The 144179-nt window shown below is 39.3% G+C and overlaps 1 protein-coding gene and 1 long non-coding RNA gene across 2 annotated transcripts; one reads left to right on the top strand and one right to left on the bottom strand.

Moving 5' to 3' along the window:
- Positions 1–10099: 10099 nt before the first annotated feature.
- Positions 10100–19831, top strand: LOC111552056. The gene is made up of 4 exons (XR_002734538.2): positions 10100–10167; positions 15573–15620; positions 17211–17263; positions 19210–19831. It is a non-coding gene; the product is annotated as an uncharacterized LOC111552056 (long non-coding RNA).
- On the bottom strand, positions 15379–99223 carry GUCY2C (guanylate cyclase 2C). The gene is made up of 27 exons (XM_023226143.1): positions 98880–99223; positions 90552–90664; positions 88767–88831; positions 85389–85604; positions 83795–83916; positions 82083–82179; positions 79284–79401; positions 77065–77200; positions 74994–75079; positions 71765–71876; positions 62932–63013; positions 58476–58581; positions 54898–54960; positions 53925–53996; positions 53372–53476; positions 47202–47288; positions 45571–45703; positions 42454–42591; positions 41247–41335; positions 31094–31185; positions 28105–28263; positions 24647–24839; positions 23694–23868; positions 21884–21982; positions 19346–19440; positions 17567–17643; positions 15379–15985 (listed from the first exon to the last, which is right to left on the bottom strand). The coding sequence occupies exons 1-27, from the start codon at positions 99094–99096 to the stop codon at positions 15811–15813; spliced, it is 3222 nt and encodes a 1073-aa protein (XP_023081911.1). The 5' UTR covers positions 99097–99223; the 3' UTR covers positions 15379–15810.
- Between the last annotated feature and the right edge of the window lie 44956 nt (positions 99224–144179).

Consider the following 144179-nt stretch of genomic DNA (forward strand, 5'->3'; position numbering starts at 1 on the left):
TTGATTTCTAATATGATTGTGCTGTGGTCTGAAAGACTGGTGGTTATGATTTCAAATCTTTTACATTTGCAGAGGAGTATTTTGTGTTCAGTAATGTGATCAGTTTTAGAGTAAGTGTCATGTGGCAATGTGAAGAATGCATATTCTGTTGCTTTTGGGTGGAGATTTCTGTAGATGTCTATCAGGTCCAGTGCTGAGTTCAGGTCCTAGATGTCTTTGTTAATTTTCTGCCTAGATGATCTGTCTAACACTCAGTGGGTGTTGAAATCTCCAGATATTATCATGTGGGAGTCTATGTCTCTTTGAGGGTCTCTAAGAACTTGCTTTATGAATCTGGGTGCTCCTGTGTTGAGTGTATATATATTTAGGATAAGTAGGTCTTCTTGTTGAATTGAACCCTTTCCCATTATTTAATGCCCATCATTGTCTTTTTTGATCTTTATTGATTTAAAGTCTATTTTGTTGGAATTAGGATTGTAACCTCTGCTTTATTCTGTTTTCCATTTGCTTGGTAGATATTTCTACATTCCTTTATTTTGAGCCTGTGGGTGTCATTGCATGTGAAATGGATCTCTTCAAAGCCACATACCAATGGGTCTTGGTTCTTTATCCAGATTGCCACTCTGCGTCTTTTGATTGGGAGCATTTAGTCCATTTACATTCAAAGTTAGTATTGATATGTGTGGATTTGATCCTGTCATCATGATGTTAGCCAGTTATTATGCAGACTTGTTTATGTGATTGCTTTCTAGTGTCACTGGTCTGTGTACTTCATTGTGTTTTCATAGTGGCTGGTAGCAATCTTTTCTTATTTAGTGCTTCCTTCAGGAGCTCTTATAAGGCAGGTCTAGTGGTAATGAATTCCCTGAGCATCTGCTTGTCTAAAAAGGATCTTATTTCTCCTTGGGTTTGAAGCTTAGTTTGGCCAGATATGAAATCCTGGGTTGGAATTTTTTTCTTTAAGAATGTTGAATATTGGCCCCCAAACTCTTCTGTCTTATAGAGTTTCTTCTGAGAGGTCCATTATTTGTCTGATGGGCTTCCCTTTGTAGGTGACCTGATATTTCTAGCTGCCTTTAACATTGTGTCTTTTATTTCAACCTTGGAGAATCTGATGATTGTGCTTCTTGGAGATGATCTTCTTGTAAAGCATCTTATTGGGGTTCTCTGCATTTCCTGAATTTGAGGGTCGGCCTCTCTAGCTAGGTTGGGGAAATTCTCATGGATGATATCCTAAAATATGTTTCCCAAATTGCTTACACTGTCCTAATCTCTTTCAGGGGCATAAGTGAATCATATATATGGTCTCTTTACATTATCCCATATTTCTCAGAGATTTGGTTCATTCCTTTTCATCCTTTTTTCTCTATTCTTGTGTTACTGTCTTATATCAGAAAGCCAGTCTTCCAGCTCTGAGATTCTTTCCTCTGCTTGGTCTATTCTGCTATTAATACTTGTGATTACATTATTAAATTCTTATAGTGTGTTTTTCAGCTCTATGAGGTCAGTTACGGTCTTTCCTATACTGGCTATTTTATCTGTCAGTTCCTGAATCATTTTATTGTGATTCTTAGCTTCCTTGGATTGGGTTTCAATGTACTCCTGCATCTCAATGATCTTCATTGCTCTCCATTTTCTGATTTTTTTTTTTTTGAAGGAGAGTCTCACTCTGTTGCTCAGGCTGGAGTGTAGTGGCGTGATCTTGGCTAACTGCAACCTCTGCCTCCCAGGTTCAAGTGATCCTCCCACCCCAGCCTCTCGAGTAGCTGGGATTATAGGCATGCACCACCATGCCTGGCTAAGTTTTGTATTTTTAGTAGAGTTGGGGTTTCACCATGTTGGCCAGGCTGGTCTCAAACTCCTGACCTCAGGTGATCCACCCACCTCAGACTCCCATAGTGCTGGGATTACAGGGATGAGCCACCACACCTGTCCCATATTCTGAATTCTATTTCTATCATTTCAGCCATCTCAGCCTGGTTCAGAACCCTTGCTCCTTGACGGTTCAACTCATCCATTTCCCTGGAGTCACTGGGGGCCAGAAACAAATCCCAGTGCAGGGTAGCCCCATGCAGGATTCCCAGATTCTTCCTGCTTCAGTCCAGCTTCTGTGTCTTCCCTCCATCCACTCTCAGTGCTTTTCTTCTGAAGGTCTGTTAGGAGTGTACCAGTTATCTTGGTCTCTCAGTAGCAGCTGCTCCCCCTGGCTATGTCTAGTCAGCCATCTTTCTTTCTCCTGAGGTTATTCATTTTAACGAATAATATTACAGAGGTATTAGAACCCTCCCATTGTATAACATGATGTTAATATGTCATTACTTGTGAAATTAACCTTAATTATCTGGTTACTGTGGTATCTGAAGGCTTCTCCACTTTAAATTACTATGTTTTCTGTGTAACAATGCATCTTTGAAGGAAGGTACTTTGAAACTATGCAAATATCCTCTTTCTTCTTAAACTTTCACCCACAAATATTAGCATTAATTGGTGGACCTTGCTAGTAGCAATGATTATAGTAGTGTTCTAATATTTATTTTTAAATTTTCTTCATTTTTCTACTTGTTAATACAGTTTTTCTGTAAGGTGGAGTTCTCTCTTCTTTATCAGTTATTTATGGTTAATCATTTATTTATATCTGTATGGAGTCATGGATATTTACTTTATTCTTTAGATTATAATTCAATACTCTATTTTATTTTTTTCAGCTTTGGTCACTGGGAGCTTTTTAAAATTACCTTCTATGACATTTTGACAAGCCTCCACTTTTTGTTTTTTTCGTGTGTGTGTGTGTGTTTTTTTTTGTTGTTGTTGTTTTTTTTTGCACCTCATTACTTTCTGGCAAGGTGAAATGATCCAGTCTTATTTTGTATTTTTCCTGTCACAGCCTTGAAATCAACTTCCCTAAGGAGTCCTGGTTCTTTTTAAGAATGATATCTAGGGCTGGGTATTGTGGCTCATGCCTGTAATCCCAGCACTTTGGAAGGCTAAGGTGGGAGGATTGCTTGAGGCCAGGAATTTGAGACCAGCCTGGACAAAATAGTGAGGCCCCATCTCTACAAAAAGTAAATAACAAAACTGGGCATGGTCCACATGCCAACTACTCGGGAGACTGAATTAGGAGGATTGCTTGAACCTGGGAAGTTGTGGCTGTAGTGAACCATGGTTGCAATACTGCACTCCATAGCCTGGATGGCAGAGCAAGACCCTATATATATATAAAAAAAAAAAAGGTATTTAGAAACCACAATCTGGACACTAGTTGTCTTCGTTGTGTTGGGGGTATGACTAATTCTAGGTCTTCTCAGTGAGTTAGTATATACACACACATATACATTTATTTCTCTAGCTATCTATTAAAAATCAACAAGATTCATCCAATCTAGCTCTTCAAGGTTAATTCTGGCATTCCTTTTTTGTTTATTTATAACTTTTTTCTCTGACAATGAGAAACCTTTTGCTCATATCTAAAATACATTTATCTAATTAACCTAGTCTACATTTAAAGTAGTTTCAATTCTAACTTACACACTTTTGAAAAACAAATTTATCAATTAGATTACAATGCTTTGTACGGTGCCTTTTTTAGCCTTACAATATGCACTAAAAATGCTGTTTTCCAAAGTATCTTATGTGAGCTCCTTTCTTCACCACCCTCTTCAATGAGAGTACGCCGTTCTGTATAATAAAGTTAGATTTATTTTTCACAGTCTGCATTCCATATTGGGTTCCATCCACATCTGATTGCTTTATAAAGAATTGCCTACAGTGAAAGTTTTCCTTTGTGGTATACAGTTCTGAAATTTTGAGAGATGCATGGTCATGTGTTTACCATCACAGTACCATACCAGACAATTACATTACCTCCAAAATACATTTGTTCTGTCATTTTCTTCTTCTTCTTCTTTTTTTTTTTTTTTGAGACAGGTTCTCTCTGTCACCCAGACTGGGGTACAGTGGCACAATCTTGGCTTGCTGCAATCTCTGCTCTCCAGGCTCAAATGATCCTCCCACTTCAGCCTCCCAAGTAGCTGGTAACATGGGCACACACCACCACACTCGGCTATTTTTTTCTCTATTTTTGGTAGAGATGGGGTCTCACCATGTTGCCCAGGCTGGTCTTGAACTCTTGAGCTCAAGCAATCTGCTTGCCTCAGCCTCCCAAAGTGCTGGGATTACAGGCGTGAGCCACGGAATCTGGACTTGTTCTATCTTTTTGTAATCAAATTCTTCCAGCTCACAATTCCTATAAATCACTGACCTGGTTTCTATTTCTAGAATTTTCCCTTTGCCAAAAAGTTATTTAAATGAAATCACGCAATATATAGTCTTTGGGGTCTGGTTTCTCTTAGGGAATTGTGTTTAAGGAATCATCTGTATTGGCTTTTTAACATTTAATTTTGTCATTTATTATTTTCTATGGATACATAATAGTTCTACATGTTTATGTATTACATATGATATTTAGATATATGCACACAATGTGTAATAATCAAATATGGGTAATTGGGATACCCATCACCTCAAACATTTATCATTTCTTTGTGTTGGGAACATCCCAAATCTTCTCTTCTAGCTTTGAAATGTACAATAAATTATTGTTAGCCATAAGCACTCTATTGTGCTGCCAAACACTAAATCTTATTCCTTCTATCTAACTATATTTTTATCCATTAACCAATCCCTCTTCACCCCCACTTTTCCGCTACCCTTTCCAGCCTTAGGTAAACACCATTATATTTACTGCCTCCATGAAATCAATTTTTATTTTAACTCCCACACATGAGTAAGAACACACAGTATTTGTCTTTCTGCACCTGGCTTATTTCACTTACCCATAATGTCCTCCAGTTCCATCCATCTTACAGCAAATGACAGTATTTCTTCCTTTTTTATGGTTGAATGAGATTTCATTATATATATATATATACCCCACATTTTCTTTAGCTAGTCATCCATTGGTAATCACTTAAGTTGATTCCATATTTTGGTTATTGTGAAGAGTGCTGCAATAGACATGGGAATGCAGATATCTCTTCAATATCCTGATTTTCTTTCTCTTGCCTATATACCCAGCATTGGGATTGCTGAGTCATATGGTAGTTCTATTTTTAGTTTTTGGAGGAACCATCATAATGTTCTTTATGGTGGCTGTACTAATTTGCATTCCCACCAACAGTGTACAAGGGTTCCTCTTTCTGTACATCCTCACTAACATTTGTTATTGCCTGCCTTTGGAATAAAAGCCATTTCAACTGGGGTGAGATGATATCTCAGTGTAGTTTGGCTTTGCATTTATCTGATGATTAATGATATTGAACTTTTTTTATATACCCGTGGGCCATTTCTATGTTTTATGTTTTTTAAGAAATGTCTATTGAGGTCTTTTTGCCTATTTTAAAATTAGATTAATAATTCTTTGCTATTAAATTGTTTGAATTTCTTATATATTCTGATTCTTAATCCCATATTGGATTGGTAATTTGCACATATTTTCTCCTTTCTCTGGGTTATCACTTCACTTCATCGATTGGTTTCCTTTGTTATGCAGAAGCTTTTGAGTTTGATGTACTCTCATTTGTCCATCTTTGCTTTGGTTTGTTTGTGCTTTTGAGATCTTTCCCAAAAAATCCTTGTCCAGACCAATGTCCTGAGTAATTTTTCCTATGTTGTCTTCTAGAAGTTTTTTAGTTTCTGTTTTTACATTTAAGTTAATTCATTTTGAGTTGGTTTTTGTATATATTAAGAGATAGGGATTCAGTTCCAGCACCATTTATTGAAAATATCTTTTTCCCCAATGTGTGTTCTTGGTGTCTTTGCCAAAAATTAGTTAGATGTAAGTGCATGAATTTCTTTCTGTATTCTTTATTCTGTTCCATTGGTCTATGTGTCTGTTTTTATGTTAATACCATACTGTTTTGATTATTACAGCTTTGTAGGATATTTTGAAGTCAGGTAGTGTGATGCCTCCAGCTTTGTTCTTTCTGTTTAAAATTGCTTTGGCTATTTGGGGTCTTCTGTGGTTCTGTACAAATTTCAAGATTGTTTTTTCTATTTCTATGAAGAATATCATTGGTATTTTGATAGGGATTGCACAAAATCTGTAGATTGCTTCCTTCATTTTTTTTAGGTTATTTACTATTGGCATATAGAAACACTACAGATTTTGGTGTGTTTATTTTGTTTTCTGCAACTGTACTAAATTTGTTTATTAGTTCTAACAGTATTTTGGTGGTGTCTGTAGGGTTTTGGATATATAAGATTATGTGCCTTGGAAGCAGGGACAATTTGATTTCCTTATTTTCAATTTGGATGCTTTCTTTTCTTTCTCTTGCCTATTTGCTTGGCTAGACTTTCCAATATTATGTTAAATAAAAGTAGGCATCCATGTCTTGTTCCAGATCTTAGAGGAAAAGCTTTCCAGTTTGCCCATTGCGTATGATGCTAGCTGTGAATTTGTCATATATGGCCTTTATTGTGTTGAGGTATGCTCCTTCCATGTCTAATTTGCTGAGAGTTTTTATCATGAAAGGATGGTGAATTTTATCAAATGCTTTTTCTGGATCTATTGAAATAATCTTATCGTTTTTGTCTTTGATTCTGTTAATGTGGTGTGTTACATTTATTAATGTGCATATACTGAACCATCTTTGCATCCTTGGGATGATTCCCACTTGATCATGATGAATCATCTTCTTAATATGTTGTTGAATCCAGTATTTTGCCAGTATTTTGTTGAGGTTTATTGCATTTATATTTATTAGTGATATTGGCCTATAGCTTTTTGTTGTTGTGGTGGTGGTGGTGTCTTTGTTTTGGAATCAAGGTAGTGCTGGCCTCACAGAATGAGTTAGGGAGAATGCCTTCTCATCAATTATTTTCTAAAGTTAGAGCAGAATTGATATTAATTCTTCTTTAAATTTTTGGTTTAATGTAGCAGTAAAGCCATCAGGTCTTGGGTTTTTCTTTCATGGGAAACCTTTTACTATTTCTATCTCATTCTCATTATTGGTCTGTTCAGGTTTTCTGTTTCTTCATGATTCAATCTTGGTAGGTTGTGTCAGTCTAGGATTTTTCCATTTCTTCTAGATTTTCCAACTTATTGGCATATAGTTGCTCATAATAGTATCTACTGTCCTTTGAATTGGTGGTGGTATCAGTTGTAATGGCTCCTTTTTCATCTTTGAAATTTTTATTTGAATATTTTTTCCTTATTAGTTTAGCTAGACATTTGTCAGTTTTGTTTATGTTTTCAAAAAACCAACTTTTCATTTTGTTGATATCATGTTTTTAGTCTTAATTTCATTTATTTCTTCTCTAGTCTTTTTTTGTCCTTCTACTAGTTTTGGGCTTAGGTTGTTACTGATTTTATAGTTCTTTAAGGTGCATCATTAGGTCGTTTGTTGGAAATCTTTCTCTACTTTTTTGATGTAGGTGTTTATTGCTATAAAATGTCCTCTTAGTACTGGTTTTGCTGCATCCCATTGGTTTTGGTATGTTGAATATCAATTTTTATTTGTTTCAAAATTTAAAAAAATTTTTTCTTAATTTTTTTATTGACCTGATGTTTTATGAACAATAGTTTATTTTTTACTGCTGAGTGGCATATGATTGTGTGGGTACTCCATAGTCACTTTATTCATGTATCTGTTGAAAAATATGTTTTTTAAAATTTAACAATAATACTAATATAAACATTCAGAAACATATTCATATGAACATAGTTTTCATTTTATTTGCATAATTTGTTGGAGTGGTGTTGTTAGATCCTATTGTGTCTATTTAATTCATATTTTAAAGGGCTAAAGTATTTTCCAAAGTTTCTTTACTGTTTTAAATACCTGTTAACAATGTATGAGAGTTCCACTTGCTCTGCATCCCCATCAGCACTTCATATTGTCAGACTTCAAGTTGTAGCCATTTTAATAAGTATGTAGTATTATCTTTTTGTTGTGTTAATTACACTTTACTAATGACTAATGATGTTGAACATTTATATATGTAGATATATGTTTGCATTTATATGTCTCCTTTGGTGAAGTGTCATAAAGGAAACTAAAATAAAGCTACAGTTTTCTAAATCTGTGTAATTCAATAGGAAATCAAAAACAAGAAGGTAAACACATGACTAGTTTTAGAACATTAAAAATAAAAAAATTTTACCTGTATATATTCTATTTCCAGTACCATTCATTTCTTTGTATGGATCCAAGTCTGTATCTGGTATTGAATGTCTTCTGCCTGAAGAACCTTATTTAAAATTTACTATAGAATTTGTCTGCTGACAATAAATCCTCACATTCACTTTAGGGGCATGAACATCTTTATTTTGTATTTTGAAATATGTGTATTTTTTTTTTTTTTGCTGAGTATAAAATTCTTTTTTTTTCTCTCAGCATTTTGAAGATGTCATTCCATTGTCTTTTAGCTTGCATAGTTTCAGAATATGAGTCTGCAGTAAATCTTAATATTTGTCCTTCTGTGTGCAATGTCTTTTTTTCACCTTTGGCTATCTTCACAATTTTTTCTTTATTTTTGGTTTTCAGCAGTTTAAGTATAATATGCCCAGATGAGGGTTTGGGAATTTATCCTAACTGGATTTCTCTGAGATTCTTAAACTTGTGATTTGGTGGCTGTCGTTACATTTGGTAAACTCTTTCATTCTTCAGCATGTGGATCTATAGTTTTCTTACCCTTATTTATTGAAGAGACTGTCTCTTCTCCAATGTATGTTTGTAGTGCTTTTGTTGAAAATCAGTTGGATCTAAAGGCATGAATTTATTTCTGTGTTCTCTATTCTCTTCTATTGGTCTATCTGTCTTTTTATGCCAGTAATGTGGTTTTGGTTACTGTAACTTTATTTAGGCATTATTTTTTCAAATATTTCTTCTGAATTATTTTGTCTGCTGGGATTCCAATCACATACATGTGAGACCATTTGATATTCTCCCACAGCTCTTAGTAGCTCTGTTTTGTTTCATGCACTTCTTTTTCCCTTTGATTAGTTGGCATAATTTTTTACTCCTGTGTTAAAGTATATTGATTTTTTAAATTAGCTGTGTGTAATTTTTATGATCTATTTTTAATGTCTTGAGAAACCTTCATACTGTTTTTCATAATGGATGTATTCATTTTCATTCCCACCAACAGTGCACAAGCATTGCATTCTTCACATCCTTGCCAGCATTTGTGATTTTTTGTCTTTTTGATAATAGCCATTCTAACTAGGGCGAGGTGATATCTTTATTTTATTTTAATTTTTAGAAATCTAAATAGCTTTACTTAATAGCTTTATTTAAACATTTAAATAAGTCGGGGTGAAGTGATAACTTACCATGGTTTTGATTTGCATTTCCCTGTTGAACATGTATTTTTTCATATATCTCTTGAACTTTGGTATATCTTATTTTGAGAAATATCTATTCAGGTATTTTGCTTATTTTTGAAATTTTAGTTTGGATTATGTGTGTGTGTGTGTGTGTGTGTTGGCTATTGAGTTGTTTGGGTTACTTATATATTTTGGATATTAGTCATTTGTTGGATGAATAGTTTGCAAATATTTTGTTGCACTCAAGCAGGTTGTCTCTTCCCTCTGTTGGTTGTTTACTTTGCAGAAATTTTTAATTAAATATAGTTCCATTTGTCTATTTTGGGTTTTTTGACTATGCTTTTGAGGTCTTAGCCATAAAACGTTTGCCTAAGCCAACGTCTTGAAGTGTTTTCCCTATGTTTTCTTCTAGTACTTTCATAATTTGGGGTTTTATGTTTAAGTCTTTAACCAACTTAGAGTTGATTTTTGTTTATGGTGAGACATGGGGTCTAGTTTCACTCTTTGGCATGTGGATGTATAGTTTTCCTACCCTCATTTATTGAAGAGATTGTCTTTTCTCCAATGCATGTTCATGATGTTTTTGTTGAAAATCAGTTGAATGTAAAGACATGAATTTATTTCTGTGTTCTCCATTCTATTCTATTGGTCTATGTGTCTGTTTTTATACCAGTACCCTGTGGTTTTGGTTACTGCAATTTTATAGTACATTTTGAAATCAGGCAGTGAAATGCCTCCAGCTTTGTTCTTTCTGTTCAAAATTGCTTTGGCTTTCTGGGGTCTTTTGGATTTCCATATGGATTTTTTTTTCTATTTCTGTGAAGAATGCCATTAGTATTTTGGTGAGAATTGCATTAAATCTTTACATTGTTTTGGGTAATATAAACATTTCCATAATTTTAATTCTTTGAATTCATGAACATGGAATCTTTTCCATTTGTGTCCTCTTCAATTTCTTTAATCAGTGTTTTATAGGTTTTATTGTAGAGCTCATTTAACTCCTTTATTAAGTTTTTTCCTTGGTATTTTTTTTTCTTGGACCCATTGTAAGCAGAATTGCTCTCTTGATTTTTTTTCCAAGAGAGTTAGTTAGTTCGCTATTGAAATACAAAAATGTTACTGATTTTTCTGTGTTGGTTTTGTATCCTGCAACTTTTCTAAATTTATTAGTTCTAGCAGTTTTTGGAGGAGTCTTTTAGGTTTTCTGTATATGCTTATGTTGTCTACCAACAGGGAAAATTTGACTTCCTTCTTTCCAGTTTGGATGCCATCTATTTCTTTCTCTTGCATAACTGCTGTGGCTAGAACTTTCAATACTGTGTTGAAATTATGAGATAAATGTGGGTATCCTTGTCTTCCTTCAAATCTTACAGAAAAAGTTTTCAACTTTTCTTTGTTCACTATGATGTTAGCTGTGGGTTTGTCATTATGGCCTTTATTGTGTTGAAGTATGTTTCCTCTATGTCCAATTTGTTGAGAATTTTTATCATGAAGGCAGGCTGAATTATATTAAAAGCTTTTTTAGCATCAATGAAAATGATTTTATGGTATTTATCCTTGATTTTTTACTTTGGTGTATCATCTTTATTAATTTGTGTATGTTGAACCATTCTTGCATCCCTGAGATGAATTCCACTTGATCGTGGTGAATGATCTGTTCAATATACTGTTGAATTTTATTTGCTAGTATATTGTTGAGGGTTTTTGCATGTATGTTCATCAGTGGTATTGGTTTGAAGTCCTTGCCTGGTTTTGGAATCAGAATAATGTTGGCCTTGGACAATGAGTTTGGAAGTATTCCCTTCTGCTTAACTTTTTGAAATAGTTTGAGTAGAATTGGTATTAGTTTTTCTTTAAATGTTGGTAGAATTAAGCAGTGAAGCCATTGGGTCCTGGACTTTTCTTTGATGGGAAAGTTTTTATTACTACATCAATCTTGTTACTTGTTATTGTTCTGTTTGGGTTTTCTGTTTCTTTATGATTCAATTTTGAAAGGTTGTATGTGTTCAGAAATTTATACATTTCTTCTAGATTTTCTAATCTATTGTTATTTAGTTGTTCCTAGTCTGTTATGATTCTTTGTATTTCTGTGGTATCAGTTGTCGTGTTTCCTTTATCATCTTTGATTTTATGTATTTGAGTCTTATCTTAGTAAGTCTAGCTAAAGGCATATGGTTTTGTTTATATTAAAAAAAATTGTTTTTTTGCTTTGTTGATCTTTTGTATTGTTTTAAAAATCTCTATTTCATTTAATTCCATTCTATTATTTCTTTTTTTCTACTAATTTTGGATTAAGTTTGTTCTTGTTTTTCTAGTTCTTAAGATCAAAGTCATCTTGCTTGACGTTTTTCTTCTTTTTCAATGTGGGCATTTATTGCTATAAACTTCCTTCTTAGAACTACTTTTGCTGTGTTCCATAGATTTTTGTATGTTGCATTTCCATTTTCAGTTGTCTTAAGAAAAATGTCAATTTCCTTCTTAATTTTTTCCTTGACCTAATAGTAATTCAGGAGCATGTCATTTCATTTCTGTATATTTGTAGAGTTTCCAGCTTGCTCCGGTTTTTTTTTTTTCTTTCTTTCTTTCTTCTTTTTTCTCACATGCCCATGCCCACTGTGTCAAATTCTCCTGTCACGCATTTCTAGTTTTATTCTATTGTGGTCAGAAAAGATACTTAATATAATTTTGACTTTAAATTTATTAAGACTTGTTTTATGCCCTCACATATTATCTGTCTGGACAAATCCTCCATGCACTTTTGAGAAAAATGTGTATTTTGTAGTTGTTAGGTAGAATGTTCTGTAAAAGTCTGTTAGGTTCATTTGGTCTAAAGTACAGTTTAACCTCCATGTTTATTAATTTTCTGTCTGGATGATATGTCTATTGCTAAAAGTGGGGTGCTAAAGTCCCCTACTACTTTTATATTATAGACAGTCTCTCCCTTCAGGTCTATTCATATTTGCTTTACATTTTACCTTAGTATTGGGTTCATATATATTACAATTACTACATCCCCTGTTGTATTGACACCTTTATATTTATATAATAGCTTTCTTTATTGTTTGTATGCTATTCTTGACCTGAGTCTATTTTATATGATATAAATACAGCTACTCCTGATCTTTTTGGTTTCCATTTGCATGGAATATCTTTTCCCATTCCTTTGATTTCAGTCTGCACATATCTTCAGAGGTGTAGGTTCTTATAGACAGCATGTAGTTACGTCCCATTTTTCTTTAAAAAAATTCATTCAGCTACTTTTTTCTTTCTTTCTTTCATTTTTTTTTTGAGACAGAGTCTCACTCTGTTGCCCAGGCTGGAGTGCAGTGGCATGATCTCGGCTCACTGCAACCTCCACCTTCTGGGTTCAAGTGATTTTTGTGCCTCAGCCACCTGAATAGCTGGGATTACAGGTGTGTGCCACCATGCTGGCTAATTTTTGTATTTTTAGTAGAGATGGAGTTTCACCATGTTGGCCAGGCTGGTCTCAAACTCCTGGCCTCAAGTGATCCAACTGCCTCAGCCTCCCAAAGTACTGGGATTACAGACGTTGAGCCACCGTACCTGCTCTACTCTATGTCTTTTGATTGGAGAATATAATCCATTTACATTCAAGGTTATTATTGATAGGAGCATGTTTTCTGTTGCCATTCTTTTAAGTGTTTTTTTTGCATTTTTCTGGTAATTTTTTTTATTTTCTTCCTCTCATACTGTCTTCCTCTGTGGTTACGTAATTTTCTCTAGTAGTATGTTTTAATTCTGTGCTATTTATTGTCAGTGGCTCTATTATAGATTTCTTTCTTTGTGGTTACTATGAGGCTTACATAAAACATTTTATAGTTATAATAGATTATTTTAGACTGAAAAGAACTTGGCTTTGATTGCAAAGCAAAGCAAAGCAACAAAACACACTATACTTTAACATCATTCCCCCTCCATGTTTTGACTTTTTGATGTTTTAGTTTACATCTCTTTATATTGCCTTTCTACCAATTGTTGTAGTTATTATCTTTAATAAGTTTTAGTCTTCATAAGTAAGATATTATCAGTTTATATACCATAATTACAGTATTATTCTGGATTTCTGTTCTTACTTTTACCAGTGAGTTTTATACCTTCAGATGTTTTCTTGTTACATGTTAACATCCTTCTCTTTCAGACTGCTGGACTCCCATTAACATTTCTTGTAATTCATGTTGATTAATTCCCTCAGGGTCTTTTTATTTTTTTCCCGGTCTGGGAATGCCTTTATCTGTTCCTCATGTTTGAAAGATAGCTTTGTTGGGTACAGTATTCTTAGCTGACAGTTTCTTTTTCTCAACACTTTGTATCTATATCTCACTCTCTCCTAGTCTGCAAAGTTTCTGCTAAGAGATCTACTGCAAACTATATTGGAGCTCTACTGAGTATGCTTTTTTTTCTGGTTTGAATATTCCTTCTTTATCTTTGATTTTTGATAATTTTATTATGATATGATTTGGGGAATTCCTCTTTGAATTTGACTGGTGACCTCTGAGCTTCCTGTACCTGAGTGCTATCATCTTTCTTCAGTTTGAAAATCTTTCAGCTATAATTTTTAAAATATGACCCTTTTCTTTCTCATCTTCTTCAGGAATTCTTATTATATGAAGGTTAGTTTGCTTGATGGTATCCTATAATCCTTTTTAATTCTTCTTTTCTAATGGGTAATTTCATATGTCCTGTCTTCAAGCCTATTGATTATTTCCTCTGATTAAACATGCTATTGAGGCTTTATAATGAGCTTTTTCAGTTTAGCTATTCTATCCTTTGTGTCTAAGATTTCTATTTTTATGTGTGTTTTTACATTTTTTTCCTTTGTCAATTTTCTCATTTTGTTCCTGGATTGTTTTTCAAATTTCATTTAATTTTTTAATCTATACTCTCTTGTACTTCCCTGAAATCTAAGATTTTTCTGAATTCTCTCAGAGATGTTACAATTATTTGGGGTCTATTACTGGAGCTTTGTTGATTTCTTTTGGTGGTATCATATTTCCCTGAGTTTTCACAGTCCTTGTGTCTTTACATTGATGCCCACACATTTGAGGAGATGGTCACCTCTTCCAGCTTTTACAGTCATTCTTTGGTGGTGTTAGACCTTTAGTGCTTAATATTGTAACTTAGTCACTGGTGTGCTGTTGCTTCCTGGTCTGGGGAAGCCAGAGAGTGCTAGAATTTAAAGGTTGTTTAAAAGGAAAAAAACCTTTTAATTGTTTCCAAGTAAGAAGATTCCACATTAGCACTGGACTTTGGTGGGAAATCTAACCAGGGATTCAGGCTTTCCTGTGGGTTTTGCCTCTAGTAAGACTGTTGCATCATCCAGTTTTCTCAGTGTGGCATCTCTGCTGATTGGAGCAGAGCAGCTGCAAGGTCTGCATGTCAGTTTTAGCAATCAGCACCTCCGCTTTTCGTCCCCAGTTCATCCCTGGTGTTTCAGCCCACCTGGTACTCACAGTGGTTCATGAGACAGGACCAGAGTGAGCTTCTTGTGAAGATTCTCAGACTGGTGGGGAGATCTTCCATCTCCAATTTTCTCCTTTTACCTTATAAACTGTGGGTCTAAGGAAATTATCTGTGAGTGGTGTTACGCCAGCTTGGGCGGTGGCACAGTCTAAAATGAAGTGGGTATTATGATTCATAATTTACTGATGAAAGATCAGGAGCTTGGAGACATGGATTACTTTATAGTTAGAAAAGTACGGTATAGGAACTTGACTTTTGCCTTGGTCCCATACTTAGATCACTGCCATCCACATTGTTAATTGTACAAGCTGAAGCAACACCTCTGTTTGAAGGTCAGAAATTCCCTCATGTGTAGCAGGTGATACTAACCTTCAACGTTCTCACCCTTGAGTAACAATGCTAGCTTTGCCATAATTCAATGTGAGTGAATGTAGTCAGTTTTTCAGTAAGCACAAGATGATGTGACTGATGTATTCCAGGAAAATGGGCAAAATAGGTAGAAACGCATACGCAGTCTTGGGAAACCTTTAGCTTTTATTCTTTCCTAATATATAGCATATTTTCTGCAAAAATTATGAGTTAAATATACTTTAATGAAGATAAGGTATTTAAAATATAATTATGACAATTAAAAAAATCTTATGAATACAGAAGGAAAAAGAGCCAGTAAACAAAAACAATAAAAACAAACAAACAAAAAATAAATGAAATAAGAATAAAATCTTCTCAAGTTCTAGATAGTCTATTCATTTCTTTTCTTTTCCAGGTGGAAGGTCCCTGGAACAACTGCTGGAATGAGGCTCCAGAGTGGAAGGTAGGTACTTCACTGAGAACACACATCTGATTCATGCAAGAAAGTCCATGTTCCAGACAGGGCAGCCAAGCCTAAGTACATTTCTGCTTCATTGAGGTCTCAGGAAAATGCAGGCTTTCAGGACACTTGAGGTCGCTGCCTCAGTGCAGCTATATTTTAATTTGTATGAGTCCTTACACCTCATTTAGGTTTAAAAATAGGTGCTCTCCTTGTCTGTGGTATTCAGTTGCAAGTATTCCAGAGTGCCTTTTTTATAGCTGGCTACTCGTCTGGGTTTTTGGCTTCTTATCCCTGCTGCCTGTCTTTTCTGTAAAGAGTTGGCAATCATGTCTGAAAATTCTGCTTGCAAACGCTGTTGATTCTCCCTGCAAACAGGGTGGGAAGAGAAAATAGAACTTCTCAGCAATTCATACAGAATATTCCTTAGCTCCAGAATAATCAGTTCAGTTACTCAGTTACTCTTTGAATGCCTATTCTGTGCTAGACACAGGAAATCCAAAGAATACAAAATGATCCCTGCCTTTGATGAGCTTAAAAAACTATTATCTCTGCTAGGAAATTAGACTTCAATTTCAAAGTGAAACAATATGCTGCTGGAATTGGGAGGCATGGTTGGGAGGATCTAGGTTTACATATGCCACTGCAGGAAGGGGAAAAGAAGCAGGGAGGATGCTCGGCCCCTGCCACACAACCCTGAAAACTCATTGGTCCCACACATACTTAACAGTGTGAGTCTTGTTTGGGGAAGGCTTAGAATGGTGGAGGGGGCCACGAGTTTAGAATGGACCTGGAACACTCCAAGTAAGGAGCTAGGTTTCTCATGCCCCAGGGAAGATTTGGGTTGTTTTGGCTTTTCTAGAAGCTTGCCATCTCTCTGGGTCTGCCATCTAGGCCTCTGCAAGACAGAGTTTCTCAACCACAGCAAAAGCCAAGGAAATGGCCATATGGTTGCAGTAACATGTATTGATAGGCAACCGGATGACAACTTGAGTCACCTTTAGGAGAACTGAAACCTGTCAGTTAACCCTGAAACTTTGTCTTCCTCATCTCAGGGAGAACACAGACTTCATGTGAAGACCCAGAACCACAGTCTTGGGGCTGGGGCAGGTCCTGTTTTCATGAGGCAACTCAACAGAAAGATGAAGACAGGAGTGGAACGCAGAGAGCCTCTTTGCCCCCAGTATGCTCCACTCCTGTGAGAACCAGACACGCATGCGGTGAACTCTAAAGTGTCTTCTGTTCTCCCGAGCAAGCCTGGAATGCAATGCTAGCTTTGCCATGCTTTATTGCAGGGCAATATAGTCAGTTTTTCAGCAGGGACAAAATGATGACTGATACAGTCTAGGAAAGTGGGCAGAATAGGTAGACGCTCCTACCCAGACTCAGGAAACTTTTAACTCATTCTTGTCTAATATATAGTATATTTTCTGCATAAACTATAAGTATACTTTAATGGAGATAAGGCATTTAAAACATAATTTTAACAGTTAAAAATATCACGAATACAGAGCCAGTAAACAAAATGAAACAAATGAAATAACAAAATCTCCTCAAGTTCTAAATAGTCTGTTCATTCCTCCTCTTTTCCAGGTGGAAGCTCCTTCTTGGGATAAAGGATCCAGAGCTTTAAAAAAAAAAAAAAGGTAGTTTTGTATTGAGATGACACATCTGATTCATGGAAGCAAGGTCTGTCTTCCAGACAGGGAAGCCAAGGCTAAATACTTTTCTGTTGTCATTGAGGTCTCAGGAAAATGCAGGCTTTCAGGATAATTCCCTTCTTGCAGTCTAAGAAGGGAGGTTTCTAAACCTTCTCATGTATAGTCCCTTCTTATGCAATATATGCCACTTGTAAGGCACCTGCCAACTTAAATTGGCTTTAAGTAGCGTAACTTACAAAGCCAAGATCTCTGATTTCCTCCCTGTCCCTGGCACACCCAGAAGCTTACACAGTAGGAGGGGTTGGCAGGTTGAATTTCTGGTCCTTCATCCCGGTCAGCCAGTAGGTAGTCTCATTTCCTCTTCCCTGGTAAGACAAAAGAGTTAGGTACCACGGAGGCCAATGAGTCAGTTCAGTTGTAGACCACTGTTCCCATAGTGATCTGTTTCTGTGACACGTTTCACTTCCGCATTTCTCATCAGTGCCAATATTTAAGCACATCACACATTCCTGTTACGATTTGCATTATCTCTAGACAGATTTTTATTTCCAAGTGCCTTTTTAAAAATAAGTTTCTCATTCAGCAGACATCCTTTTCTCAAAGTAGAGTTTTCTTTTTTTTCCCCAAAAGACATTTTAAAATATCACTCTAGCAACATCACAAGAACTCTAACTTAAAAAAGAAGAAAATTCATCTGCAATTCTGCTACGTCAACAAATCCAACTGCTTGTCATTGTCCATATTTCCTTCTAGCCTTTTTTGCAATAAAGTTTTGTCACAAAACTTTTGCTACAGTTTCCCTATCGTATTACAAACACATGTACATCACAATTAAGAACTCATTAAGTGGCATTTGTGGGGTCCATCTGGAGGCTATGGAATGTATGGAAATTTACTGGAATACTGGAAACTCTGTTTTTGCTAAAGCTGGTATTTGAAAAAGAGATACAAAATACATATTGTCCAAACACAGCCAGTGAACCATTATTTAAAAAAAAAGTGTAATAATATGTTTCTGTAATATATATCAATATTTAAAAATGAGTGATTGATAATATATATATATATATATATAATTGTCATATATTATTAAACTCATTTAAACAGAGAGTGGTTCATTGGCTGTGTTTGGACCATAGTAATCCATAAACCGGTTCTATTTTGGGGTAAATGTTCTTTGTAAAAAATGTATTTATGGAGGACTCAAAAAGCAAGTGTGATGTTAGGACACTTACATAAAAGGAGACTTTTCCAAGGTGCAATCAAAATATAAAGGCCAGAAGCATTATGGCTACTGGAGGCAGGTAACTTACAGTTAATAGTTGCTTTGCCAGTTGTGAAAAGATTGTAATAACTTTGGAAAAGCAGCCTGAGAAGCAACTGGAGACATCTGATGGCTTTGGAGGGCAGCTGTTTTAAATGTGAGGAACTGCATGAAGATGCTAGAGTAGTGGTTCTCAAATATTAGTGTGGTCATCTCGTTAAAAAACACATCATCTTGTTAAAAATATAGATTCCTGATCTACACCCACAGAGAATCTTGCATAGCAGGCCTGGTGGAGTGTCCAGACATCTGTATTTTAACAAACTTCCAGATGAGGAGGAGGAGGAGAATGGGGCCACACCTTGTCATTTACTCCTTGTGATTCTAGAGTGTCGGAATAGTAAAGCAACTGGCAAGAGAGGTGACCTCAGGTCATAGCAGCGTTGTGTAGTAAGAGTAGGGAAGTAAGTGGGGGGACAAGGGTTTTGATTTAAATTAAATAAGTCCTGGACCAGACAGTATGTAGCTCTTGTGTTTGGAGGAGGAACTGGAGAGAAAACCTGGATATGGCAGGGGAAATGGTGGCAGAGTTCAGAATGTCAAAAGGGCTCTTTGGAGTAAAGGAAAATTCTGAGTTCACATTTTTTGGTGGTCATTTCTCTTGCAGAGGTTGGAGGGTGCTCATTGTGACGAGTACAGAAGAGGATTAGCATGCTCCTCAATTTTCCTGTCCAAGGCTCAAAGGAGGTGGCCCAAGCGTGTCTGAGAGCTTTTTCCATGTATTGTCTCTGTGGACTCCTTACCTTTAAGTACGTTTCTCCTCTCACTTCATACAGGAACTGGCACTCAGTTCTCTTCAGAATGGCTATGGTGGAGCCACTCACATGAATTCTCAAAGCTGGACATGCAAAATAGATAAATAAAAATCTCAGCCATTACATGGCCTATTTGTTTTCCATTGATTCACGATATCAACAATACCTGAGATAAGAATCCTAAATCAAGAAGAAACAATTGTGGCTATTTTAATGAAAGAACACTTAAAAATAACATCAGAGAGATAAGAAATGGTACAGTTTGGATATGTGTCCCCACCCTAATCTCATGTTGGATTTTAATCCCCAGTGCTGGAGCTCTGCCCCCCCACCAGGTGTCTGGGTCACAGGGGTGGATCCCTCATGACTTGGTGCTGTCTTTGCGATAGTGAGTTGTCACAAGATCTGGTCATTTAAAAGTGTGTGGCACCCGCCCCCTGCCACTCTCTCTCTCGCTCTTGCTTTCACCGTATGAAGTGCCTGCTCCGGCTTTGCCTTCTGCCAAGAGTGAAAGCTTCCTGAGGTCTCCTCAGAAGCAGATGCAGGCACTATTCGTACTGTACAGCCTGCAGAACCAAAAGCCAATTAAACCTCTTTTCTTATAAATAACTCAGCCTCAGGTTTTTCTTTATAGCAGTGCAAGAATGGCCTCACACAAGAAATATAATTTCACATAGGAAGAAAGAAGGCCTGGCATCAGTTTTCAGGGCCCTGAGTGATGGGGATCCCAAGGTTTTGCTCCATAGATTCTCATTCCAGCTCAGAGTAGTAGCCTGAGGGACCTTGTTTTAGATTTGACTGGTAGTGCCAAGCTTGGGTGTTGGAGTTTGGCTTTGGGTGCCTGTGGAAAAGTTCCAGTAAATAGCTAAAGATTTGTGGGCAAGGTGAAGATTTGGGAGAGTCGTGGGGTCTTGATTTTCTCAAATTTCCTTCTTCTGGAACATTGTTATCCTTTGACAAAAGAAGTGGTGAGGGCACACCCATTCACAAGTCCATTGATGTGTACCATCTTTCCCAATATAGGGGCCTAATAGCAATACCACGAACAATAACAGCAGTAAGAATAATGACAATCCCAAATTGTATACCTACCATGTACCATGATTGCTAAACGTTTAACATGACATCATCCCAAATGATTTCAGAAACCCTCCTGGCAAGGTTGGTATTCCATTTTCAATTTATATCTTTATCTTTCTGAGGGCTAGAAGGATCAGGTAGCTTTCTCCCCAACTTATACTTACAATGATTAACATAATTTCAATCGTAACCCAAGTGTGTCTGACCCCGACCTCATCCTTTTCCTTGACAGCATGATTTGCCAGGACAAACTAGTATCAGATTGTCAGTACACTACCAAAATACCATTCTGCCTCCTGTGGTTTTGTAAGCTCCAGCCATGTCTACCAATGCTTTTTTTCTCTCTTCTATATATTTCTACTGCTAGCACTGTCATCAATATTTATTGAACATCTACTTCATGCAGCACATTGTGCCTCTACCTTGCCAAACAAATGCAATATATTCCTTTGTATATAACAAATGCTTAGATTTTTCTTTACTAAAATCAATTCTCGGTTGGGCATGATGGCTCTTGCCCGTAATTCCAACACTTTGGGGGACCAAGGCAGGAGACTTCCTTGAGCCCAGGAGTCTGTGACCAGCCTAGACAACATAGGGAGACCACACCTCTACAGAAAAACTTAAAAATTTAGCTGTGCATGGTGGCATGCCTGTAGTCCCAGCTACTCAGGAGGCTGACGTGGGAGGATCACTAGAGCCGATGAGTTCAAGGATGCAGTGAGCTGTGATTGTGCCATGGCACCAAAGCCTAGGCGACAGAGTGAGATCCCACCTCAAACAAATACACAAAAATCGATTTCCAGAAAAATCGAGTGTGTTTTGGGAGGCCAAGGTGGAAGGATTGCTTGAGGTTAGGAGTTTGAGACCAGCCTGGGCAACATGGTGAGACCCAGTCTCTATTAAAAATTAGCTGGATGTGCTGGTATGTTCCTGTAATCCCAGCTACTTGGGAGGAGGAGGCCAGGAGTTCAAGTTTACACTGAGCTATGATTGTGTCACTGCACTCCAGCCTGGGTGTCAGAATGAGAGCCTGTCTCTAAACAACAAAATCAAAAAAGCAAAATAAGAGGGAAACAGGAATGTGAACCAGAGTGTATAGTTCTTACCTTGCCTACTGATTTTTATTTTAACTTTCATGATTCTATGGTAAATGCCGTGACTATTCTAAGTAGAATATCCCTGGATTCATTGTATATGAGCCAAAAATATAGAAGCAGTCTAAAACTGAGCAAAAGTGGAAGAATAAAATAATTATCAGTAAACAGCAACAAAAGCAAATGTAGCAAAAGCTGGACTGACACAGGTTTGTGTTCAGCTAATGTGAAGAATTATTCTACATCTCACTGGCACTTTGTATCTCCTTATTGTGCATTTTATCTCACAGTTGCCCTCTGCTGGAAGACAGAATATTTGTCCTCTGAGAAAAACAATCTCCCTTCTTACGGAGGCCAGTGGATTCCATCCTAGAGGCTGTGTTGACTGTATCTCCAAATAGACAATAACGAGGCATCTTGATTCCCACAACTCCAGCAGCGCAGGGACCTGAAACGAAGGACAGAAAGCAGGAAGTGGAGGCAATAGAAATTGCAGAGTAGAGTGAAGACAGGTAAGCCTCTCTGCATGGTCACAATCTGAATGCTTCCTGTCATGGAGAAGTGGCTGAGGATGTGAAATGTGAGCTGGGACTTTTGCTTTAAATGGATGAACCCAATGAAGCATCATTATTCAGTGCATGCGATCATAAAGTATTTTGCTCTCGCAAAGAAAACAGTATTTGCAGCAAAATAGGAAGGCATCCAGAGATCCAGATCGCAAAGGTGATTTTAAATAGAAGGCTCTCGGGAAGGATGAAGATGAGCCCCACTACTTGCTTATTATGCCAAACCACACAACCCTGAATTTCACACTGCTGGAGGGCGCTGTAGACTTGAAGCTTCAATGGCTCAAGTTTGTTTTATTTTTATTTTAAGGTGGCATTTCTGGGATTGGTGCCATGACAATGGAAGACAGAAGACAAGACAAAGGCATAACCTTCCTTAAGCATTTCATGGACCAGGCAAATGCACCTGGATGGGGAAGCCTGTGGCACAAGGAGGTTCTAACAAGCAGAACAAAAGCCCAGGCTAGACTATGCACTGTGGCGTAGTAGGTAGGAAATAAGGGTTATTGAGTCAAGCATTTGCATAGAATGACTGAGTGCAAGGAGTTAACAATTTTAGAAGTTCAAGATTAGCTCAGAAACTGCAAAGCTGGGTTTTAAGCAATGCTTTGCAAAGATTCATCTAGATGACTTCTGAGTTCCTCTCTTACTATGTTTTTCTATAACACCTGTAACTCATCTCAAATCTTGACGTTCAAGGCTGTTGAATTAAACTAAGTTTGGCCTGAGGCTGCCTCTTAGGGGTCCCTACAAAACAAACTGCAACCTAGCTTGACACATAAACAAACTAGAAGCCTAACTAGGGTATACCTATGTTACAGATAGCTGAGTCTCAGCCAATCGCAGTAGCTGAGCTTCAGCCAGTCACAGGCTGTCAGCTGATCTGACCTTGACCAAATCAGGGAAACACAGAGCTGTGACCAATCAGGTTGCTTCTGTCCCTCACTTCTGTTTTCTGTCTATAAACAGTGCCCGCCCACCTTGCCCACTGAAGCTCTCTGAACCTCTTCTGGTTCTAAGGGCCATCTGATTTGAAAATTGTTCTTTGCTCAGTCAAACTGTGTTAAATTTAATAGCATAAAGCTTTTCTTTTAACAAGGCTATGTAACTTTCATGGTCTTTGAAAGCGACTCTTGTACTCTGTACTACTGCAGTGGCAGGGAGGGGAGGGGGTATAAATAGTATAGAAATTTCACCAGCTGTTTTTTATTTTCCCTGGTAGATAATCTAATCCCCTGAAGATACTATAATATTTTAGTGGGAAAATATATTGAAATTGGGGGTGGGGAGAAAGGGAATGGGGAGGAGATAAATGAAATCATAGGTATGGTGATTTAAATAGGAGTCCAAAGCTTCTTGTTTTTGTATATGTTATTTCAGCAGTCAGTGGTGCCCTCAAAGGTCTTGTTCTTAGAGCTCTTTAGGAACTGGGTCTGAATATCTCAGGATGCATAGTGGGACCTCACATTTGGCAAAAAGAATTAAGAGTAAATGTGAAGTCGATCACACTTGAAGACCTTTTATCCTTTCTGATTTAGTTGGTGCCCAGCAGTACATGTGGTTCCCAATTTGCTAAAATGCTCAACTCCATACCAGAGTGAACGCCAATGCGAATCCATATTGGGAGGCCAGGAAGATGCTCCAGCTCAAAGGTCCCCATGAAGCTGAGGATTTCCAAGGCCATCTTGGCAATGTCTATTGCATGTCGATTGCCATTTCTCTTAGGCAAACCACTAGCCACCATGTAGGCATCGCCAATGGTTTCCACCTGTGGAAACAGTTTCTCATGAGTGGCTCTGCCCCTTTGAAAAGCATAGACATTAAACAGAAGTACTTAATCACATATTAAACACAAAAAGTGATTTGGGAACACAGTGTGAGCATAGCCCTTTACACTTTTTCTGGGGCCAATTCAATCAGTTCTATGCTGATTTCTTCAGGGTTTTTATGGTTAATGGGTGATAAAATAGCTATAAAGGAATTTAGCCATTTAAAAGTACGTCATAAGAATATAAATTGTCCAGATGTGGTGACAGTTCTAGAAATGTTCAAATAAATAATCTGAATGGTTTTACGTAATTTGAGGAACACCCTTCGTTACCTGAAAAGTAATCCTTTAGCAAATGTCAACGTACTATTTGACAGAATATTACATTTTGTAATGTGTAATTGTACACATTCTTGTAGTACGATTTTCTATTTGTTATAACCCACGTGTCTTCTCTGCTTCATTTGCAGTCAGCCTAAACACTGCCCATTTTTTTGGAGGTGATTTAAGAGTATGCCATTTTGTCTAAATTTAGTACTTTAAGCTCATTCCTGCTGAACTTCCTGTTGTACCTTTTGTGCTGCTTCTTAAATGGTAATTTTGACTTCCCACTCCTCTAATTCTTCTACTTCTCTTCACCTTTAGCTCAGATTCAACCACCAATTCACTAAATGTGAAACTAGAGAGGACAAGAGTAGTAACAGAAACAACCAATTCAAGCTCTGATGACCTCGGGTTGTACAATTAATGGTTTCATCCTGTTAGGTGATGTGTTTACCTTGTAGACATCATGATGATCAACAATGTGGTCAAAACTCTTATAGATGTCATTAAGCATGTCCACCACTTCCATGGGGGTGCTGTATTTGCAGATAGTAGTGAAACCTACAATGTCACTGAAGTAGATTGTAACTTCCTCATATAGTTCCGGCTCTACAAAGCCTTTCTCCTTCAGAGACTTTACCACTAGCCTAGATGAACAAAGGAAACAAAATGCCTTCAACTTCAGCAAATTTTTTCTTGTTTCACATAAATCTTTCAGATGGTAGTGATTGTCTACTAGAAATTCTAGAATTTGAGACTTCCAGTGAATTGAGTGAATAGGAAACAAAGAGAGGTTGTTTACATCATATACATGAACATATTACACACATACACATATAATAAATGTTGTGAACACAGATGAATATAAGCAGGTTCAAATTAACTTAGTGTTTGATTATTAGCCCTAATACACATGAACAGAGAACTTTCATACCCTAAAAACTCTCATATATACATACTTGCCCACTTTTTGCTTCTCTATTGATAATCAACTTCTCACAGATACGGCTCTATATGCAGAGGCTGAGGAGAGTGTGGTACTACTGAAATCACCACAGGTATCAGATCTGAATTTCCCAATAAAATTGATAGTTTTACTTTCCTGGAATATGTAACATGGCATTGCTTAATATTACTATGAAATAATTATGAAATTAATATGAAATATTACTATGAAATAATATTACTATGAAAAATTAGTATGCATTTAAAGAACCAGAGTTTATTTGATACATTTTGAACCAGATTTGGGTCATTTAAAAAGCAAAATTAATCATGTAAATAAATTACGCTAAAATTGTAGAAGTCAAATTAAAGCAACTTTTAGAATATCTTGGCTGAATGAGGAGCAACATATCAGATTCAAGATTGAGGGAAGAGAACCAGAAGAAGGGACTCCATACTTGGTGTGCAAAGTTACCTCTTCATTGAGAAAAGGGAGTGGAGGCTGACATGAAGTGGGATGTTCCCTGTCTGTCCTTGGCATCACTTTGTAGTGGCCCTGAGTATGGAACCACTAGAATCAGAAACTGGAAGCTAGGAGGTTCCACAGAAGTCATTGAAAAGAAATCTTTTATTTTTACAGATGAGAAAGCTGAGTTCTAAAAAAGTATGATTTCCATAAGGTCCCACAGCCCATTAGAGACAGAGCCAGGATTAGAACTCAGGAACGCTTCGGTCCCACCCACCAGTCTTTTTTTGCACTATACTCCAGGCCTTGGATATTCAGGGAGATGAGGAAGATTTGGAGGTATGCTGACTGCAGCAAAGGAGGTGGGCTGTCCCAGAAAGAAAACAACCAATCAACCACAAAGATTTCTAACACTCATTTGGAGAACCTCCAGAGCATCTGGAGAAAGCTTTTTAATTGGTGCAATGACAAAACTTGGAACCTTTGCAAAACATTCCTTTGCTGTGGCTTGGATTCCTAGGGACACATCTGGAGTGGTTGTTCTTGACATGCCCTATATAAAGTGCATAGTATTTTGGAGGCTACATAGACGCAATGACAAAATTGGATATTCTGCCATATTTGCAATTCATTGTACTGCTTATATCTGAAAAGTCATATGAGTTTGGTGATATGGTTTAGCTCCATGTCCCCACCCAAATGTCATGTTGAATTGCAATCCCCAATGTTAAGGGAGGACCCGGCGGGAGGTGATGGGATCATGTGTGCAGATTTCCCCATTGCTGTTCTTATGTTAGTGAGTTCTCATGAGATCTAGTTGTTTGAATGTGTGTGGCACCTCGCCCTTTGCTCACTCTCCCTCTTGCTGCCATGTGAAGAATTGCTTCCCTTTCACCCTTCCACCACGATTGTAAATTTCCTGAGGCCTCCCCAGCCATGCTTCTTGTACACCCTATGGAACTGTGAGTCAATTAAACCTGCTTTCTTCATAAATTACCCAGTCTCAGGTAGCTCTTTATCGCAGGGTGAGAACAGACTATTACACTTGGAAAATAGTGTGTTTTCTAGAGAGAGAAACTCATGTTGTAAATAAATGAAGGAAGGGCTGGGACTTAACATGATGAGCTTTGATAACAGGTTGTTGCTGACATAGATAAAATTAGTATACAGAGCACATCTCTTAGAAAGTCTTCCCGTAAGAAAAAACTTCTGGCCAGGCACGGTGGCTCACGCCTGTAATCCCAGCACTTTTAGAGGCAGAGGCGTGTGGATTACCTGAAGTTAGGAGTTTGAGACCAGTCTGGCCAACATGATGAAACCCTCTGTCTACTAAAAATGCAAAAATTAGGTGGGTGTGGTGGCAGGCACCTGTAATCCCAGCTACTTGGGAGGCTGAGGCAGGAGAATCATTTGAACCCAGGAGGCAGAGGTTGCAGTGAGCTGAGGTCATGCCATTGCACTCCAGCCTGAGCAACAAGAGCAAAACTCCATCTCAAAAAAAATAAAAAAATAAAATAAAAATAAAAATAATTATAAAAGAAGAAACTTCTATTTTAATATATTTACCCCAAGGGGTACTGTTCAAATGTTTAGGTGATATCGGGTTCCTACATGCAGTCTTAAATTTATTTGCCCTCTGCTGCACATATTTCTTTTTGATTCTTCTAGTTATTGTTCATGCATGTTTTAGTTTTATCTTGCAAATATAATTTTTACGTGAATAACCAAAGTGAGTTGTGCTGAAACCATGATGTATTATAGCTCCTGAAGAGGCTTGTGTGATATAATCTTTGGAAATCCAATAAAAACATCTACCAACTAGTGGTCCAAGTGGCATATTGAACTAAGGCTAGGAAAACAGCTGAAATGGTGAGCCAGCTGATTCAAATCACTTGAGTGACATTACTGGTTAAAACCACCACCAGTGAAACCCTGGGAAGGCAGCCAGATAACCAGGATATTGTTTTTGTCACAACTCAGCATTAAAGACCAGGCAAGGAATTATGCATTATGTACCTAACATTTATGGAGCTCTGATAGAAATTATCATCCTTGAAGTGAATAGGAAGGGTTCCCTACTGTTCCCAGGGACTCTGAGGGCTCATGGGTTCTGCCCTTCTATCACAAGGTTACGAGACACCACTTGCCAAGTGTCTTCCAACTCCTTTCCCCCAAGCTGTGATCCGCCTCCTAGTTTTCTTGCAGGTGATTTGACTTTCAGAGGTTTGAGATTTTGAGGTCAGAGTTGCTAAAGGAGATCAGGGACTCCAGCTTGGGCCTCTTGCGTAGAATCCCATCTCTGCCATTCACGGGTGACCTTCAGGACATTACTTAGTGGAGTACAAACTGAAACAAGGCTTAGCAAAATACATGCATTTTAAAACCAATAATCTACTGAAGAATATATAAAAGGAAACAAATCCTATATAGGCACAACGAAAAGCAATGCTAGAAGGATATGCTGAATATTTCAGCCCCCACATCAGCAAGACTTGCCTTACCTTGGAAGCAACATAAAGTTAAGTCTGTCAGCCCTGTCCCTCTCTGCCTTGTACAGCTGTGTCCTTTCCTCTACCAGATGTTCCAGGTTTCGAGAATATAGCTGTAGACGTCGGATCAAGGTGTCCATATAGCTTTCATTTTTTTGGTCATGAAAAAGTCTGTAGGTAGTAATAGATAAAGAGCCCTTATATATTATTAAGAAAATATGAACATCCAATAAAACAATGGACAAATATGATGAACAGATAATTAAGCAAAGAAAAATAAAAGCCAACAAGCACAACAAAAAAACTCAACCTCGTCCAGGCACTGTGGCTCATGCCTGTAATCCCAGAACTTTGGGAGTCCGAGGTGAGAGGATCACTTGAGGTCAGGAGTTTGAAACCAGCCTGACCAACATGGTGAAACCCTGTCTCTACTACAAATACAAAAATAAGCTGGGCATGGTGGCAGTACTCCAGAGGCTGAGGCAGAAGAATTGCTTGAACCTGGGAGGTGGAGGCTGCAGTGAGTCGAGATCGTGCCAGCTACTCCAGAGACTGAGGCAGAATTGCTTGAAGCTGGGAGGTGGAGGTTGCAGTGAGTCGAGATCATGCCACTGCACTCCAGCCTGGGTGACAGAGTGAGACTCTGTCTCAAACAAACAAACAAAAAAACCAACTTAACCTCAGGACGAAAATAAGATTAAAAAAGGGAAAACAAATGTTAAAATGATGGTAATCAGTGTAGGAGAAGGAGGAAATACATACAGTACAAAACCTTCCTGAAGAACAATTTGGTAAAAGTCTGTCACAAGCTTTAACAATGCATATACCAATCAGCTTATAACGCTATTTCTGAGAATTATCCTAAGGAAACAATCATGAATGTGTTTAGAGTTAACAACCAAAAAAAGTCACAGTATTCTTTACAAGAGCAAACATTTGAAAATAATCTAAATGTATAACAAAAAAGTAGTTAAAATATGATAGGACAATGGAACATTAACATTCTAATTCGTATCATAAAATACAAATTAGTATTGTTGAACACACAGAAAGACACCCCCTCTGTATTATTAAGTAAAAAAGTCAGTTTATAAAATAGCAAAAATTATAATCTCAATTTTCTTTTTTGAAGACTGATGGTCGCCTATTGGGAAACAGGTGATGTTTTACTTTCTTGCTTGCTTATTTATATTTTCTAAAATATAAAAGAAACAATTTGCAATAAAGGAAAATCTTTTGAAAGCTGGTCTAGAAGTGATAAATGAAAGTGTAGGAGAAGGACTAAGAAAAGCCAAGTCAAGCCTTATATTATCTCCTCAGTACAGACAGCCAGGGTCCTGACACCAGAAGCCTAACTCTGGATTATTTTGTCAGATCAAGGAGACTTAGATGAGATGCCAGCTTTGTGTGACAGTGGGTGGTATGACAAACCTTGGTGCGGAGGTCAGGGAGGAGACACATTGAGTTCTCCTAGCATTGTGAGGATCAGAGATAACGTTCATAATGTCTAAGGCACAATTGAAGGTGCTGAATAAATCAGTTATTTTACTATTGCAACAATAACAATCACTTCTGATCTCAGGAGAAGATGGCCTGCATCATCATCCTCTGGGATGGGGAGAGATGTTTGTTAAAAATCCAGTACAGTTTTGTGCACTACACCAGACCTATGTGACTGAAAATTGCTAGGCTTGGAATGAAGAAACAGAATCTTTTAACAAGTTCCCCAGGGAATTTTTACTTGCAACTGCCAGTACAAAGTCTAGTTGGGTAGAATGGATGCGGGAGCAGGTGTAAGAGATGAAGTTGGGTAATCTTACTCTAGGATGAATTGATTCGATTAAAACAGTTTCTCACCTTTGAATGCATATTTTAATCACCTGGGAGCTATTAAAAATCCTGACACCAGCGTGTACCCCAGACCAACTACATCAGCCTCTCTAGGGTAAAACCCCAGTATCAGTATTTTTAAAGTTCCTCAGGTGATTCTAAGCTGCAGCCAAGTTTGAGAACCACCACACACATTAAAGGCTGAGTATCAAGGACCCAGTGTCTTCAAGAGCATACATTTTATCAGTCACACATAAAGTCTCATCTGGACAGGACAGCGAAGGAGAAAAAAAAAGGGGGGCTAGAATTAATTATTATTTCCTGCTCCATTCCCACAACTGACAGCTTAGTTCTACTACTAATTAATGACCACATGTTCATTAACTTCACTCCACCTCATCTCCTCCAGCTCTAGACTTTTATTCTCATTACGTATCTGAATCTTTTGACCTAATGAGAACTACAGAAAGACCTGGAAAAAATCATCAAAATCATCTTGTTCAATCCAAATTTTCTAACAAGAAAAGTGATACCCAGTAAAGGTAAGTGTTTTCTCCAATGCCCCACAGCAAACTCTTATCAGATTTTCTTATCAATTATAGAAATTGGATTTCCTAACTCTTAATTCAGTGTTATTTTTCTCATTCTGCAGTGTATTAACTGAAAACATGGGTTATCTAGAAATTAATCTCACCAGATAATTATGTACTTTTCTCCCCCATCTTGAATTACGCTCTGATTCATGACATGTCTTAAGTACCTAGGGCCAAAGCTGGAGATTTTAAGATTTTAAGATCCTAAGAACATGCCGACGTTAAGAATTGTTTAGGAGCTTTACAGATTCTCAGGACTCACGCTACGCTTCTAAATCCTAATTACCCACAGAAGGACCCAGAAGCTGTATTTTTAACAGACAAATTTATAATCAGCTAAAGTTTGTTTTTTAATCAGACAAGTTTTGACCTTGAGTATTTAACTTTTCAAGTGATTATTTCCCTGGGAAAATGGTCTGATAGTCTCCATATCATTTTAATGTTATGAAACGGTGTTGGTTGCAACCTGGAATTTTTCACTGGAATAGACATTCTCATTCTTAGGTGCCACTGAATGTCAACTACAATTTTTTTAAAACCCTGAAATTAGTGAATAAAAGTAAACATTTCAACAATACCCAAATATCTTGGCAAGTGTAGTCTCAATTTTTTTGAAATCTGGTCTCTTTTCTGGATCTTCTTCCCAACAGCTTTTTACAAGTAGGTACACCTGGAAGAAAAAAAAAATGGGCAAATTAGCTCAGTGGATAGTAAACTAAATCAAGAGAGAATTCTTATTCTCATTGATGGGAGTGATTAAGCCAAGGAATAGTTTAAAAATATCTTCAAGTCTGTCAATGCGGACAAGAGATCCCCGGCTCTCTGGTTTCAGTCTCAGGCATGACCACCTGCATTATCGTATCCAGTTATTCCCTTGGGTGAAATTAATGAAAAATGTGATACCAATTTAGATGAGGCCAGGTTGATAGGGGAGACTAAGTGAATTTACAAGAGCTTGCAAGGTTTACATTGGAGAGAGAAAAACATAGTGAAGGTGTGGCAGGCCTCCATAACAACTGTTTCAGTACTGACTGCATGGTGAACTTAAATATTAAAAGCCAGTGCCCTTATACAAAGGCTGGAATGTAACAAAAGTCCACCAAGAGTTTTGCGTAGGCCTTTCCTGGGACTTAAAGCATGACAAAACAACAAAGGAATTCTTAACAGGACCCATTTAGGATTAAACAAGTTTTATTGGGGGTCTGAAGAAACTCCCCAGACCTCCACAGAGAAGTTTACTGGGGGTCTGAAGGAACTCCCTAAACCTCTGTGATTTAGCAGGAGACAAGATAAGGGTGATCATCCCAGCACCTGGACTGATTTAGATGAAGTAAACTTACTGAGGCTCTAGAAGAAGGTCTTCAGGACTCAGACCTTAGTTATAGATTAAAAGAAGTTAATCACGTATGTCTTTAATGAATGCATACTTACATGTAGACATATAGAAGGTATAGAAGCTCTGAAAAAAAACTGTAATTTTCAGTTGGTCTGGTGATAATTTCCAGGCCTTCTCCCTGTAACTGGTTACAGAAATAAAAACTCTCTTCCTCCTCAGTTCATCTACATCTTGTTATTGGGCCACGAGAAACATCAGCCCAGCCCTCAGTTTGGTGGGGGAACCAAGGCTCAGGGAGTATGAGGCAAATGGCTCCAAATGAGAATAAAAGCCCTACTGTCCATGGTTCTAACTTATAGCAAACAATAGTATCACCTGGGGAACATTTGCACAATTTCTTATGCCGAAGCCCCACCCTAAGTCATTCTGATTTAATATATTTTGAAGTGGTCTTACTAGGGTTTCCAGATTTAGCAAGTAAAAGTAAAGGACATCAAGTTAAATTTGGATTTCAGACAAACGATGAATAATTCATTAGTATAAGTATGTCCCAAATATTGTATGGGCAAAGGGCAGTCATAGATTTTTAAGCTCTTCAGGTGATTATAATGCACAGCTGCAGCAGAGAAGTGACATGGAGAAAAGGAGGTATGGAGGAAGAGGGAGGGAGACAGGAGGAAGCCTGTGGAAACCTCATCTTCTCTGCTACCACCTGTTTGCAGCTTTTTTTGTTTGTATCAAAATGTGTGGTGAAAACCATTTGTTTTAAATAAAGTTTGTTTTTCAGTCTGTCTAAAAATAAGATCATAAGTGACACTAGATGCAATCCCTGTCCCTGTACTTTGCCTGAACAATTCCCTGGGAGGGAACTAGAGTCGCGGTATAGCCTGTGGTTGCCAATATTCACCACTAGATGATGCTCCTGCCTTGGTAAGTCATCTGCTGACTACCTTAGAGCAGAATAGGCAGAAACAACAAACAACTGGGCCGATCCAGTGCCACAGAGTGAAATACTGTCAGCCCTCTGTCTCCATGGATTCTGCATTCAGGATTCAACCAAATGGGGATTGAAAGTATTTGGAAAAAACAGGATGGCTGTGTCTGTATTGAACACGTACTGACCTTTTTTTTCTTGTCATTATTCCCTAAACAATACAGTACCACAGATATTTACATAGTATTTACATCATATTAGGTATTTTAAGCAATCTAGAGATAATTTAAAGTACATAGGATAATTTATGTAGGCTATGTGCACATAATATGCCATTTTATATCAGATCCTTAAGCCGCTGTGGATTTTGGTATCCACAGGGGTTCCTGGGACCAATTCCCTGTGGACAGAGGGACGACTCTATTGGATGTTTCTGGGGCATTGCTGAGTGATCTAGTTTCGACTCTGTATTCTATTGGCATCAGTTACTTAACATGAAATTTTATTCCTCATTTCTAATTCCAGAACTGTCCAACTACACAAATGAATTAAAGACGATGCTGTTTTCGTGAATAAGGTTTTAAATAGTTGGATACACTCAGATTAGGAAAAAAGGGGCTTGAGAAAGGATATACTGATTGTGTGGAGGAATCCTGGAATTCAGAAAAGCAGGAGGAAAGAAAGGAATGAGGAAAGAAAGGAATGAGGCTAGGAGCAGCTGTATTTCAGAAAGTTGTATTTCAACATACTATTACTATTGAAAAAGAAAGGGAAAGGGAGAGGTAAAATTGGCCCACTCATGCCCTGCAGAGTCTGGCCATAAAACTCATCTGGCAGTGTCTTTGTAAATGAAAGGAAAATGTTTCTATTTTTATCCCACAAGGAACAAAAGATGTTTTTATTTAAAGACCATAAATATCTTAAAATACTTTACTCACTACCTTCTTGGATTATTAAGGTTCAGGTAAAATGCTAAAAGGAAAAATAATTAGAAATTTTTCACAGGGCTTCAAGGCCTTTTTGAGGGACTATTTAAAAAGCAAATGTAAAGAGCTTTTGCTCCATTTCCTTCAGAGGAAGGATAAAATGAGTGAAAGTACATTTCTCTATTCTTTCTAGATGTTGGCACATTTCCTTTTAAATCATTAGATGGTCTTTATAAGTCTAGTAAGTATTCCACATGGACACCTTGTTCATTGAGCTTATACAAATTGAGAATGACCTCCGCCTACTAGAGCCAGTGCCTGTACACACCACGGGGTGGGGACTGAAGACAGGTCTGAGGACAGGTTCACCTGGCTCACTTGCACCCTCCCAGTGCTTCAGCATACCATGCAGGGGACCTAGAGATCTCCTAGCCCAGTCCACCACTGTTGCCGCCTGACTACCCCTTCTGGGGGCCACATAACCTGCTGCTACCACCACAGCTGGTACCCACCAGCATATACCACTTGTGGACCTGCAGACTGGCCTGTCCAGCCTGTCACAGCCACTACCAACACCAGTGCAGACTGCTTGGGAACCAGAAGCTTGTCCTATCATGGCTACTTCCATTACTCACGCCATGCCTGCTGCCCAGGAACCCAGGAATCCACCCACCAGCCCAGGCCACTGCTGCTACTGCTGGCACCTGAGGAAGTTACTTGGAGGCCAAATAATTGATCTGCCTAGACCCACTAACACTGGTACCAGCATAAGCTGTCCTGGGGCCCAAGGACAGCTTATGCTGGCACCAGTGCCTCCAAGGGGCCCTGAGGACCAGTCCACCTGGCATTCCAGTCTTCAACAATATGTCACCACTGCCTCCACTAACAATGACATCCTAACCCACTAGGGAAATAACAGACCCACTGACACTGCTCAAAGATGAGTAAATTATGTGGAGACTACACTACTGCATGCACCCAGAATCAAAGCCAAAGTGCCTCACCCAACCAGTACTATAGATACATCTTCAGGAAAAAAGTCCTCCCCTATGAAAGCAAATGTTAAAATTTGGAAGAAGTAATTGTTACACCAGATGCACAGATATCAACATAAAGACACAAGAAGTATGAAAAAGCAAGGAAATATGACACCTCCAAAGAAACATAGTAGTTCTGCAGTAACAATTTCCAATGAAAAGGAAATTAATAAAATTCTGGAAAAATAATCAAAAATAATATTAAAGGAGCTCAGTGAGATACAGGAGAATAAAGAAAAATAATACAAAGAAAAAAAAAAAAAAAAACGCAGGATATGAATGAGACATTTACCAAAGAAATAGATAACATAAAAAAGAATAAAACAAACTCTGGAACTGAAGAATTCATTCAATAAAATACAAAATACATTAGAAAGCTTCAACAATATGCTTGATCAAGCAGAAGAATTTCAGAACTTGAAGACAGGTCTTTTGAAATAATCCAGTAAGACAAAAATAAAGAAAAAAGAACAAAAAAGAATGAGCAAAGCCTACATGATGTATGAGACGCCATAAAGTGGCTAAATATTTAAAATTTTAGGTGTTCCAAAAGGCAAAGAGAAAATAAAAGGAATACAAAATCCATTTAACAAAATAATAGCAAGAGATTTAGACATTCAGATACAGGAAACTCAGAGATCCCCAAATAGATATAATTTAAAAAGTTCTTCTCCATGGCACATTATAGTCAAATTGTCAAAAGTTAAAGAGAAAATTATAAAAACAGCAAGAAAAAAAGCATCTGGTTTCTTATAAGGAAACCCCCATCAGATTAACAGTGAATTTTTCAGCAGAAACCTTACAGGCCAGGAGAAAAGGGATGATGTAGTCAAAGTGTTGAAAGAAAAACCAAATTTCAGTCAAGGATACTATATCCAGCAAACTTATCCTTCATAAATGAAGAAGAAATAAAGGCTGTCCCAGACAAGTGAAAGCTAGGGAAATTTATCGCCACTAGACCTCCTTTACAAGAAATACTTCCGGGCGTCCTACGCCTGGAAGTGAAAGGATGACATCTACCACCATGAAAACACATGGAAGTATGAAACCCACTAGTAAAGCAGTCACACAAAGAGGGAAGAGAAGGGTCTCAAATGTTACCACTACAGAAAACCAGAAACCATAATGATAAACAAGGGAAAGAAGGGAACAAAGGATGTATAAAACAACCAGATATCAATTAATCAAATCAAAGGAATAAGCCCTTACATCATAATAACCTTGAATGTAAATGGATCAAAATTTTCACTTAAAAGATACAGACTGGTTGAATGGATTTTTTAAAATGACCCAACTATAGGCTGCCTACAAGCAATTCATCTTGTCTGTAAAGAAACATGTAGACTGAAAGTAAAGGGATGGAAAGATATTCCCTGAAAATGGAAACCAAAAGCAAGCAAGAGTAGCTATACTTATATTAGATAAAACAGACTTTAAGTAAAAAACTGTAAAAAGAGATAAAGGTCATTATATAATGATAAAGGACTCAATTCAGCAAGAGGATATAGCAATTCTAAACATATGCACACCCAACATTGAAGCATACAGACATTTAAAGCAAATATTATTAGATCTAAAGGAAGAAGTAGATTCCAATCTAATAATAATTGGGGACTTCAACACTCTCAGCATTAAACAGACCATAAAGACAGAAAATTAACAAAGAAACCTTGGATTTAAACTGCACATTAGAACAAGTGAACCTAACATTTACAGAACATTTCATTCAATAGCTAAAGAATAAACATTCCTGTGGTCAGCACATGGAACATTCTCCAGGATAGACCATATGTTATGATACAAAACAAGTCTCAACATATTTATAAAGAACCAGAGTTATATCAAATATGTGCTCAGGCCACAATGGAATGAAAGTAGAACTCAATACCAGGAGGAACTTTGGAAACTACACAAATATATAAAAATTAAACAGCATGCTTCTGAATGACCATTGAGTCAATAAAGGAATTAGGAGAAGTTTAAAAAAATTAAAACAAATGAAAATGTAAACACAGCATACCACAACCTATGGGATACAGCAAAAGAACTGCTAAGAGAGAAGTTTATAGCAATAAATGCCTGCATCAAAAAAATAGAAAAATTTCAAATCTAACAAGGCACCTAAAGGAATTAGAAAAGCAAGAACAAACCAAACCCAAAGTTAGTAGAGGGAAAGAAATAATAAAGGTCAGAGTAGAACTAGCGAAAATAGAGGTTGAAAAAATAACACAAAGGATCATTGAAACCAAAAGTTGTTTTTATGAAAAGATAAATAAAGTCAATAAACCATTAGCTGGACTAACCAAGAAAAAAATGAGAGAAGATCCAAATAAACAAAATTAGAAATTAGAAAAAGACACAAAAACTGCACAAAAATGTGAAAGATTATCAGAGACTATTATGAACAACTATATACCAGCAAACTGAAAAATATAGAGGAAGTGGAGAAATTCCTGGATAAATGCAATCCACATAGACTGAACTAGAAAAAAATAGAATAACATAGAATACATGAACAGACCAACAATGAGTAATGAGACTGAATCACTAATAAAAAGTCTCCCAACAAAGAAAAGTCCAGAACTGGATGACTTTACTGCTGAATTATGCCAAGCTTCCAAAGAAGAACTAACACTAATTCTCTTCAAACTATTCAAAAAAATTAAAGAATAGGGAATTCTCCCTCATTCTACAAGGCCAGCATTACCCTCATACCAAAACCAGACAAGGATACAACAAAAAAGGAAAACTATGGGTCAATATCTCTGATGAACATAGATGCAAAAATCCTCAAAAAAAAAAAAAATACTAGCAAACTGAATCTAACAGCACATCAAAAAGATAATATGCCATGATCAAGTGGGATTTATCCCCAGGAAGCAAGGATGATTTAACATATGCAAATCAATAAACATGATACATTACATCAACAGAATGAAGAACAAAAGCCATATGATCATCTCGATTGATGCAGGAGAAGCATTGATAATATTCAAGATCCCTTCATAATAAAAACTCTCAAAGAACTAGACATAGAAGGAACATATCTCAACATAATAAAGGCCAGCCATATATTACACACCCACAAAATAATAAAAGCCATATATTACAAGCCTGTAAGTATCACACAGAATGAGGAAAAGCTGAAAGCTTTCCCTCTAAGAACTGGAACTAGACAAGGATGCCCAATTTCACCTCTCCTATTCAACATAGTACTGAAGGTACTAGCTAGAGCAATTAGGCAAGAAAAAGAAAAGGCATCCAAATCGGAAAACAGGAGTCAAATTGTCCCTCTTTGCAGATGACATGATCTTACATCTAGAAAACCTAAAGACTTCGCCAAAAAGCTCTTAGATATGATAAATTCAGTACAGTTGAAGGATATAAAATTAACATACAGGCTGGGTGTGGTGGTTCATGCTTGTAATCTTAGCACTTTGGGAGGCCAAGGAGGGCAGATTGCCTGAGCTCAGGAGTTCAAGACAAGCTTGGACAACATGGTGAAACCCCGTTTCTACTAAAAATATGAAAAAAAAAAAATTAGCTGGGCTTGGTGGCAGGTGCCTATAATCCCTGCTACTTGGGAGGCTGAGGCAGTAGAATTGCTTGAACCGGGGAGGCAGAGGTTGCAGTGAGCTGAGATCACTCCACTGCACTCCAGCCTAGGCAACAGAGTGAGACTGTCTCAAAGAAAAAATTAACATACAAAAATCAGTAGTGTTTTTATATACCACCAATAATAAACTCAGCAGGAAAGAAATCAAGAAGACAATCCCATTTATAATAGCTACAAAAAAAAAAAAAAAAAAAAAACCAAAAAACAAAACAAAAAAAAAACCCACCTAGGAATAAATTTAACAAAGAAGGTAAAAGACCTCTACAAGGAAAACTACAAACACTGATGAAACTGAAGAGGACAAAAATAAATGGAAAGATATCCCATGCTCATGGGTTAGAAGAGTTAATATCACTAAAATGATTATACTGCCCAAAGCAACCTATAGATTCAATGTAATCTTATCAAAATACCACGGTCATTTTCTCACAGAAATTGAAAAAACAATCCTAAAATCCATATGGAACCAAAAAAGAGCGCAAATAGCCAAAGCAATCTCAAGCAAAAAAAACAAAGCTGGAGACATAACATTACCTGATTTCAAAATGTTCTATAAAGTTACAGTTACCAAAACAACCTGTTACTGGCAAAGGAACAGACACATAAACAAATGGAACAGAATAGAGAACCCAGAAATAAATCCACACATTTACAGCCAACTGATTTTCAACAACGGCTCCAAGAACATACAACGGGGAAAGGACACCTCATCTCTTCCCATATACAAAAATCAACTCAAGATAGATTTAAGACTTAAACAGAGGACAGGAAACTATGAAACTATTAGAAGAAAACATAGAGAAAAAGACTTTAGGACATTAGTTTAGGCAAAGACTTTATGGCTAAGACCTCAAAAGCACAGGCAACCAAACCAAAAATAGACAAATGGGACTACATTAGACTAAAAGGCTTCTGCACAGCAAGGGAAACAACAGAGTGAAGAAACAACGTGTTGAATGGGAGAAAGTATTTGCAAACAATCTGACAAGGGTGATGTTCCAGAATATACAAGGAACTCAAACAACTCAGCAGTTAAAAAAAATTCCATTAAAAAGTGGGCAAAACTCATGAATAAACATTTCTGTAAAGAAGATTTATAAATGACTAACAGGAATACGAAAAAATGCTCAACATCACTAATCATCAGGGAAATGCAAGTCAAAACCACAGTGAGCTACCATCATACCCCAGTTAGAACGGTTATTACTAAAAAGCCAAATAATAACAGATGCTGGCAAGGACGCAGAGAAAAGGGAACCCTCACACACTGCTGATTTGATGGGAATGTAAATTAGTATAGGTACTATGGAAAATAGGATAGAGATTTCTCAAAACACTAAAAATAGAACACCCATATGACCCACCAATCCCCCTGCTGGGTATTTATCCAAAGGAAGAGAAATCAGTGCATCAAAGGATGCCTGCACACTCACATTTATTGCAACACTATTCATAATAGCAAAGATACAGAATCAATTAAGTGTCCATCAGTGGATGAATGGAAAAAGAAAATGCGGGCTGTGTACACAATAGAATACTATTTAGCCATAAAAATAAGGAAATCATGTCATTTGCAGCAACACATGTGGAAGTGGAGGTCACTATGTAAAATGAAAGGCACAGAAAGACAAATATCACATGTTCTCACTCATGCAGGGGCTAAGAACGTTGATCTCATGGAGGTAGAGAGAATAATGATAGCCAGAGACTGGGAAGGGTGTAAGTAGGGGAGGAGATGAATGAAGAGAGGTAGGTTAATGGGTACAAACATATAGTTAGAAGGAATAAGTTATAATGTTTGATAGCAGAGTAGGGTGACTACAGTTAACAACAATGTATTGTATATTTCAAAACAGCTAGAAGAGAGGACTTGAAATGTTCCCAACACATAGAAATGATAACTACTTAAGGTGATGGCTCCCCTAAATACATGACTTGATCATTACACATTCTGTGCATATGACAAAATATCACATGTACCCCACAGATATGTACAAATATTATGTATCAATTTAAAAATAGAGAATGAGGTCAGGCGCAATGGCTCACACCTATTACGTAATCCCAGTGCTTTGGGAGGCCAAGGCAGGTGGGATTGCTTGAGGTCAGGAGTTTGAGACCAGCCTGGCCAACACGGTGAAACCCCATCTCTACTAAAAATACAAAAATTAGCTGGGAATGATGGCAGGTGCCTGTAGTCCCAGCTACTTGGGAGGCTGAGGCAGAAGAATTGCTTGAAGCTGGGAGGCTGGGGTTGCAGTGAGCCAAGATCCTGCCACTGCACTCCAGCTTGGGAGACAGAGCAAGACTCCGTCTCAAGAAAAAAAAAAAAAAAAAAAATTACAGAATAAGATGTGTGCTTTAGAAGCCAGATCATTCCTGAGTTGGAGAGTGGTGGAAGGGCATGGGGAATGTGGTAGGCTGAGGCTGGCTCCCAAAGGCATGCTGCGTCCTAATCCCTGGATCCTATGAATGCTACTTTATTTGGAAAAAGAGCCTTTGCAGATATAATTAAGTTAAAATTATTGAGATGAGGTGATTATTCTGTATTTTCTGAGTGGACCCAAATGCAATCACATGTGTCCTAATAGAAAGGAGATAGAGGGAGAATAGACCGAAGGGAAGCTGTGACCAAGAGGCAGAGATTCAATTGTGTGGCCATAAGATAAGGAATGTTAACAGCCATCAGAAGCTTCTGGAGGAAGTACAGAATGGATTAGCCCCTTAGCTCTTCTGGAGGAAGTGTGGCCTTGCTGAGCACTTGATTTCGGACTCCTAGCCTCCAGAACTGTAAGTGAATAAATTTTTGTTGCTTTAATCCATTACATTTATGGTAATTTTTATAGCAGGCCAAGAAAACAAATACAGGAAGATATACTCACTTCTAGCTCCTTTTCCTCTGCCGTTTCCAAGAATAAATCTGGGCGGAAGGGTTTCATTCCATTGGAATTTTCCACTCTGAAAATCTTCTCTGGTTGAGTAAGAAAATTTTAAATTACAAAGAAGAATACAGCATGAAGAAATGGAAGGAATTTCAACAGAAATCCAGTTGGTTAGCTCCCCTGGATGGCTCTTAGCTCAGTGAGAGTGCTGCAGAGCCTAGACCAGCACTCAGTAGACAGGTGTTAATTCGATGAGGCACCCAGTGAAAAGGTCTCATCCCACTTATAACCAGAAGGTTACCTTAAGGATAGGCTACTGGGTGGGGCACAGTGCCTCACACCTGTAATCCCAGCACTTTGGAGGCTGAGGTTGGGGGATCACTTCAGCTCAGGAGCTCAGTCTGGGCAACATGGTGAAACCCTGTCTCTACATAAAGTACAAAAGTTAGCCAGGCATAGCGGTGTGCACCTGTCATCCCAGCTACTTGGAAGGCTGAGCCAGGAGGATTGCTTGAGCCTGGGAGGCAGAGGTTGCAGTGAGCCAAGATCATGCCACTGTACTTACTCCAGCCTGGGGGCGACAGAGCAAGACACTGTCTAAAAAAAGAAAGAAAGAAAAGAAAAAAAAGAAAAAAAATGCGACTGACCCGGTAAAACTCAGCTCGGGCACCACTGCATTCAGTAGGCTTCTTCTGTTCATACTTTGACCCCACCCTCTCTACATCCCTTAGTCACCGTACTCCCCACCAAACAGTTAACAGTTAGCACATAATAAATGCTCAGTAAGTGAGAATTGAATGAATGGAAGGAAGCATTTTCCCCTGAGAGGACACGTGGCCAAAAACTATAGATCTACTCTTAGAACTAAAATATGTATGTCAACCTGTTAGAGTGATCTAGTTTAGATGTTAAGCAGGTACATTCTCTTATTGGAATCAAAAGGAAAGAAGAAAATTGTAAAGGAAGATTCTTAACAATAATACCGACAATAATAACAGCTGGCAGTGTATGTTGTCTTATGCTTTTCAGTGCACTCTAATATTTAATCTTCCTAATCCTCTTATAAAATGTGTAATGCCGATCATAAGTCATTAATTTTGCAAATGAAGGAATTGTGATGTGGTTACAAACAGATTAGGGTCTCAGGAAGCCTAGAAAGCAGGTTGGCTGACTCCCCGAGGGGGCAGGTGAAGGGGTTTAGGTGTACCATTCCGGTCTCGACAGCTCGAAGTGTAGAAGGTTTCTTTCCGCAGGATGATCTCCTGTGCGATGATCCCATAGCTGTACACATCTCCTTTCTGAGAGACGTTGGCTTGGCGGAGGTGCTCTGGAGCTGTCCACAGGTCTGTAAATGCAGACATTGAGATGACAAAGTTGAGGGGGGTGAGTGGCTCATAGGCCTCCAACCTACTTTCGCTCTCTAATTCCCTACACCAACCACTCTAAATATGGGTGATGGCTTATGAGTGGCCTTGAATTGATATGATTCCAAGCTTTTGAAAAATTTTGGCAAATACCGGTGATCAAAGAGAGAACACACACCTTTTAGACTAACTATGAAATGTTAGGATTCGGGTGAGGTCATATGGCAGTATGTTATTTAAAACTGCTAGCATCACAGTCTTGAAAACTCTCAAGGTTTACCTGGAATGGGGTCTGATTGTGGTAAATGCTCAGTAAATATATGTTGAATGAATACAGTAGAACATGAGAGGTTGAAGAATTTAGTAGTTTATGGGACAATATGGAATGAACCTATGAAATCCTTTAAAATACAAATTTTGGCCCAGCGCGGTGGCTCATGCCTGTAATCCCAGCATTTTGGGAGGCTGAGGCAGGCAGATCACAAGGTCAGGAGATTGAGACCAGCGTGGCCAATATGGTGAAATCCCGTCTCTACTAAAAATACAAAAATTAACCAGGCGTGGTGGCGGGCGCCTGTAGTCCCAGCTACTCAGGAGACTGAGGCAGAAGAATAGCTTGAATCCGGGAGGCGGAGGTTGCAGTGAGCTGAGATTGCGCCACTGCACTCCAGCCTGGGTGACAGAGTGAGACTCCATCTCAAAAAAAAAAAAAAAATTATGTATACTAAATATATTTTATTTAAATATTAAAATTTATTATTTAATGTGTATATATACATATTTAAATATAAATTTACCAAAAGAAGATAAAGACAGTACACTAAGACAAAGAGACTATGACTGATATTTTCTAGGCATAACATACTGGCAGCCTCCATCTCAGCTAGGGCCCACAGTGGCGTTTTTGTTGGTTCCCGCAATATTCTTAAAAAAGTAATGCACGTAATTTACTCACAGTTTACTCCTGTCCCTGCTACTCCCTAGTGTCTACATCTAGTTCACTCACTTCACATGAGTGCAATGCTGTATTTAGCTCCCATAGATACTCAAGTTTTGAATCCTTATTACACACCTTATTTAGTAATAACAGGGGCATGCAATTAATTTTTCTTCAACATGCTTTGCAAATTTTTTAGAATCACCTAACTCCTTATAAACTTTCTTAGACTTGTCTTCACCAGTTTCAATGAAACATGTATAGATTCGTGTGGTTAAGTGCAGTAACATGTTTATGATGATGAGCATTTTCCTTTTTTGGTTCTCTGTCCAAATGTACATCACCTTTTCGAATTTATGTCTTGTGAATTTTTGTGACTTGTGATTCATGCACAGTTGATCGTAAAGGTTAGGGGTTGTAGAAAAGGTAAGTAAATCTACTCATGCTAAAATTTCAGGTAACCGATGCCATAGGTAGATAGGTATAAGTGAGTGCTGTTCAAGATGATAGGATTTGACTTGTAATTTATCTGATTTTTGTCATGTTGGGTTATCTGATGATGATTTGTACTACTATGTCATGAACCATGCTTGGCACACAGGTCTTGAATAAGAAATTACTGAATTGAGTTCAATATCATATTATACTTGACATGACGTGGATGTAGGGACAGAATTGCAATTTTTCTTTTATTAAGGAAAAACGAAAGGATCGCAAAGTTGAATTAGAAATATAATTTAGTGTTTGGATCTAGGTAGTATTTCTTTTTTTTTTTTAGAGACAGAGTTTCGCTCGTTTTGCTCAGGCTGGAGTGCAGTGGTGCGATCTCGGCTCACCGCAACCTCCACCTCCCGGGTTCAAACGATTCTCCTGCCTCAGCCTCCCGAGTAGCTGAGATTACAGGCATGTGCCATCACCCTGGCTAATTTTGTATTTTTAGTAGAGGCGGGGTTTCTCCATGTTGGTCAGGCTGGTCTTGAACTCCCGACCTCAGGTAATCCACCTGCCTCAGCCTCCCAAAGTGCTGGGATTACAGGCGTGAGCCACCATGTCCGGTTATCTAGGTAGTATTTCTTTTCTTTTTTTTTTTGAGACGGAGTCTCACTCTGTCACCCGGGCTGGAGTGCAATGGCCGGATCTCAGCTCACTGCAAGCTCCGCCTCCCGGGTTTACACCATTCTCCTGCCTCAGCCTCCCGAGTAGCTGGGACTACAGGCGCCCGCCACCACGCCGGCTAGTTTTTTGTATTTTTTTAGTAGAGACGGGGTTTCACCGTGTTAGCCAGGATGGTCTCGAACTCCTGACCTCGTGATCCGCCCGCCTCGGCCTCCCAAAGTGCTGGGATTACAGGCTTGAGCCACTGCACCTGGCCGATCTAGGTAGTATTTCAAGGCAACGTGAGTGCTAGATATCTGAGTCTGTTTAACTGTGAGTCATAGTAAATGTTCAACATGAAAAGCCCTTTATGCTTTACAAATCTGTTTTCTTTATGTTATCTTTTTTGACTCTCACCACAATCCTGAAAGAGGTAAGAATATATTTTACTGGTTAGAGTTTTTCCCTTAATATTTCTTATTGCCACAGATAAATGAATGATGTCTCAAATGGGAAGTCAGTCTTCTGGTTTGTACTCTACCTTCTTGGACAAATCGGAGTCTCAGTGCTGTCCTCCATAAAGGAAAAAGGTTACATTAGATGATGTCTAAGGCCTTTTCCTGCTCTAACCTTCTGTATTTTTTTCACCTAGTTCAAATCCTACAAGGCATTAAGTTATTCATGATTTCTCAGTGATATCAAGGGACACACGGATGAAGGAAATCCACAGAGGACATTTGTTTAACTCAGGAAATACTTGTTGACTGACAAGTGGGAAGTTCTGGAGAATGAGCCAGCTGTTGTCTCTTGTGGCTTTAAGTGCTTATCTTCTGATCAGTATTACAATTTCCTGACCATGCTACATGGGTTTGAAAAAAAAAAAAAAAAATCAGTTAGGAAACTAGTGAACACTTCATTCATTACAGACCTTTTTTTGGAGGTAAAATGGAATTGCAGCCAAAATCAGTGATCTTCACCACCATTCTACTGTCCACTACGCAGTTGGTAGATTTCAGACGACCATGGACTTCTGTCTTACTGGAGTGCAGATATGACATTCCCTGTAATTTTTCAGATGATAGAAAAACAGAAATGTGACACACTTCAGCTGCTTCATTATTTTAAAGAAAAAAGTGACATTTGGAAACCATTTCAGCAGACAGTCACACCATCAGGTTTTAATTTTAGTCCCACTATTTTTACTTTAACGTTACTGATACCCTAATATTTGCCTACACATTATATCTAGTTTCAAAGTCTGTTTAAATGACAGAGTAAAACGGAATTGTCTAAAATCTCTGCTTAAGTGGTTGTATATAATATGAGGCAAAGGGCTGATTTATTTTTTTTAAGTGTTTCTGCTTACCACTTATTTGGTCTGTGACCCTGAGTAGGTCTCTGGTCCTTTTTTACATGAATTTAAAATAAACATACAAATAATAGTGCCTTGCCTTTCCAAAGGGGCAGGGGTGCCAGGCTAGATTATTTCCTAAAGTGGAATTGGTTTCATCCTATTTTGAAACAATGTTTCATTCATTCTGTTTCAAAAGGGGAAGCCTGGCCCCTTGCAATGGCTCAGGCCTGTAATCCCAGCACTTTGGGAGGCCGAGCTACTCGGGAGGCTGAGGCAGGATAATCGCTTGAACTTGGGAGGCCGAGGTTGAAGTGAGCTGAGATCGCGCCACTGTACTCTAGCCTGGGGGACAGAGTGAGACTCCGCCTCAAAAAAGAAAAAAAGAGGAAGCCTGTTTTTGGCTGATGTGCTTCTCTCTGGTGGTTAGAGGGTGTCTCAGCTGAAGCTGGTTTTCAGCCTGGATCATAGGAGTGAAATGTGTGTGGCAAATAGATTTTCGTAACGCATTTTTCAAACTGATTCTGCACCCATATAACTTTCAGGTGGGTTAAGACTGTATCAAACAGCTCCTTCTCATAACCAACTTTTCTTCATTCTTGAACGAGGCTCTGGTTACTCATGTCCACTTCTGTTTTCCTATCACGTCTGAAAATATACATGTCCACGTTTATTATTGATTCCTGCAAGATGGTTTCCTGTACTTAATATTTTCTCTTATAAAGTTGAGGATTCAGTTGTCTTTTTTATTTTTTAAATGGAGTCTCACTCCGTCACCCAGGCTGGAGTGCAATGGCTCCATCTTGGCTCCATCTCCTGGGTTCAAGCAATTCTCCTGCCTCAGCCTCCTAAAGTGCTGGGATTACAGGCTTGAGCCACTGCGCCCAGCCCAGTTGTCTTTCTTGTAGTTTTAAATGATTTCGATTTCTGGAAAATCTATGAAACTGCGTGCCCCACACCCAGACTACAAAGAATATAATAACATAATAATAACTGATGTATATTGAACATTTCCTTGTACCAAGTCTTGTTATAAGCACGTGCATTATTTCACAAAATCCTCACAACCTAAAATCCTACAACCCTATGACATAGCTATTATTATCATTTTACAGATGAAGAAACCAATGCACAGAAGGTTGAATAACTTGTTAGATCTGTTTTCTTATATTTAATTTTCATATTTTCTGTGTATGTGTTTCTCTTACCTTAGCAATGTCATACAAGACAGAGATCTTAAACTCCCAATCCATGAATGTGCCATCAGGGTAGGAAATTGTGTCATTTAAAACTTCCTGAATAGGAAAAAAAGAAGAAAAGTTGTTGCAAGAAAGGATATTATGGAGAGACTATTATGAAACAAATAATGAACTTCAAATTATGAGACCTTAGGATCAGGAACAAATTGGAATTCCACTGTCTGGGTTTTCATGAACCTATTTTTGTTTTCTTTTCTGCATAAGAAGCATGGGGTGGTTTTTGCCACCTGGATATGAGCAGGAGGTACCCATAGCACCCCAAATTTCAGTTCTCCCATCATACAGGTGTAGAGGAATAAGCAGCAGGCCGGGAGACTGCTTAACAGGTGACTGCCCTGCGTGTTCTGTCTCATCTAAATTGGACCCATGTTTTAAAACAGGCAATTGCTATAAGAAAATTCCCTCATTAAGCTTGTGTTTTTACTCACATAATCAGTTATATAAATTGGCTTAATTGCTCTTTTTTTTTTTTTTTTTTTTTTTTTTTAGAGTTTACTAAGTCCTCTGTCAATAAGAGAGATCTTGGATTTTTTTGTGAATTGTATGACCTGGGATTTTTAAAAAATTTTTTCTTTTTTGTTTGTTTTTGAGACAGAATCTTGCTCTGTGGCTCAGGCTGGTGTGCGGTGGCACAATTTCAGCTCATTGCAACCTCTGCCTCCAGGGTTCAAGCGATTCTTCTGCCTTAGCCTCCTGAGTAGCTGAGATTACAGGTGCATGCCACTATGCCCAGCTAATTTTTGTATTTTTAGTAGAGACGGGGTTTCACTACATTGGCCAGGCTGATCTCGAACTCCTGGCCTCAAGCAGTCTGCCCGCCTCAGCCTCCCAAAGTGCTGGGATTACAGGCGCAAGCCACCGCGCCCCACCTGTACCTGGAATTTTCAAGTCACTATTTTAATATGATGATGATTCTACAAAGTTGCAGGATTTTAATTAAGCTAATACGTAACTGTTTTTCACAGTAGAACTCTAAACAGGACTCTAACTGATAGCAATAGTTTCTTATTTTAGGAAAAAGCCCAATTTGATTTTTAATTTTAACTCAGGCACCATACCAAGAATTTCCAAGGAGGGGTCTGAAGTCCTTAAGCATTTCAGGTAAGGCTGGTTGGGCTGTGGGTACCAGGCCAAGGATGGAGGGGAGTTATGGGCAGACCGTCTCTTTTCTATGCCTTCCCTCCCTTTAGCTCACCATTCACCCATCCTACCCTGTTCTCATCTGCCAAATTGTAAAAAGCGTATTATTCTGTTTTGATGATAAAAGGAATACATGTTTACTATACAAAATGTGAAAAAACTTATACAATATAAAAAGGAAGAACATAAAATTATGGCTAATTGCACCATCTAATTTATTCTCATTTTGGTATTTTCTTCTAGTTTTCTTTAATGTAGATATGGAAAGTATATGTAATAAATATTATAAAAGTGGGATTGTAATGTATATGCAGATTTATATGTTTTTTCTGAGCAATTTTAATAGGTGACCTGCATATTTGTTTTTTAAAATTATTGAGTGTTATCTCTAGTGTTAGTGCTGGGATTATAAGGGACCTGTTAAAGTGTGCACAGTCTGGTGAAGGAAACTGACATTCATAAAACAATCAGACCAATAAACATAAAATTATCACTGGGATAAGTGTGATGAAAAATTGCCTAAAATCTGGGAATTAGACCCCTAAAATCTGGGGTTTGTTATAAAGATTAAATATGGCTTCCTTCAGGAAATGGCTGTTGAGCTGAGATCAAATGAAGTAGGGAGCCAAGAGTTTTGGGAAGAGGGAACAGCAAGGGAAAAGAACCTTTTGTGGAAGAGAGAATGAAAAGGTCCTATTATCTCAGCACCCATTTTTAAAATTACCCTTCTTTAGTTATATTTGTCATATACTTAATGGTATTCCTGGCCCATATGTTTTTCTTCCATAAATCATTTGCTTGTTCATGAACTGTCACTACACTGCCTTGATTATAAGAACTTTCTAGCAAGTGGCCTCTTCATTCTGTTTTTCAAAACTGTTTTGGTTATTATTGCTCGTATATATGTGTGTGTGTATATATATGTATTTCTGATGATCTCTGTTAATTAAGAAAAGTTTTTGCCTTCGATTGCAAGTTCGTTGTTTTCAGAAGAATTTATACATTTTCAATGTGAATTTGTCGGTATAGGGTGTCGGTAACTGGCTCTCTGTTAGCAACAGCCCTGATTTATAATATGCTTGCTGAGTACGATGTGAAATATTTCCACCCTGAATGATTTCAGCTTCCAAAACTTTAACACTGACTGGCAAATTCTTGAATAACTTAACAGTCAGCTCTGAGCTAGTACCAGCCAGTTCCAGCACATCATTGATTCCTATCTAAGAACTTGACTAAGTTCTGTTAAGATTTATTTAATGTCTTAGAAAACTTTCAGTGTTCTTAACTGATTCTTTGCATTTCACGTTCAGTATTTTCAAATAAATATTTTTGTTAAAAATATTAAGGAGGATTTTTTTGAGTTGTATATTCTGACCAATTATATGATATACACATTATATATGTAAATTATTTTCTATATACTTATTTTGTTTCTGGTCATCATATAAATTTCTTATAATTTTTAGTATTTGAGGCTTTTGCATTTTCTAGGTAACAATCATATCTTTATATTTATTTATTTATTTGAGATGAAGACTTGCACTATTGCCCAGGCTGAAGTGCAATGGTGGGATCTCGGCTCATTGCAACCTCCACCTCCTGGGTTCAAGCAATTCTCCTACCTCAACCTTCCAAGTAGTTGGGATTACAGGTGGCCACCATCATGCCCCACTAATTTTTTATATTTTTAATGGAGACGAGGTTTCACTGTGTTGGCCAGGCTAGTCTCGAACTCCTGACCTCGTGTCCCGCCCCCCCTCCCGCCTCTGACTCCTAAAGTGCTGGGATTACAGGCATGAGCCACCACACCTGGCCTCATCTTTAAATTAAAAAAAAAAAAATCTATTGCCTTTGTGAAAGTTGTCAAAATCAGAATGGAGTCACAAATGCTGAAAAAATCCTGAGACATACAGTCAGAAAAGGCCATGAAAAACAGAGTTGTCGTGCTTGTGTACTTCATAACAAAAACTATCACAAAAGACTCTACAGAAACCTCAACCTTCCACAAAGGCCATCGCAACCTCACACACAAAAAATACTTATACAAGGACATCTGCTCAACAACTGCCTGTCCAACCTCTGACTGATATCATCCTTGCTACTGATCTTTGTAACACAACAATTATGTAATCCTCTTTGTTTTTTTCCCCCCTTAAAATCCTTTGTTTTCCTTTATCTCTCTGAATATGCACATAATTTATGATGGCATATGTATTCCCATTACAGTGTTCTTTTCCAAATAAATATATTTGTTTTAGAGAGCCACTCTCTGTTTGTTATTTATCTTGACACCTTCCAATAACTGTATATCTTATTTCTGTTTCATGCATTAGTGCTTTGGTTAGAACTTTCAGAAGTTAACTAATAGTAGTAAAGGGTGTGGCTAGGGAGTCTTTGCATTAATAGAGATGAAGTCAGTTGTTATTTTATGATAGACAGTCTTTGCAATGTTAAGGAAGTACTGTTTTATTTCTAACTCTACAGGAGTTGTTATTATGGGGGAGCCTAGGAATATTTCTGAAATGAGGTCTGGGAATTCTGTAGCACATCACCATTTAATTGTTGTTTTCCTTGTTGAGAACAGGTTGCAAATATTAAACCTGGTATCCTCTTCCCTGAGCTATGGTTTCACAGCTTCATTTCAGGCAGGTCTTACTCTAATGTCATCTTGCCAGAGAAGTCTTCCATGGCTATCTTATCTTAAGTAGCATAACTCAGGTATGTTTGAAAGGGGGTTATTATAAATAACAGAAGAGCTTTTCTCACCCTCACCACCCAGTAACAACAGGGGTTTTAGGAACCAAGAATGAAGACAAAATATATTTCTTACTATATCACAATATTACATTAATAGCCATAGAAGAAATGATAGTTCCCATAGAGAAAATACCAAAGTCAGCTTAATTCGTCTAATGTTGAAGTTCAGTAAAAGTAATTCTCATTATCTATATAAAAACTATTTTCAAGTTAAACAAAAACATGAACATACTCTAAATTCATTTAACATTGAACAAAGTTAGCATGAGATTGAAACTAAAATCTGACCAAAGGCTAACTATGGTTGTGAATACAGAGGAAAAAACATAATAAAATAAAAGAAATGCTAAGCCAGTTGTATATACAAAAGCATAACACAAACAATTGGATATGGTTAATTCTATGAATGGAACAATATTATTATAATGTACCAAATCAAAAAGTCATAGGAGAAAAACCACATGAGTGTTTTAATGGATGATGAAAGTGATCATTTTAATTGATACTGATCAAATAAATACACATTTCTAGGAATAACAATAACTATTTCAGGTCTTTCAAAATTAGAAATAATTTTCACATAAGGTCTAGACCATACTCTAATTTAATTTCAATGAGACAGAAATTTTAGAATACCAATTAATAGAGCCTGGTCAAAGGATTTCACAGTTATTGCCTGAAACTGATTCAGAATTGGTCCAATTAAATTTTTTTTTTTGAAACAGATTTCATGATTATATCGCTTCTGAAAGTTTCCCTTTTTAAAGATTATAATTTAATAGTCATGAAGTATTCTTTTACAATTAAAACATCTTTTCATTGCTTTTTTATTCTCGATTTTGTGTATTTGCATGTTTGTTTTAAAAATAATATCTAGAAGTGAAAGTCTTGTGTGTTTTAATAATTTTGTTTTTTAAGTTGCAAGCACATTTTAAAATCCTATCCTATTTTATTTGATTTATAATGATTGATATTTAATAGCTTCCTTTCCTTATGTTATAGTTATTCTTCTAAATTTTGCATTGGATACTTAAATTGTTGTTATTGTTATTATTTATTTTATTATTATTATTTTTGAAATGGAGTCTCACTCTGTTGCCAGCCTGGAGTGCGGTGGCACGATCTCGGCTCACTGCAACCTCTGACTCCCTGGTTCAAGCGATTCTTCTGCCTCAGCCTCCTAAGTAGCTGTGATTACAGGCATGCACCACCACGCCAAGCTAATTTTTGTATTTTTAGTAGAGATGGGGTTTCACCATGTTGGCCAAGATGGTCTCAATCTCCTGACCTCATGATCCACCCGCCTCGGCCTCCCAAAGTGCGGGGATTACAGGTGTGAGCCACGGTGCCCAGCCTTGTTTATTATTTTTAAAGAACTTCTACCTTAGCACCATTTTCCTCTTTAATCTTAATTCTCCTGGCCAGCCGCCTGCTCCAGATTTCTCCACCACATTCCATTACACTAGTCCCTCATGGGCTTGCTTTCCCTTCTGCTATACAGCAAATGAATTCTCAAAGTGCTAAATATAGTTAATGGCTTAATGTGTCACTTTTTCCTTATACCACTGTTACATTTCATAGGGATTAATCCAGAGAAAGAGCCCTCAGATGTCAGAATAACAAGCATGAAAGAATTTTTAAAAGAGATAGTAACATTTAGGGCTACGATTTTTTCTTGGAGGGTAGATTTGCGTTTATACTGGATAGTGTGAAAGCTAATATTCTTGCTTTTTTTCTTAGTTTCTCTGTTGGCTTTGGACTTGCTCAGTCCAAATACCTGACCTCATCTGCCAACTCCTGGATGATCCTTAGTCCAAGAGTGGAGTAATAATTTGGACAGCAGCAGAACCAAGAATGATAACCAAGTCTTCTACTGCTTATTTGGTGCTATCATAATGATTATCCATTTCTCTTTTAATACAAAAGCAAGTATTCATGTAAAATAAAATGTATTTGGAGGTAATCACTCATTTTTCCACTTCCATTCTCTGTTTACTCCCCTCCCTAAATCTATTATCTTTTTCCTGAATTTTTTTGGCTTGTTTATAAAAACATAATAAGACTGATTGAAAAAATCTCAGAAAAAGTCTGGAAAGCTTGTGACCCTACCAACTTTCCATGATCACTCTTTAATATCATTTTAGTCGATAAATATTTTTATTTAAAGTCCTGCTGAATATTTTTGTATGATTAGAAAATTGGAAATGACCCTGGTTTCTTACCCGGAGGGATCCTCTCTCACAGTATTCTATCACCCCGAAGATCATGGTATCAAGTTTCACGGTGCCGTAGAACTTGGTCAGGTTGTAATAGTCAATCTGAAGCAACTAGAAGAACATGTTTGTTTACAAAGCAAATTAGGCAGAACAGGGTGTCAAAGTAAAAATTAATATGCCAATAAAATGTGTTTTCTTTCAGATCTTTGAGAAGATGTGTTGCTGTTAACAAATTGAATGTCAGTATCCATTGCTTATCACACAGTATATTAATCTCATTCAATAACATTTCCTTTGTCAGTAAGAGGCCTTGAGTACAAACTTTACTTTCAAATAGTATCAGGTCCACTTTCTAGGAAAGACTAGTAGATTTCCAGAATTTTTTACGCCATCAACCTCACTTTCCAATATCTCTTGGTCGAATTTTCAACAAGAAATATAGTCACCATTTCTTGGCCTGAGGGCTTCTCTGTCAGCCTCTTACTCCACCAGCAACCTCAGTGATTAGAAGAAATGGAGTGAAGTTATTTTTCAAGGGTTTGAAGTAAGGGCTACATACCTTGTTCAATTCTATCTTCTGTTTTTCAGTGAAATTACCATCATTGTGCTTGAAATCTTTGAGAATCACTCGCTGCAAAAATCAATGAAATTTAGGAGAAACTGTTGTGGTGTAACTTGTTACGTGCATATTATAACAGTTTGTTTGTGTGTCTCACCAGACTGTAAACTTTTGAGAGCAGTGACAGTATTTGATTGATTTTTTTTTTTTTAAAGACAGAGCCTTGCTCTGTTGCCTAGGTTGGAGTGCAGTGGTGCAATCTCGGCTCACTTCAACCTCCGCCTCCCGGGTTCAAGCAATTCTCATGCCTCAGCCTCCCCAGTAGCTGGGACTACAGACATGCACCACCATGCCCCCAGCTAATTTTTGTATTTTCAGGAGAAATGGGGTTTCGCCATGTTGGCCAGGCTGGTCTCGAACTCCTGGCCTCAAATGATCCACCCGCCTCAGCTTCCCAAAGTCCTGGGATTAGAGACATGAGCCATTGTGCCGGGCCTTGATTGATGTTTGTATCCCTGGTGCCTAGTACCTGGGATATGGTAAGTTCAGTCTTGAATGTTTCTTTAAGAATGACTAAATGGAAGGAAGGCAGGCAGAAGGGAGGGTGGGAAGAAGGAAGGATGGAAATAAGATGCAAAGCTCTCATATGAGATTGCTGTATTTCTCAGCAATGAGCCAAAATATAATACTAGGGTTGCCCTGGACTACTCTGGATATCTTTTATATTTCATTTTTCTTCCTACACTCCACCCTTCCCCAGCATTCTATTTGTCTTCCATTTTCCCCAGGATTGTGAGTTTTGTAACCCTTGAAGCAGGGCCCTGGCCATCCCTGTGAAGCTCTAAGAACAGCCCCTGGGAATAGACTGGGCACTCCCATCATTGTGATACTGACATCAGGGGCCGGAGCAACGAGGGGTCAGAAGGCCCAGAGCACACCCCAGTGGAGGGTTCAGAGAAGTGGGAGAGGTCACCTTTTTGTCGTATTTGCACTGTCGTAGTCTCTGGATTGTATCTCGTCTTTTGTCATCATCGATCTGGCACAAGAAAAGGCTAATTATTCCAGAAACTCCATATCTCATCCTACTCACTGCCTGTCAAAGGCTGAGAGGCTCTTCCAGGTGGGATGCATCTGTTTCCTCAATAGCATGCTGGGCAGGCAGGCTTCCAGAAAAACTGCTATAATTGACTTGTTCCCTCTCACTAATTGAACTCCAGCAACATGTTTCCAGGTATCTGCTGCTCTCATGCTTAGCTACAGGTTTCCTCCCTTCCTCTTGTGGCCCTACTTCAACCAGGGATTTCCTTTGCTCCCTTCTCCCCAACCCCGTTTTCATGGGAATTGTTACCTGTAGCTACAGGTAGATGCTCTTCGGGAAGGATGCTGTGCATCTGAGTTGCACGCTCATGCCTAAAGGCCCAAGTAGCAATGCAAATGAGAAAACTGGGCCAGGTGTCTAAGGGAAGCAGTCCTGTCAGCTCTGGGTTCAGCCTGAAGTTGCTAAATCATCTTATTCGTCAAAAGAAGCTGGTAATAAGAATTCTTATATGCTATCTCGTGACATTTGTATGTTGGCGATTAATTTTTAAAATGTTAAATATTGAACAAAACACATGCACACACACAGGCACTCACAACTACAGGCCAGATATAGTTCTTGGCCTTCCAGCTAATGACTTCTGGTCCAAAGACAGAGAAAAGGTTGGGAACAATTGCATCTTTCAATGTGATTCTCATAAAAACCTGAGATGTGTTACTATCTTTGCTAAAATGAACCTTACAAGGCTATTTTGAAATGCAAGTGAAACGACTCTCTCAAGATCCAAGCATGATGCCTGCCACATTGCAGACTGACAAATGTCCAGTTACTGTCATTCATTTTCTTCTCATTTAACAAATTAAGTATAGACTAAATACTAATGGGCTAAACAACATTAAATGTCACATAAAAAGAAAATGGCAGAACCTAGGCTTGTCTTCTTGCCTAAGGCTCTTTTTTTTATTTCAGACCTTGATGATATCATTTAAACTATTTGGACCTCAGTTCCTTACTGCACAATTCCAACTGACAGAAACAGTTAGGGGTTAAATGAGACAAGGTTTGTGAAATTCTCTTGCTAGCTAAAAGACTTCTCTTTTTACCCTCAAATGAATGATCATCTTGATTATTTTTTTCTGTGTCACTCTATCCCTTTGACTTTCCTGATTTCTTTTGTCTGGAATCTTTGGTCTGATATTCTGACCCTTTCTGTTCTAGCAGTGGGATGTTAGACTCTCTATTATCGCATCTCTTAGTCTTACTTCCTTATTTCTGCATTCATTGAGGATCCAAACTTGCACCGCTACCTGTCTGGTTGTATGGTATTTTCCACCCTTGCTGACTTTGGGTGGCCTTGAGTTTTCTCCATGTCTCCCTGACTCACAGCACCTGATGAGCTCTCTGTACAGCCAGTCTCTGATCCGCCTGCTTCCCAGCCTGTCTAAAACTCAGAGCAACAATGATCACACGATCAAAATAATTTTGATCTTCCCTCCTTTGAGTTTACTGTCCCAAAGACTTATTTCCTTAGCCAGGTGACTCATTCATTCTGATGAACTAACCAGATCTGTACTCATAAACATTTTGTACAGAAACTGACAAGAAATGGATGAATTATACTTCTAGGAATATTTATATTTTAATAAAACATACAGAGACACATGTTTTGGGCTTACTCCAAAAGAGAAAATATGAAATATGGGGTTTTGAGGCAGTGGGGGTGGTGCTTGAGGAATGACACCAAGGCTGGACTTGTGCAGAGGTGGCTCGTGTGGGAGCCCATCGGGTGCTGTTCAGAGACAGAGGTGCACACGCTCCTTCTGAAAGTCCCCTCTCCTCTTCCTAGTGTTATCTTAAATAGAGAGGAAACCATTGGCATGAGACTGTCTTTGTATTATGAGTTCCTATAAACGGCAGACCTAACTTAGTATATAGGCAAACTGAAAACTGATTTGGGAGTCTATTTTTGTAACAAATGGCTGGGTTTCAGCCAATCACAGGCAGCTAACTGAATAGACCATGCCCAAATAAAGCAAATGCCTACCTGTAACCAATCAAGTTATTTGTGGACTTTACTTCCTTGTACAACCTATGAAAGCTCACTGCCCGTGCTGCGGGGTGGAGCTTTCTGAACCTCTTTTGGTTTTGAGTGCTACACAATTCATGAATCACTTTTTGCTCAAATAAATTATATTTCGTCTGTCCAGAGTTTTTCTTTTAACACTAGGTACTTCCAGTTTGTCATTTAGGTCAACAAACTCTCTCTTTGGAAATTCAGTAGTCTTAAGATTGTTTATACCTGACTGTGAATTACTGTTAAATTGATTTCATCCTGACACTTAGCTGAGACAGATTGGTCTTTGTAAATAGAATTTTTCTGTTGGAGGTTCAGCAGGAGGAGGGTCACATTGGAGCATGTCATATTTCTGAAAGAAGGAAAGACCTGGTCCTTGGATAGATAGGCGGGGATCGGAGCCATTAGAGGGCAGCACGCAGGACTTGGGAAGGAGGGTCAAGAGCTGGTAGAGAGGTTCCAGAGACAAACTTAAGCCAAATGCAGTTATATTCCTGCTGATTTTAAGCAAGGAAACATCTCAAATCCCACTACACTATCAGTTTGGCCCTAGTCTGAAGGAGTCCACGAATTCCCATCTGTGGAGGTCTTGGCTCTCCATATTCTCTTAATATGCTTTGGTATAAAAACTAGGATAATTATATGGTATATGGAATGTGTTACAATCTCAGGCTTTGCAGTTAGACAGACTGGGTTTAAATTGTAGCTGTGTTCCTGGAATTTCCACCCTGCTACTTCACAGTGCTCAGGAGAAGATGAAATGGGTTAATGCATGTGGTGCATTATAAGTGCCCAGTAAGTGTTAGCTATTATTACTTACAGTAATCTTACTCATTAGTTGCATGTGTCCCTGCACTGTTTCTTAATCTTTTGTCCTTCAGTTTCCTCATCAGCAAAATTATGATGATAAAGCTTAATTTTGGGTTCCTGGAGTAGGAGGAGTAGATGAGACAGCATAGGTCCTGCACTGACTGTGCTAAATGGAGTAAGTTATTATTGGCTGCTGCTATTTCCTGGTTGAAGGTGAATGTGAGCAAATATAAGCAGAGGAGGCCTCTTTCTTCAGGAATGAGTAAGACAAGTCATAGGTCCTTAGTATGGATAGATTAGCATCCAAGGTTTAGGGGAACTCACATGCTCTGCCCATTCCTACATCCCTTCCATGGCAAATTCCCTATATGTGTATTTCTCTTCTGGATCAGATGCAGAGAATGAGAACACACTGTATCTCAGCCTCCAGGGAGTGCTCATTGGATTGACTAGCTGACATGTAGGAGAATGGAGAAACAAGGGGAAGGCAGAGAGTTGAAAATTAGAAGGCATCTAAGTCTTGCTTTCTAGAACAACTATCCCTACTTGGCACATATCCTGCAATGCTAAGTCTTGTCAAATACCTGGCAAATTGCGCCCATTCTTCAACAAGTAAGGTAGGCTTTACCTTCAGGCTAACGTGATTGGTCTCATTGGTCTCCAGGGGAAAGATATTTTCAGGAGGAATGTGGGACCATTTTTTCTGACGAAGTTCATAATCTTTTTTATATTTTCTGTGAAAGGAATAAAACCCGTCAATAGGTTTTTCTTAGTAGCCACGCCATTCAGCTTCTGAAGACTGGGAGAAGTTTAGAACCCTGGTATGCTCAGGTAGATGTGCGTGGGGGAAGGTAGCCCAATGACAGAACACCATGTTCTCCAAACTGAAAAGTGCTGACTGCCAGTGGACCTGCAAGGGTTTCTGATGGGCTTTTATAGCAGTGGCCCTCAACCTTTTTGACACCAGAGACTGGTTTCCTGGAAGACCATGTTTCCATGGAGGTGGCAGTGGGTGGTTTCAGGACGAGACTGTTCCACCTCAGATCAGGCATTAGATTCTCATAAGGAGCATGCAGTCTAGATCCCCTGCATGCGCAGTTCACGATAGGGTTCACGCTCCTATGAGAATCTAATGCCCTGACTGATGTGACAGGAAGGGTTGCTCAGGAGGTAATGCTCGTTCACCCGCTGCTCAACCTCCTGCTGTGTGGTCGGTTCCTAACAGGCCATGGACTGGGGATTGGGGACCTCTGTTTCCTAGTCTTTCTTTTCTTTTCGCTTCACTTTCCCAGGTTTTTCACTAAGGCAGTCGTTCACGATAGTAAAGGATTTAAACTGATGACATAGAAGGAGTTAGGAAAAAATATAGGAAAAAAATGTGAAGTTGGTAACGCTGACAGGCAAAAATGTTAATTTTTAAACCATCAGAGAATACACCAGATCCCTAAATAAGCCAGTTCCTCTTACCCATCTGTGCCTTTTCAAAAAATATGTTTAAAGAAAATGGAAAAGTACAGAGAAAATGTAACACGACCTATCTCAACTACACAATGTTAAGAATGTATAGTTTCCTTCAGATAGTATCGGTCCCCAGATAGTGTAGGCTGGGGATCAGGCCGTGGACTGGTACTGGTCCATGGCCTGTTAGGAACCAAGCTGCACAGCCGGAGGTGAGAGGTCAGCATTACCACCTGAACTCTGCCTCCTGTCACATCAGCAGTGGCGTTAGATTCTCATAGGAGCGTGAACCCTATTGAGAACTGCACATGGGAGGGATCCAGGTTGTGCACTCCTTATCCTTATGAGAATCTAACTAATGCCTGATGATCTGAGGTGGAGCAGTTACATCCCGAACTCCCCTCACCCCCAAAAAATTGTTTTCCACGAAACCAGTCCCTGGTGCCAAAAGGCTGGGGACTGGGTATAGATGAAGCGGAATTCTTGGGCTATAGAGGATGTACACTTTCAACTTTACAGATATCACCAAATTGCTTCCCAAAACAGTAGTTATCAATTAATTTACCTTCTTATCTTAAGAATTCCCATTTTCTATATTCTTGTCAACATTTGGTATTGATAAACTTTTTTTAACCTTTGTGATGTAAGCGAAGCAGTGTTTCATTATTGCTTTACTTTGCATTTTCTTGATTACTAGTGAGATTATCCTTTCAAATATTTTCTAGCTATTTAGTAGAATATATAGACTCAGAATTATATAGAATTATATATTTATAATTTTGCTCATTTTTCCCTAGTGTGTATCTTTTTCTTATGCTTGTTAACTTACATATGTTCTTAATATATTTTGAGAAATAAATCCTTTGTCTTTTTGTTTTTCAAATACCTTTTCATAGTTTATTACTTCTTTTAACTTTGTTTTCCAGAAAGTTTCGATTTTTATTATGGTCATATTTATATATTTTTTCTTTGACGTCTCCTTTTTTATCTTGACTGAAAAGTACTTTCCTAACCTGACATCATAAAGTCATTTTTATTGGACAGGCACAGTGGCTCACACCTATAATCCCAGCACTTTGGGAGGCCAAGGTGGGTGGATCACTTGAGGTCAAGAGTTGAGACCAGGTTAGCCAACATGGTGAAACCCCATCTCCACTAAAAATATAAAAGTTAGCCAGGTGTGGTGGTGCACGCCTGTAACCGCAGCTAGTACTGAGGCCAAGGCACGAGAATTGCTTGAACCCAGGAGGCAGAGGTTGCAGTGAGCCAAGATGGCGCCACTGCACTCCAGCCTGAGTGACAGTGAGACTCAGTCTCAAAAAAATAAAAATAATTTTAATTTTAAATACTCATTTTTATTAATTTATTGTTTTGAAGTTTGATTTTCACATAATCAAACATTTGAAACTCCACATAAACTATGCTTTAACATTTAAAACTCCATATAAACTATGTCTTTGTGTATTCTTTTAGATATATAATAATAATAAAATATAACATGATACAACATAATAAAAATAACTATTTTCATTTATATAATGCTTATTATATGGTAGTTTGTGTGCATATTTCATTTCTAAACCCTACACCAGCTCAGATGAAGAAATTGAAGCTAAGTTACCTGTTTTAATTTTGCTTTTTACATGTGGAAAGCCTACTTTACCAATATCATTTCTTTTTTCTTTTTTTTGAGATGGAGTCTAGCTCTGTCGCCCAGGCTGGAGTGCAGTGGTGCGATCTCGGCTCACTGCAACTTCTGCCTCCCATGTTCAAGATTCTCCTGCCTCAGCCTCCCGAGAAGCTGGGATTACAGGTACCTGCCACCATGCCCAGCTAATTTTTTGTATTTTTAGGAGAGATGGGATTTTACCACATTGGTCAGGCTGTTCTCGAACTCCTGACCTCATGACTTGCCTGCCTCGGCCTTCCAAAATGCTGGGATTACAGGCGTGAGCCACTGTGTCCGGCCACCAACATCATTTCTTAGCTGACACATACTGTCATCTTTGTCATATTATTAGTTCTTGCTTGTATTTGTTTCTGGAACTGATATTCTTTTCTATTGACCTGTTTTGTCCCTGGTTTGCCTTTGCTTTTTGGTTATTTGACAAACTCATACTCACCTTCTCAAGGCCATGCCTGCCTTAATGTCCCCTAAGCAGAAATGATTATTCTCTTCATATGCTTCCATCTAAGTCTGAGTATTCTTCGAGTAAATGCATGTAAAATAGCATATTACTGACCCTAAGACCTGGAGGCAAGTAGGATGACTATCAAGACCTTAAAGGCTCTTGGGCTCTCACCTCTGTACCCCAGGAGACTCTTGGGACTCAGCAGAGCCAACTGTCATTCATACTGAATTAGGGGATTTCTTAAATGGTTTGCTAGTTTTCTTGCATAGGCCGTTGTAATGGCAAACTGCATGTGTACCACCTGTCTGCCAGGCCCCCTCATGGGCATAGCATTGCACTGGCCATTAGGAAGCCCTATCTCTGCCTCCTGTGTTTAGAGACAATGAGAAACACCTGTTATTATCTTTGATCTTGTGATTTACCCCTATCTTAAACTGATTCCCATTTAGACTTGCTTTTGGGGGGAAGTTTTGGTTTCTTCCCACTCTTCACTAAATGGTAATGGTCGCCACACACTGTAGACCATCACCTATATTTCTGAGCAACACAGTTACAGGAGCCAAGCACTGTTGTCAGATTGAAGAAAATAGTCTACTTCCTTTTCTGGAGAAAACATCAACCATTGTACGGCCGGCTGGACATTCACATGAGAAAGAATAATGACACATAGACCAAAGTGTATAATACACAGATAAAACTGTTGTCTTGTTTAGCTAAGAAATGCCAGTGAACCTGGTAGTATAATAGGGTATTATAAGTTTGGCATTTAACATATGCAGATTAGGAGGTAGTGTGGTATTTACTCACTCATTTATGTATTCAACAAATATTTCTTAGTACACACAATGTCTCTGGCTAGGCATTTGGTAGATCCAAGTTGAGCAGATAAATCTTGGAACTGATGGTGAGAAGGCTTGAGTTCCAGTTCTGGCCCCACCCACTACCTGGTGATAAGACTCTAGAGAAGCCATTTGACTTTCTGGGCTCTCTCTCCTCAAGCTAAAATAGGAGATTTGGAATAAATTGTTTCTAAAACCTCCCCCAGCCTAAATAGCATGCAATGTAATGAGTTTGATGTCTCCCACGATATACCAACATAATACAAATAACTATTTTCATCTATAAATGCTTATTATATGGTAGTTTGTATACACGTTCCATTTCTAATCCTTACAACAGCTCAGATGAAGAAATTGAAGCTAAGTTACCTGTTTAAGTCACTAAGTAACATGCTTAAGACCGCAGAACTAGTAACTCAAAGAACTGGGATTTGAGTTCAGGCATCTCTGGCTCCAAAGCCCTAATCTATTCACTCAATAATATTCTGCCCTTCACATAGTCTTTGATGCAGAATGTCTTCATTATCTTAGGTCAGTCTACAGGCCTCTTTGTGAATGTTCACCATTAGCAGCAGACAACAACAGACCTCTCCTGCTTTCTTTCCCTCCTTGCCTCTCTGGATACCGAGCGCAGGCATGATAGAGGCGACTGTACCTGAGCATCAGGAGAGCGACAAGCAGGAGCAGCACCACAGCTCCGGTGAGGGTGAAGACTGCAATCATCAGGATCTGAGGGCCTGTGGAGGAAAATGCGTTAGGAAGGACCTTTGTCAAGAGAGCAAAGGCATTTCCAAGATTCTAGCTGTACAGTGTAATTTGGGGGAAGGGAAAAGAGAACTCTTTAAAAAAAATTCATCTTTTAGCCAGGCGTGGTGGCTCACACCTGTAATCCCAGCACTTTGGGAGGCTGAGGCAGGTGGATCACGAGGTCAGGAGATCGAGACCATCCTGGCTAACACGGTGAACCCCTGTCTCTACTAAAAATACAAAAAATTAGCTGGCCATGGTGGTGGGTGCCTGTAGTCCCAGCTACTCGGGAGGCTGAGGCAGGAGAATGACGTGAACCCGGGAAGCAGAGCTTGCAGTGAGCTGAGATTGAGCCACTGTACTCCAGCCTGGGTGACAGAGCGAGACTCTGTTTGAAAAAAAAAAAATTATCTTTCATTAATTTCTCTCTGGTAACATAAGTCCTGTGTCTCTACTCTCTGAACAGTCAGGGAAAGTGGCTTCATTTTGGCTATTCTGACAGCATATACATCTCTATTCTTTCTAACAGCAATCACCAAACGTTACACAAACATAAAATAGTTCATAGCACACAAAAAAATGTTGATGGTAGAAGCCTACCTGGTGTCCTTGAAACCAGTATACCTAAGAAGGGTTCATAGAGGATGAGACATGTTTTTGTTATTGTTTTTTTTCTTTTTGAGATGGAGTCTCACTGTCACCCAGGCTGGAGTGCAGGGGTACAATCTTGGCTCACTGCAACCTCTGCCTCCCTGGTTAAAGCGAGTCTCCTGCTTCAGCCTCCAGAGTAGCTGGGATTACAGGCGTGTGCCACCATGCCAAGCTAATTTTTATATTTTTTGTAGAAATGGGGTTTCGCCATGTTGCTGGTCATGAACTCCTGGCCTCAAGCGATCCGCCTGCCTCAGTCTCCCAAAGTGCTGGGATTACAGGCGTGAGCCACCACACCCAACTGAGACAACTTGTTTTTAAATACAGAGCATACACTGGAAGAAAAGTAAGTCAGTATAGAATATGAAGTGACAGTGTTGCATGCCGGTTCTTTCTAAGCTCTCCTGGGTTAGTGAGGGAAGTCAATGAAGAATGGGATTTTATTTACTAGAACACTAGTGTGTGGGTGGAGTTGTATAGATGGAGTAAGTTGACAGACTGTCAGAAGAGTAAGTGGAATCCGGGAAAATGTGGATCCAACCCAAGGAATCACTGAAGCAGTGTCTGAGTATGCAAAGGAATACTCCCACACAGAGAAGGACAGCAACAATAAGACTGCATGGGAAAGTCGTGGTTCGTATATGCCGCAATGAATCCCTATTAGGAAGTCAGTAGGTTCAAGAATTAAAAACGGAATAGATTCCAAGCAATAGACAGAATGTGTGAGAAGCTGGGAAGTGATTAGGAATATGGTGAAGAAGACATATTTCTTTATACAGCAAGGAAAGAAAAGAGAAACCCAATCAGGAATTCTAAGGAAAAAATGTTCCTGGAAGGCATAGTCCAAAAGTGAAACAAAGTAAAATGTGCCCTGACTTTGAGAATTAGGTATTTAAAAAGGAGAGAAAATCAATTTTCCTTTGTGGTACAAAAGGGAGACATTGGGGCTATATAGAAAGATGTTGGCCAGGCATGGTGGCTCATACCTATAATCCCAGCACTTTGGGGGGGCTGAGGGACTGATCACCTGAGGTCAGGAGTTCAAGACCAGCCTGGCCAAGATGGCAAAACCCCGTCTCTACTAAAAAAACAAAAAATTATCTGGATGTGGTGGTGGGTGCCTGTAATCCCAGCTGTTTGGGAGGCTGAGGCAGGAGAATCGCTTAAACCCAGGAAGTGGAGGTTGCAGTGAGCCGAGATTGTGTCACTGCACTTCAGCCTGGGCAACACAATGAGACTCCATCTCAAACAACAACAAAAACAACAACAAAAAAAAACAAAAAACAAAAAAAAAAAAAAGAAAGATGTTATCATGTATACATAATGAAAATGTTTCCTTGTTTTCAACTTATAGAATCAAGTTATAGGTAAAGAACAGAGGTCTTTATTTTGGTTACCAAATAAATATTATCAACCCTGGCAAAGAAAAATATAGGAGAATTTTGGAGATGGGAAGCAGGTAGAAGAAAGAACTGTGGCACTAACATCTTCATCTTACAAAGTGGGAGGCAAGATATTTTATATACAACTGATGGGACAACACTAGAAGCTCATGCATTTTAATTAAAATGAAAAAGGTGTTCAATAATTGTACTGACAAAAGAGATATAACTATATGGGAAGAAGTGAGAAAGAGGGCTAGCGAAGATGAGCTAAATCTTCATGTATCAATACAAAAAATTAATAGATAACTGCTAAAGCTTATGCATCAAGAAATAGAAGCATCTTATTTAGATATGCAAAACACTAAAAGCAGAAATGACTGAGAGAGCGGAGATGTGCAGAGGCGGGATCAGGCACATTCACTTTCCATTAGAAACACATCTGCTACTGGATTTTAAAATCATGTGTGTGGATTTTTCTTTTTCTGAGACAGAGTTTCGCTCTTTTTGCCCATGTGGAGTGCAATGGCACGATCTCGGCTCACTGCAACCTTCACTCCCCCAGGTTCAGATTCTCGTGCGTCAGCCTCCCAAGTAGCTGGGATTACAGGCACACGCCACCATGTCCAGCTAATTTTCTGTATTTTTAGTAGAGGTGGGGTTTCACCACGTTGGCCAGGCTGGTCTCGAATTCCTGACCTCAGGTGATACGCCCACCTTGGTCTCCCAAAGTGCTGGGATTACAGGCGTGAGCCACCGTGCCCAGGCATATGTGAATTATTCTGTGCTAAAATGTCATTGATGTAGGTGCCCCTGAAAAGAAGGTATTAGGATCTCTTTATGAAAGCAGCATCCTAAACCCTCACGCTGTATTCTCTATCATGGCACCGTAAACTCCTGGGGGTACAGTCCATGTCCTACTTATTTATTCCTGTTCATCCTTATACCTTTGGCACCCAGCACAAGACCTGGTATGTGGTAAAGTATCAACAAAAATGGCTAATAAAAAATAATAGAAGAAAAACCTGGCCCCGGTCATCTTATTGCCTGAGAAGAGGCAAGGACAAGGTGCTTGGACATTAAAATACATAAATAAATTCATATAGAAAGACTCCTGTGCCATTAGGGATCTCATGTCCCGTGTATTTTAAAACTGTTTTTGTTTAATCACATTATGTCCTTCTGAAGTAGATGGTTTAGCTTGGGGTAAATACTACAGCTCTTTTGTGTGAGGGCTGAATTTGAAGGGTTTATGCTTTGCAAACATGTGACTTTGCCTCTATTACCTTGTTTTGTGTTCAGGGGAAAATCTCAATGGTGAAAATGTGAACTTTGGATTTCTTCTCTCAACTGAGCAGAAATACATTCATACTTTGGAGTTGAACTTGCATCATGGGCACATCTAACTGGTGAATTCTGTTTGTCACTACAAACACCACTTCCATCACTATCACCACCATTGCCACTACCACCATTCTCACGCCCTAAACCCCAGACAGAAAACAAAAGTGAGTACAAGAAATACATTTTCAACACTCACTGGTCTATCAAATTCTATGAAATTTGCACATCCTCTAGACTATAAACTGGAGGGAATAAGGGGACTCCACTCCTCAGCCCACCTCAATTCTCTGCCTCCTACAGTATGAACATCTCACTGTACTAGATATAATTATAATATTTATATATAGTATTTAAATATACTACGTAAATGTAGTCATTTTTAATCAAACATGCTTTTTAGTTTTGCCTTTTAGATAAACGCAGTATCGCCATCTAAATTCCAAGGTTAAGCTTCTGCTGCCTTCTGGTGGCTGCTGTAGTTATCGCATTCTAATTAACTCATCTCACAATGAATGAGACAGTATAACCTCCAGGTCAAATGACATTAGGGTTGGAAGGAACCTGATAAACTTCTTGATTTAACAGGGGAAGAAACTCACACTTAGAAAAGAGAAATAAACTGACTGAAATTAACAGAGTATAGATGAGTACTGGAGTCCAGAGTAGAAATATACTCCGTTATCTCACGTTGTCATTCATTCATTCATTTATTCATTCCAAGGCTCTGTGTTGGGGCAAGGAGATATGAATAAAGAATAAGCCCTGAGGGTGCGCGGTGGCTCACGCCTGTAATCCCAGCACTTTGGGAGGCCAAGGCGGGTGGATCACGACGAGGTCAGGAGATCGAGACCAGTCTGGCCAACATGGTGAAACCCCATCTCTACTAAAAATATAAAAATTAGCCAGCCATGGTGGCAGGTGCCTGTAATCAATCCCAGCTACTCGGAAGGCTGAGGCAGGAGAATGGCGTGAACCTGGGAGGTGGAAGTTGCAGCGAGCCGAGATCGCGCCACTGCCCTGCCCCAGCCGCAACACTACCACAAAACGCCTTCAAAAAAAAAAAAAAAAAAGCTAACGAAAGATGAGATTCAAGTTAGATCTTGAGGATGAGTATATGTTTCCCATCTCTATGGAGATGTGATAAATTCTATTCAGAGGAAGCAGCATAAATAAGGACACAGTGGCATAAATTTGCACGACCCTTTAAGGAAGTAGAGAGGAGGTTGAGGGAATGGGGAAGGCATAGGTGAGTAAAAGATAAAGCTGGAGAAGTAGGGAGATTACAGGCACTTTGTGCTGTATTAAGTATTTTAGACTGTATTCTGTAGGTAAAGCAGAGTTGCCAATTGGCATGTTAGCAACAGGGCAGTGACATGACTGGACTTGTGCTTTCTTTCTGGTAGCAGGATGGGTTGGATGGAAGTGGGCAGGACTAATGCAGGAAGTCAGTTGGACGTCATTGTGATACAGGAAGCAGATGCTGAGGACTTGGAAAGGAGGACGGGCACCAAATGTGCATTGTCTATTGCTGTTTCCCAGGTGCTCAGAACATTGTCTGGCATTAAGTAAACATCTTGGTTAAATAAATGAAAGAACAGGGATGGTGTAATCTCCTGGTGAAATGTTTCATTACTTAGTAGCTGTGTGCACACAGATGAAAGTTCTAGTCATGCATATCTTATTTCTATACTATTTCAAAGGTTGAGTTGCTGAAGCGGCTTCATTGTCTGGGGACATACCCAAGGTTCGTCATCTCGTGACGAGAAGGTTAAGGACACAGACACAAACACGGAGCAGGGTAAGGAGCGGAAAGTGTAATAGGCAGGAAAGAAGAGAACAGCTCACCCGTAGAGAGGTAGGAAGGCTCTGAAGGGAAAAATCCCTGCTTGTGATGGGAAGCAGTAGGTTATATAGGGATGCTTGAGGAGGCTGTGTCTGATTTATATAGGGCCCAGGGGATTGGTTTGACCAGTGTGCCATTAACACAGCCCACGAAGAAACTGGCCCTCTCACCCTAATCTTGTATTATGCAAATATGGCCTCTGCCTGGCTGGCGCCATGACACCCACACATGTGGCTTTACCTGGCCGGCACAACGACACCCCCCACACATGGCTACAAAGGAAAGGGAGGGGAAATCGCTATATTGGGTGGACCTGGCTTTTAGTACAGCTATGCGAACTTCCAGCTTGCTTATTCTCGCAGCTCAGCTTTTCAGGCTGCTTTTTGCTAGAAAAGAAATGGTTTGGAGGCTGTTTTCAATTAAAAGAAAAAGCCTGGCCGGGCGCCGTGGCTCACATCTGTAATCTCGGCACTTTGGGAGGCTGAGGTGGGCGGATCACGTGAGGTCAGGAGTTCAAGACCAGCCTGCCCAACATGGCGAAGCCCCATCTCTACTAAAAACACAAAAAATTAGCCAGGCGTGGTGGCAAGCACCTGTAATTCCAGCTACTGGGGAGGCTGAGGCAGGAGAATCGCTTGAATCCGGGAGGGAAAGTTCGCAGTGAGCCAAGATTGCACCACTGTACTCCAGCCTGGGTGATAGAGCCACACAGTGTCTCCAAAAATAAAGAAGAGTAAGAAAAGAAAAGAAAAAGACTTACTGAGGACTCTAGTACCCTCGCTACCTGCCTAAATAAGTTTTTTAACTCCTATATTATCGCTTCATTGGTAAAGTTTAGAGCTAAATGTAGTAAGTAAGGAGAACTAAGTAAGTAAGGAGAACTCTCTCAAAAAATACTTTTTGAGAAGTTCAGCACTTTACAGATCACAGACCTATTGAATAACCAAAACACCAAAAAACTTGAAGGAAATATATTAAAAACACAAACCTAACATTGTCACTGATAGTTATAATTAAGAAGAAAAAAAGCATAATTTCAACTCAAAAAGTTACAAAAGGAAGAAGTTGAGAGTTGCAGAAGCCCATGAGAAAAGAGATATATTTCAGAAGTCAAGTTTGGTTTAAAACTAGAAAGCTTGAAGATGGTTCCAGAAATAGTTTTAAAAGCTTATTAAATAAAACTCGACTTTAAAAAGCAATCATAGCAATAAATCTGAAATCAGCTCAGTATTGCTTATTGTCTAGAAGAATGCTATCTTCATTCCCCCCTCCCTCATTGCATTAATCAGCTGCTAATGCCTGTTGGATAAAAGTACAGGAATCATTTTGGACTAAATTTGACTCAGAGTGAAAGAAAACTAGAAATGTAGGTATAGCTCTGACACAAGCAAGCCCTTCAAAGCAGAAACATTCCCTTTATATCAGATCAAACTTTCAGAGTTTCTGGCTGTAGAGCAGAGCTGGTATAAAAATATTTGTAGCTTATAATTTTTAATACTTTTTGAAAATAATAAAGTAATACAGAGTCATTGTGGAAATTTTGGAAAATTCAGAAAAATAGAATAAAGCAAAAAAATATCTTCCAGGATCCCATCACTCAGAGGACACCACTCTTAACAGTTTAACATATTTCTTTCCAGTCTTATTTCTATACATTGTTTTACAAAGTTAGAATCTCATTAAATAAGAAGCTATATTTTTCTATTACTTTACATCATAAGTTTTCTCATGTCATTTAACATTTTTTGTAAATAATTATTTTAATTGGTTGCCTGATGCTCCATTTGTGAATATATTATAATTTTATAATTTTTTTTTTTTTTTTTTTTTTGAGGCAGGGTCTTGCTCTGTCATCCAGGCTGGTGTTTAGTGGCACAATCATGGCTCACTTCTGCTCCGACTTACTGGGCCCAAGTGATCCTCCCACCTCAGCCTCCTGAGTAGCTGGGACCACAGGTATGCACCACTATGTCTACTCATTTATAATTTTTCCTTTTTTTTGAGATGGAGTCTTGCTCTGTTCCCCAGCCTGGAGTGCAGTGGTGTGATCTCGGCTCACGGCAACCACTGCCTCCTGGATTCAAGCAATTCTTCCGCCTCAGTCTCCTAAGTAGCTAGGATTACAGGCACATGCCATCATGCCCAGCTAATTTTTGTATTTTTAGTAGAGACAGAGGTTCACCATGTTGGTCAGGCTGGTCTTGAACTCCTGACCTCGTTATCCACCCACTTCAGCCTCCCAAAGTGCTGGGATTACAGGCATAAGCCACCACTCCCAGCTTTAATTTATAAATTTTTGTAGAGATGGGATCTCACTGTGTTGCCCAGGCTATCTTTAACTTCTGGCCTCAATCAATCCTCCCACCTTGGCCTCCCAAAGTGCTGGGATCACAGGCGTGAGCCACCATACTTGGCTCTAAATAATTTTATTGATGATGTTTCTACTTTTTTTTTTTTTTTAATCTTTGGACTAAATATTTGTCCAGATTTAGGACTATTTCCTAAAGACTTTTTCCTAGTCACATGGAATTACTGCTCATTATGGCAGGCCCTGGCCGAGCCAGTCATGGACAGATTTTCCTGAGACCTCATTGCCCGGGAGATCCTGACTGGCCCTTCCTGCTGCGGATGGTCAGTGTGCAGCCTGCAGGGGTGAAAGCTGGCCAAGTCATGTTAGGGCTATTCATGACATGATAGGACCTAATCTTAATTAGGTGGGTAACTATCACTGCAGCCCAAATATGTGTCCAGGGAGGGAACAGGGGAGACTATAAAGGCCAGGATTACTGGTCACCCCTCAGCCTGATATGTCAAGTATTTCTTGCTGAAATACACAACCTTTTAGCTTATTGCAGTAAAATGTAACTGGAGTAAGAATGTATGTCTCTGTGCTCATTTTTGCCAGTTGTGAAACCCAGTTTTCTGTGGAATAATTTATGTCAAATGGTAAGACATATTTTAAAGACAGGTATAGCTAAATTAGAATAAGAATATTTTCTTTCTTTCCTTTTTTTTTTTTTTTTTTTTTTTTTTTTTTTTTTTCTCTGTTGCCCAGGCTGGAGTGCAGTAGAACGAAGATAGCTCATTGCAGCCTCGATTTCCTGGGCTCAAGTGGTCCTCCCACCTCAGCCTCCCAAGTAGCTGGGACCTCAGGTGCACACCACTATGCCTGGATAATTTTTTTTTTCTTTTAGTATTTTTGGTGGAGACAGGGTTTCACCATGTTGCCCAGGCTGGTCTCAAACTTCTAGGCTTAAGCAGTCTTCCCTCCTTGGCTTCCCAAAGTGCTGGGATTACAGGCATAAGCCACCACGTCTGGCCAGAAATCAGTGTTGAATCAGAACTATAATATCATTCATTGTGCAGGGAAGTAAAGACCACATTTACAAACCCAGCAAATCAAACTGGGATAGCAGACAAAACACAGCAAAAAGCACAGGCTAATTACATAAACAACAGAGTTTACTTTTCTTACCAGGAAAACAGTGTCAGGGAAAGAAAATTCATTAGGGATATCTTACCGCGGCCTGTAATATCATTAGGAAGTTTAGAGTTTTTCCAAGTGAATGTGGGGCTCATATCCACAGGGTAGGTCTGATTTACGTGGGTATCATAGGTCAAAAGAACCTTGTACTGTGTCAGGGCACAAAAAAGGAAAAGGATGAATAGTAAATCATTTTAGAACAAATTCTGGTGAGATTAATGATTCTACTCAATGACACTTGATTTACATAACACTTCTCAGTGAAAAAAGGCAACTGTTAACCACTAGTTAGGATTGTTTATTGGTTCCCAGCATGAACATGGATATAAGTTCAGATGGACCGATTAGTTTCCTGTTTCTTTATGCCCATACACTACACCATTAACTCCTGTCTGTCCAGCACAGATTCTGTGGGCCTTTAGTGAACTAGTTCAAGTCTTTCATTTTTCAAATGTTAAACTAGAGGCCAAGAAATATTAAATGGCTAGCTCCAAGTCACATGACAAATGAAACACTAGTGTTTTCTACAATATTAAGTTGCTTTTGAAAAAAGCTCTCAAGAAAACGCAGCAGAGCTAAAATCCATTATGTCATTTTTGATATATGTCAAGGGGCCCTGAAATAACTACACTTCTTAACTTCTATCAGTTACTTAATTTTCTAATCTCTTCTATTCCTTGGCTCTAACATACTTTTCTTGTACATGACACTAATTAGTTTCTAAAATAAAGGATTTCATTTTCAAGTAATTTGCCAATGGAAATATTAATATATTCTTAAATTACTGCTGCATATATTGAGTCAATTTTGTAAGGGCGATCTGAAAGATGACTTGATATGGTTTGGCTGTTTCCCCATCAAATCTCAGCTTGAATTGTATCTCCCAGAATTCCCATGTGTTGTGGGAGGGACCCAGGAGAGGTAATTGAATCACAGGACAGGTCTTTCCCCTGCTATTCTTGTGGTAGTGAATAAGTCTCACGAGATCTGATGGTTTTATAAGAGGTTTCCCCTTTCACTGGCTCTTATTCTCTCTTGCCTGCTACTATGTAAGATGTGCCTTTCGCCTTCCACCATGATTGTGGGGCCTCCCCAGCCATGTGGAACTGTGAGTCCATGAAACCTCTGGGAAAAAAAAAATTTTTTCTCGTTTTTGGGGAAGAAAAGGAGGTTTAATTTGACTTACAGTTCCACAAGACTGGAGAGGTCTCATAATCATGGTGGAGGGTGAAAGGCACTTCTTACATGGTAGCAGCAAGAGAGAATGAGGAAGAAGCAAAAGCAGAAACCCCTGATAAACCTGTCAGATCTCGTGAGAACTTATTCACTATCACGAGAATAGCACAGGAAAGACCGGCCCCCATGATTCAGTTACCTCCCTGGGTCCCTCCCACAACACATTGGAATTCTGGGAGCTACAACTCAAGTTGAGATTTTGGTTGGGACATAGCCAAACCACATCAATGACCATCCTTTTAAATTTACCACTGTACCCTCAAAATGTTCTAGACAACAATGTTATATTTTCTTTTTCTATTTTTTTTTTTTTTTTTTTTGAGACACAGTCTTGCTTTGTCACCAAGTCTGGAGTGCAGTAGTGTGAACTTGGCTCACTGCAACCTCTGCCTCCCAGGTTCAAGTGACTTTCCTGTCTCAGCCTCCCAAGTAGCTGGAATTACAGGCATGCACCACCATGCCTGGCTAATTTTTGTATTTTTAGTAGAGACGGGGTTTTACCATGTTGGCCAGGCTGGTCTCGAACTCCTGACCTCAAGTAATCCACTTGCCTCGGCCTCCAGAAGTGCTGGGATTACAGGGTTGAGCCACTGCACCCAACCCAATGTTATATTTTCATAACTTTACTCTTTCTTTCTCTTTTTTTCCTTTATATTAGGATGTGGCATATTGAATCTCTCTTGAGACCTATCCTGGATATAGATTATCATCCTTTTAACCTTACATTTTGAGAAGATCCCATTTCCCCAAATATACATGTTATATAGCACAACCGATGGTATTACATTATTGAAAAATTCAACTGAAAATTCCTTATAGAGAGAATAAATGCACAGAGCAACATTTTCCATTTAGAAGTATAGTTATGAGACTGACATTAGATCTCACATGATTCTGCCTGCCTCTGTGTATGAAGGTTATGGGCACCATCCTAGATGCGAATAACTCAGAGAGGAATGCATGTACCTTTGTAATCGCTATTAGTAACTGAAGTATTGATGGGATCTTATGTTAAGGTATTCTTATGGAATGTATGCTAAACATAACATTGTATTAAAGGTTCAATATAGGATCTAGAAACTACGAATTACATTTATGGAATGCTGCTGGCAAATTTCTGGTTTAGCTTTCTCAACCTGTACATCTTTTCTCTAGCTCTTCACATTTTCCATTGCAGATATCTTTTACAAAGCTGGGTTGATAGACACATTTAGTATATGACTTAGGGTGTCATAACACTCGCACTGGAAAATAAAAAAAAATGAACACATCTAATGTTGTGTTAGGACCTGACCTCCTATATAAACCTTTTTACCGACCACTTGGTTAGCTGGAACAGTGGCTTTTATAGTTTGGATGAATACAACATTGGATGACATGAAGACAGGTGTTTTGTTTGTTTGTTTGTTTTTTGTGATTAAATGCTGACCAGCCATCAATGGTGTGCCAGATAGAAGCTATGCACTGAAGAGATGGAGAAGTGAGTAGACCACTTCTTTTCTTTAAAGAACCTACTATGTAGGTAAGGAAAAAAAAATGAATATAATATGAATAAAAGCATAGCATTATAGGGCTGTTTATTTGGGGCTCAGATGTATACATTTAATGATTTTCCTGAGAGTTCAAACGGAGATAACAGGGAATATTTCATTGAAATCTTTAGTTGTGAAAATGGGTAAAAAAATATTAGGAAAGACTTGTGATCCTCTCTTTGGTATCTCACCAATAGTCTGGCTGTTACATTATATAATTTATTCTGGGTGGATATTTTTACCTATCTATATGGATATAGGTACAGAGGTATAGATATATTAATAGTAAATAAAGTGGATATTCTGAGTAAGAAGTTTTATGGGTCAAAATGCTTAAGGAATACTACCCTAAGTGAGGTGTAATTGTGAAGTTGAAATGAACGGTCTTCAGATTCTAAACATAATTTCTCTAATTCCTTTGCTAGTGCTCCTCTTCCAAGTTATCCCTCCTCACCCAGTCACAGCACCCTGCATTTTCTGATAAGCAGTGAGACATACTTTCTTGGTGTCCACAGACGTATACAGAAGCACCATCGTACTGTCCACATCCCCCCAGTCATCCAAGGTCACTGGACCGTCATACCCTAGGGCAAGATCAGAGTATGTTAGAGGCCATTGTTGATCTTTGCCTGACAGATAAGTTGGATCATGACAGAGAGTGTAAAGCGGGTTCAAATAGCTCTGTTTCAAATTTACTGAAAACACTGTTGACATTAATAGTCTAATCAGATGGCACCTGGATTGGCTTCTTGGCCCAGAGATCTCTGGAGGGCATTTTTTATGGGAGATGTATTTATTTAGAAAAAACAAAAAACCTTTTCATTGCATTTGGGGTGGTACTAAATGTAATGAGTCAATAAGTCCCTCGATTATTAGTGATACATTTTTGCTAAGAATATTTCCTGAACTCCTAGCATAGTGTATAGGGTCACTGCACAATCTTAACATAGATTGTAGGAAGATCAAAATGTTTTCACTATCACTTGTTTGCTGAAGACATTGAAGAAAATTACTTAAGTTTTCTGAGTTTCAGTTTTGTCATCTATGAAATAGCAATGTAAGATAAACCTGTTTAGGTAAAAAAAAAAAAAAGTGATCAAATTAGCAGCTTCACATGGTTCAACATAACAATGAACATTTATTTCCTGTTTACAATATACCAGGCTCTGTGCTAAGTGATTATATGCATTATCATACTATTCTTCCTGGAATATCATGATATAGAAACTATTATTATCTCTGTTATATTGATGAGAAATAATTTATTTAGTCAGAGATATTAAGGGTCATACAGCTGGTAGGTGGCAGGAACAAACATTTGTTTGTTTCCTAAATGTTAAGCCAAATGTTAAGCCCATGCTAATCCATTAAAATGCTCAACCATGGTCATGGAAGTGAGGAGATTAAGAGTTCACATAAAGTGCCAGGTAGAACCTGGGACACATGGTATGACCAACAAATACTGTGTCTCCCTTGCTGCATCTTCAGTGAAGCAGAAGTGATGTCTTCCCGCCTCTGTCAGACACCACAGCCACTAGTGCAGGCCTCAGTCCTGATGCTGGGCATCTGCTGCCCTCCGAAGCCTACAGAGAAAGTCACTTACTCTGCAGTAAAATAAAGGTTTCATAGAGTAAGACTCTGAGGCAAGTTAGAAAAGGCCACTATAATTTTTCTTTGATTTAGTATACATTACATTGAGAGGAAAATTTCTTCACAGTCTCAGGATGAGATCTGGGACATGACAGATGGGAGTTTCACTAGGGACTTGTAGGAAAGGGCAACGTTGATCCATGCAGTTCAGGAGATTCATGTTGTTTTGGAGGGTATTATTTTGTGGAGTTTTGATAACTAAAGGTTTTTTTTTTTTTTTTTTTTTTTTTGAGACGGAGTCTTGCTCTGTTGCCCAGGCTGGAGTACAGTGGCCAGATCTCAGCTCACTGCAAGCTCCGCCTCCTGGGTTCCCGCCATTCTCCTGTCTCAGCCTCCCGAGTAGCTGGGACTACAGGCACCCGCCACCTCGCCCGGCTAGTTTTTTGTGTTTTTTATTAGAGACGGGGTTTCACCATGTTAGCCAGGATGGTCTCGATCTCCTGACCTCGTGATCCGCCCGTCTCGGCCTCCCAAAGCGCTGGGATTACAGGCTTGAGCCACCGCGCCTGGCCGATAACTAAAGGTTTAACACAGGGTCCCAGATCCTTGAAGGATACAAAAGGAGATATGGAAGGACCCAAATCAAACTGCAAATATTTATTCTTTTGTTAGCCTCCAAGCATAGTCAGGACATCACTGCTCAAAATGCCTTATGATGAGCTTGGTTCATAAGTACAGAACCTGCGCTACCTGCCCTTTCTGTGACATCCAAAGATTCTAAAAGACTGAAGCATAAACTGGGGTTCACTTATCAATAACAGCACCCTCAAAGTTTATGCAATGATGTTTGCATCCTGTTGAGTTTAAAGGGATTTAGCTGTGGAATCATCTACTGCTAAACCCTCTTTGTTGCCCCAAATCCACTCAGAAACCCCATATTTCTTCACCTTGGGGTTATTTGCTCTTTGTAGACCAGTACCTTCAAAAGTGAGATTCCTGAAAGCATGAGCAAATTTGGGGGTGGTAATATTTTCTCCATTTTCAAGAAATATCTTCAGCATATGTCCAAAGAGCAGGATTCCATTCAAATAGGCAACAGCAAAGTCTCGTTTTGTCTAAATAAAAAAAGGAAAATATTAAAACGGGTCCTTCAGAAAAGAATCTGGTCTTGAGCCTAGAACAAAAGGTTGTTGTAATCAGCAGGGTAACTGGAAAGTTAAAGGGATATCAGGGGAATTGAAGGGATGTTATTTAATGAAACTTTTAGAAAACTCTTCCTTGGAGGCCGGGTGAGGCGGATCATGTCTGTAAACCCAGCACTTTGGAAGGCCAAGGTGGGTGGATCACCTGAGGTCAGGAGTTCGATACCAGCCTGGCCAACATGCAGAAACCCCATCTCTATAACAATACGAAAACATTAGCCGGCTGTGGTGGCACACGCCTGTAATTCCAGCTACTCAGGACTCAGGAGGTTGAGGCAGGAGAATCACTTGAACCTGGGAGGTGGAGGTTGCAGTGAGTCGAGATCCCACTGTACTCCAGCCTGGGTGACAGAGTGAGACTCCATCTCAAAAAAAAAAGAAACAGAGAAAGAAAGAAAAAAAACTCTTCTTTGGGTCAGTGTTCTTTATGATCCCATGTCACAATTCTGTCTTCTCTTGGAATCAATAAAATGAGGGAAGTAACTATAAGCAGTTATACTTCATTCCCATGATGAAAAACATACAAATCAACCAGGAAAGGCAACATGAAGCATTTTCATGACTCTTATAAGATTTTATATAGAAATAATGTTAGCTTGTAGTTGATTTTTATTAAAGTGCAAAAAAGAAACCCAAAAATCAGAAACCAGAAACAATCCCTGCATTTAAGTATTCTGAATGGAACATGAGCAGTTTTGATTGGATGATACCACTGAACTTGCTTTGAATACAATTCTGATTGGGTATTATTTCATGCCCCAAATGCCTGCCCTGGGAAAAATAATGGAGAGGGTCAGAATTGCTGTGACTTGGCAGCTGGAGAATGGTGACCTTCACAGGGCTGAGTGATGAATTAAAAGCCCTTGCTGAACTGAGACCAAGTGGGTTCCATTACCTCGGGCATGTTGAACTGCCCATTTGCAAAGAATCGTATTTTTGCTAGAACCATGAAGAGGGTCAAGTGGTATCCAGATATGACACTCAGAATTATATTTGCTGGAAAAATAAAACCCTTTCATTGGTTTCAGTTTCTTTTGCTGAAATCATTTCATGAGGTAAAAAGAATCCAGTTAAGACCCAGCTCCAAAAGAGGATGCAGTCTCTAATTTTGCCACGGTCGTAAATGGGGGGACTTAGAACTTCTAGCTGGGAAAAACTGTGACACCCCAGAGGTATCCATCTTTCTTTGCAGCTTTTTGGGCCTGGCCCTTGACTTGCCATCCCAAAGTTGTTTTAATGTCATCCTCATTGCCCCTTCCTCCTCCTCCCATCCCAGTCTGCTCTTAAAGGTTTGTCTCTGTGGGCAGAATGCATCTAATAGATTTAATCGTACGAAAGTACAGGACTGACAAAGCCCGATATACTATTAGAATCAGGAGCCCTGCATTATAATAAGGTGGCCATGATTTAGTGTCCAAATGGAGGCTCTTTTTTCTGCACAAATGCTAAACCAGATGGCATAGTGGGGTAACAGGAATACACCAAAACTCTCCTGGGCAAATTTGGACAATGGTCAACTTAATTATAATGGAAGACAAAGTCTTAACCTAGGAATACACATTTCTAATGGGAGGATTTTAATATCAGTGACAGGAAAATTTTGCTTTAGGACGTAGGGAACTTTCCCGTAACCCTTGCTTTATTTTACATTGTTTAATGTCTGCCTCTTATAAGTGTAAGATTGACCCTCATTAGCAGGGCTTCTTCCTGTCTTTCTGTATTGTTACTTCCATGCCAATGTTGCACATGTGTCCGCTGCTGGACTGTTCTATAGTCTAGCAGAGTGACCTACAGTTAAGAGCTTTGATAGGGACCCTGCTGTTTCAAAATGCTGTACATGTAGTTGGTTTCAGTTAACATTTGTTGAGTGAACTGGAGCAAGTAAAAATAATTGCTCATTTTAGAATTTGGGTCCTAAATGGAGAAAAAGTATCTTACCCTTGACAAAGAAAATAATAATATATAATTTATACTATAACATAAAATAATAGCTTACTGGGGATAGATTCCTGGAGAAAGAGCTATTTAGGAGGGAATTCCCAGAAGACAGCGTCAGAACAAGGACATTTTTCATATAGTCAGGGGCTGTGACATTGTCCTCAAAGTACTGGTCACTGTAATAAAAAGCACAGGTTCCTCATGAAAATTAGGAAAAATAGAGATGTATCTTCTACAGTTCACACAAACTACATCATCATCCTTGAAAATAGTTTAAAACTTTTTTTTTCATTAATCTGCAAAACTCTCTACTTTCCCCAGATAGAATTGCTTTCTTCTGTGCTTGCTAGGTTAAATAAGAGAATTTAAGCAATTGTGGTTAACATACATAAAGGAAAAGAAAACGAGAATACAGATATTTCTTGATTTCTTTGAGATTTTGATGGGCTGTGGACATGTGAGCTCATGCTTGCTTTTAAGGCTTGGTTTATAGGTAGAAACTTTCTTTTCCTTAAGTGCTTTTAACAATTTAGAGATATTGAGACATGGTAGAGAGAAATTTTATCACTAAACTTATGTTTTAGATGGTGAAACATACGCATAAAAAGACTAAACCTCTCCTCTAACACGGTAAGCTTTTTGATATATGGAACATTAGCTTATTGATTCTTGTACCCTCAACTCCTAGACAATGCCTGGCACATTGTAGACTCTCAGTACTGTCTAAGATTGCTGTGCAAATGCTATGGTTTATTTTTACTTTTACTTTTTATTTTATTTTATTTTTAGACGGAGTTTCGCTCTCATTGCCCAGGCTGGAGTGTAATGGCATGATCTTGGCTCACTGCAACCTCCGCCTCCCAGGTTAAAGCGATTCTTCTGCCTCAGCCTCCCGAGTAGCTGGGATTACAGGCACCCACCACCACGCCCGGCTATTTTTTTTTTTTGTATTTTTAGAAGAGACGGGTTTTCAGCATGTTGGTCAGGCTGGTCTTAAACTCCTGACCTCAGGTGAACTGCCTGCCTCTCCTAAAGTGCTGGGATTACAGGTGTGAGCCACCACGCCCGGCCTCAAATGCTATGGTTTCTAAGCTTCCTATTATTTTGAGGTTTGAAAAGAATCTGATATGTTTGAACTGCTGTAATTAGGCTGACCATTATTTAATGTTTTCATTTAAAAACATTTTTTTTTAGGAGACAAGGTCTTGCTACGTTACCTAGGCTGGTCTTGAACTCCTAGATTCAAGCTATCCCTCCTGCCGCCTCAGCTTCCCAAGCAGCTGGGATAACAGGCATGCACCACTGTGCCCAGCATATTTAATATTTGAACACATCTACTATGTGTTAAGAACTGTATTGGATATTTTACTCCTATTATCACATTAATCCTAGAAGCACCCCTATGAAGAAGACATTTTAATTCTCATTTTACAAATGAGAAGATTTAATCTCAAAATGCTAACAAAAATCCAAGGGTCAAAACAACCGAAAGTGTCAGAATTAGAATGTGAACATATTATGTCTAATTTAGTCTCATGAGCTTTCCAAAACATAGCCAGGTGTCCTTTGGGAATAGTGACAGAGGAATTCCAGCACTTTGGTGGTTTACTGAGGATTTCTGAAAGTAAAATTAAACCAACCTGGCTACACTAAGGGCTCCTTCCAGGGGCAAAGCAGCTATTGAAATCAATGAGGTTCTTGGAGTGAAATATTGGTAACTCTGCCCTCTTCCCTGTACTCCTGTAGTTAAGAGTCTAGTTGGTTAATTAAATTACTTTCACGAAGGTCTAGCCATCAAACAAGCCTGCAGTTCCTATACTTCATTTCCATTCATGCTGTGAGAAGTATTGTTAGTGTGGGTGAAATGATCAGGCAAATACGGGAAAGATCTAGACAGTAACAGCCTCTCGTCTGAATACAGACAGGTAATGATTAGTGGTCCAGATAACTGAAGTCATGTGATCTGGCTTCTGGAGACAAGGGGCATGGGCATGGCAGTGACACTTTCTTCAAGCTTAACTTGATTCAAATATTACCTTGGCACAGCTTATCAGTGGGGTCTCCAACCATATCAGATAATTAGCGATTAAAAGAAAGATGGGATGTGATCAAAGGTGCTTTCTACTCTCCAGCATTTTTTCTCCTTGGCCTAGAGAAATGTGGAGGAAAAGAGCGCCACCTAGTGACTACACCACAGAGGGTGAGGAATAATTGTGTATATCAGACTCAGATAACTGAAACTTCAAGCTTATCAGAGGTGGCTGAAGGAAAAGTAATCTAGGACCAAAGGCCATTAGCAACTGAAGGAAAAAAATGGGGCTGGCATTACCAGTAACAATATTATTGAGTCTTTAGTTGATTTATTATTTCCTGGACAAAGACTCTAAAATCTGGCTAGAGATCAGGGTCGTATGTTTTTTCTTTCTTCTTCGTCTTTTTTTTTTCAATAGAGATGGAGTCTCACTGTGTTGCTCAGGCTGGTCTGAAACTCCTGGACTCAAGCGATCCTCCTGCCTGGGTCTCCCAAAGTGCTGGGATTACAGGTGTGAGCCACCGTACCCAGCCAGGATTCTATGTTGACTGAGCAGGCCTCAGTCATAAATGGACATGTGGGTTTAATGGGGCTATAATAAACCTTTTATATTTACAAATGGTGAAGGTGTCAAAGGAATGCATCTCTGCTAAAGCCACAATTAGGTAAATAAGAATGAGGGTGTGATGGAGTTCAAATATTATCATCATACTTCACCCCATAAGGGGTTGTGCAAAGCAAGAGAAAAGAGAATGTGCCTTTTGGAAATCCTTTGAATACTTCCTTTTTGAAAAAAAGGAGGGTTTTTCAAAATATTATACCTACTTGAAAAGATCCACTAGAATAATGACAATGTCTTCAGCCACTGCTCGGTCACCCTTCAGCTTGTAGAGGAACTCTGGACCACCACACATAATAATCACTGGAGAAGAAGGTAAGACAAGGAGATGAATATATGACAGTCTACAGACAAACAGGGAACCAGTTGTCTGAATATGAACCCAGTAGGTTAATGTAAAAATTTTTAAAGATAAACTCCAATTTCTTAAATTCCTCCTTTCTTTTTTTTTTTTTTTAATTTACAATTATAGAGTCAGAATAGAGCTGAATGGGATCTTTTTAAAAAAATCATCTAGCCCATCATTCTTTTAATTTTATAGATTTAAGGAGGCTGAAGTGAAGATGCCAAAGGGTCAAAGAACTAGTAGATGACAAAGATAGCTGTGACAGTCAAGTTCAGTTCTTATTCCATTATGCCAGGCTGGAGTAATTACAGAATATGTTGGCATAGATAAGTGAAGTATACCTCACCATTTGTAAAAGTGGTTGAAAAAGATATTATGAAAGTGAGAACAGAGAAGAATTTATAAAGTCTCCCTAAGCAACTTGGGCTTTATCTGTAGCCTCTTAAAACTTCATCTTAGTAACTCCAATGCCAGAGTCCAGTCTGAAGTCTACCACTAATTTCTGCCAGCTATCCTGAATGCACAGTTCTATGAGTGAGAGGAGTTGGGGGAGACCTCATTAGATCTTTTTAGATGCTGTGCCATTGTGCTGCCCTGTTGAATTTAAAGTCTTTAGAGACATAAATACTCACATATTTCTTTCCCACCATATCTTGGTTAATGTTTTTGCAACTGGTAGGTCATTAATATAACAAATGCTTGATAATGGCAATAAATGATAATTTGAATATCAGGGAACCCACCAAGCAAGTATCTTCCCTTGTAGAAAATTCTCACAATGGATTCCTTTGCCCCTGATACATTCTTGTTTGTAGACAGAATTCTGTGGAAAGTGCAACAAATCCCCTAATATCTTAGTGAGGATGAGGGTTTTTTTTTTTTTTTTTTTATTTGAATAGGTTTTTGAGTGAACAGGCGGTGTTTGGTTACATGAATAAGTTCTTTAGTGGTGATTTCTAAAATTTTGGTGCACCCATCTCCCAAGCAGTGTACACTGAACCCAATGTGTGGTCTTTTATCTGTGGATAAATTTTATCCAATTAGGCTTTCATACCTGGTCTCTAGCTGGTAGATCACTGGGCAGGTAAGATACAGAAAGATTAGGAAAGTGAGATAATCTTTGCTTACCTTATAATTTTGCATGAAGCTACATAATCAATAAATTCATCCTCTTGGTCACCAGGAGGACTGGGGCTCAGAATATGTGAAGATTAGTCACAAATCCGATAATATGTTGGATTGAGGTGAATTTTAAAAAAGAGTTTGCTGAGAGTGGGTCATAATATCATTTGACTTTATAAAAGCTGGATTTTAGCATTATCATTATTATGTTAATATAATTACTCAGTAATACTTATGGATTTTCTCTCAGAGGATAAGGTTTTTAGTCAATGAAAGGAACAATATAATGAAGTTGCACGCAATTATAGATCTCCCAAAATATACAAAATATGTAGGAGTAATGATGATAGCTCTGCAGTGGAGGATTTGTTGAAATGACTTAAAAGGAAGTAGTAGTCATAAAGAATAAGTTAGCAAAAAAAAAAAAAAATTATCTTCATGTCTTCTTACCATTGCTTTTTCTGTTGTGGTCCATTAAGATATCCTGAAACTCTTTATCTTGTCTTAACACCGACTTAAAACTGAGTTCGTGGGAGAAATAGGAAACACTAGCCTCCAGAGCATTGAGGTACCTGGAATAGGAAAAAGAGAAACTAAGAAAACAGCTTAGTTCCCTCATGGCCTTTCATGCCTTTCACTTCTTTTTTGCAGATCTATCCTGAGATTTGTTCATCTAAAATTCATGTCTGCTATTAACACAATAGACAGCACATACCATGATACCACTAGTTTAGATTGTGAAGCTCTAAATTAGTGAAAGGATGGGGGGGCTTTTAGGGATCTTCATGTATACATGTAAATAGTAGACATTTGGTGAGTCCTTTGTGACGGCTTCCAGCTGCTTGCAGGAAGAGGGTTCTACTGTGCTTTATCAACTAGTCCCATTATCATAGATAAGTTGAAACCCTTGAATCTACTGTACAAAAATTCAAAGTTGATAGGAATAATTTCTGCTCCTGTTTAAACCTCACATTAGATACTGTGGGTTGATTCCTGTAGGTCCCTAGATGCGCACCCCTGGTGGTATCGCATCTTAGTCTTTTGCATACTTAGGTGGAGAGAGACTACAGAATGAAGCAGCATCCTAGAAGTACAGGCAGCAAACCAGCCAGAAGATTTCCTCTACCACCTTTGTTGGAGTTGAATGAATCTTTCCATTTTATTTTAGTAATGATACCTGATATGGTTAGGCTTTGTGGCCCCACCCAAATCTCATCTTGAATTGTTATCCCCATAATCTCAATTATCCTCACGTGTCAAGGGAGAGACCAGGTGGAGGTAATTGAACCATGAGGGTGGTTTGCCCCATGCTGTTCTCGTGATAGTGAGTAAGTTCTCATGAGTTCTGATGGTTTTATAAGGGGCTCTTCCCTCTTCACTTAGCACTTGTCCTTCCTGCTGCCTTTTGAAGAAAGTGCCTTGCTTGTCCTTCGCCTTCTGTCATGATTGTAAGTTTCCTGAGGCCTCCCCAGCCATGCTGAACTGTGAGTCAATTAACCTTTTTTCCTTCAGCAGTTACCCAGTCTCAAGCAGTTCTTTATAGCAGTATGAAAACAAACTATTATTAATACAATACCCATTATTCCTGTTTCTCCCCCACCTCTTGTTTCTCTGAAGAAGTGTGAGCTCATCTTTTTCTAATTAATTGTAGGAATAGGCAAGATGCATGTTCTCTGATATTGTTTCTTACACAGGAGTGTGAAAACATTAACTCCTGGCTTTCATTTTCCTTATCTGTAAAATAGGGATTCTATTACTTGTTTTATTTTCTTCAGATAACGTACTGTAGGAAATCAATAAAACTGATGTGAATATACTTTCAAAACAGTAAAGAGTGTTGCAGATGCAGACTATACTGATTATTTTTACAACTCTATATTTACTTGATCCCCTTTGCTTTTATTTATGTGTGAGAAAGTGAACTGGTGTCTATACCCAATGCTGTTACCAGTGGAAGGTGTATCTGATAATAACTAGGTGGCCTCCATGATCCTATGGCTTATTTCCATGGCAAGTGCTAATGAAATTTAATGATCCTGCTTACCAGAAACAGTCCTCGGACTCCGTACCATTCTTGTAAACATACGAAGTGCTCCAGGAATAAGTTTTGAAGGGTAGATCATTGGTTTTCCAAAAGTTAACCAAGAAGTATGTCAACTTTCTAGCTGGAGACATCAGCCTGGTTAAGGTTTCTTTATAGTCACATGACAATCCAAAACTTCCAGCTGAGATCATGGGGTAGCTCAATTCTGTGTCAAGGCTGTGTCAAGAGGTTGAGAAAAAAAAAAAACATTATCAGGATTAACTTTAGTAGCACAAATAAGATCCCTCTTTAACCTGTTTCAGCATGTATGTATGAATGGTAAGAATGAAATCAGGTCATTAAAGCAGATTTCTCATGTATATAGGAGTCTTTCTCATAAAACTGAGTTTAAAAACACTTATTGAGCATATGCTGTGTTCTAAGCACCCTCTAGGCAAGTTTGTGAATATGCGACTGGGTTATTTTGATTTATTCTAAAGTGAGGTGTCATGATATCTGGGCTGGGATACTAGGGAAGTCGGACTCAGAATAAGGATGGACCACCACAGCCACCATCGTTGTAAAGCCAAAAAGATGCCATCTACACTTTGCCATGCATTGCCTTCTTCCCAGCTCTGCAATGAACTGCCTTTGAGACATCAGCTGGGGATTTGAGAGCTTTCCTTCCCTTGCTCAACACCTGGACCATTTCACAGTTAGTTAAACTTATCAATCTTCATTCCCAATCAGGGCCTTGACAAATGCCAGGAATGATGTTCGTCTGCCTCTTTGCCAGACTGATTCTTACTCATTCTTCAGCTCCTAGATTACGTATCTCTTTATCTATCAGGAAAACTTTCCATGGTACCTAAGACCAGGTCACTATTTGGGCGAGTATCTATTTAATATCTGTTTCTTCCACTAGACTGTAAGCTCCCTGAAAGCAGGGTCATGCCTGGCTTGTTCACCTTGGTGTCTCCAGTCAGCTAGGCTCGTATGTAGGTGCTTAATATGTATTTAACGAAGGAAGGAAAACAACATGCCCTTCCTTCTTCAGTGCTCCATCAAAAGGTTTTAGTGAGCTTCCTGCTTGCATCTCCAACTACAATGTTCACAGTCAGCATTCTCTTTCATTTCTGTTCCTCCAAACTGTTTTTCATTTATTTTAGTGTTTTGAGATTTTTTCATTTATTTTAGTGTTTTGAGATTGTAAAGGCTTCTTTGACTATTTTCCATCTCTCACCCCAGCATCATACTATTGATTGATTCTACCTTCAAATATCTTTGCAGTTATTCTCCCTTTCCATGTCCACTTCCTTCTTGCTAATCGAGGCCCTCCTTCTCTGCTGACTTTCCTGTCATCAGTGTCTTTCCTATACACTGTGGTCAATCATTCTTCTGAAAGTTGGGCTGCTTTTCTTGGCATTCCCCAGCTTAAAACCTTAGTGATTTCTGACGCGAATCTCGTTAAATGCAACTTCCTTCACCTGGACTTTCCTCCCTTGAACTTCCAAATATGGTCCTTAATTTTGCTAGTCTTATCTCTATTATTCTCCTATACATTTCCTGAACTCTGGTTAATACAGAGTTCTTCGTTTCCCTGCTTGTTTGCTTTTAAACGTACTTCTCCCTCTGCCTGGCTAGAAAGCTCATCTCCTCATCTCTCTACCCATTAAAATTTTACCCATTCTTCAACATGCAAACAATTGCATCTCCTTCATGAGGTTTCTTTCCCCCATTGAAGCTTAGTCCCCTCAAACAGAGGTGACTGTTCCCTTCTGTGCACTCTACAGCTTCTCTTTTCTTTTCCCTTTTCTCTCTCTCCCTTCCTCTCTCTTTCTTTTTCCTTCCTTCCCTCCTTCCTTCCTTCCTTCCTTCCTTCCTTCCTTCCTTCCTTCCTTCCTCTCCTTCTCTTTCTCTCTCTCTTTCTCTCTTTCTCTTTTATAGGGTCTCACTCTGACACCCAGGCTGGCGTGAAGTGGTGTGATCCTGGATCACTGGAGCCTTGACCCCCTCAGTTCAAGCGATCCTCCCATATTGGCCTGCCACATTGCTGGGCATGCATGACTACACCTGGCTAATTTTTTTATTTTTAAATTTTCTGTAGAGCAAGGTCTCGCTATGTTGCCTAGGCTAGTCTCAAACTCCTGGGCTCAAGGGATCCTCCTGCTTCGACCTCCCAAAGCCCTGGGATTACAGGTGGGTGCCACTGATCCCTGCCCTCTGCAATTTCCTGTTTCTATTTCCCTGGTGGCATTGATCTCACTGCCTTGTATTGGTCAGGAGAGTCCTTGTCACCTTCTCTATTTGGGTGGGCAGGGGCTGTGTTTTGCTTAATTCTCTCTACTCTGAAACAGCTAAAATGCTTCTTTGCATGTAGAAGGTCTTCATAAATGGTGAATCAGTTTTTCCAATCCTCCTTTCCTTTTGAGCATACTCTATAGCAATATAGTAAGTGATCAGGTTAGAAGACAATTGGGAACAAATGCAAGGAAGAGTAAGATTCTGGATCTGTCTGCATTTTGGTATGGAAGAGAAGCTGAAAAAGTGCTCAGTGAGCCTGAGCATCTGAGATTGATTGTAATGGTGGGTGTGAGGTGACAAAAGCAAACTTCACAACAGAATTTTCAGAGGTCTAATGTTTACCCTCCAAAATCCATTGCAAGTGATCCTCTGCAAAGTTTTCTCTGTGCAGATGAAGGGTGATTCTAGATTCAGGGTCAGATCGAACAGGTACAAAAAAGGAACTTGAGCAGGATTTTGATTAGGGAGGTGTAATTAGCAGAACACAGTATATTTTGGTGATAATTACATTGTGTAAAATGAATGAAAGAGATGAGGGTAATTTTCCCAGAGCCAGAAAAATATATTCGTTCTAGAATATATTGAGAGCTTTGTTCTGAGATAGTAAGGGCACTGTACAGAGGACTTTAACATCTCATTTATATAATCCTCAAATAACCCCATGAACTAAATATATTGTTATTTTCCCCCACTTTCACAGACCTACAGGATAGAACAGAACTCTCCTAATACCCTGGGGTGCTGCACTTTCTTTTGTGTTTCCCAGCCCTCTACCCATACTTTTGTGAATATTTTATTTATTAAACTCCTCAAATTATCCAATTTCACTATCTTTCCTGCTTTTGCTCAAAACTCTGACTTTTTACCCATACCATGTTTTCTCTCAAGGTCAGACGTTAATGACTGAACCTGGACAGCTACAGACATTCACTCCATGCTGAGCAAGGGAAATTACCTGGATAAGAGAATGACAGTTATGGAGAGATGGCAAAATACTAGACCTCAACACCTCTGATTGTGTTGCCTTGACTAGACTGTTGTTTCTTTAAGTTGTAATATCACGTCCTGACTTCAGTTCGCAGTAGTATTACTTACTACATCTGGAAGGTGGAGTATGTACATGAGGGCCCCATGAGGACACAGCCCATCCGTTTTGCATTCTGTAGGAGAGAAAACAACAATGAATTCCTAAAACTAAGAAAAGTACTCAGTAGACAGGAAAGAAGTAGCAAGGGGAAGGCTCCCAGAGGTTTAGAAAGTGGGGCCTCCCAAGATGCTCAAACGCAGAGCAGTATAGGGTGCCTTGAGCTGGACAAGGATCAACTGAGGCATGGAGAGGTTCAAGAGGGAAAAGATGCTACAGGGAGGGAAGGTATTTTACAAAGGTGAGCTGACTGGAGGTGAACCTGGCTTCCTTCTCAGTGCAGGGTGGGAAGAGGCAGAAGAGGGACTGGGAGGCTGTAGCATTAGTAGTGTCTGAAGGCCAGATAGTGGTGAGATGAGATTTGGAGGTGCTCTGAAGGGAGAGGGCAAGTTTCAGTTGTAGAGAGAACTATAAAACAGGGATGAAGTGAGTAAAATGCTATGCAATTGATTGGGTGATTATTGATCTTATTTTCTCCTATTTCTTAAGGGGAATCTGGTTGGGACCATCTCATCCCTGGTTTTGGAGAACCAGGTTATACCTCTCTCTGTGGAGGCAGAGAAAGGCAGCATAAATTTCTGAAATTGTGATGTGGAGTTTATCGAACTATGCTTGTGCACACCTTACCTTCCCAAGATTGAGAATCACTGCTGTGGTAGCCATTGTTCCTGATGGGAGTGTGGCCTGCCTGGTTGGTGTGATATTATTGATTAAAGTTTAGAGCCATGGCTCTACTCCCAGTGCTCTGCTGCTCAGACAGCCTTTTCTTTAGTTTCTGTAGTAAGGGGGTGCATCGCGCATCTGTTTGTCTCTAGAGAGCTTGTAATACTCTTTATTTCCATAAAGCTCTGGTTGGGATTGGGGTTTGGGGATTCGGAGGAGGAAGTAGGCAAGGCTCTCCCTCTTCCCATTTCCACTTTGACATTGCAGTTACTACTTTAAGTTAGGTGTCAGATTCACCCTTAAGCAATTAACTATGATCTGACATATGGCAATGACTTGAAATAGAGATTTCTGGTGTGGGGCCTTGAAATATGTTTTTAAACATGGTTTCTCAGTTATTTCTTGAGGGACACAAAGGCAAACCAGTTTATACTATTAAATAAAGAAACTTAAAAACTGGCTGGGTGCAGTGGCTCATGCCTGTAATTCCAGCACTTTGGGAGGCCAAGGGGGGCAGATCACTTAATCTCAGGAGTTCGAGACCAGCCTGAGCAACATGGTGAAACCCTGTCTCTAAAATAATATAAGAAATTTGCTGAGCATGGTAGCACATGCCTGTAGTCCCAGATACTTGGGAGGCTGAGATGGGACAATCACCTGAGCCCAGGAGCTCAACCTGCAGTGAGCCATGATTATGCCACTGCACTCCAGTCTGGGCAACAGAGGGAGACCCTGTCTCAGAAAACAAATAAACAAACAAACAACCCAAAAAACAAAACAAAGCAAAATTTTAAAAACAATTTAAAACAAAAGAATTCCTCTCCACAACTGAAAGTGTACACACAGTACATAGCCAAGGCCCTCCTCACTCTCCTGGATTCATGGAGGGCCCCTGTCATTTGGGTAATCTGTAGGGATAAAGCCAGAGTCTCCTGCCTGGTACTTGGCCACTCATTCAGCTACGTGGCTAGAAATGATGGGAGAGCTGCTTCATGGTTATGTGCTTACATTTCACACTAAGATTATCCGGTGCCCATAGGCCATGAGCTGCATCCACAAAAGCAAATACTTACTGAAATTTTCCTGAGTAGGTCGAGGCCTTCACAGGTGCTGCTCCGGCAGTCACCGGAGTTATGAATCAGACCATCCGAATACATGAAAGAAGCATTCACAGTCACATTTAGGCCTGTCATCCAGAGATGAGGGAAAATAGAACACTAGTGTTATTTTTCAGTCATTTATACCAGCCAAGAGATTGATTCTGGGAAAAAGTGGATATCTATTTTCAGGCCTAGGAATATTTACATCCTGGGCCCTTATTTTACTCCGGGTCACTTTTTTCCTCTCTGTGTCTCTGTCTCTCTATGTCTTTGCATCTGTGTTTCTCTCTCTCTCTCAACAGTTTTATTGAGGTATAATTTATCCATCATAAAAATCATACATGTTGCGTTTACAATGCAATGACTTTTAGTAAATATATATAGTTGTGCAACCATCCACGTGGTCCAGTTTTAGAACATTTTCATTGTGTTCACTGCCCTCTTCATCTTTTCACAACCCCAGATGCAGCAAGTCTCCTGTATGGACTGGAGAGTGTTGGGAAGCAAAGACATAGACATTATGATAACCTGTTCTTTCATGGTCCCCAGGTGCTGTTTGCTGCCAACTTGCAGGAGGCTGCAGTCTTCCTTGGTCTCTGATCTTTATCCATCCAGTCAACAAACAGTTACTAAGTTCCTGCTGTGTGCCAGGCGCTCTTCTTTGTGCTCATGATACAGCATTGAACAAAAGTTCCTGCTTTCAAGAGGCTTACATTTTCTTTGGGCGTGACACAGAATAATGCATTTCTGATAGGGTGGTCACCAAAGCCCTAGGGGGAACTGGGACCTGTGTGAAGACTGAGCCATGCGATACATGGTTTCTCTGGTCAGAGGGAACAGCAAGGGCAAAAATCCCAGGCGGGACCCTTCTTGGCATTTCAGGGAGAACAGGGAGGCCAGTGTGGTCCTCACAGAGTGAGTGAGAGGTAGTATGGGTGAGATGTGAGGTCAGAGTGAGGGCCACACTGTGCATGACCATGTAGGCGTTTATAAGTGCTTTCAGTTTATTCCAGGATAAGAGTTTTGGAGGACTTTGAGTAGAGAAATGATATTTTCTGACTATTATTTTTAAAGGACATCTCTGGATCTTGATGCAGAGAATAGATTGTGGGGAACAGAAACAGATGCAGGGAGACTAGTGAAGATGCTCTTCATAACCTAGGTTAGATTGGACCACAGTAGTTGGAGCAAAAGTAGAGAAAAATGGTTGCATTTAGGATGTATTTTGAAGGTAGGAAATTAATAAATGCAATATGAAATATGAGAAAAAGAGGACTCAGGATAACACCAATATTTTTGGCCTGAGCAAGTGGATGAAGGGAACTCCTATTGACCACGATGAGAAAGAATGTGGGAAGAGCAGGTTTGCTAATGTGGTGTGTGTGGTGATGGAGGTGGACAAGTCAGGTGTGAGATGCCTGTCACACTTCCAGATAGCGAGGACGCTAAGCAGTTGAAATACACCCATCGGAAATAGTTATTAATGCAATCATACTTATTGATAAAAAGCTGTCACATCTGTGTCTCAGCTTTACCATTCTTGCTCAAAAGGGGTGTCTTGGTCAGTTTTCTACAAATCAAAGCCTGAGACAAAAGCTTTATTGAGTTTGTCTTACCAGAGTCCCATATGCAGTAAATAGTGGGATCTGAAATTGAAGCCATGTTTGTCTCATCCTAAACCAATTATACATTTTTGATGTCTCAAATCAAAACTCATGCATGAGGGAATGGCCTTTTACCAGCTTAGTGATGCATCAAAGCGTTAAATCCAAAATTTATCAATGGGTATGATTATTTGTTCTCAACGAATCTTGCTGTATTACAATCTTTAGCCCCTGTCTCTCCTGGAGCATTCAAGATACAGAGTAAATAGATGATGAGAAAAATACTTCGTGCATGCCCTCAGGAAGTTCCCTGCGACCATGGCCACACTTCTCACATGAAATGAACGTGGTTAACAGTCTAAGTGTCATCTATTTTTCCCAAAGAAGGTGCTGCAAAATTCTGTTTTCTTTCTTAGTAGACAGGGAAGGAGATTGTGTAACATTACAAAATTTCCAGAAAACCCCTTTGTCTTTAAAATACGTCCTCTTACTTTAAAATGTTTTTCATCAAGGATAAAGAAAACAAAAATGTGTTCATTAGCATCTTAAATTAGATGAGAGTTTTGTTTGGATTTCACTCTGACTCACACATTTCTCCTCTTATAAATTGAAAACAAGTTTCTCTTTGAAATATCTGTTTGGTCACAAGGATGGCTGGCCTTACTGACCAGAACACCATTCCTGGTGTTAGGCATTTCCTCTGTGGGCTACTCCCAAAGCCAAAGTGAATTATGTTCATTCTGGCTTGGGGTCTTTGTATAATGGAGAACTCCCATATTTAGATGAAAGCAAAGGTCTTGCTGGTGATATCCCTGGGGATTGCTAGGCACCAGGTTTTAGAAGGTAATAGCAGAACCATTTGACCTCAGTCTGCCTATTACATTTTGGTTCCTTCCCATAAAAAATAATCAGGACCAATGTCTGATTCCTAAGCAGGGATGTTCTTAAGTTTGTCAAGTCCACAAGGAGTCTGGAAACCTCAGTCCATAGTCTGGGATTATGAGTGATTTCTTATGTGTTCTTGTACAAGCCATTTTAATTTCTCTGACTTAGTTTCTCGCATGTAAAATGAGGTTTAAACCAAGTTTGTAAAATTGGATAATTTTTAATCACCTTTAAAAGAGCAAAGCGTGTCTATAATAGAAGTTGTTCTTCTGAACAAATAAGAATGTTTTAAAAGGTAGAGACTTGTTCTTTCAAAGAATGGAGGACTCTTTGTACTTCTACAGCCACTTGAGAGATGTCTACCAACTAGGGTGCAGGTCGTGCCTTGCTTTTTTAAGTTTGAAAACCCTGATACTTTATTTATAAGAGAGCTTAATGAGAGATGCCAGTACTTTGGTAGGACTAGCCAAATAGGAGACGTCAATGTAATTAGACCAGTCAGGGATATTTAATGGAAGAGAAGAGGAGAGTGATGGGTTTAATAGCAATTCACACTTAATTGAGTGTAACCATGAGCCAGCTTCAGTACTAAGCCCCCTATGCCCTTTATTTTCTTTAATTCTCATGCCAATAGAGAGGATATAGATAATTTGAAATGAGGAGAACAGAATGAATGAGGCTATAGTGCACCTGGGGGAATGGCAGAGGGCATGTGAGGAACTATAGAAAATAGGGTTGGAGAGGGTCTTGGAACACTGCAAGAGGACTCAGAAAGTGATGTGGAGGGTAGCACACAGTCACAGGAAGATGGCCACACTTGCAGCTCCTCTCTCTTGACCTCCTGTCTCTATAAGGGCTCTGTTCTCTCCTACCACCATGAGGGACAGTGAAAATGACACTTTAATAATCCAGTGCTCCAGGCAGCCCATGACTGACACAGCTAAACTGAAGTAGAAACTCGGGCACAGTGCCTGGGAAAAAGGGAACCAACATCTGTTGAGTGTGACCTTAGACAAGTGACTTCCCTACTGAAGCCCCAGTTCCTCATTCACTTATTAACAGAATAGAGCCAGGTTGTCTCTTTCACTATATGCCTAGCTTTGGGCTATGATTTTTTACAGGCATTTTTTCACTTAATCCTCTCTGAATCCTTCAAAGTAATATTTTGTCATCCTCATTTAAACATGAGACAGTGGAGGTCTGGAGAGGTAGATTAACTTGTTTAAGGCTACACAGCTAATAAGTAGTAGGGCAGGGATTTGAACTTAGGGAAGTCTAATTCTAGAACTTGATATGCTGTAGAACAGCAGTTCTCCAAGTATGAGCCACTGAGGTACCCTTAGTCCCTTTCAGGGGATCCATGAGGTCAAAGTTATTTTTATAATTATACTAAGACATTCCTTACTTTTTCCACTCTCCTTCTCTGATGAGCATATGATAGGGTTCTCCAGAGGCTATATGACATATATTATTGCAACAGATTGAATGTAGAAGCCAATATGAGAATACAGATATCTACCATTAAGCTTGACATTAAAGACATTTGCAAAAGTGTAAACCAGTCTTCTCACCCGCTTGTTTTTTTTTTTTTTTTTGGCTTGAGAAATATAGATTTTCTTTAATAAAAATATTATTTATGTTAACAGATATTTATTTATTATTTTTGATGAATTTATAAACAAATGTTTAAAATGTTTCTCAGTTTTAATTTTCAATACAATCAATATTGATACATGTAACCACATAAACATAACTCTTCAGCACCCTCAATAATTTTAAAGAGTTTAAAGAGATCCTAGGCCAGGCGCGGTGGCTCAAGCCTGTAATCCCAGCACTTTGGGAGGCTGAGGGGGGCGGATCACCTGAGGTCGGGAGTTCGAGACCAGCCTGACCAACATGAAGAAACCCCGTCTGTACTAAAAATACAAAAAATTAGCTGGGTGTGGTGGTGTATGCCTGTAATCCCAGCTACTCGGGAGGCTGAGGCAGGAGAATCGCTTGAACCTGGGAGGTGGAGGTTGCAGAGAACTGAGATCGCATCACTGCATTCCAGCCTGGGCAACAAGAACGAAACTCTGTCTCAAAAAATAATAATAATAAATAAAAATAAATAAATAAATAAATAGGTCCTAATACCAAAATATTTGAGAACGGCTTCTATGGAGCATAGTATAATATGCTGCCTCTCAATATTTTACTTTTATGTGTACTACTTTCTCTTATTTTTAATTTGGTGGGGGTAATATCTTCCTTTTTATCACTCCAGAACTCAAGTGATTTCTCTAGAAAATACTAAACATTTTTCGGACAGTGACATAACTTCAAATCAAAGGTTTACTTTTAAAATAAGCCATTTCCCCCACTGCGACTTTTCATCCTCTCCTACCAGCACTGTCCTTCCCACCGTGATATCTCATTCCTGGGAGGATGGGAAAGCTGACCAATATGGGGTGAGCTCAGAACTCTCTCTTCCTATTTAAGGCTTTAAGGATGGGGTTGGACCAACATGGACCAACATGCAGCTGAAGCCTCTGTGCCAGGGTCTAGGAGTGGGACCGGCTCAGCATGAGGGAGCACACCCAGCGTACGGGTCATGTGATTAGCCTTGGAACCATACATCCTCAGGGAGGTGATGTCATGAAGTCGAAGGAATCTCTTTTTTTCATATTCTTTCCCGCTAGATCCTGAATGTTCTTCAAGACCCTCAAAGCTTTTCTGATTCCTAGAACAAATACTGATCATTTCCCCTTGGAACCTCACCTATAATGCCTGAACTTTTACTTTTCTTCAATGTAATCCTCAGATATATTGTCTTAGAATTTTTCCCAAATAATGATGCTCAACATGTTTAGAACATGAGCTATCTTTCCCCCCAAAACCTGTACCTTTTGTGTTTACTATGCATGCATATCCATCCAACAAAATGCATTAACAGATGTAAAAGTCTCGGCATCACAGCTCATTCCTTCATCTCCATAGAGCTCTCCACTTAAATGATCCATTTAACAACCTGCCCACTAATAACTGTATTTTACAAATGACATGAGTGAAACCTGGAGATGATAAACAATGCACCCAATGTCACTCAGCTGTAAATAATGGAGTAGGAATTCAAATTCAGGTTGTATGAGTCAGGGACCAAGGCTCTAACTAATATACTATTTAATTATTTTAGGTGCTTGGTAATGTGTTCTAGCAGTAGCAACAGCACAACAATAAAAACAACTACATTAACATCCTCAACAATAACAACAACGACAACAAAAACTACCATTTATTGAGTTCCTATTATGTTTCAGTCAGTGAAGGAGGTACTTTATGTGAGTTTTCTGATTGAATCCATATGCTATCCATATGAGGTAACTACCAGTTATTCTAATTTATAGCTGTAGGAACTCAGATTCCAAAAATTTAGCTGCTTAAGGTCATACCTGTCATAGAATGCTCTGGCTGGAAAATAAATCAAGATCTGTCAGGTTCCAAATATCTGCTTCTAACCATAATGTTCCACTGCCTTGTTTTAGTTAGAAAGTTAGTTCACACTGGACAAAGATATTACGATGGATTCCAAAGAGTGACCCATGTACTCCCTGGGATCAGACAGATGTGGGTCTGAATTTCACTTCAAACAGACAACCTACATTACCTTAGCAAAGTTGTTGAACTCCTGCTGTGAAACCAGTGTCAACCATGCTAACGTCACAGCGGTGGTGATTAAAGAGGTGATGTAATTGAAGTACCTAGAACTTAGCTACCCCATGACAGGTACTTAGTAACTGAAGAAACCAAGGTTCAGGGAGACTAACCCAGGATCACAGAGAGAGAAAACTTTGGGGCAGGAATCCCAATCCGGGTCCTCAAAGGACAAATCAAGTGTTCTTTCCAGTGCACCACATTGCCTTGGTAAATAAGGGGATTTTACTAAATGACCTCCTCATTCCATTATGGCTCTAGATCAGATCCATTCACTTATGTGTGAATCTAGTTTCAGAATTGCAGAGATGTTGTATGTGCACAGAAGTAACTTATTATTCATATCTGAACAGCTGCCCTACTTCCACAGAATTTTAAATGGAGAAAATTAAGACATACCATCCTTAAAACCACAAATAACCATTAAGATGCATTAAATACTCACTGACTCAGTAAGTCTATTTCTGGTAATCTAATCTCAGGGAATGGAGAAAAACTACATGAAAATGTTTGTTGAAGTATTATAAAAATAATGAGAAGTTTAAAACAAATGAAATATCCTACATCAGAGAATTATTATATATATTAACATATTAGGTAATTTATATCCAGTGGATATGATACATACTTGATATTATAATATCCAGTGGCTATTACACATCAATTCACGTGATGACTAGAAAGGCCATGCCGCTCTAGGAAAGTCACTTGTGCAATAATGTGAAGTGAACCAAAAGGATTCAAAATTGTTTCTATGCCATAGTGATCACCAACCACATTCTTTTTTTTTTTTTTTTTTTTGAGATGGAGTCTTGCTCTGCTGCCCAGGCTGGAGTGCAGTGGCCGGATCTCAGCTCACTGCAAGCTACGCCTCCCGGGTTCACATCATTCTCCTGCCTTAGCCTCCCGAGTAGCTGGGACTACAGGCGCCCGCCACCTCGCCCGGCTAGTTTTTTGTATTTTTTTTTTTTTTTTTAGTAGAGACGGGGTTTCACCGTGTTAGCCAGGATGGTCTCGATCTCCTGACCTCATGATCCACCCGTCTCGGCCTCCCAAAGTGCTGGGCACATTCTTAAAAACAGGAAACTAAGAAGCACATGAAAACAGACTGGAAACCTCCAGGTGGCTGGGAATCATGGATGCTTTTTTCCCCCTTTATTTTACACATTTTATGTAATGTTATAAAATTTATTTTTATAACTAAAAGATACAATGAAGAACTGCAACAATGAATTTGATTGCAAATGTTTTGTATTAACTATGTCTGGTAATGACAGCCACAGGAAATGTAAAGAGTGAACAGGCCACCCTGTCTCTACTAAAAATACAAATATTAGCCAGGCGTGGTGGCGGGCGCCTATAGTCCCAGCTACTCGGGAGGCTGAGGCAGGAGAATGGCGTGAACCCAGGAGGTGGAGCTTGCAATGAGCCGAGATCATGCCACTGCACTCCAGCCTGGGTGACAAAGTGAGATTCCATCTCAAAAAAAAAAAAAAAAAAAAAAAGGTGAACAGTCTAGAAACAAATGTCTTTCTCTGGATAAAAGGCCCAAAGAAAGATTTGGTGTCTATGTGAAACTGACTGTCTGAATTCATCTTCTTGATTAGTATCCCTGTGAAATCTTAGGTCTAGACCAAATCTTACCTCTGTGTACAGAAGGAAACATGATGCCTTCCTGGAACTGGGCAATAAACTGAATTTATTTTTATTTATTTTCTTTTTGAAGAGATGGAGTCTCGCTATGTTGCCCAGGCTGGTCTTGAACTCCTGGGCTCAGTGTCCCTCCTTCCTTGGGCTCCTAAAGTGCTGGGATTACAGACGTGAGCCACAACATCTGGCCTAAACCCAGTTTTAACTGGGACACTTCACTGCTGTGAACACTTTACATTTCCTGAGTCAGGGCTAGTCCCAGAGTAAGGTGAAGTGTGAGTGAGCACAGCATAATAGGGTTCAAATTCTTCTCTCTAAGGATCTACTGTCATGAAATAGAAAGGGGTTTAGGGACAGCCCTTAGAGAAAGTTGTGTGATCAGACAAAGAACACAAGGTCTTTGCTTAGCAACATTTTGTCCCCAGAGGTAGTAACAAAGTGGAGGAGGATTCTATTAACATTTTCTTACCAGCGTTTTGCAGACGTCCTCTCACTATTTCCAGCCCCTCATTCACCGCATCTTCCACGTTTTCCAGGGGCTCTGCAAAGGCTGAGTTGCCCATCATCAGGACGCTGATTTCATAGCTGCCGTTGTGGCAGTTCTGACTCATCTGGGAACTCAAGGACAGCCACCCGGGCTGGAAGAGCAGTGACCACAAAACCAAGTCCAACAGCAACGTCTTCATGACCCCGATCACGTTAGAACCATACTCCTTGTGCCTACTTGCTTTGCTGTGTTGGGCTCCTCGGGAGGCAGGGAATCCAGATGGTCAGCCTCTAGTGGAGTCCCTCAGCCCACTCTTCCCCACGCTTCTCTCTGATCATGCCCAACTGGTCACATGAGCCGTGGAATACAGCCTGCTTGCCAGTAATTAGCAGCTACATTATGGCAGGAGATAAACCAAAGTTCACTTTGTGTTTGCACCCAGAAAGGTCAGAGCTATAAACAGAGATTACCTGGGCCTCACCCAATAAAAATGCAATAATTTTTGACGCATCACTGGGAAGAGGGAAAAGAGAAAGAGGCCAATATATCACATACATAACAAACTTTGTGAAATGGAAAATAAAGGTCAAAGGGCTTTAGGAAAACACAGCTACAATGGACCATTAGTGCTTAGGTTTTAGCTGCACGTCGAAACGAAATCCTTAACTAGGAAGAGCTGTGTTTCAGTCACTCAAGCAGCAACTGTAAGTTGCTGGGATACATGTGCAGAACATGCAGGTTTGTTATGTAGGTATACACATGTCATGGTGGTTTGCTGCACCCATCACCCTGCCATCTACATTAGGTATTTCTCCTAATACTATCCCTCCCCTAGCCCCCCACCCCCCAACAGGCCCCGGTGTATGATTTTCCCCTCCCTATGTCCATGTGTTCTCTTTGTTCAGCTCCCACTTATGAGTGAGAACACATGATATTTGGTTTTCTGTTCTTGTGTTAGTTTGCTGAGAATGATGGTTTCCAGCTTCATCCCTGTCCCTGCAAAGGACATGAACTCATCCTTTTTTATGGCTGCATAGAATTCCATGGTCTATATATGCCACATTTTCTTTATCCAGTCTATTATTGATGGGCATTTGGGTTTGTTCCAAGTCTTTACTATTGTGAACAGTGCTGCAATAAACATATGTGTGCATGTGTCTTTATAGTAGAGTGATTTATAATCCTTTGGGTATATAGCCAGCCAGTAATGGGATTTCTGGGTCAAATGGTATTTCTGGTTCTAGATCGTTGAGGAATTGCCACACTGTCTTCCACAATGGTTGGACTAATTTACATTCCCACCAACAGTGTAAAAGCATTCCTATTTCTCCACATCCTCTCCAGCATCTGTTGTTTCCTGACTTTTTAATGATCACCATTCTAAGTGGCAGGAGATGGTATTTCATTGTGATTTTGATTTGCGTTTCTCTAATGACCAGTGATGATGAGTTTTTTTTTTCATGTTTGTTGGCTGCATAAATGTCTTCTTTTGAGAAGTGTCTGTTCATATCCTTTGCCCACTTCTTGATGGAGTTATTTGTTTTCTTCTTGTAAATTTGATTAAGTTATTTGTAGATTCTGGATATTAACCCTTTGCCAGATGGATAGATTGCAAAAATTTTCTCCCATTCTGTAGGTTAAGCAGCAACTACTTATTAAGATTTGACTATGTGTTGAGTATTGGCAAGGCACTGAAGTTATGGCCATGAACAAATAGATACATTAATGTCCTCACTGAACATGCATTCTAATGGGAGAAGGCAAACATTAAATATTATGTCTATTTTCTATTTTTATTTTTTAATTTTAATTTTTCAAAGTTCTTCTTTAATTTTTTTTTTTTTTTTTTTTTTTGAGACAGAGTCTTGCTCTGTTGCCCAGGCTGGAGTGCAGTGGCACAATCTTGGCTCACTGCAAACTCCACCTCCTGGGTTCACGCCATTCTCCTGCCTCAGCCCCACAAGTAGCTGAGACTACAGGCACCTGCCACCACGCCCGGCTAATTTTGTTTTTGTATTTTTAGTGGAGACGGGGTTTCACCATCTTAGCCAGGATGGTCTAGATCTCCTGATCTCATGATCGGCCCGCCTTGACTTCTCAAAGTGCTGGGATTACAGGCATGAGCCACCATGCCTGGCATTCATTTTAATTTTTAGGGGTATGTAGTAGTTGTATATTTTTATGGGATAAACAAATATATGAATAACTAAATTCAACAATGAAAAAAATTCAGAGTGCTATGGGAGCATATTGCAAATTAACATAACCTTTTCTAGAGAGTCAAGGAAGCATCCCTGAGACAGTGTCCACTAGCTAAGACAAGAGGATAAATGCATTAGCTGAATGGAAAGGAAGGAGGGCATACCAGGCAGGGGGGACAGCTTGTGCAAAGACCCGGATGTGAGAAGTGGCATAGCATGTTTGAGAAACTGAAGAGCTACAGCCTGGTTGGAGTGGAGAGAACTAGGGGGTCAAGTGGTGGTAGAGGATGCCAAAAGAGTAGGTGGGAGAGGGCATGGACTTTCCTGTAAGTCAATAGGGATTTGGGACTATATCCTAAGAGTCAAGAAAAGGACATGAATTTTGAACAGACTGCTTAGACTTCCATGGAAGAAATGTCCTGGAGAGAGGCAGGCACAGAACCAGGGAACAGATGGGGAGGCTATTGCTATAGACAGAGCTAAAGAACGCCTGGATAAGGATGGTGGCAGTAGAGATGGGTTCAAAAAATATCTAAAAGGTAAAATGTGGGACCAGCCTGGGCAATATAGTTATATCCCATCTGTACTAAAAAAAAAAAAAAAAAAAAAAAAAAAAAAAAATTAGCTGGACATGGTGGCTCATGCCTGTCATCCTAGCACTTTGGGAGGCCAAGGCAGGAGAACCATTTGAGATCAGGATTTCAAGACCAACCTGGACAATATAGAGAGACCCCATCTCTATAAAGAAAAATTTTGTAAAAAGTTAACCAGGTATGGTGGCCCAGGTCTGTATACCCAGATACTCAGGAGGCTGAGGCAGGAGGAGGATTGCTTGAGGCCAGGAGTTCAAGGCTGCAATGAGCTGTGATCATGCCACTACACCCTAGCCTAGGTGACAGGGCAAGAACCTGTCTCTAAATAAATGAATAAAATAAAAAAATAAAAGGTAAAATGGATGGGACTTGGTATTTGACTGGATTCAGGACATTAGGAAGAAGGAGGAACGAAAGATGACCCCTGATGTGCTCAACTGGTTACTGAGCTCTAGAATTCTGGAAGGGGAGCAGGTTTGAGGGATAAGATAATGACTTCTGTCTTGGGACATATGGATTTTAAGGTATCTGTGCAGTTGTGAGAACAGTCCCCATGGAATTTTGAGAAGAGAATCTGAACTTAAATGGGAATTGGGAATTAAAATCAGGAATGTGTGATTTATCAGATAACGTCATTGTTGACAACATTGACTTGACCACTTATGGCAAAATTTATGTTTTAAAGTTAAAATTGTGAAAAATAAGTGTATCAACTAGTGTTGTAACTCTTCCCTGGAAGCAGCTGCATTTGCAGTTACCTCACCAATCAAAATATATGGATTGTTGATAAGTTCAACCAATCCAAATAGAAGTAACCCACCAAAAAAAAAAAAAAAAAAAAATCTTTAACATTTAGACTGCAGCCACTCATGAGGTCACTTGAATGGCCTTTCAGGGACCTTCTGTTTCTCAGCTGATAGCATCTTGGCACTGGGAGCTGCGTCTCCTATTGCAGGAGGATGGACTCCTCAAGCCTCAGCCTGGAACTGACTGTGTAAGTGAGTATTGTGGGGATTCTGTCTCCTAGGGCAGGACAGGGATTGCTTGACATACACCGGTTCCCTTAACTCAGCTTAGCTGGTCTCACAGTCCAGCCCAGGTAAAAAGGGGATTACTGAAGTGAACACCTGGAAGGTAGTGTTGGAGTTAGAGGGTAGATTTTCTACATTACTGATTTGAACAGTTCAGGGCAGCTGAGAGAGGGAAGAAGAAAATGACTTTGAACCAAGGAGCTCAAGGAACTCAGAATCCAGTTTGTTGGACAGGTCACGTGTTGAGTATTGAAATCAACCAGATTGATAGTAGGTGCTTGCTGGAGAAGATGATCTATCAATGCAGCAATAGATGAGGGAGAACAATCAGGACTTCAATAATTGACAGAGACTGATGAAAAGGGACTGAGTGTTATGGTTAAATGACATGTGCCTCAAAAGAACAGAGATTGTGTTTTTATAAAATATTTTAAAACGAGGAAGCAGATCATGCATATAAAGGCTATATGTAATGAATATGTACAGATTAAAAGAATAAGAAAATGAACACTCATATATCCAAGTTACAACCTAGGACCTTCGCACTCCTATGTACTCTATCCCCAAAACATCATCCTTTTCCCCTCCCAGTGTAGCCAAGAGGTGTAGGGAACAGTTAACCAAGAGATAAAGAATATTGAGGCATTTGTTGACTGTAGCATGGGTGTTTCAGAAGGCACTGTCAAATGTTTGAGATAAAGAATGGGAAGGAAGAAAGATCAGGCAGAGAGGAAGTAGTATGAGGGTAAAAGAATACTGGAGGAGACATGATGCCAAGGGCTGTTGTTTTGGAGATGGTTGATGTGGAACAGGATGGGTTCAGTCCTGGGTCTCCTAGAGAAAGGATGGGACCTTCACAGGATTCAGCTTTGATACAGAAGAAAAGTGCTGTGATTATTTTATGGGGCAGGATAGGTTGTGGTAGGTGATTGACAGTGGTCAGGACTGGGTGCTGCATGGGGATTTGTAATGGATGTCAATAAGAATGGAATACCCGGCTGCAGAGAGGCACACGGCCATCACAAGGAGGCTCAGCCTTTGCTATAGGTAATGATTTTCTGTGTGGCACATTGGTGGCCAAGTTTGAACTCAAACACGGTTTTCTAACTATTAATTTGTTGCTCTTTCCACTTCCTGTGGCAGGAGAAGGAACAGAAGTAAGACACTGTTTTTACTTTTAAAAAATGTGGGCCAGAAATTACAAGTATAAAAGAAAGCCATGTGGAGGGAGTTGATGAGATAGATAAAACTGCCAGGTACTTTGATTCAGCTATCAAGACAGTTGGGAGGTGCAGTTCTGGGATTCCTCTGATTATAGCATGTGACCAGGAACATAATTCCAAATGTGAAGGATCAAAATAGCAGTCCCTCCTGAATCCCTTAAGACAAATAGTGTGTCTTCTTCATGTCATAGAACTATAAACATGCAGATCATAATTAAATGTAGGCAGGTTCTGCTGGAGAGTTTCAAGAATCAAAACCAAATAATAGAACTTTTGAGTTGGCAGCTTTAGGAGACATATTCTTGGCTATGGTCTGAATGTTTAGGTCTCCCTCAAATCCATATGTTGAAATCCCCGATTATCAAATGTGGGGCTTCTTTTATAACGGTCCTAGAGGTCTTATAAAAGAGGCCCCAGAGAGACCTCTCCTCCCCGTACCATGTGAGGACACATAAAAAAGGCAGCTGCTCTGGGCCAGAAAGCAGGCCCTCGCCGGACACTGAATCTGCCAGTGCCTTGATCTTGGACTTCCTCCTTGTAGGCCCTGCAATGGGGGATGCGGCTCCCAGTGCCAAAGTGTTATCAGCTGAGAAAAAGAAGGTCCCCAAAAGGCCACTCAAGTGAACTGATGAGTAGCTGCAGTCTAATTTTTATGGATTTTTTTTTTAATGGGTTACCTCCATTTGGATTCGTTGAGCTTACCAACAATTTGTATCTTTTGTTTGGTGAGGTAACTGCAAATACAGCTGCTTCTGGGAAGGAGTCGTAGTGCTAGTTAACACACTTGTTTTTCACAATTCTAACTTTAAAACATAAAACAATTTCTGAAGTTTATAAGTCACTCAGTTTATGGTATTTTGTTATAGCGGCCCAAACAGAGTAAGACACTCTTCAATACAGAACAAGATCCTTTAAAGATTAGGGAAAAGAAAGAGGCTGCGAGTGGTGGCTCACACCTGTAATTCTAGCATTTTGAGAGGCCGAAGCAGGCAGATCACTTAAGGTCAGGAGTTTGAGACCAGCCTGGCCAACATGGTGAAACCCCATCTCTACTACATGTACAAAAATTATCTAGGCATGGTGGCGGGCGCCTGTGATCCCAGCTACTTGGGAGGCTGAGGCACAAGAATCGCATGAACCCAAGAGGCAGAGGTTGCAGTGAGCGGAGATCATGCCCCTGCACTCCAGCCTGGGCGACAGAGCAAGACTCTGGTCTAAAAAAAAAAAAAAGGAAAAGAAAGGAAATTACTCCACATAGGAAGGGGCAGCTAAGCAAGTCACCTGTGTTGGCCACTCTTTAGTTTCTAACAACAGTTTGGGTCTCTTTTGTATGCTTTCCATTACAGTGCCCTTCCCTCCCTTTGGCCTGTGGAAACACACGCATCTCCTCTGCCTATAGCAATCCTAGTTTTCCCTTGTTGCCTCATCTCACTGGAGAAACAAAGATGATTTTTCAAAAGGAATTTTACCAAGAAACTAATTGAAGTAAAATATGAAAATTCTGTGCTAAACACAACGGTAGAAATTCTGATCGAAACGTATTAAAGCACAATGACTGCAGTAAAGTATTTCTTAACAGATGATTTAATAGACTCACCAGATTAACAGAAATAGGCATGGTATGCTTGCAGTCAGTGGACACATGCACTTTTGCTTAGTCCAGTTAAGTTGTATGCTTACTAAAACTCCCTTCTGTTTGCACCCAAATTTGCCAGTTTTATTTATTATTTCATCATGTCCTTAATGAATATAATTAAATGGTGATCTAATAAAATGCATACATAAATTGTTGGAAATCTTAAACAAAGTCAAATTACTAAGAAAATTACTGTGGCAAGACTTTCTAAAATGCTGGAGAATACTATATAAAATCTAAAAAGGTTCTGTCCTTAGAGCGCTTGTCAATTGTTTTAAAACATCAAACACTGAGGCCGGGGGTGGTGGCTCACGCCTGTAATCCCAGCATTTGGGAGGCTGAGGCGGGTGGATCACCTGAGGTTAGGAGTTCGAGACCAGCCTGGCCAACACTGTGAAACCCCATCTCTACTAAAAAAAATGCAAAAAATTAGCTGGGCATGGTGGCGGGTGCCTGTAATTCCAGCTACTTGGGAGGCTGAGGCAGGAGAATCACTTGAACCCAGGAGGCAGAGGTTGCAGTGAGCCAAGATCGCACCATTGCACTCCAGCCTGGGCAACAAGAGTGAAACTCTGTCTCAAAAACAAAAACAAAAACAAAAACGGCGACAAAAAACATCAAACACTGAAATAGACGATGCACTATGTGTGGTTTACTTACAAAAGCTGATTCAGAGCTCCAATCAGGGCATCCGTGCTCAAAGAAAATTCGCTGGCCTGACTTCAATAGATGAATAAATGAACATGAATATGTTTTGAGACAAAACTTTTCAGGAATAAATTTATAATTTTTAATGATTCCTGTTTCAGATTTTTTTCCTGTGAAAGGAATACTTGGCTGGTCCTCTTCACCTAAAGCAACATAATGTCAGATAAGTCAGGCAGCAAAAAAGATACATGATTTTGCTGAGGTCCCACATGGATTTGGATAGGTACGGTGGCTCATGCCTATAATACCAGCATTTTCACAGACCAAGGCAGGAGGTTCCCTTGAGGGAAGGAGTTTGAGACTAAATGGATTTAGGTATGCAAACTTTCTGAGTTAGGCATAAATAAATATTTTTTAATATAATAAAATGAGAAAAAGTTGAAGTTTCCAGGAGCATTCCAAGAAGAAGGAGGTAAAGAGGAAAGATAAAGGAAGAGGTAAAACAACAAAATGGCAAGAGATGAAGAGCTACAAAGAAATAAATGGCCAGTGAAAAAGACATAATGGGATATGGGTTGAACATTTTTAAGAACAAGGATGTTGGCCAGGCGCGGTGGCTCACGCCTGTAATCCCAGCACTTTGGGAGGCCGAGGAGGGTGGATCACCAGGTCAGGAGATGGAGACCATCCTGACTAACACATGAAACCCCGTCTCTATTAAAAATAGATAAGAATTAGCCAGGCGTGGTAGCGGGCGCCTGTAGTCCCAGCTACTTGGGAGGCTGAGGCAGGAGAATGATGTGAACATGTGAGGCGGAGCTTGCAGTGAGCCGAGATTGCGCCACTGCACTCCAGCCTGGGCGACAGAGGGAGACTCTGTCTCAAGTAACAACAACAAAAAAAAAGAACAAGGATGTCTAAAATACACATAAAGTTGCTTTTATTTTCCATGAGGAATAATGCCTACTTCATTCACACAGCAGATATTTATTGAGAGCCTTCTAGTCGTTCTCAGCATCAAAGTTATGGCACAAACAAACAAATTTCTGCCTTCGTGATCATTGTATTCTAGTGGGAATTTAAAACTGATAAAACATGACAATACAGTTAACTTTTCCCAAACCTTCCAGTCTGTGCCATACGCAGCTTGCCTAATTTATGGGAATGATGGAAAGGTGATCAGATCCTTGTCTAGATTGATGCAATAAGAACAGGAACAGGATGTCCAGATGATTCACAGAAGCAGGAGTTGAAAGTAAGAAAGGTGATCAGGGTAATTCAAGACTTCAGAGACTGGATCAAACATTGGTGTATTCGTCCATTTTCCATTGCAGGTGTAAAGGAATACCTGAGACTGGGTAATTTATAAGGAAAAGAAGTTCATTTGGCTCATAGTTCTGCAGGCTGTTCGAGCATGGCATCAGCATCTGCTCAGCTTCTGGGGAGGCCTCAGGAAGCTTTTACTCATGGCAGAAGGTGAAAGGGAAGCACGTGTGTCACATGGCAAGACAGGAAGCAAGAGAGGGTAGTAGGAGGTGCCAGGTTCCTTTAAACAAGCAGATTCCGCATGAACTAATAGAGCAAGAACTCACTCATTGCCATAGGGAGACCATTCGTGAAGGATCTTCCCCCAGGGCCCAAACACCTCCCACTAGGCCCACCTCCAACATGAGGGGTCACATTTCAATGTGATATTTGGAGGGGAAAACCATCCAAATTATATCAGCTGGGGAGGGTTATTGGATCTTCTACAAGTATGAAAAGAGATTCAAAGTTGTCTTAGCTAGACGACAAGGTGGGATGAACCCAATGACACAAAATCATTGCTAGTGCTTTGCATCTAAACCTAGTGCTAGTGTCTGGGATGCTTCAAGATGACAGACTTGTTTCTTTTCCCTGGTGTACCTGTGTCCTGGATTCTCGCCTCCCCCATTTCAACTCTATTCAATGCTTGAGCGGTGTCTTCCTCTCCGTCCTTCCCAAACCTTTAAAGTGCAGTATTCTCTGTGCTCCAGAAAGGCTGGGGCAGGTGATTGTTATACTTGTCAGGGATAGATGAAAAATCTGTTAAATTTTCTTCTGCCTCTTGGATTGGCTCTTCTGTCCAGGTGGTTGTGTTTACATACTAAGGAAAGTGTGTTTGCAGATAGTAGCAATATGTCTCAGCTATAATAAACTTGTCTGTGTGCTGGAAACACTTCCTGTTTTCTCTTAAATCAAACACAACAGAAGGAACAGACACAGTTCACTCCCTAGGGTGCCAAAGCATGGTTAGTTGGGCTGATATTTCAATAGTTATAAAGAAACTCTGTATTTTCCATAGGAAAGCCAGCTAATACTCTTGTTTTTGCCCTTTAGGGCAGTTGAAAGATTACCTCCTTCTGAAGTTTAAAATAGCTTGGAAAAGAAGAAAGAAAGACTGTGATTATTTCTCTGAAGTGTAAACAGAGAAATGGTCAGTTTTGTTTATTGACATATCCTTACTTGGTGGTTAAAAAGGCAGGGAAAGCATTTAAATACAGAATAGCATATCTTGAGATAAAGAGGAGCTTCTTTGAATTCTAGGAGATAGTTTTACACGCGCGCACACACACACACACACACACACAACTTGGAGCTGGGTTTGAGCCTTGTTTTGACTCTTTGCTAAGCATATGAACTTTGGGCAGGTTACCTATATTTGCTGATCCTCAGTTTTCTCATTTCTAAAAGAAATTTACTTTCTATCCTAACCAATTTTCCAACTTAAGCCTAAGCTATGACCCTTGTTGGATTTTGGAAATGGGTAAGTGCACCAGGCGATTGATGGGATCTGCTCAAACAAAATCCAGATACCTGTGGTTGAAGAGTAAGTAATCCATTCTAAGAAAAACAGGCAAGCATTGGCGTGTAGAGATTAGCTGTCATATTACTCAAATCTGTCTGCAGTTCAGTCCATAAATTCATACTTTAAGAAAAAGGCCTGGAATAAAAAACTGGAAGAACAATCCAATGGCACACTGATTGAATATTAAGACATAGATATCATTGCTTAGGACCCCACTACAAGGCTCCATCACATAAAGGGGAGGCGACTGTTCCTGGCCTGGGCCCTGTTCATTAGGCCTGAGCACCACCTGATGAATGCTCATGCTCAGTAGGTCCTTGGCAGTACCTAGCACACATAGGCACACTGGACAATGTTCAAAACATGCCCAGCAACTTCTAGAAATACAGGGACAATAACAAGTGAAAATCAGTTACTGTCAGGCCTCTGAGCCCAAGCCTTCATGTATACATCCAGATGGCCTGAAGCAAGTGAAGAATCACAAAAGAAGTGAAAATGGCCTATTTCTGCCTTAAATGATGACATCACCTTGTGAAATTCCTTCTCCTGGCTCAGAAGCTCCCCCACTGAGCACCTTGTGACCCCCATCCTTGCCTGCCAGAGAAAAACCCCTTTTGACTGTAATTTTCCACTACCCACCCAAATCCTATAAAACTGCCCCACCCCCATCTCCACTGACTCTCCTTTCGGACTCAGCCTGCCTGCACCCAGGTAAAGTAAACAGATTTATTGCTCACATAAAACCTGTTTGGTGGTCTCTTCACATGGACGCACATAACATTTGGTGCCATGACTCGGCTCAGGGACCTCCCTTGGGAGATCAATCCCCTGTCATCCTGCTCTTTGCTCTGTGAGAAAGATCCACCTACAACCTTGGGTCCTCAGACCAACCAGCCCAAGAAACATCTCACCAATTTTAAATCGGGTAAGTGGCCTCTCTTTCCTCTCTTCTCCAACCTCTCTCAGTGTCCCTCAGCCTCTTTCTCCTTTCAATCTTGGTGCCACACTTCAATCTCTCCCTTCTCTTAATTTCAATTCCTTTCCTTTTCTGGTAGAGACAGAGGAGACGCGCTTTATCCATGGACCCAAAACTCTGGCGCCGGTCACGGACTCAGGGAGACAGTCTGCCCTTGGTGTTTAATCACTGTGGGGATGCCTGCTTGATCATTCACCTACATTTCAGAGGTGTCTGATCACCGTGGGACACCTGCCTTGATCCTTCACCTTAGTGGCAAGCATCATGTTCCTGGGATACAAGCACCCCTTCTCTCCATGTCTCTACCCTCTCTTTTCTCTGGGCTTGCCTCCTTCACTTTAGGCAACCTTCCACCCTCCATTCCTCCTTCTCCCTTAACCTGTGTTCTCAAGAACTTAAAACCTCTTCAACTCACACCTGACATACACAACACAAACCTAAATGCCTTATTTTCTTCTGCAATGCCGCTTAACCCCAAAACAAACTCGACAATGGTTCCAAATAGCCAGACAATGGCACTTTCAACTTTTCCATCCTACAAGATGTAGATAAGTCTGTGGTAAAATGGGCAAACGGTCTGAGGTGCCTGATGTCCAGGCATTCTTTTACACATCAGTCCCTCCCTAGTCTCTGTTCCCAATGCGATTGGTCCCAAATCCTCCTTCTTTCTCTCCCGCTTGTTCCCTCAGTCCCAACCCCAAGCATTGCTGAGTCTTTTCAATCTTCCTTTTCTACCGACCTATCTGACCTCTCCCCTCCTCCCCAGGCTGCTCCTCACTCGGCTGAGCAAGGTCCCAATTCTTCCTCAGCCTCTGCTCCCCAACCCTATAATTCTATCGCCTCCCCTCCTCACACCCAGTCCGGCTTACAGTTTCATTCTGTGACTAGCCCTCCCCACCTGCCCAGCAATTTCCTCTTGAAGAGGTGGCTGGAGCTAAAGGCATAGTCAAGGTTAATGCTCCTTTTTCTTTATCCAACCTCTCCCAGATCAGTTAGCGTTTAGGCTCTTTTTCATCAAATATAAAAACCCAGCCCAGTTCATGGCTCGTTTGGCAGCAACCCTAAGACACTTTACTGCCCTAGACGCTGAAAGATCAGAAGGCCATCTTATTCTTAATATGCATTTTATTACCCAATGCACTCCCAACGTTAAAAAAGCTCCAAAAATTAAATTCCAGCTCTCAAACCCCACAACAGGACTTAATCTCACCTTCAAGGTGTACAATAATAGAGAGGAGGCAGCCTAGTAGCAACATATTTCTAAGTTGCAATTCCTTGCCTCCACTGTGAGAGAAACCCCAGCCACATCTCCGGCACACAAGAACTTCAAAATACCTAAGCCACAGCAGACAAGCATTCCTACAGGACCTCCTCCATCAGGATCTTACTTCAAGTGCCAGAAATCTGGCCACTGGGCCAAGGAATGCCTGCAGCCTGGGATTCTTCCTAAGCCATGTCCCATCTGTGTGGGACCCTACTGAAAATCAGACTGTCCAACTTGCCCGGCAGCCACTCCCAGAGACCCTGGAACTCTGGCCCAAGGTTTTCTGACACCTTCCCAGATCTTTTTGGCTTAGTGGCTGAAGACTGATGCTGCCTGATCACCTCAGAAGCTTCCTGGACCATCACGGACGCTTTGGGTAACTCTTACAGTGGAGGGTAAGTCCGTCCCCTTCTTAATACGGAGGCTGCCCGCTCCACATTTCCTTGTTTTCAATGGCCTGTTTCCCTTGCTCCCATAAATGTTGTGGGTATTGACAGCCAGGCTTCTAAACCTCTTAAAACTCCCCAACTCTGATGCCAACTTGGACAATATTCTTTTCTGCACTCCTTTATAATTATCCCCACTTGCCCAGTTCCCTTATTAGGTCGAGATATTTTAACTAAATTATCTGCTTCCTTCACTATTCCTAGGCTACAGTCACACCTCGTTGCTGCCCTTTTCCCCAGTTCAAAGCCTCCTTTGCATCCTCCCCTTATATCTCCCACCTTAATCCACAGGTATGGGACACCTCTACTCCCTCCCTAGCAACCTATCACATGCCCATTACTATCCCATTAAAACCTAATCACCCTTACCCCACTCAACACCAATATCCCATCCCACAGCACTCTTTAAAAGGATTAAAGCCTGTTATCACTCGACTGTTACAGCATGGTCTTTTAAAGCCTATAAACTCTCCTTACAATTCCCCCATTTTACCTGTCCAAAAACCAGTCAAGGCTTACAGATTAGTTCAGGATCTGTGCCTTATCAACCAAATTGTTTTGCCTATCCACCCTGTGGTGCCAAACCCATATACTCTCCTATCCTGAATACCTCCCTCCATAACCCATTATTCTGTTCTAGATAAACCTAGTTGACCCATAAATCCTAAATCCTTTCCCCACTCCCCTTTCTGTTCCTTAAAAAACAGCTCCCACACTAACTCTCCCTAACTCATCACTCCCTTTTCATTACACAAGAGCCAGGACTGCACCCTGTAGCCTTTCTGTCCAAACAACTTGACCTTACTATTTCAGCCTAGCCCTCATATCTGTGTGTGGTGAATGCCACTGCCTTAATACTTTTAGAGGCCCTCAAAATCACAAACTATGCTCAACTCACTCTCTACAGCTCTCATAACTTCCAAAATCTATTTTCTTCCTCACACCTGATGCATATACTTTCTGCCCTCTTCCACTACCTCTCAGCAAGCTGAACTCATTGCCTTAACTTGAGCCCTCACTCTTGCGAAAGGATTATGTGTCAATATTTATACTGACTCCAAATATGCTTCCATATCCTGCACCACTATGCTGTTACATGGGCAAAAAGAGGTTTCCTCACTATGCAAGAGTCCTCCATCATTAATGCCTCTTTAATAAAAACTCTTCTCAAGGCCGCTTTACTTCCAAAGGTAGCCGGAGTCAATCACTGCAAGGGCCATCAAAAGATGTCAGATCCCGTCACTCAGGGCAGTGCTTATGCTGATAAGCATTCTAACTTCTGTCCTTCACTGCCAGTTTTTCTCCTTCTCATCGGTCAGTCCCACCTACTCTCCCAATGAAACTGCCACACATCCATCTCTTCCCACACAAGGCAAATGGTTCTTAGACCAAGGAAAATATCTCCTTCTAGCCTCACAGGCCCATTCTACTCTGTTGTCATTTCATAGCCTCTTCCATGTAGGTTACAAACCGCTAGCCCATTTCTTAGAACCTCTCATTTCCTTTCCATCATGGAAATCTATCCTCAAGGAAATCACTTCTCAGTGTTCCATCTGCTCTTCTACCACTCCTCAGGGATTGTTCAGGCCCCCTCCCTTCCCTACACATCAAGCTCAGGGATTTGCCCCTGCCCAGGACTGGCTAATTAATTTTACTCACATGCCCTTAGTTAGGAAACTAAAATATCTCTTGGTCTGGGTAGATACTTTCACTGGATGGGTAAAGGGCTTTCCCACAGGGTGTGAGAAGGCCACTGTGGTCATTTCTTTCCTTCTGTCAGACATAATTCCTTGGTTTGGCCTTCCCACCTCTATGCAGTCTAATAACGGACAGGCCTTTACTATTCAAATCACCCAAGCAGTTTCTCAGGCTCTTGGTATTCAGTGGAACCTTCAGACCCCTTACCATCCTCAATCTTCAGAAAAGGTAAAACAGACTAATGATCTTTTAAAAACACACCTCACCAAGTTCAGCCTCCAACTTAAAAAGGACTGGACAATACTTTTACCACTTGCCCTTCTCAGAATTCGGGCCTGTCCTCGGGATGCTACAGGGTACAGCCCATTTGAGTTCCTGTATGGACGCTCCTTTTAATTAGGCCCCAGTCTTATTCCAGACACCAGCCCAACTTGGACTGTACCCCAAAAACTTATCATCCCTACTATCTTCTATCTAGTCATACTCCTATTCACTGTTCTCAACTACTCATAAATGTCCTGCTCTTGTTTACACTGCTGGTTTACACTTTCTCCAAGCCATCACAGCTAATATCTCCTGGTGCTATCCTCAAACTGCCACTCTTAACTCCCTCTCAGAGTGGATAATCTTTGCTAACAGGGTACCCTCCGATACTTTCACCCTGATGAAGTCCTACTCTTTACTTTTATACTCATTCTTATTCTTGTTCCCATTCTTATGCCACCCTCTACCTTTCCCCAGCTATCTCCACCACACTATCAATCTCACTCACTCTCTCCTAGTCGTTTCTAATCCTTCTTTAACAACAATTGCTGGCTTTGCATTTCTCTTTCCTTCAAAATCGCCAGGGCATATGACAACATAAAAAAAACTCAAGGATAGAGCCTAAACTTGCCAACCAAGCAAGTAATTACGCTGAACCCCTTTGGGAACTCTCTAATTGGATGTCCTGGGTCCTCCCAATTCTTAGTCCTTTAATACCTGTTTTTCTCCTTCACTTATTCGGACCTTGTGTCTTCTGTTCAGTTTCTCAATTCATCCAAAACCGCATCCAGGCCATCACCAACCATTCTATATGACAAATGCTCCTTCTAACAACCCCACAATATCACCGCTTACCACAAAATCTTCCTTCAGCTTAATCTCTCCCCTTTTAGGTTCCCATGCCACCCCTAATCCTGCTTGAAGCAGCCCTGAGAAACATTGCCCATTATCTCTCCATACCACCCTGAAAATATTTTTGCTGCCCCAACACTTCAATACTATTTTTTGTTATTTTTCTTATTAATGTAAGAAGGCAGGAATGTCAGGCCTCTGAGCCCAAGCCTGCATGTATACATCCAGATGGCCTGAAGCAAGTGAAGAATCACAAAAGAAGTGGAAATGGCCTATTCCTGCCTTAAGTGATGACATTACCTTGTGAAATTCCTTCTCCTGGCTCAGAAACTCCCCTACTGAGCATCTTATGACTCCTGCCCTGGCCTGCCAGAGAATTACCTCCTTTGACTATAATTTTCTACTACCTACCCAAATCCTATAAAAAGGCCCCACCTCATTTCCCTTCATTGACTCTCTTTTCAGACTCAGCCTGCCTACACCCAGGTAAAATAAACAGCTTTATTGCTCACACAAAGCCTGTTTGGTGGTCTCTTCACAGGGACGTGTGTGACAGTTACTACTCTTGCTATAAACTTTGCAGATCCCAGTGTGGGGAAATTTGGGCTCACTACATCAGAAAATGGTTTCATAAAGTTCCTGGCACCTAGCTGAATAGGTGCTCAACAAATGTTAATTATTGTTATTCTTCGATGCCTTTCCCTACACAGCAGAATAGATTACTCCTTTCTCTTTGATGATTTTGTGCATTATAAATATTTCTTTTCTAACATTAATTAAAAATTTATTTAATTGAAATTAACTTAATTGGAATTTTAAAATATATGCCAATTGTATTATATTAGAAAAGAATGGTAGTGGGAAGAAATTTTAGTGATATTCAAGAAATGATAGGCTAGATGTGATTTAAAAATTATTTCTAAAACAAATATTTAGAATCTACCACAGGAACAGAGGTTTAAACTATATTTATTTAGATCTATCTATTTGTTGTCTGAAATATGTTTACAGCAAACCAGCAGAACATATTTGAAACAAAAAACAGAATTTAAGAAATATAAAATGGTACATACTCCTTTTCATGTTATGCATGAGATTAGGAAAAAATAATTTCTCTAATGCTTAAACTTGGCAGAATTATTCAAAGGATGAACAAATGTCTGATGGAAAGAATCAGATTTAAAGTGATAAGAAGATCAAAGAGGAGAAAAGACTTCTTAATCCTTCAAGATTGCAAAACCAGCTGCCCCAAGACTCATTAAATCAAATGTATTAAATGCAGTCACATTCCACACACACTATTTTTCTGTTAAAAACAGAAAGGAGTTGTACAGTTTTGCTGTTGGGATAATAAATTAGTTTTGATTTTGTAGTTATGTGGCAGGAAAATAGGGTCTGGAGGCAGGGAACATAAGGCCGATTCACACTTCAGCTATGACAGGAAATATCCTCTCCATGGGGCATACACTGAGTAAGTGACTTTGTAACTTTACTTCATCCTCTTCATTTACATAGGGCGTACCCCAAGTAGAGGGTATTTAAACTCACAAAAACTCTAATGGGATCTTTGAGCCCCTATGCTCAGGCTGGCTCCCACACTGTGGAGTATACTTTCATTTTCTATAAATTCCTTCATTCCTTCCTTGGTTTGTGCATTTTGTCCAATTCTTTGTTCAAGAGGCCAGGAACCTGGACACCCTCCACCGGTGACAGTTATATTTGTGTACTTTGGACCCAATACTTTTTCCTCCAGCTCTCAAACATCATTGTAGGCTTTTAAAACTCTCAGAGACCAAGACAGTGATAAAGTGACCTTGATGAGTAAGGATGGAAAATAAACAGAGGGCAGCCAAGGCCATTTACAGCCGGCGCCCACAACATCCTTGTGAAATAAAAGGGGAGAGTATTTAAATTAAGGCATTTGCAAGAGAAGCAGAAGCTAAGAGTCAACAAAATACAAAGCTGTAAATTTGTGGGGAAAGAAAATATTATTATATAGAAAATGTGAATGTGGAGGCTAGTGAGAATTCTTGGAAAAAATCTAGAAATTTGCAAGAGCAGGTTGCAACATAAACATTAAGTTAGCAAGAATGATAACTGATACAGGAGGTTTGGTTTTTAGCACGAGAACATCGAGGAAGCTGGATCATGAAGTTTCTGGTGTCAATTTTCTTGCGTCTTCTTGTTGTGTAACTGCCATGCAGAAGGCATGTGGACTTTTTACATGACCCCCACAGAAAAACTGGAGACAAAAAAATAGTTGGGCATTTGCTCTTAAAAGGATGGTTAAGAATCACATAATAGTTTTACAGCTCAAAGCTTTCGAAGCTAACTCTAAAAAGGGAAGACGCGATGACAGTAGTTGAGAGGCAGATTTCAAATTCCCTCTCTTCAAGTTGAAGGGTTCCTGGAAATGGTATGCTCAGATAAAGAAAGAGTCATTCCCAAATCAAAACATGTAAACAGCGTGGTGAAGAAGATTGCTGAGAAGGAGGAGAGGGCTGAGGACCTAAAAGGGACCTTCAGGAAAGTTCGACTCAGGAAAGTATGAAAAGTATGCAGGAAAGTATGAGGCCCTGCCAGAGAACAGAGGGTTTGACTTCATCTGACTCTGCCTCCTCTGCTTGCGTTTGCTTAATAAATGTCTGCATGTGAGGCAGACAACATACAAAAATCTATACTTAAAATAGAAATGATTGGGCTGTAAGATAATGAAATGGCTCCGTTGTCTGAGGTATATACCCTGGTTCTTTGTCACGGTCGAGAAAGAATTCACGACACCGGCACACATGAGGAGTGGGTTAAGAGCGGAAAGTTGAATAGCCAAAAAGGAAGACACAGAAAAGGTTTCTTCATTCAGAGAAAGTGGGTTGCCAAAGAGAGGGTCTCCGGTTTGTGGCGCAATGAAATCGATTTTGTACAGAGGCTTGAGGAGGCGGTGATTGATTTACATCCGGCCCAGGGGATTGATTCGACCAGGTGTGCCATTTACACAGCCCCCAAAAGACTGGCCCTCCCACTCTAGTCTTTCATTATGCAAATATGGCTTCTACCTGGCTGGTTGCCATGATACCTGTACACATGGTTTTACCTAGAGGCTGCCAAAACACTGGCACACCTGGTGACAAGGGAAAGAGGGCGGGAGGTGCCATATTGAATGTACCTGGCTTCCAGGTACAGCTGCCGGCATTTACATATAAAATCTCCTAGTTTGCGTATCTATGTCTGACTTTTCAGGCTGCTTTCTTTTAGGGAAGAAATGATTTGGGGCTGCTTTTCATTAAAAGAAAATTTCACCAAAAACTTGTACTCTTTCTGGCTGCCTAAAAATAATTTCTTAACAAATCCTGTTAAGAATTTAGGGAATCATAAAAAGGCCACTGAAATGAAAGTGGGAGAAAGCTCAAATGCTGTGAATTAACATCTGCCATTTATTGAGCACCTACTGGGAACTTGCCACTCAGATTATGTGTCAAACACCCAAGACTGAATAATCATAATTTGCCTTTCAAGTAAAAATCATTTCCATAAAACAGTGTCTATTTCAGCTTATGACTCAAGCAATCATACAAATAAGTTGTAGTGGATGAAGAATATAATGACCATTAGTGGAATTTGGTGCCACTGCTTTGATCTGGCCTAAGGTTCTTGCCTAGCCACATCAAAGAATTGGTGTGGCGGCTAACTGCAGCGAGGCACCCACGGAGAGAGAGAAAAAGCTGTAGGCTTTATTGAGCAGAGTGAAAGTACAAAGCTTCCACAGCGTGGAAGGGGTCCCGAACAGGTAGCCACTGCTGGTTTTGGGAGATTGCCTTTTGAACTCTTTAAGGCGGGAGATATGTGCGGCGGGAAGATGTTACCAGAGGGAGAAACAAAGGCAGTAAATTATTTTATGACATGTCTTCGATTTTGAGGAAAACTGGAATTGCAACTTAGGTTTTATCTACTTTATGACTTTGCAGCGGCATGGCAAAGGAGACAGGATCTTACAGGACTTTACAAAATATGTTTACAAGGAATTGGAATTGGGAGTATAGATAAGGTCCGCTGATCTCAGAAAAACGGGCAGTTAACATTTCTTTTACTTTAGTTTCTGGGGAGGAGGAAGGGAGACGGAGAGGACACAGGGAAACTTACAGCAACATTTTTGCTATTTATAGCTTTCTTGGGGAAGAAAACACATGCACAAATCCTGGTGTTAGGAATATTTTAAGCATATATCTTCAATATTATTCACCCAGGACTAAAGTAAGTCCTGATGCAGGAAATGAGTGAGTTTCACAGCTTTCTGAGCCCCTACTCAACCCAGGAAGCCCAGCTGGCACCTCCTCTCAAGGTTACGTGGTTTTACCGTTCTTGCTTTTGTATAATACTATGTGAACCCAGAAATCTGAGACAGGCCTCAGTTAATTTAAAAAGTTTATTTTGCCAAGGTTGAGGATGTACCCATGACACAGCCTCAGGAAGTTCTGACCACATGTGCCCAAGGTGGTCAGGGCACAGCTTGGTTTTGTACATTTTAAGGAGACATGAGACATCAATCAATATATGTAAGAAGTACATTGGTTTGGTCTGGAAAGGTGGGACAACTTGAAGCAAAGGCAGGAAGACTCAAAGTGGGAAGGGAGCTTCCGAGTCACAGATAGGTGAGACAAAAACAGTTGCATTCTTTTGAGTTTCTGATTAGTCTTTCCAAAGAAGGCAATCAGATATTCATCTATCTCCTGAGCAGAGGAGTAACTTTGAATAGAATGGGAGGTAGGTTTGCCCTAAACAGTTTCCAGCTTGTGTTTTCCTTAGTGATTTTTGGGGCTCAAGATATTTTCTTTTCACACTATTAACATGAATGTCAATATAGAAAAAAGGCAAATAACATTTTAGTGTTCTTATGATATTGATCTCATTGACCCCTTTAAGTGTCTTGGGGACCCTCGCCCAAGGTATCTATGAACCACACTTTGAGAACCACTCCTCCGCGTGATAACTGTCTTGCTCACATTGCAGGTCTCATCTCCTATCACTCTCTGCTTGGCTCTCCAAGTTCCACCCACTAGAAGGACATTTATATCAGCTGTTCCTGGAAAACTCTGCCCCCTGGTGTCCTTACTGTTATCAGATCTCAGCTCAAATGTCACCTTGCAAAGACACTTTCTGTGATCACCCAGTTTAAAGACACCCTTTACCCATAGTCATTCCCTATTACATTATCCTACTCATTTTCTAGAAAAAATTTTATCATTTGATATTAGTTTACTTTTTGAATTCAAGGAATTGAACTATCTTGTTCCTTTCTGTATCCCTATCTTTTAGAACAGTATAGTCAAAATTCAATACTTATTAAATAAATAGGTTTTAAAAGGACATTGAGGAATGAAAAAGAAAAGGTGAATATGACAGTGATTTGAATCATATAAAGCCTTACAAAGTTGTTTACTACAGTTTTCAACATTAGTCTCCTGATGACTATGATCTTCTGATGATTATTTTCCATTTTTTAAGTGTTATTACAGTCAGACTTTAATATCTCTATATAGCAATATGGAATTTGTATTCTTTTATTTTTCCTTCCTATTATTACACTTAGGTGAAGTGCAAAATATTTTAAGGTATAGCAATATAATCCTCCTTATATGTAAAAAAAAGAAAAGATTTCTTCCATTAGTATCTTTAGAGGATAGCGTAAAGATTAAAAACTATGGACGTGATCAATTTGGGGATAACTGACATCTTTAGTATATTGAATCTTCTTATTCAGGAACATGGTATATCTGCCCCTTTATCTACCTCTTTCTTAATGTATCTAAATGAAGTTTTATACTTATCTTCCCAACTATCTTATGTATTATTTATTAGAAGTATTCATAACTAGTATATATATGTTTGTTTTACTATAAATCATATGTTGTATATTTTAAAAATAAGTTCCTGGGCAGAAACTTAAATTTCAAAATATTGATCTTGTATCTGATAACCTTGCTAAACTCTTTCATTACATTCTAGTAATTTCTAGATAAAAGAAGTTTTCTATATATGCAAACATATCATCTGCTAAATATTCTTTTCCCTTTCTTCTCTCTTTATTATACTCTTTCAAATAGGAGTGGGGAGATTCTGCATCTTAGCTTGCCTAGGTGGGGAGGTAAGACAGTTTTTATATTCTTATTTCCCCTTTTGTCTTATCTACTGTTTTACCTAACAGTTTATATCTTGTTATGTTTCTGATTTTAAAGGTAATGCTTTTAACATTTTACTACCAAGTAAGATATTTACTGCAGGCATTTAACTTTTATTTTACTTTATAGTTTTAGATTTTTTTATCAAGATAGAGAGATTTTTTTCTATCCCTAGTTTTTAAAATTTTTAATCATAAAAACTTTATTATTTAAACTTCATATTCACTTTTCTGCATCTATTGAGATTATCAAAATGCTTTTTTAAACTTTTTTTTTTGAGAAAGAATCTTGCTCTGTTGCTCAGGCTGGAGTGCAGTGGCATGATCTCAGCTCACTGCAACCTCTGACTCCCAGGTTCAAGTAATTCTTGTGCCTCAGCCTCCTGAGTAGCTGGGACTACAGGTATGCATCACCACGCCCAGATTATTTTTGTATTTTTAGTAGAAACAGGGTTTTGCCATGTTGGCCAGGCTGGTCTTGAACTCCTGGCCTCAAGTGATCCTCCTGCTCTCGGCCTTCCACAGTGCTGGGATTATGGGCATGAGCCACAGCACCCAGTCAACTTCTTATTTTTTAATAAGAAAATTATATCAGCATATTCTGTCATGTTGAACTATTCATGGAACAGTTACATTCCTGAAACAAATGCAACTTGGTCAAAATATATTTATTTTCTTATTTATATATTGCTAGGTTTGGTTTGCTAGTATGTTATTTGGATTTTTGCATCTGCATCTTGAGTGATATTGGTCCACAATTTGCCTTTTTCATATGAGAAAGAACTGCCTTTATCAGGTTTTGGTGTCAAAGTTGTTCTAACCTCATACTATTAGTTGATGAGCATTATTTCTTTTTCTGTTCTTTGGAAGAGTTTATATAAGGTTGGAATCATCTGTTCTTGAATGTGTATGGAGGATATGATTTTTTAAACAAACACAAAAAAGTACAAATCATAGAGGAAATGCTAATTTTTTTCTTCCTACATTAGAATTAAGAGGTAAAAAAATTCATCAAATGCACTATAAAGTGAATGAAAATACAACTAAGAAATAATTGCCGTGTGCATAATTGTGTATAATAAAACTTTTACAAATTAATAAGAAAACAATTGAATATAAAAATTATCTGTATAATCTTATTTGAATCATTCTTCTCTGTTTCACCCACCTAATGTAGGTAATAATTTTTATTACTTTTACTTTAATCATTATAGTTTTTTTAATGCTTAGAGCAATATGTATTCACGGTTCACCTCCTTTTATATCTAGTGACATGACTTAACGGCAAAAATCCTGGAGATATTTCCATATCGGTACATACAGATCTTCATTCTTATTTTTTAAATAGCTGCATAGTATTTTTATCTTGTGGGTTTCTTACTGTTTTTAAAGAAATCTCCTGTTTTGTGAATGTGAACTTTCCCCAGTTTTTGGCTATTACAATATGCTACAATGAGTTACCTTATACACATGTCATTTTATAGCTGTATAAGTGTATCCCAGAAATACTTTCAGAAGGGAGATAGTTGGGTCAAAGAGTAAATGCAGGCTTTGGTTTTAGTAGATATTGCTAGATTACTCATTTTGCCCTTTCATGTTAACATTCATGTTAACATTGTCACACACATCCATAGTGTGTGACAATACCTGGCTCTTCACAGCCTCTTTTTTTTTCTTTTTTTTTTTTTTTTGAGACAGGGTCTTACTTTGTCACCCAGACTGGAGTGCAGTGGTGCAGTCATTGCTCACACAGCCTCAACTGCCTGAGCTCAAGCAATTCTTCCATCTCAGCTTCCCAAGTAGCTGGGACCACGGGCATGCGCCACCACACCCAGCCATTTTTTAAATTATTATTCATACAGATGAGGTCTTGCTATGTTGCCCAGGCTGGTGTTGAACTCCTGGGCTCAAACAGTCCTTCCACTTTGTCCTCCCAAAATGCTGGGATTACAGGCGTGAACCACTGTGCCCGGCCTACTTCACAGCCTCTGATGCAGAATCTGTTGTTAAAATTTTTGACTTTTAGTTATTTAATAGGTGAGAAATGATATTTCAGTGGTGTTCCTATTACATTTATCTTATTAATAGATCAAGAATCTTTTCTTAATGCTGCTTGTTTGGTTGGTTAAAAGAAAATAATTAAAAATAAAATAAAAAATTGTTATAAGTTTAAATAATTCTCAATAACTATACAACTTTAGGGTGACTGCACTTTAAAGACATATTCTGCTGTCCTCTGGCGTCCATCATTCCTGTTAAGAAGTTATCTGTCTTATATAATTACTTTATCTTTTTTCTGTAGCTGCTTTAAAAGACTTATTTTTGTCTCTTGGGTTCTGCAGTTCTACCACAGAGTTTCTAGGTGGATATTTACTTTTATTTATTCTACTTGTGATTCACTGATAATTTTGATTATGAGGATTGGTTTCTTTCACCATTTCTGAATATTCTCAACTACTAGCTCTTCAAATATTGCCTCATTCTCATGCTCTCCATTCTTTCCTTTTGAAACTTCTATTAGACAGAGGTATGCCTTCTCACTTTATTCTCTATATTTATTCTCAACTTTTATTTTAGGTTCAGGCCATACATGTGCAGGTTTGATACATGGGTAAATTGCATGTCACTGAGGTTGGGTGTATAAATGACCTCTCTTGTCATACAGGTAGTGAGTATAGTACCCAATAGGCAGTTTTTCAACCCTTTCCCCTCCAACCCTTCCCACTCTAGTAGTACTCAGTATCTCTTATTCCCATCTTTATGTCCATATGTACTCAATGTTTAGCTCCCACTTATAAGTGAGAACATGCAATATTTCAGAATTGTTTTAGCTAATCTAGGTCTTTTGGCATTCCACATTAATTCTAGAATAATATTGCCTATGCCTTTTAAAATCTCACTGGTATTTTGACTGACATTACATTAAACCTATACAATTTGGGGACAATTAACACCATTACTATAGTTCATCTCCCAATTCATGAACATGGTATGTCTCTCCATTTATTTAGGTCTTTAATTTTTTTTTTAAATTGACAAATAGTAATTGTTCATATTTATGGGGTACATGTGATGTTCTGATATGTGTATACATTTATAATGATCAAATCTAGTAATTAGTATATATATCACCTCATTTATCATTTATTGTTGTTAAAACATTCAAAATTCTCTCTTCTAGCAATTTTGAAATGTACAGTACCTTATTGTTAACTAATTTTACCTTACTGTGCAATAGAACACCAGAACTGATTCCTCCTGTCTAACTGTACCTTTTTACCCATTGATCAACTTCTCCCCATTCTTTCCTGTCCTCTACCCTATCCAGCCTCTGGTAACCACTATTTGACTCTCTATTTCATCTCTTTTATATTCCACATATGAGTGAGAATTTGTTTTACTGTACCTGGTTTATTTCACTTAACATAATGTCCTCTAGGTTCATTATGTTGCCACAAATGATAGAATTTCACTGTTTTTATGGTTGAGTAGTATACCACTGTGTGTGTGTATATATATATTATATATATATAAAATATATCGCATTTAAAAAAACCTATATATCAGGCTAGGTGTGGTGGCTCACGCCTGTAATCCCAACACTTTGGGAAGCCAAGGCGGGCAGATCATTTGAGGTTAGAAGTTCAAGACCAGTCTGGCTAACATGGTGAAACCCTGTCTCTACTAAAAATAAAAAGAAAAATAGCCGGGCATGCTGGTGGGTGCCTGTAGTCCCAGCTACTTGTGAGGCTGAGGCAGGAGAACTGCTAGAACCCAGGAGATGGAGACTGCAGTGAGCCAAGATTGCGCCACTGCACTCCAGCCTGGGCTACAGAGCAAGAATTCATCTAAAAAAAAAAAAAATTTTACTTATCTGTTGATGTACACTCAGGTTGATGGTTGATTCCATACCTTGACTACTGTGAATAGTGCTGCAGTAAACATGGGGTGCAGGTATCTCCTTGACACACTAATTCATACTAATTCTATTTTTAAATTTTTGGATATATACCCCGTAGTAGTACTGTTAGGTCATACGGTAGCTCTGTATTTATTTATTGATTTATTTTTGAGGTGGAGTCTCGCTCTGTCGCCCAGGCTGGAGTGCAGTGGCGCCATCTCGGCTCACTGCAAGCTCCGCCTCCCAGGTTCACACCATTCTCCTGCCTCAGCCTCCTGAGTAGCTGGGACTACAGGCGCCTACCACCTCACCTGGCTAATTTTTTGTATTTTTAATTGAGACGGGGTTTCACCGTGTTAGCCAGGATGGTCTCAATCTCCTGACCTCGTGATCTGCCCACCTTGGCCTCCCAAAGTGCTGGGATTACAGGCGTGAGCCACTGTGCCCTGCAGCTCTGTTTTCAATTTTTTGAGAGATCTCCATTCTGCTTTCCCTAATGTCTGATACTAATTTACATTCCCACCAACAGTGTATTAAAGTTCCCCTTTTTCCACATCCTCATCAGCATCAGCATTTGTTATTTTATTTTATTTTTGTCTCTTTGATGAAAGCCATTTTAACTGAGATGAGGTAATATATCTCTTTGTGGTTTTGATTTGCATTTCCCTGATTAGTGATGCCGAGCATTTTCCATATCCCTTTAGCCATCTGTATGTCTTCTTTGGAGAAATGTCTACTCAGGATTCTTGCCCATTTTTAAGTTGGGTTTTGGATTTTTGGGGATGCTGTAGAGCTGTTTGAGTTCCTCGTATGATCCAGATATTAAGTCCTTGTCAGATGCATAGTTTCTGGTTCTGTAGGCTTTCTCTTTGGTCTATTTCCTTTGCTGTGCAGATGTAATTGCTTGATGTAATTGCATTCACCTATTTTTGCTTTCGTTGCCTGTGTTTTTGAGGTCTTCTCAAAAAAATTATTGCTCCAGACAAATGCCATGAATCATTTACCATAGATAAATAGACAGATAGATAGATAGATAAATGTTTTGAGACAGAGTCTGCCAGGCTGGAGTGCAGTGGCATGATCTTGGCTTACTGCAACCTCCACCTCCTGGGTTCAAGTGATTCTCATGCCTTATCCTCCCGAGTATCTGGGATTACAGGCACACGCCATCACACCTGGCTAATGTTTGTATTTTTTAGTAGAGATAGGGTTTCGCCATGTTGGTCAGGCTGGTCTCAAACTCCTGACCTCAAGTGATCCACCCATCTCAGCCTCCCAGAGTGCTGGGATTACAGGCATGAGTCACTGCACCCAGCCCATTTACCCTGTATTTTATTCTTGTAGTTTTGGATTTTTTTGTTTTGTTTTTTTTTTTTTTAAGAGATAGAAACTCACTATGTCTGCTACATTGCCCAGGCTGGCCTTGAACTCCTGGGCTCAAGCGATCCTCCTGCCTCAGCCTCCTGAGTAACTGGGTCTATGGATGTGCACCACCACCTGGCTACATTTAAGTCTTTAGTCTATTTTTGAGTTGATTTTGCATTTGGTGAGATAAGGATCTAGTTTCATTCTTCTGCATATATATCCAGTTTTTCAAGCACCATTTATTAGATTGTCCTTTTCCCAATGTGTGTTCTTGGCACTTTTATTGAAAATTAGTTGGCTGTAAATATGTTCATTTATTTATATGTTCTCTATTCTATTCCACTGGTCATTGTGATTTTTTTTTTTTTTTAAATGCCGGAGACATGCTGTTTTGGTTATGATAGTTTTGCAGTATATTTTGAAGTCAGCTACTGTGCTGCTTCCAGCTTTCTTTCTTTCTTTCTTTTTTTTTTTTTTGCTCAAGATTGCTTTGGCTATTCAGGGTCTTTTGTGGTTCCATACAATTTTTTTTCTTAACATGGCTATTTTGAATTCCTTGTCTAATAGGTCACACATCTTCTCTTTGGGATTGGTCACTAGCCCCTTATTTTGTCTGTTTAGTGAGGTCATAATTCTGATTGTACTTGGTGATTGTGGCTGCATGTTGACGTCTGCACATCGAAAAATTAGGTATTTATTTTAATCTTCAGTCTGGCTTTATATGTGCCCATCCTTCTTCAGTGGACCTGTTCAGTTATCCAAGCCAACTGTTATGAAAGACTGTGAACATTGCAGCTGTTCCAACACTAGAGGGTGCCCTAAGCCCATATTTGCTGTGAGTTTCACAAAAGTTCCAAGATTGGCATACACTCTGGCAGAGATGGACCTGTTGAAGATCCAATGAGTGTACCCAAGTAGAGTGAGAATATTGGCCAGGGACCCAAGTCTGGAAGCCTGTCCCATAGACTCAGACAGGCGAGGTTTCCAGGCCAATTCCCCAACTGCAACAAGAGGGGATGGAGCTCAGCCTGGACCACCTCGGTACCTGCTGTGGGATGGGGGCTGGTGGCCCATATATGCATGCATCCCAACAGTTCTCAGGAGATGCTGAAGTTGAGACTGGTTCCCCTCAGAATTCACTGTGAGATGAAGGCCAATGAGTTTACCCCAGTAGGTCAGGTGGGTGCACATCCCACAGTCATTTCCTGTACAAATGGGACAGTTCCCAGACTGAGGAGCTGGAGCTGACTGGGCCCCCTCAGGAACTGCTTTGGGATGGAGGCTGATGTTCCCATCGTGTAGGCTTACATGACTGACATGTGTAATCCTTAGACTGTGAGATATTGGCGAGTCTTTCTCTTGAGTTCTTGCACAAACAGTAATGAGCTGGGATCCCAGATGAGGAGGGCTAGGGCCCAGTTACAAGGTAACTTTCAAATTCATTTCGAAGACCATTGTCAGTGGACAGACAAGCCTTTCTGCCAAGGCACTAATGTGCATGATTCCTCCTGGACCCCTTGGCAACTTGTTCTGGTTCAAGGATAAACAGGACTGTACCTAAGCCTTTTGGGAAACAAGGCTGTTTCTAGATTTAAATCCCAGGGGCATGATCTGCAGGTCTGCCACCTGGCTGTTGGTCTGCACTCTCAAAACAGTCTTTCTAGCTCTTGGGCTCCCCAGGGATTCATAGCTTCCTACCTGAATCCTGCAGAGACTTGTCTGTGGATGAATGCAGAATTCTTGTTTTGAGAGGATGTGAGTGGTGACTTCCTATTATACCATTTTACTGACTTGTCTTTGTTACACGCGTCCATGTGAAGAGACCACCAAACAGACTTTGTGTGAGCAATAAAGCTTTTTAATCTTCCGGGTGCAGGTGGACTGAGTCTGAAAAAGGAGTCAGGAAAGGGAGATAGGGGTGGGGCAGTTTGATAGGATTTGGGTAGGTAGTGGAAAATTCCAGTTAACGGGGGTTTTTCTCTTGCAGGCAGGGGTGGGGGTCACAAGGTGCTCAGTGGGGAGCTCTTGAAATTCATTGCCCAGGAGAAGGAATGTCACAAGGTCAATTGATCAGTTAGAGTGGTGCAGGAGCAAATCACAATGGTGGAATGTCATCAGTTAAGGCAGGAACTGACTATTTTCACTTCTTTTGTGGTTCTTCAGTTGCTTCAGGTCATCTGGATGTTTACGTGCAGGTTACAGGGGTTATGATGGCTTAGCTTGGGCTCAGAGGGCTGACAGTCTCTAGATTTTATTTGATTTTATTCATCACTGTTTTGTAATTTTTTAGCATTAAAATAATATACATATTTTCTTAGATGTATACCTAAGTATTTCATTTTTTGAGTGATTATAAATGATATTTAAAATTTTGATGTTCACATATTTCTGGTATACAGAAATAGAATTAATTTTTATAGGTGGATCTTGGGTCAGTGACCATGCTGAACTCACTTACTAGTTCCAAGACCCTTTTTATAGATGCTTTAAAATTTTCTACACAAATGATCATCTAATCTGTAAGTAAGGACAGTTCAATATTGTTTTCACTGAAATATATGCCTTTCAGTTTTCTTCTTCCCTCATTCAGTGGCTGTAATGTCCAGGACTACGTTGACTAACATAGTCAACTGGTGAGAGCAGACATTATTTTCAATCTTGGGGTTCACAAGATTCAGTCTTTCACCATTAAATATCATGTTAGCTGTAGTTTCTTTGTAGATGATATTTGTCAAGTTAAAGCATTTCTCCCATCTTTCTCATTTTATGAAAATTTTTATCATTAATGAATGTTGAATATTAACAAATGGTTTTTCTGCATCAATTGATAAAAATTGTGTAATTTTCTGTTGATGTGATAAATGATATTGATTTTTCAATATTGAACCATCCTTGTATCCTGAAATAAACCCCACTTGACAGTTGTTTATAATTCTTTTTATACATTGCTAAATTCTACTTGCTAGTATTTTGTTAAAGATTTTTTATCTATGTTCATGAAATATTGATCTGTAGTTATTAATATCTTTTCCTCATTTCTTTTTTTATTTCTCGCTTTCTTGTGCTGTTTTTGTCTGGTATGGATATCAAGATAATTCTAGATTTATAAAATTAATTGAGAAAATATTTTCTCCTTTTCTGTTTTCTGGAAGAGATTGTGTAGAGTTGGCATTAATTCTTCTTTAATGTTTGGTAGAATTCTTGAATGAAACCATCTAAGCCTGAAGAGATTTCTTCTTAGAGAGTTTAAAAAAATTTGAAGTCAATTTGCTTAATACTTATCTGTCTATCAGCACATATTTCATTTTGGTGAGTTGTGGTAGTTTATGTTCTATTTTATCTAAGATAAATTTATCTTAGATATCTGAGATGATTTTAATATCTAAGATAATTGTATCTGAGATATAATAGAATAAAATAGAAATTTATCTACTTTAAGTTGCCAAATTTATATGTATAGATTGGTTTCCTTATTATGTTTCTAATGTGTGTAGGTCTGAAGCACTATCCCCTATTTTATTCTTGATATTCTTGATATTGGTAATTTGTGTCTTTTCTCTTTTTTAAAACAACTTTTCAAGAGGTTTGGGAGAGAGCTTGGACTCAAGTCCTTTAAAGAGATTTCAGAATAGGATGGAGAAACTGTGGCTCAGAGTGATCCTTAGATTTGTGTAAGTTCACGTGAATAATAGTCATGGAAATTGCAAAGAAAAGCTCTGTAATTCCATGTCTAATTCTCCCTGCCTCATAGAATGCAGCCCTTCTAACTTCATGTTCTAATCTTGGAATGTAGACCATCTGTCAGGGTTGGTGAAAACAAAGAGGATAAACATACCACGATCCTTCTAGAACTCAAAACTTGGATTCATGCCTGGGATTTAATATGGTATCATTTTCACATAAATCTCCAACTAGAATTATAGCTTCATTTGTTTATTCCTGGCAACAATTTCTTTGGTTGGTGACTGAGGCAAATTTTTCTGAAAAGCCCAAATCTACCATATACCAGGGATCTGCCTCTCATTGGTTTTTGAATATATGTAATGTTTTCAAACACAATGGCTTTCTCAAGTGATCTGGATTGATTGAAGTTGATAGACTGAGTTGTATGTTTCCTGTGAGACAACATTAGAGATAATACTGAAATATTAACTATGCAGTTGTAGAGATAATTAATGACCAACAGGAAGTTAAAATACCTTGCAAACAGTTTACAGATAATAATAAAAGGGGAATTTTGTATGCTTCTGGGCAATTATTACATTACTCTCATATTTATAAATTGTTTTTCCAAATAGATATTTTTAGGAAGTTAACAAAGCACTGTGAGTATATGTGCCAAATCAAATAGAACAAAATTTGTACGATGTTTCCCCACCTCAGTTCTGCTCCACACAGGCAATTTTAGGTCTTTTGTAAGTTGAAAATATAAATTGCCTTCATCACCACTTCTATGGGTTCTTCACATCTTTCACTTCAACAATATACAACTTATATTGCAATTTTGCAAAAACAAAGGAAAAAATGTCTACCATGTGACTAGCCTAAGAAGCTAGATTCTACTATCCATTCTGTATGAAGCCATCTGCCTTGTGGGGATAATTGCAATGATCTACATTTCTCACATTGTTAGAGTTAGAAGCATGTAAAAAAGGTAAATTTTATGGTTATACAATTGGATAGAGTTGATATATGTAACTTATATCTAGGGCTGGCACTACACACTTATTTTTTAATTCTAGAAAAATATGTAGTATATAATAACATGTATCAACTGCTTAGGCGATTTTGACTGAATGAATTGTTGTAAGCAAATTACTGGTAAATGTTATTAAATGCCCATTTTACCTGCAAGAAATGAGTTTCATTTTAGCAAGCTGAAAGACCAACTTGATGAATATATTAAATGTTCACTGAGAATAGGGTATTTCCATATAGCTAGATGATACAAGTGTTAAGAAAACTGTCTGCAGTTAATTCTCCAAACTATAAGTGGAAATAAGAACTACTGCTGCATGAGCATAAAATGATATGAAAGCTTATTGAGTTGTTCACTTGATATTTTTAATGCTTAAAATTTCAGTCCTTACCTGGAATTTGTCTTGCCACTCTGAGCAAGTGAGTTCCCAATTAAAATTGCAAGTGTCTTTATTTGTCCATGAAAATTGTCTCTTCAGTTGGTGACTGATACAACATTCATAGTCCATTTGGAACCCAAATCCATCATCCACCAATGTTCAGTTTCTTCTGGGGTTTGAATAGACAGGACTTTATCAAAGTCACTCACTAGAGAGCCATCACTTGCTCTGTAAGAAGATATCAAAGGATCACAGAGACTGGACTGGGTGGATGTTTTCCCATGAGATTATATTGGACATGACATGCCAAAATAAGTGATAGCCAAAGTGAGCTAGCATATACTTTCTCAAAGTAACCAAAACTGGGCCAAAACCTTTACTGGTTAGTTTCCAAAAATCACTTGGCTTCTCCCATTCCTTGGACCTTTATTCCTCATCATTCTCCTTTTACTATTTGGTCCCTGCCTTTCTACCACTCTCATTAAGTTTACATCTTCAGATTGTAGATGACCTTGCAAGCCCAATAACAGCCTGCAACAGCAACTTCCATTTACATGGGGCCTCTTGATGGAATCTGGTCCTCTGCCATTCCCTCTGCCCTGGCCCGTGGACACATTTTTCATGACCCTTCATTTCCTTCATGACAGAAGTAGCCAGACAGATTTGATGCTGCCCTTCACTGTGCTGTTTTCCCTTTCTGGAGACCCTAATAGGCAGCAGGTAGACATGAGCATGGGGGTATACAAAGGGTCAAAGATTTGACCAAGATATTTATTAGGTAAAAATGAAGAGAGCAAAGACCACCTGGTGGTGGCCATTAAGCAGACCATCCAGAGGCAAAACTCCTTCTCTGAGAAATTTAGAAGTAATTAGATGTCCCTATTATCTAAAGCTAGCTTCGAGTACCTAGACTTCTTTCCCAAAAATTTATAGGGTAACAAAAATTTCTATACATCTCTGGAAAACGTCGAAACTCATTGTGCAACCCTTGCTGACATCAAGGCACCAAAATGTCTACAAATGTAATTATTTATTATGACCTAGGTGGGTAATATGGCCCAAAGTACCTTAAGCTGCCTCTTCAAGGTCCATAAATGCCCCTAAGGAAAAATTCACCGTGGCGTGCTCAGTCCTCTCTTGCGGAAGCGCCCCGCTGCACTCTGCTGCAGTGTTATTTCTATCTAATAAAACTTTCCCTTTCAAACCTATACTGCTGTGGGTAAATTTTTCTTTTTATCCCGAGCCTACCACCTTCCATTGCCAGGGCTCTGACACCTTGTGAAACAAGTATAAAGAAGCTTTTATCAAAAAAAGCTTGTGAATCAGTCACAGCATTATGCAAATTGGCCATAAAAGCCACAAGAAAAATTTGAAGAATCCTGTTTTCATACTGGTAAATTTCGAGTTGATTTTCAATTTATGCAATACTCCTTTGAATTCAATGTTAATAATACTAATTTAACACAATAGTTAGTGAATTTACTTAATGTGGATGGACCTAATTTTGAATCTTATATGTTTTTACTTTAAAGTTAGATCAATTCTTTAAAATGATAAACAAGTTTTGTCAATATAAATGTCCATAGTAAAAAAAAAAATATGGTTTTATTTTTTCTCTTTTTGGTACTTGATTCAACTATTGAAACATTCTAAAGTATGTTTGAAAAACTTGGATATGTGAAACATTTTCAACTGTAAACTTTATGAAATACAGTAAATTGAAAAACTAGTTTCCTGATTGAGATGTATGTGTAAAATACACACTAGATTTCAAAAGCTTAGTGTGATAAAATAATGTATAATGCCTCAAAGATTTGTTTCTGTTTTTGTTTTTGTGACCATCTCACTCTGTCACCCAGGCTGGACTGCAGTGATGCAATCATAGTTCACTGCAACCTTTGCCTCTGGAGTTCAAGTCTCGTGCCTCAGCCTCCCAAGTAGCTGGAATTACAGGCAAGTGCCATCATGCTCGGCTAATTTTTGTGCTTTTAGTAGAGATGGGGTTTTGTCATATTGGCCAGGCTGGTCTTGAACTCCTGACCTCAAATGATCCTCCCACCTTGGTCTCCTAAAGTGCTGGGATTACAGGCGTGAGCCAACAATTGACCTCAACAATTTTTTTTTTGGTTTGGTGTTGAAATTACATTTTGGACATACTGAGTCAAGTAAAATAGATTTTTTAAATTAATTTTACCAATTTCTTTTTTTTTAAATGGGTACTAGAAAGTTTTAAATTACACATGTGATTCACATAATAGCACTACATTTCAATTGAGCAGCTCTGTTCTGGATTAGTTCATGGCTGGCTCCACACAAAACGTGAAGTCTTTTGAAAAGACAGTTGTCTAATTTAATAGTTGATTCTTTTGAAAACCCAATTTTCTCTTGTTACAAAGAGGAACTAACTAACTAAATAAATAAATTTCAAACTGAGGCTCCTTTATTTATTAGCATTATGTCTTTTGTCAAGTTTATTAACATCTTCAGTATAAATAAGGGCAATCAGTTTATTTCATAGGAATGTTATGAGGATCAAACTAAGTAAAGCAGATAATGTACTTAGCACAGTGCTGGGTACATAGTTAGCCCCACATCTGTGGTTAATGACTAAACCTGGAAATCAATGCTGGACATGGTCACTCATGCTTGTAATCATAGTGCTTTTGGAGGCCAGGGCAGGAGGATCGCTTGAGCCCAGGAGTTCAAGGGTGCAGTGAGCTATGATCATGCCATTGCATTCCAGCTTGGGTGACAGAATGAGACTCCAAATCTAAATACATTTAAAATAAGAATAAAACTGTAAATCATTGAGGAACTAAACTAAAAAGTGATCATAAAAAGAAGGAATGGATTTTTAGAATGTTCAAATGGAGGCTAGATGTCAGGGTGGACAACAGAGGGCAACAGAGGGCAGGATAAGAGTAGAAAAACTCCCAAGTTTCTGCCTTTCAGGCAACAAAAAAGGAAGATTAAATCTATGAGAGAAATTATTAATTCAGTTTTAAACATGTTGAGGAGGAGGTGACTGTGGAAATTTTAGAGGAGATAATATTAGGTAGGAAATCCAGGTTTGGAGCTAAGGGGATTGGTCTGAATTCTCAACAGAGACTTGGAGTCCATAGGTAAGAGGTAGAAGGTGGAGCCATGGAAAGGTGTGAGATTACCCAGGGAATGTGTTGAGACACAATATAATAAAGAGACAACTCACTGAGAAAGATAATCAGGACACCCTGGCATGTAAAAGGAAGGCAGAGCCTGTAATCCTACCACTTTGGGAGGCCAAGGTGGGCAGATCACTTGGGGTCAGGAGTTCATGATCAGCCTTGCAAACATGGTGAAACCCCATATCTATCAAAAATACAAAAATATTAGCCAGGTGTGGCAGCAGGTACTTGTAGTCCCAGCTACTTGGGAGGCCGAGGCAGGAGAATTGCTTGAGCCAGAGAGGTGGACATTGCAGTGAGCCAAGATTGCGCCACTGAACTCCAGCCTGGGTGACAGAGAAAGACTCCACCTCAAAACAAAAAAATTAAATTAAATTAAAGGAGGGCAGAGGACAAGGATCTTGGAGAAGAGACTGAAGAGGAATAGCCTGGGAGGTAGGAGGAAAAATAGAAAAAAGATACAATATGAAAACCAAGAAAGGATGAATTTCTCAGTGTGCCCTTGAATATGTAGAAGAAAAAATATAAGAGATACACTCACCAAAATTTTCACTACCTGGTAACATTTTACTGAAGACTGACCTCTGCAGAGAGTTAAACATTTTGTACACTTGGAAGTGGTAATGGCCACATATCTCCTTTTCATCCCTTGATATGGAAAAGTCTATGGTTTTAGGAGCCTAGCAGCCTTTTATCTGGTTTGCTAAAGTCTCCTAACCCCAGTTTGTTTTGTACACAGATATCTGTATCACTTTTCACAAATGTAATTAGATTCAATAACAAAAACAAAATGTATTGTTTACAATATGGCCATGAATTTGCTGAATTCTGCTTATCGAAATGTCATTGCTTAAAATAAAGAAATACAGTGTGGGAGAAAGATCTGTGAGTGAGATCTTAGAAAACCTGAATAAAAGTCCCTGCCAAAATCTGGAAGCAGAGGAATCAGGAACCTCTACAAGTGCCCCACCTGGTAACGTTTTACCGAAGACTGACCTTTGCAGAGAGTTAAACGTTTTGTACACCTGCAAGTGGTGATGGCCACATATCTCCCTTTCATCTCTTTTTATGGAAAAGTCTGTGGTCTTATGAGCCCAAGGTGGGGACTGCAGCACACCTGATTTGAAACCAGATTACCAGTTAAGAGGTTAAAATGAGGTATCACAAAGAGTCCACACTGAGGAATCAGGGCTTATACTTTTTAAAAAGGCTGTTTCTTCTAGAGAAACATTTTAACTAAGTGTGGTGCTGAAGTTTCATTATTATGCACTGTTTTATTTTTGTTATAGAATGAATTCCAAATCAGTATATGTGGTTCCATGGAAAAAAGACCAATTATTTTGCAATAATGTTATATAAAATCTCTCTGTAAGAATTAAAGAAAGAGGAAAGAAACATGAAAGGTGGCTCGACAGCCAAGGACAGGTTTATTTTAGAGAAAACAAACCTGAGAGGGGCTTCTGGATAAGTTAGGTCAGAACCCACTCTCTTACAGACTAAGAGTTTTTAAGGATTCAGGATGGGAGAGGTTATCAGAGGCTTGGACTGCTTCTGTGTCTTTGTTGTGTTTATCTGGGAGGGAGAGTTTTGTGTCTGTTCCCATACATCTTCCTGCAGCTGCAGGAATACCCCCCTAGTCTGCTTTTAGCCTCCCTATCTTAGTGCACCTGAAGGGAAAGGAATGTGCTTTTTAAGGCCCACTGTTTTACCGGGGCCCAATGTATGAAGGTGAAGTTTGGCAGAGACTTCCCCCGCATTTCCCCCTGTGCTGGAGTTGTCTTACCTTTGTTTCACTGTCTGCTCTTTCTGGCTGCTTCTTGTTAGAAGGGAAGTGATTTCCTTGAAATGCATGAGGCTAGAAAGGGAGCTGGAACTTAAAGTGGCGGTGTTTGTCTGAGATGACGGTGCTCCTGCTCTGTCACTCACCCTATTGTTGAAAATGGTACAGACATCCTCCTTATCCTGCTTATTATTTAATGCATCTCTCTCTTCTGCTTTTTGATATATCCCATCAATATTTTTCTCCATATGCCATCTTAGTTCAGGTCTTTATCACTTCACATGGTTTCACTTCACACTTCACATGGTTTCAAACACATGGTTTCACAAATGAAACATGATCTGTATCATGTTTCACAAATGTTAATTAGATTCAGTAACAAAAACAAAATGTATTGTTTACAATATGGCCATAAATTTGCTGACTTCTGCTTATCAAAATGTCATTACTTAAAGAAATAGAGTGTGGAAGAAAGATCTGTGGGTGAGGATCTTAGAAAATGTGAATTAAAGTCCCTGCTATATACCATATAATGAGTTTTATTTTCCTCATTTAGGCTTTAGTTTTCTCATCTGTAAAACAAAGTAGTTTAAATAGATGATCTCCGAAGCTTCTAAATCCTGATTCTGAATATAGCTCGACTGGCCCATGGACATGCAGGTCTTCGCATTGAGTTCCCCATTAAATTCCCTGAGGCATTTTTTTTTCATTCAATAAAGTTTAAGGAACATGAATCAGTGGCGGGTCCTATGTTGGACCATAGGTGTAGAAAAATTCCCTACCCAGAGAAACAGAAGAGAGCCATCCATCCACATATTTGTACTACATCAATATGTAATCAAGGCAGCAATAGCAGAGTGGTACACAGTGCAATGGAAGGGCAATGATAAAAAATAGCTTTGCCTGAGGATGCTAAATTAAGATAATAGGCAAGCCTACATGGTAGATACAAGAATAGAAAAACAAACAAACAAACAAACCTGAAAAGCAAGGAGGCGGAAGAGATTCAATAAAATGTCAGGTAGACATCTGATTAAAGTGGATTATTAAATACAAACTCCTAGTTAAGTGCAGTGAATTAATGTATATGCTTACCTTTGCTTCTCCTTATTTCTCTAAAATGATAATGCATAGATTTAAAAAAAATACAAACTGTAAAAGAGAAAAAAGAGAAGATAATGGCAGACCAGAGATAGCAAGAAAATTGGGAAAAATTGGAAAGAATATGGACATGAGAAAATTCACTTAGAAGGCTGAATAAAGATGAAAACTATGTACTCAGCAAGTTCAGGGGTGAGCCAAAAAAAAGCAACCTCCATTTGCATTGAGGAACTCCAAAAGTGTCACAAATTAAAAATGCAAGGTGCCTCTGAAGGTAGTTGCGCAGATAGGGCTGAAAAGAGAAGGTTTGGTTTAAAGTTGGTTTGAGAAGCAGTTAGAGCCTGTGAGGCCCACCCTTACCTCAACAGAGATGGGAAGTTTATTCTCTGGAGACACTGAATCAGAGGATTCAATGTGAAGGATAGACATCTGCTATCCTTCACACTCAGGACAGCAGAAAGGTGAGGAGGCTGAACTGAAAAGGATAGGGACTAGAAGCCTACACACCGAAAAATGAGACCCCAAGCTCCATTCCACAGCTCTGGGTTTGTTTACATGTAGCCTTATTATTCTACAGGCAGAAGATTCTCCTCATGGAAAACTGATACAGACAAAAAAAAAAAAAAAAAAAAAAAAAAATCCAAAGATACTGGCAGCTAATGATTCACTTAAAAATAAGTCCCTACCTGTTACCAAACAGAGAAAGTCATTGGTCAACCGGTAGAATTTAAGTACAAAGCTTGCAATCAGCTTTCCAGTGCCTCACGATTAAATATGAATGGGAAGCTTAAATATTATCTGGCATTTAGAGGGAAGCCTCCATTATAAAATATACAGAAAAAAAAAAAAAAAACCCGAAAAAGTACTCCAAAAAATTAAAAGTGTAAGGAGAACAATGAAGCATTAAAAAAAAAAAAAATCTAAGCAGCCCCAAAGATATGAGATAATATTGCAACCCTGAAACAAGTAAAACTATATGTTTATGTAAAAAGCAACATTCAAAGACCAAAACAACATCTCACAAAGAAATAAAAAGCTATTAAAAAATTCCATTAGGATGAAAGATAAAGCTTAAGAAACTTCCAATAGTACAGCAAAAAATGCAAAGAGAGAATGAATAAAAATATAATAATAAATAATAGATTTCTATTAAGAGGGAAGAGAGAAAACAGAGAAGAGAAAATTATCAATAAATAATAAGAAATAACAGGCCTACCAAGTACCCTGCACAATAAATGAAGACCTACACCAAACACAATGAAGAAATTTCAAAACACAGCTAGAAAGATACAATTCTAAAAGCTTTTAAGACGTAAAAAGTCAAATACACAGGATTAGAAATCAGAATGTCTTTAAATTTCTCAATAACTTGATGGAAACCAGCTGATATGGTTTGGACCTTTATCCCCTCCAAATCTCATGTTGAATTGTAATCCCCATGTTGGAGGTGGGGCCTGGTGGGAGATGTTTGGGTCATGTGGGTGGATCCCTCATGAAGAGCTTGGTGCCCTCCCTGCAGTAATGAATTCAGGTAAGATCTGGTTGTTTCAAAGGGTGTGGCACTTCCCCCTCTCTCTTGCTCTCTCTCTCCTCCTGTGATGTGCCTGCTTCCCTTTGCCTTCTGCCATGATTGAAAGTTTCTTGAGGGCCTCTCCCGAAGCAGATACCAACGCTATGCTTCCTGTACAGTCTGTAAAACTGTGAGGCAATGAAACCTCTTTTCTTTATACATTACCCAGTCTCAAGTATTGCTTTATAGTGATGCAGATGGACTAACACACTAGCAGACAGTAGAAAAATGTTTTCAAATTCAAAGGAAAAATGATGTTTTATACTCAAAGTATCAGTCAATTGTAAGAGGAGAATAAAAATTATTTCAGACATGCAAGTTCTCAAAGACCTAGAGACCAACCCATACAGACTGAATCAGAAGGCTTCAGAAAAAAAATTAAACATTTTTCACTTCTATAGGGGGAATTAAAGGATCAACCATGATTGATACTTTTTAACTCCAGGGAAAACAAAAATTGTTACAAGAAATTTAATCATAAAATATATGGCTCAGTTATGAATAATATTCATGTAGTTATAATAATATAAATACTTGAATCCTGATCTAACCAAAAACTTTGAAATAGACTTGATGGATGGGGGTTGGAAAAGTTCATGAGTAGGTAGAAGGGAAGGATATGTAGGAGAGGTAATTTTTCCTCCTTCGTGATAGGAAGTTTATAGATGAAACCCAAAACTAAAAAGTTTAGATGTAGCAGTTGTTACATGTTATTTAGAAGTATAGAGATAATTACCAGAAGAAAAAGCTGGTTGACATCTGGAGAGCAGAAACTGGGTGTTGGGATAGGTGCAGCAAAAGATTTCTGTCATTCATTATACACTTTGTAAAACAAATTTTGAAGACTAAATACATGTTTTATTTTGATTAAAAAAACAAGATTAGGCCGGGCGCGGTGGTTCAAGCCTGTAATCCCAGCACTTTGGGAGGCCGAGACGGGCGGATCACGAGGTCAGGAGATCGAGACCATCCTGGCTAACACGGTGAAACCCCATCTCTACTAAAAAATACAAAAATCTAGCCGGGCGAGGTGGCGGGCGCCTGTAGTCCCAGCTACTCGGGAGGCTGAGGCAGGAGAATGGCGTAAACCCGGGAGGCGGAGCTTGCAATGAGCTGAGATCCAGCCACTGCACTCCAGCCCGGGCGACAGAGCGAGACTCCGTCTCAAGAAAACAAACAAACAAACAAAAAAGACAAGATTAAATTATAAAAAGAAACACTAAGATTAAATGGAGAATTTCTTGTGAAAGTATGTTGAGTTCACATATTCCCACTAATCTCCAAGACTCCTAACAAAAAATAAAAGTAAAGATAAATAACAATTTACAAAGAGCTAAAAACCAAAGAGCCAGAAAATGTTGGTAATTGAAAACAAGGGTCTGATGCTTTCAAAGGAGGCTTAGGTAAGAAACATAAATTCGAGCATCATCTTTAGCGAGGTGGTAAGTTAATCCATTAATTTGAATGAACTCATTTTAGGACAAATAATGAATGAGGAGAGAATGAGCCTTCCTGCTAGAAACAGACTGAAGATCCAGAAACTCAAATTTTAGGGCGCGGTGTGGTGGATGGGCAGGTAACATGATCCATTAATGCCTATCATCTGGGGAGAAACTAGGAACTTACATGGGGGCCCTCTCACCTCCGAAGGAATGGCTTAAAACGAATTATAGTCCCTGCGGGAGAGGTGGCCTGTGTCAAGCTGCTGCTTAGAGTGGGAAGAGAGAAGACTGGCAGCCTGCATACCAGGATCAGGGCCATGCCAACCTTTGCTCGGTGCACAATAGCCAACAGAGCATTAAATATAAGCTATCAATTTAAGCCTGGAATGGAGCTGAGAAGCCCAGTCAGTCATGTGGGCACAATCTTAAAATAATCAGAGACACAGTAAAATTAAAGAGTATATGGAGCCCCAACCCAGGAGCCATAGAGAGAGAAGATGCAAAACCAAGTGGCTGGGTCATGGGTGACTGACCCAGGTACTTTGGTAAGGGGTTAATAGTGCGGACCCTGGAGCTATGTTATAATGATTTAAATATTGAATCCATTGTTTACTGATGGTGTGATGCTAGCCAGTTTTACTTATCAGCCAGTGTTCTTAGCTTTCTCATCCGTAAAACAGGTGGAAAGACAGCACCTGTTCCATAGAATTTTTGTAAATCACCCTTTAAAAAGAGTAAGCACTCAGAAAATATTAACTATAAGTATACTTATATATACTATTTATACTATTAATAATTCTTGTTTTGTTATATTAGTATTTTATGAGTTCCACAAGTAAAAAATGAAGAAAATTAAAAACAAGCAATATTGAAAAAGAAAGTGGCTGAGAATTTTCCCAAATTGAAAACCACATATCTTTTTTTTTTTTTTTTTGAGACAGAGTCTTGCTCTGTCGCCCAGGCTGGAGTGCAGTGGTGCAATCTTGGCTCACTGCAACCTCTGCTTCCCGAGTTCAAGCAATTCTCTGCCTCAGCCTCCCAAGTAGCTGGGATTACAGGCGCCCGCTACCACGCCCCGCTAATTTTTTTGTATTTTTAGTAGAGATGGGGTTTCACCATGTTGGCCAGGCTGGTTTTGAACTCCTGACCTCATGATCCACCTGCCTCGGCCTCCCAAAGAGCTGGGATTACAGGCGTGAGTCACTGTGCCTGGCCAAACCCACATATCTTTAAGTGTACTCAAGGCAAAACACCTCAAAGACTGAGAATCTAATGGAAAGCATGCTACTTTTTCATGCTACAGTAGCAGTTGCCAGAATTAAATAGTTCTAAAGTGCTGAGAGAAAATTTCTCTCGATCTAGAATTTCATAAATAGCTAACCTATCATTAAAAAATATAGACTAAATATAGCCATTTTCAAACATACAAAGATAAAGAAAGTTTGCAACCCACACATTCTTGCTAAAAGAAATACTAAAGGGACCTGGTTCAGAAAGATGTCAAGTGAGTCCAGGAGAGGGAATAGGATGCAAGAAACAACTGTGAATCAGGTGTCAGTAAAAAATATTTGTAAATGCAATTAGCTATTGCTTATAAAAAACTTAGCTTGTAGTTACTCATAATGTTTTCTTAAATTGTTTTTATATTCTTTATATATGTCTGCTGTTTAAAATTATTCTTAGCAGGTGGGGCATGGTGGTCACGCCTGTAATCCCAGCATTTTGGGAGGGTGAGCGGATCACTTGAGGTCAGGAGTTTGAGACCAGCCTGGCCAACATGGTGAAACTCTGTCTCTACTAAAAATACAAAAAAAAAAAAGAAAAAGAAAACCAATTAGCTGGGCATGGTGGCACATACCTGTAATCCCAGCTGCACGGGTGGCTGAGGCACGAGAATAGTTTGAACTCGGGAGACGGAGGTTGCAGTGGGCTGAGATGGCGCCACTGCACTACAGCCTGGGCAATAGAGTGAGACTCCATCTCAAAAATTAAATAAATAAATAAAAATATAACATAAAATAAAATTACTCGTAGCAGACATTTTTCTAATTTATTATTGTTTACAAAAAGTTTGCTTTTAGCTTTGGTTCTCCTTTTTTTTTTAAGTTTTTTTTGGTTTGTTTTCTTAACATTTTTATTTTACTGATCTCTTTTATTTTTCCTATCTTTCATTATTCTTTCTATAAATTAATTCGTTTTTCTGTTTTCCTTATTTTTGAAATGGGATCTCACTTTGTTGCTCAGGCTAGACTTGGACTCCGGGGCTCAAGTGACCCTCTGTCCTCAGTTTCCTGAGTAGCTGGGACTATAGATGCATGCCGCCATTCCTAGCTGTTTTCTTTCTTCTTTTTTTTTTTTTTTGAGACCGAGTGTTGCTGTGTCGCCCAGGTGGAAGTACAGTGCCACGATCCCAGCTCACTGCAACCTCCCCCTCCGGGTTCAAACAATTCTCCTGCCTCAGCCTCCTGAGTAGCTGGGACTACAGGTGCGCACCACCACGCCCAGCTAATTTTTGTATTTTTTAGTGGACATGGGGATTCACCATGTTGGCCAGGCTGATCTTGAACTGCCGACCTCAAGTGATCTGCCAGTCTTGGCCTTCCCAAATGCTCAGATTACAGGCATGAGCCACTGCGCTCAGGCAAAGTGATCTTTCTAAAACAGAAATTTGGTTTATACAACTCCTCTGATTATTCTTAAATAACTTCCCATTCATTCAGATGAAAATCTAAATTCCTTAACAGTGGTATAGTCACTTCCTATGCCCCTGGCACCATTTCTCCCTTTCCTCTATTAGAGACTAGGTCAGAGGTGTAGTGCATAAATTCTGGTATAAATTTCCTGACTCCTCTTTAAAGAGTACTCTTACTGGTTCTTTTTATACCCGCATTCTTTTCCTTATTTCTAGTGTTACACTTATAAAACAGTTTTGCAAATACTTGTTTTTATTATATGTAATTGTACAGACCTTGAGGCCTATGATTTGTTTCACTAGGGTATAAGAAAATGCTTGTCATATATAACATGTATGATTATGGTAAATAATAATGCATTGAAGAAATTATCACCCCATCTTCTTTTCCAAATCCTCTAAGGCAGCACTTGAGATTTGCACTTAGCATACCTACTTGGATGTGTCGGGAATGGTAGGGTTGAATTCCTTAGTGGAATACAAATTTAATAAATTGGAGAGCAGTCATGGAACTCTTATCATGCCTGCTGGTTTCCTTTTTTTCTGTAAGCCTCTAATGGTAAGCAAATCTTGATTTTATTTCATGAGAATGTATCTTCTTTAAAGAACAAAACTATGATGTATTGAGCACCCTTATCCCAGACTGTGTGAAGCTTTTATGGCATTAGTGTAGTCACCTGAACACGATTGTATGGCCACACACCACACCTCCACTGACTCCAGCATGGGTGACATTTTTTTAAGATTTCCTGTAAATAGCTGGGCATGGTGGCATACCTGTGGTTCCAGGTAGAAGACAGAAGATCAGTGTTAAAGAACACTCATGATATTCTTATAGCTTCACTTGATTAAAACAGTTAGGCACACTTGAATCAAATCCAGAAGGAACACTATTTTCTCACTACAAATACCCACCTTCACTGAACTGTTATTTTAGTGAGAAATTAACTTGTATTGCATTAAGCCTCTGAAAGTTTGGGATTTGTTCAGCATCTATAAATCTCTATGAATATTTGTAATAGAAAACATTATTTACAGTTATAAGGAACAGTTTGGAGGAAAAAGAAAATAAATTAATTTAGAAAGAAGGTGCATTTCCTAAGGACATATGGAAGTTAACAAAAAAAAGTTGGTCTCAGCTGGGCATGGTGGCTCATGCCTGTAATCCCAGCACTTTGGGAGGCTGAGGTGGGTGGATGACCTGAAGTCAGGAGTTCGAGACCAGCCTGACCAACATGGTGAAACCCCGTCTCTACGAAAAATACAAAAAAAAAAAAAAAGAAAGAAAATTAGCCGGGTGTGGTGGTGTGCACCCGAGCTACCCGGGTGTAATCTCAGTTACCTGGGAGGCTGAGGCA

The sequence above is a fragment of the Piliocolobus tephrosceles genome, chromosome 10 (assembly GCF_002776525.5).
Source record: "Piliocolobus tephrosceles isolate RC106 chromosome 10, ASM277652v3, whole genome shotgun sequence".
Lineage (NCBI taxonomy): Eukaryota > Metazoa > Chordata > Mammalia > Primates > Cercopithecidae > Piliocolobus > Piliocolobus tephrosceles.

Excerpts from the sequence above, each read along its gene's own strand:
- GUCY2C (XM_023226143.1), bottom strand. The coding sequence starts at position 99,096 with ATGAAGACGTTGCTGTTGGACTTGGTTTTGTGGTCACTGCTCTTCCAG. Across the intron at positions 90,665-98,879 it reads AGGACGTCTGCAAAACGCTG|GCCTAAATGTGACTGTGAAT; the intron begins GTAAGAAAATGT and ends TCTGGATGACAG. Across the intron at positions 54,961-58,475 it reads CCAATCACGTTAGCCTGAAG|ATCGATGATGACAAAAGACG; the intron begins GTAAAGCCTACC and ends TTCTTGTGCCAG.